General features: G+C 41.1%; 3 protein-coding genes across 8 annotated transcripts; 1 reads left to right on the top strand and 2 right to left on the bottom strand.

Annotated features, from left to right (window-relative positions):
* Positions 1-11,046: 11,046 nt before the first annotated feature.
* TSPAN6 (tetraspanin 6) lies at positions 11,047-16,390 on the bottom strand. Of its 3 annotated transcripts, none has more exons than XM_060137610.1 (8): positions 15,906-16,390; positions 14,825-15,013; positions 14,499-14,573; positions 13,550-13,648; positions 13,128-13,262; positions 12,735-12,818; positions 11,909-12,014; positions 11,047-11,271 (listed from the first exon to the last, which is right to left on the bottom strand). In XM_060137610.1, exons 1-7 carry the CDS (start codon positions 15,990-15,992, stop codon positions 11,946-11,948), a joined length of 738 nt encoding a protein of 245 aa, XP_059993593.1. In that variant the 5' UTR covers positions 15,993-16,390; the 3' UTR covers positions 11,047-11,271; positions 11,909-11,945. The 3 variants fall into 3 exon arrangements, with proteins under 3 accessions (XP_059993593.1, XP_059993594.1, XP_059993595.1); XM_060137611.1 differs by having other exon boundaries at positions 14,972-15,013; positions 15,906-16,386; XM_060137612.1 differs by lacking the exon at positions 14,825-15,013 and having other exon boundaries at positions 15,906-16,384.
* A 7,872-nt stretch (positions 16,391-24,262) lies between these two features.
* SRPX2 (sushi repeat containing protein X-linked 2) lies at positions 24,263-48,690 on the top strand. The gene is made up of 11 exons (XM_060137490.1): positions 24,263-24,618; positions 26,301-26,533; positions 30,885-30,965; positions 38,979-39,170; positions 41,285-41,461; positions 41,739-41,865; positions 42,025-42,146; positions 43,426-43,605; positions 44,284-44,417; positions 46,927-47,048; positions 48,159-48,690. Exons 2-11 carry the CDS (start codon positions 26,452-26,454, stop codon positions 48,337-48,339), a joined length of 1,398 nt encoding a protein of 465 aa, XP_059993473.1. The 5' UTR covers positions 24,263-24,618; positions 26,301-26,451; the 3' UTR covers positions 48,340-48,690.
* A 2,898-nt stretch (positions 48,691-51,588) lies between these two features.
* SYTL4 (synaptotagmin like 4) lies at positions 51,589-121,121 on the bottom strand. 4 transcript variants are annotated; one of them, XM_060137605.1, is made up of 17 exons: positions 121,001-121,121; positions 93,233-93,415; positions 92,769-92,984; positions 92,520-92,629; positions 92,186-92,288; positions 67,384-67,485; positions 66,825-66,900; positions 66,400-66,490; positions 66,184-66,287; positions 65,552-65,647; positions 63,358-63,536; positions 62,962-63,064; positions 62,271-62,432; positions 58,161-58,269; positions 56,210-56,309; positions 55,243-55,451; positions 51,589-53,249 (listed from the first exon to the last, which is right to left on the bottom strand). In XM_060137605.1, exons 2-17 carry the CDS (start codon positions 93,340-93,342, stop codon positions 53,101-53,103), a joined length of 2,019 nt encoding a protein of 672 aa, XP_059993588.1. In that variant the 5' UTR covers positions 93,343-93,415; positions 121,001-121,121; the 3' UTR covers positions 51,589-53,100. The 4 variants fall into 4 exon arrangements, with proteins under 4 accessions (XP_059993588.1, XP_059993589.1, XP_059993591.1 ...); XM_060137606.1 differs by having other exon boundaries at positions 51,589-51,876; XM_060137607.1 differs by lacking the exon at positions 51,589-53,249 and adding an exon at positions 56,072-56,126 and having other exon boundaries at positions 55,319-55,451.
* Between the last annotated feature and the right edge of the window lie 23,058 nt (positions 121,122-144,179).

Genomic DNA, 144,179 nt, shown 5'->3' with positions numbered 1-144,179 from the left:
CTTTTAAATGTAGCTGTCTAGTTTTCCCAGAACCATTTACTGAAGAGGCTGTGTTTTCTCCATTGTATATTCTTGCCTCCTTTATCAAAAATAAGGTAACCATATATGTGAGGGTTTATCTCTGTGCTTTCTATCCTGTTCCATTGATCTGGATTTCTGTTTTTGTGCCAGTACCATATTGTCTTGATTACTGTAGCTTTGTAGTATAGTCTGAAGTCAGGGAGTCTGATTCCTCCAGCTCCATTTTTTTCCCACAAGACTGCTTTGGCTATTCGGGGTCTTGGGTGTCTCTGTACAAATTTTAAGATTTTTTGTTCTAGTTCAGTAAAATTGCCATTGGTAATTTGATAGGGATTGCAATGAATCTGTAGATTGCTTTGGGTAGTATAGTCATTTTCACAGTATTGATTCTTCCATACCAAGAACATGGCATACCTCTCCATCTGTTGGTATCATCTTTAATTTCTTTCATCAGTGTCTTATAGTTTTCTGCATACAGGTCTTTTGTCTCCCTAGGTAGGTTTATTCCTAGGTATTTTATTCTTTTTGTTGCAATGGTAAACGGGAGTGTTTCCTTAATTTCTTTTTCAGATTATTCATCATTAGTGTATAGGAAAGTAAGAGATTTATGTGCATTAATTTTGTATCCTGCTATTTTACCAAATTCATTGATTAGCTCTAGTACTTTTCTGGTAGCATCTTTAGGATTTTCTATGTATAGTATCATGTCATCTGCAAACAGTGACAGTTTTACTTCTTCTTTTCCAATTTGGGTTCTTTTATTTCTTTTTCTTCTCTGATTGCTGTGGCTAAAACTTCCAAAACTATGTTGAATAATAGTGGTGAGAGTGGGCAACCTTGTCTTGTTCCTGATCTTAGAGGAAATGGTTTCAGTTTTTCACCATTGAGAATGATGTTGGCTGTGGGTTTCTCATATATGGCCTTTATTATGTTGAGGTAAGTTCCCTCTATGCCTACTTTGCAGGGTTTTTATGATAAATAAGTGTTGAATTTTCTCAAAAGCTTTCTCTGCATCTATTGAGATGATCAAATGGTTTTTATCCTTCAATTTGTTAATATGGTGTATCACAATGATTGATTTGCGTATACTGAAGAATCCTTGCATTCCTGGGATAAACCCCTCTTGATCATGGTGTATGATCCTTTTAATGTGCTGTTGGATTCTGTTTGCTAGCATTCTTTTGAGGATTTTTGCATCTATGTTCATCAGTGATATTGGCCTGTAGTTTTCTTTCCTTGTGACACCTTTGTCTGGCTTTTGTATCAGGGTGATGGTGGCCTCGAAGAATGAGTTTGGAAGTTTTCCTCCTTCTGCTATATTTTGGAAGAGTTTGAGAAGGATAGGTGGTAGCTGTTCTCTAAATGTTTGATAGAACTCGCCTGTGAAGCCATCTGGTCCTGGGCTTTTGTCTGTTGGAAGATTTTCAATCACAGTCTCAATTTCAGTGCTTGGGTTCGGTCTGTTTAAATTTTCTATTTCTTCCTGGTTCAGTCTTGGAAGGTTGTGCTTTTGTAAGAATGTGCCCATTTTTTCCAGGTTATCCATTTTATTGGCGTATAGTTGCCTGTAGTAATCTCTCATGATCCTTTGTATTTCTGCAGTGTCAGTTGTTACTTCTCATTTTTCATTTCTAATTCTATTGATTTGAGTCTTCTCCCTTTTTGTCTGGATGAGTCTGGCCAATGATTTATCAATTTTCTTTATCTTCTCAAAGAACAAGCTTTTAGTTTTATTGATCTTTGCTATCATTTCCTTCATTTCTTTTTCATTTATTTCTGATCTGATCTTTACGATTTCCTTCCTTCTGCTAACTTTGGGGCTTTTTGGTTCTTCTTTCTCCAATTGCTTTAGGTGTAAGGTTAGGTTGTTTATTTGAGATGCTTCCTGTTTCTTAAGGTAGGATTGTATTGCTATAAACTTCCCTCTTAGAACTGCTTTTGCTGCATCCCATAGGTTTTGGGTCATCGTGTTTTCATTGTCATTTGTTTCTAGGTATTTCTTGATTTCCTCTTTGATTTCTTCAGTGATCTTTTGGTTATTAAGGAGTGTATTGTTTAGCCTCCATGTGTTTGTATTCTTTACAGATTTTTTCCTGCAATTGATATCTAATCTCATAGCACTATTGTCAGAAAAGGTACTTGATATGACTTCAATTTTCTTAAATTTACCAAGGCTTGATTTGTGACCCAAGATATGACCTATCCTGGAGATTGATCCATGACCACTTGAGAACAAAGTGTATTCTGTTGTTTTTGGATGGAATGTCCTATAAATATCAATTAACTCCATCTTGTTTAATGTATAATTTCAAGCTTGTGTTCCCTTATTTATTTTAATTTTGGATGATCTGTCCACTGGTGAAAGTGGGCTGTTAAAGTCCCCCACCATGATTGTGTTACTGTCGCTTTCCCCTTTTATGGCTGTTAACATTTGCCCTATGTACTGAGGTGCTCCTATGTTGGGTACATAAATATTTACAATTGTTATATCTTCTTCTTGGATTGATCCCTTGATGATTATGTAGTGTCCTTCTTTGTCTCTTGTAATAGTCTTTATTTTAAAGTCTATTTTGTCTGATATGAGAATTGCTACTACAGCTTTCTTTTGATTTCTATTTGTATGGAATATCTCTTTCCATCCCCTCATTTTCAGTCTGTATGTGTCCCTAGGTCTGAAGTGGGTCTCTTCTAGACAGCATATATATGGGTCTTGTTTTTGTATCCATTCAGCCAGTCTATGTCTTTTGGTTGGAGCATTTAATCCATTTACATTTAAGGTACTTATTGATACATATGTTCCTATTACCATTTTCTTAATTGTTTTGGGTCTGTTATTGTAGGTCTTTTCCTTCTCTTGTGTGCCCTGCCTAGAGAAGTTCCTTTCGCATTTGTTGTAAAGTTGGTTTGGTGGTGCTGAATTCTCTTAGCTTTTGCTTGTCTCTAAAGGTTTAAATTTCTCCATCAAATCTGAATGAGATCCTTGCTGGGTAGAGTAATCTTGGCTGTAGGTCTTTCCCTTTCATCACTTTAAATATGTCCTGCCAGTCCCTTCTGGCTTGCAGCGTTTCTGCTGAAAGATCAGCTGTTAACCTTATGGGGATTCCCTTGCATGTTGTTTTTCCCTTGCTGCTTTTAATATATTTTCTTTGTATTGAATTTTTGGTAGTTTAATTAATATGTGTCTTGGCGTGTTTCTCCTTGGGTTTATCTTGTATGGGACTCTCTGCATTTCCTGGACTTGATTAGCTATTTCCTTTCCCACATTAGGGAAGTTTTCAGCTATAATGTGTTCAGATATTTTCTCAGTCCCTTTCTTTTTCTCTTCTTCTTCTGGGACCCCTATAATTAGAATGTTGGTGCATTTAATGTTGTCCCAGAGGTCTCTGAGACTGTCCTCAATTCTTTTCATTCTTTTTTCTTTATTCTGTTCTGCAGTAGTTATTTCCACTATTTTGTCTTCCAGGTCACTTGTCCATTCTTCTGCCTCAGTTATTCTGCTATTGATTCCTTCTCGAAAAGTTTTAATTTCACTTATTGTGTTGTGTTGTTCATCATTGTTTGTTTGCTCTTTAGTTCTTTCTAGGTCCTTGTTAAATGTTTCTTGTATTTTCTACATTCTATCTCCAAGATTTCGGATCAACCTTACTGTCATTATTCTGAATTCTTTTTCAGGTAGCCTGCCTATTTCCTCTTCATTAGTTTGGTCTGGTGGGTTTTAACCTTGCTCCTTCATCTGCCGTGTGTTTTTCTGTCTTCTCATTTTGCTTAACTTACTGTGTTTGGGGTCTCCTTTTCGCAGGCTGCAGGTTTGTAGTTCCCGTTGTTTTTGGTGGCTGCCCCCAGTGGCTAAGTTTGGTTCAGTGGGTTGTGTACGCTTCCTGGTGGAGGGGACTAGTGCCTGTGTTCTGGTGGATGCGGCTGGATCTTGTCTTTCTGGTGGGCAGGACCGTGTTTGCTGGTGTGTTTTGGGGTGTCTGTGGCCTTATTATGAATTTAGGCAGCCTCTCTGCTAATGGATGGGGTTGTGTTCCTGTCTTGCTGGTTGTTTGACATAGGGTGTCCGGCACTGTAGCTTGCTGGTCATTGAGTGGAGGTGGGTGTTAGCTTTGAGACAGAGATCTCTGGGAGAGCTTTCGCCATTTGATATTACTTGGACCTGGGAGGTCTCTGGTGGACCAATGTCCTGAACTCGGCTCTCCCACCTCAGAGGCACAGGCCTGACACCCAGTCAGAGCACCAAGACCCTGTCAGCCATACGGCTCAGAACAAAGGGAGAAAAAAAGAAAGAAAGAAAGAAAAAATAAAGTTATTAAAATACAAAATAATTATTTAAAATTTAAAAAATTTAAAAGTAATAAAAAAGAAAAGAAAAGAAAGAAGAGAGCAACCAAGCCAAAAAAAAAATCCACCAATGATAACAAGTGCTAAACAGTATACTAAAAAAATAATAATAACAAGCAAATGGACAGACAGAACCCTAGTACGAATGGTAAAAGCGAAGCTATACAGACAAAATCACACAAAGAAGCATACACATACACACTCACAAAAAGAGCAGAAGGAAAAAAACATATATATCGTTGCTCCCAAAGTCCACTGCCTCAATTTGGGATGATTCCTTGTCTATTCAGGTATTCCACAGATGCAGGGTACATCAAGTTGATTGTGGAGATTTAATCCTCTGCTCCTGAGGCTGTTCGGAGAGATTTCCCTTTCTCTTCTTTGTTCTCACAGCTCCCGGGGTTCAGCTTTGGATTTGGCATTGCCTCTGTGTGTAGGTCGCCAGAAGGCGTCTGTTCTTCGCTGAGACAGGACGGGGTTAAAGGAGCCGCTGATTCTGGGTCTCTGGCTCACTCAGGCCGGGGGGAGGGAGGGGTACAGAATGTGAGGCGAGCCTGTGTCGGCAGAGGCCAACGTGCCATTGCACCAACCTGAGGCTCACCGTATGTTCTCCCAGGGAAGTTGGCCCTGGGTCACGGGACCCTGGCAGTGGCGGGCTGCACCGGTTCCCAGGAGGGGAGGTGTGGATAGTGACCTGTGCTCGCACACAGGCTTCTTGGTGGCGGCAGCAGCAGTCTTAGCATCTCATGCCCGTCTCTGGGGTCTGTGCTATAGCCGCGGCTCACACCCCTCTCTGGAGCTCCTTTAAGCGGCACTCTTAATCCCCTCTCCTCACGCACCAGGAAACAAAGAGGGAAGAAAAAGTCTCTTGCCTCTTCGCCAGGTCCAGACTTTTTCCCGAACTCCCTCCCGGCTAGCTGTGGCGCACTAGCTCCCTTCAGGCTGTGTTCACGCCACCAACCCCAGTCCTCTCCCTGGGATTTGCCCTCCAAAGCCCGAGCCTCAGCTCCCAGCCCCCGCCCGTCCTGGCGGGTGAGCAGACAAGCCTCCAGGCTTGTGAGTGCTGGTCGGCACCAATCCCCTGTGCGGCAATCTCTCCGCTTTGCCCTCTGCACCCTTATTGCTGCGCTCTCCTCCATGGCTCCGAAGCTCCCCCCCCCCCACCAATCGCCTCCCATCTCCCCCATGAAGGGGCTTCCTAGTGTGTGGAAACCTTTCCTCCTTCACATCTCCCTCCCACTGGTGCAGGTCCCGTCCCTATCCTTTTGTCTCTGTTTTCTTTTTTCTTTTGCCCTACCCAGGTACATGGGGAGTTTCTTGCCTTTTGGGAAGTCTGAGGTCTTCTGGCAGCGTTCAGGTGTTCTGTAGGAGTTGTCCCACGTGTAGATGTATTTCTGATGTATTTGTGAGGAGGAAGGTGACCTCCACGTCTTACTCCTCCGCCATCTTGATGGTCTCCTTCCCACAAGGAAATTTTATCAGTAATTCCCACTCTGGGAAGTGGGAATGAGGGTGGGCAGGAAAGGGAGACAAATTTATTACTTTATACCACTTGAACTCTGAAGTTTTTATACATTTTATAATTCATGCATTCGGTTGGTAGATAAGAAACATCTTTTTAAATCAAAACATTGGTTATCTTTGATCTGTCAAATTTTTACATTTTTAATTTTCCCTAAACTTTTTGATATTTTCTGAATTCTTCTGGGTATGTCTTCAGGCCTTTAGGCCAAACTCTCAAATAATTACCATGGCATGCTTTCTGTTAGTTTTCCTTCTGCCAGTGTCAGAGGCCCAGCATGGGCTCAAGGCCAAGAAGGGTCGGGGTGGGGGTTGAGGAAGACGATGAAAGAAGGGCCTGTGTTGCTTGTTCCCCTGCTTGGGTCAGACTGCGATTGGGTGAATTCAAGGCTGCAGTGAGCTGTGGTGTGCAGCTCTGAACTCCCTAGACGCCCTGGGGCGTACCATGAGGCCTGTCGGTCTTGGAAATTGCTGCTGTCCAGTAGGGGGATAGATTATCCGCGTGCATGTGCGCATGTGCAAACAAACCTATTTGCCAAAACAAAGGTTCGGATTTCTGCCTGCAGAGTTGAGAGTGAGTCTGCCTCCAGCATGTGTGTGTCTGTGTGGCGGAGGTTTGGGGGAGGGGTTCCATTTAATGTTTAAAGATAGTTGCAAGAGAATATGTTATGAAAGCAGCTGAGTGTTGTGGAGTATCTTTACTAAAGTGGGAAATATTAGCTTATGAACTTTAGGAAGCCTCTGGCGGTATGAAAAGATGCTTAAAAGACAATGGGAGGGGTTAATGTTTAGACTGTGATTAACTCTTTGTAGTCATTTCTTTGATTTAATAACGTTGTGGAGACGGAGTAACTACAGATGTGTTTGTTTTTAATATGTACTTATTGTATGCTAACACCCTACAAGAGCATGTTGTGAGAAAATAGGATACTCTTTTTCATGAAGTTTTCCTTTTTAAAGATTTCATATTCAGTAAAGACTGATTAAATGATACTTGGAGGAGAATTGCTTTTCTTACTCCTGTTCTCTGGCCATGGACCAGCATCACATAATCCCTAGAGCCTTTTTGTTATTAAGGTGCAGCATAATTCAATGAAAGAAGCATGAGCTTCAGAGTCAGATCCTAGATCTGCCACTTACTAGCTGTGTGACCTTGGACAAGCTATTTAACCTAATCTTCAGGTTTTTGGTGGTTTTTCTGAAAAATGGGGATAGGTCTACCTCCCTGCACAGGGTAGTTTATTGAAGCACCTTACAAAGTGTTGGGCAATTAGTAAGTACTCAGTAAACATTAGTTATCTTACCTTCCGGTGGCTGGGGATGGGGGGAGTAAGAAACTGAGTAGGAAAAATAACTCTTTGGAAAGGGTCTACCTCCTCTTAGATGCCATTTTCCTTCTAAGGAAGGTCAAGACATGCACTTAGAGAGAAAATCTCTCAAGTCCCTCACCTCTCAAAATCTTAATCTGTACCCCAGGTGTGTTGCCCTGTGTCCATACCTTTCCAACGATGATTCTGAGTATTTGTATTACCTACTTACATACTGTGTGCACCCATTCATGAATTGATTGTCTATATCCAGGTAAGCACATGCCAGTTTGATTTGCTTTGAGGATGTTGCTACTGAGATTGTCTTTTCGCAGCAAAGGTGGTGAAAAACTTGTTGGAAGAGAGAAATATTTACAAGTCACTACTTCCGTTTTTTTTTTAATAAAAACTTTGAGGACGTGGTAATGAGAGCACCACCAGATCAAGTATAACAGTCTTACCCAAAGAACTCATGTTCATCTGATGAATGCATGTAGCAGAGCCAATAATAAACTCTCAGAGCAACTGGCCCATTTTCCTCGATTGCCATAAACTGTGTTATTCCTGGTGAAGGAACCAGTTCAGTCAGCATCAAATGTGCCTACTATCCATGCACTACATGTTATAGGAGGGGTTTTTGAATTTTTAAATGTTCAGAATGCTAAGCTTTGGGGTGTTGGAGGGAGAGGGGGATACAAGCAAGTCACAATTACCAACACACAACTGAAGTGTTATCTACATTCAGTTCCTCCAAGGTCAGCATAACCTAAGAGCAGAAAGCCAAATGCAAGACTTTGGGGGGCAGCCACACTTGAAAAGTAGGAGGAAATTAAAACAGCAAAGTAAACTAGAAACAGCAGTAAAAGGGAAGAAAAGCAGGATATTACAAGGTCAAAACAAAAACCAAGAATCTTCGGTGGCCTCGCATGTAGCAAAGACTTCAAAGAAGAAAAGCAGCAAAAAGTGATTTGACAGGGGGGAAGTTAGCAGTGGTTTCCGAGGTTAAGTGGTTTCTGACTGGGCAGGTGGTTTCTATTATATAAACAGTGGCTTATATAGAATGAGATATTTAGATCAACAACTTACTTCACACAGAACATTAAGAAGCCATTGTAATTAGATTCACTCCCTCATCCATTTCATTAGCATTTGCTGTGCTCTCATAAGTGCCGAAGTCTACTAAGCTCCACAGGGTAGGGGGTACCTAATAGAAAAGCCATAATTAAATCATAATGGCTTTTCTCTCATGAGGAATCTGGGCAAAGCTTTAGACCCATGGCTTAAAAATGAAAGTCTCATTTCCCTGAAAGTGTTTCAGTTTATGTATTCTTTTCTGATATATTCGCCTTTTGTTTTCCTTTTTGAATTAAAAAAGATTGGTTTGCCACATCACAGGCAAGGTGTCAACCTTGAAGGACAGCAAATTTTAAAAATATCAAATCTCAATGTATCTTATGTATGCATGAGGAATGGTAGTTACAGCTTGTGTTAGATTTTTTCCTACAAATACAAACAAAAGCCATACAGAATAGTCCAAAGGAACCAAAGTTTCCTCAGTTTCACACACACAAAAGTGCATACACTGCTTTGCTTCTCATAATTTAATCAGTTTGGCTGGCTGGCATCACTGTCAAAGTACCAACTTGGATTCTGACAGGAGGTTAAAAACATCATCTCAAAGAATCCTGTGTGAACTCTGAGGAAAAACAGAAATGGCATTTATACCTTGTATTAGGGATTTATTTTCCATAAAAGTTTAATGCCTACAACGTAAACCCAACACCTCACAGGAATAGGCCAAAGCTGCCAAGCTTTCCACATTTTCAGAAAATATACCCTGTGGAGCTCTGCTTCTCAAAGTGGAGCTGAGAGCCGCCTTGCAGTGGGCAACCTGGTGCCTGGAAGTGAGACAACCCACAGGATAGCTTTGGCACACTGCAAAGGTGGAGGTGGATTTTATAGCCCAGTGTGCACATGCACACCTTAACTAGAAGGGACTTTTGTAATTGGCCATCCAAAATAAACCCACCTTAAAAATAAATACACCAACCCACCTTAAGGGCAAGGCAGTGTGTTTTTTCTCTTCCTACTTTCCATATGTCCTGGGTTTTTTTTTCTTTTTAATAATGAGGAAAAATATTTAACTTTTAAAAAAACTGAAGAAAACTTTAAAAGGTTCTTCTAGGCCACCCTAGTGAAAAACAGCTATTTGAAAATTGCTGATTATCCTTAAAATAAATCTGATTGTCCTTTAAATCCTTCTTTAGCTTCACTTATTTCAATAACTCTGATTCACTGCATTTGGAAAGCCACTAGTTTTCAATTGTTTTATCCCTATACCTTATGTCAAAAGTCACCCATCAGGGTTTCCATGGTGGCACAGTGGTTAAGAATCCACCTGCCAATGCAGGGGACACGGGTTCGAGCCCTGGTCTGGGAAGATCCCACATGTTGCGGAGCAACTAAGCCCGTGCACTGCAACTACTGATCCCGCATGCCTAGAGCCCGTGCTCTGCAAGAGAAGCCACCGCAGTGAGAAGCCCGCGCACCACAATGAAGAGTAGCCCCCGCTGTCCACAACTAGAGAAAGCCCGTGCACAGCAACGAAGACCCAACGCAGTCAAAAATAAATAAAACATAAAAAAAAAGTCACCCATCAAATGTTTTAAAGGAGAATATCCTTTCTCTGTAGTAACTCCAAGTACTTTAAAACATGTACCCCAAAATTCATTATTAATCTTTTTCAACTAGTAGTTTTTATCCACTTTCCTTATAACTGTGATTGATTCCCCTTTACCATCAAATTCAAGGACTGTGTGAATGTGTGGCAATCAGATGAGCTAGGTCCTACTAATGGATATATAAAGAAACTCAAAACCAAAGAAAGAATTCCCCCATTCCAACTCCAATTTTAATTATTAATTTCCTTACTAGCCTGAAGGTACAAGTTATACCTCTCCCTATCCAACTTCTTAATGTAAACTATACAACAAAGAGTCTGATCTCTAGGAGAATGCTAAGCATATGCTATTTCATAGCAAGGAATGTAATCATTTCACAGGGAATAGTTTATGTAAACGGACTTTTTTAAAATGAGAGTCAAGGCCTCAGTTTTATATTTCATATCTAAAACTGTACTCCAAGTAGAAATATGGGGCTTAGCTTTCTCAGTGGAAAACAACCACCCCAGATTTTCCAAAAGTTAAACACAATGACTTTAGAGGAAAACACTATTTATTGTGTAAAAGATTTATATTTATTAATCAAAGGCACAAAACAAAACTAAGACTATTAAAAGTTAACCTTAATGTTGACAATTCTTATCAACCTAGTAAGGAAATACCAGCTAAAGCTAATGAAGATGAGTTGCTTTAAATTCCTAAGGAGAATACAATAACTCTTGGCACCATTAAGTAATAATTAGAACTTTTCAAACAATAGGGGAAATATAAATGTTAGTATAAATACCTAAATTTCGAGGTAAAGAAATGTAAAGTGTTAACTGTGTTGCAACCTGGTGTATCACAGAGGACTGGTAGTGCCTTTTATAGTCTTGGGTGCCTTAGAGGTCAGAGACTGTCGTTACTAACGTTTGGCAACTCTGATGATGGGTGTTATTCAACTACTGGCTGGAATTAAATTACACAATGTGACTCTCTGCCTATCAGCAGAACAGAGACTAATGAAAACATTTTAACTTCTTGATGCAAATTATACAATCACACCAGATAACCCTGGCTGGGAAAAGGTCCAGTTTGGAGGGATCAATTTTCGATCACACTACATTGACAGCAAACTCACAGTGACTTTCAAAAGCCACACACTGAGAAAAAAAAAAGTCAAGAGGAACACAGTATTGCTTCATTTACAATTTACTAAGCTCTTCCAGTGTTTCAGAGTGACATGGGGATTTCAATTATCTAACATGAATGGGACAAAAGGTGGACTTCGAACATATCAAGCAAATGTCTTGATCGAATCAGACTACTGGTATAGTTTTTCAATCTATCTGTAATAAATGTCGGTCTTCCATCCAGGCGATCTTGTAATTCACAGGGTTGGGGGTGGGGATGTTAATATCCTAAAATTAAAGAAAAAAAGTTAATTTACTTATAACCCAAATTTCAATATCTGTATTCCTTTCCACACATTTTAATCTAGTCTGCTAATGAAGACCTTCACGTGTTCCCAGTCAGTGGCTCAATTCAAATGTGAAGGGCGCCCCAGGGATTAATTCAGCCAGCTACAGTTGTCACGTTTTACCATTCAAATACTGAAGTTATTGAAGCACATGTTTCTCCAAAATCTAGTTAAGCTAGATGAGTTTATGGCTCTAGTAACAGTCCACCAGAGGACTGCAATAAATGAGAATTTGGTAAAAGACCAGGGGAAAATGCCGATATTGACCAAGAGCAGAGTGTACTTGCCAGGTCACTATTGGGATTCTTCACTTCTCTACACTAGGTCCAAATCTGTTAGAAAGGGGACCACTTAGGATCTTTAGGCTGACATGTGCAGGTAAACCCAGAGAGGCCCTTCTGTCCTTTTTGGCCATGACTTGTATTGAGACACAAGTGCCTATGCAGGGTTACACAGTAACAATAACATTTGAATGCACTGCTGGACATGACCTTCTTGGCAAACTCAGTCCATCCATCACATGTATAGGCTGGAGTAAACACTAACACTGAGAGAGCTGAGGATCAAAATGAACATACCTTAAAGTTGGAGAGGAACAGGCCCGTGTTATGCTGGTTACACTATCTCATACTGGTTATTTGTTATGGCACGAGAGAGGCAGTAGGCTAGAAAGATTCCAATCAGCTGGAAACAAAATACAAGCAAAATTAAACACACATATACATACAAAGCTTAAAGACCTCAGGATACAGGTATATTCTCCTTTCACTTCTAATTCACTACCAATTTTCTTAAGTTTTTTTCTAGAGTAAGCATATAAGTGAAGTCTAACTACTACTGTGATTGGAATTTCACAACCACCACTGACAAAAATCACTCAGGAAAATCTTGAAGTTTGGGGAAACTTTCCTTACTCTTCCTCTCAGTTATCAGAGCAAAAAGGATATGGCTTAGAATATGCATCTCATCAAGTAAAATCTCCATCTATCAAGGCAGAGATTCTCTTGGAGGATTCTAAAACAATGCTGTGATGATGAAAATATTCTGTAATACCTGTTCTGTCCAACACGGTGGCCACTAGCCACATAACTTTTGAAAGGTGGCTAGCAGCTATTAGTGCAGATTCAGACAGACCTAGCAGGGCAGGTCTTAGAGAACTCTGTAGTCGTGGAAAACAGTGTGGGAAAACATAAGATGCAAGACAACCAAAACTTGCAATGAAAAGAGCAAAACTACTACATCTCTACTGTGATGAGCAACTGAGGGTTTTGTGAAAATATGACTTCTCTAAAAATGCCCTTGCTAACCAGGGCCCTGAAGCCAAAACTGAAGCCTTCAAAGTGGAAATCTTGTAGCTTACACCTAACAAGCGTGATGAAACATTTCCTAACTACAAGGACTTACCTGGAAGCAAGCAACTCCAAAAGAAATTCCCGCAACAACTCCCATTTCTGATTCTATAATGGTCATCACCTTTATAAAACAACCCTAATGGAAGAGAAAAAAAAACATTAAGTACAGCTCAAACCATAATAAATACTTTGATCACACATCTCTGCAAAAGATACCTTAGCCTTTTATTGTTCTTTTATTAAAATTTATTCTTTCATAACAAATCCTGTCTCCTTTGAGGAACACAGGTTCCACCTTTTGGATTATGCATTTAAGTGTGAAATCAAGTCACCAATTTTCTGAGCTTCAGTTTCCTCATTTATTCAATGAGAATAACACCTGCTCTATCCTATTTCAGATTACATGTATTGTGAGTAAAAATTAAATTCTTTTTTTACTCCTTACTTCATTGTTTACTTTATCTGCATCTCTCTGAGGAGAACAACCTTCAAGTTTACAGCAGCTCTTGGGAAATCCTTTTTCTGAGTAATAATTAGTATCCTTCCAATCTCTATAGTCGGTGACACCACAACAACGCAACTGAAAAAAATCCAACAGAAGCATTTATAGTTCATATTACCACTTTGTAGTCAAACAATTTAACCATCATCTTAGATTATACTTGGTGATCTCTAGCTTAAGACATATTTTAAAGCAGCTGTTCTCTATTGGCATTATAATTCATGAGATTAGCACTTTGGGACTAGCCTTACTTTCACTGCTATAGTACAAATGGACAACGTCTGGTAGGCAGGGCCCTATCCTCTTCTCTGAGGGAATAAGGAATATGTTCCCCTCTTGAGAATCCACCACCTATGACCACTTACCGTAGTTTGAATCTTGTCTACTGCATCGCTTCTATAATCTCCCGTAGTGTTATATTGCTTTAAAGCTTTCTCATAATTATTCTTAAAACTGTTCTTAATCTGCAGCAAAGAAACACAAGGCCAGTAAACAAAGATTTTAGAATGTTCTTTTGGTTTCTAGGTCAAATAAGAAATTCCCACATCTGACCAAATGGTCCTATCTTTGATAGCAGCAATGTGTATGGTAATTAACTTCTATGGTCCAATCCTGTCTTCTAAGCAATGTAAGTTTAGCTAAGGGGATTCCTAAGCAAAACATTCCAGTAAAAGATGATAACGACTAGAAGTTCAAAGTGCTGTGGGAACATATATTTATTCAAGTGGCAGCTTCCTTCTGCTGTATCTCCTCCCACCCTCAATCTTTCTTCACTTTCAATTGAGTACACATTTGATGCCTATGGGATTTTTAAGCTACAAAATCTCACTCTGGGAGAATGCACTACCACTTTGCACTACCACTCTCACTGATGAGCCTTCAGTACTCATTGAATGACTTCCTAACCCCAGATTTATTAAGGTTTTGATGAGTGGAGAAGGTATCAATTTTCTGTTATCAATTTTGTGCTTTAAATAGTTTCCTATCACTAAAGTTATAAATTGTACTATCTACACTTTAATAGGTACTTATACACAGAAAAATGACTGCAAATACAAATAATTATGGGTACCTTCAATTTTCTTCTGGTGACTATCAATCAGTCTTTACCAAAAAAGTGGGCTAGGTTTTTTTTTTTTTTACCAGAAAGTCATTACTGTCAGCTACAGGTTGAAAAAGTCAGCTTTAAACACAGCTGTAAGTGATTTTTTAAACTAGTGAAAGCTGTCGCTTAACTCTATTACTTAAATTTATCCAGCTTTATCTCTTAGAGGATAAATTTTCACATATTAAGGTTCCCAAACTCAGGCTTACCTCATGTCTGAAAACAAATCCTACGATGGCAGCGACCAGTTCAACCAAAAAAATAAGAGTCAGAAACATTGCATACTGCAGGATAAAAAGAAAAGTCCAAGTCAGTTTATACATCACAGCTGCAAAGGGAGTCAATGTTCACATTTTTATGGAAAAGGGCAGGGAAAACACAAAGGTGGGAATTGGCAGCTACACTGTTACTTGCTAAGTTTTCATAAGGAAGAGGAAAAATCAAAAAGGGCCATGCCTAGTTCCAAGAAACAAAGCCTACAATATATAAGCCTTTTCAAAAACCAACAACCAATTCTAAGAAAGCAAGGACTCACCAGTTTTAGCATCCATGCAGAAGCTCGGCAGGTAGCAAAACAGCCGAAGGTGCCCAAAAGAATAATGACAGTGCCAGTACCAATGAGCACGAAGGGGACATTGGTGGCCTTTTCATTTAAAAGGGAAAAATAATTCTCTAGGCTCACCTTGCCCCAAATGCCAACAGCAAGAAGGATAACACCAGTGATCTATGTGGGAAATCAGAGAATTGAGAGTTACACACTGTATACAGCAACATCTTCAAACCACAAACCACTAGGTGTTTAAGAAACAATAGGTGTGAGAATTGATGTAGCAGTCTGTGGCCAAAGAGCTGTGGCTGGGATATGGTAGACAAGCGGGGTGGGGCTGTACACAAGAACAGGCCTTGATAAATCCACACGCTGGATCACTGTGGCCAGGACAAAACCAAGGGGCAGCTAGAGAAGGCACCTTGACAAAATTCTTAACTTTATCTGTTTTTTTGCCCTAGGAATCAAAACTTAACTGTTTTACACCCGCCTTAGGAAGAAAACCTTTCCGCAGGTGGGGTGGGGGCGGGGGAGTGTTTCTAAGAGTTCCAGAAACTTTCCCCTTTCCCCCAGTTCAGTGATGAGCACAGGGTACAAAGGGATGGTACACAAAGCAAGCCCAAGGACAGACTGGCGGGAGTGGAGCCATTACCATACTTACCTGCAAAATACTCCCCTCTTATGAAGCAGTGGAAAGAAAAAGACTATTATGCAAGCGAGCCCTCACCAGGGCCGGGCAAGCCTTGCCTCTCCAATGGTCCGGGGACACCCTCTGTTTGCTCTGGGGGGATTCACTCCCTTACTCGCCCCCCGCATCGAATTCCAAAGCTAGGCACGTCTGGGTCCCGGCTCAGCCTCTCAGCTGCCGTCGCCCGACACCCCGACCCGCGCGGGCGAGATGCCCGAACCCGAGCTCGAGCCCCAGCACGTCGTCACCAGCGCCGGGGTCCCAGCAGCGACCGCCGCCCCAGCCCCACCAGCGCCTCACCTCCCCACTCCCGATCCGAGCTCCCTCCGCACGACCCCAGCCCGGGATCCCCTCCCGTCCCCGGGCGTCTCCGTGTCTCACCCAGAAGATGAATGTGTAGATCAAGAGGACGCTCTTGAAACAAGTGATGACCGGTTTGGTCTGCAGCCTCCGAGACGGGGACGCCATGACTAGCCCAAGACCCTGCCCCGCCGCGCCAGGCGATCGGAACAGAGTGAGCGAGGCGCGGAGCCCCCGAGTCTCCCCGGAAAGTGCCGAAAAGTTACGAGCGTCTGCGACTGAGAAGAGCCGGAAACACTGTACAGTTTTCTAGAGGGCAAGGTCCGGGAGGCTGTCCGGAAAGTGACGGCAATTTCCGAGCGCCCCCTGCCGAAGGTTGCCGAAAACTCTACACAAAAGGTTCTAGTGTCGGAAATTTCTTAGATCTTCAAAGGGGAGCTTGCTTCATTTTTTCGCTCAAGGAATCTTTCCCGCCCGCCACCCCTCCCCCTGACCTTATGACTATCATATTGTTTCTAGCACCAGCAGCACCAGCAGCGCTCTGAGATTCGGCCTCGCCGGCCCCTGGAGCCCTAGAAGGAGAAACAGAAATGGAAAGAGGTTAAAAGTGACCTAAGAATATTTTATGACATAGCAAAATACTTTCAAGATATATATTTCCAAAGAGAAACAAAAGCAGATCGCAGAGCGATACGTCCAGTCACATGTTTTTAGATAAAAACCGAAAGGAAAAGTGCAATTTACCTGAATGGTAGAATTACGCTGATTTCTTTCTCCTGTTTTGTGCTTTTCGATTTTTGAACATTGTTTTATGAGGTGGGGAGGGGGCATAAGAATAATAAGAAATAATCACTTGTACGAATTCCAAAGGTAGGTATGAAAGATAATGAATTTTAGAATTTCTCTACAAGAATTTGCCAAGCTCCTTTATCCCTCTCCTCCCTTATTCTCTGAGTAACTTGGGAGTTGAGGAAAAGTGTTTTAAAGTACTTAATCCTGAAATGTAAGTTCAGCTATTAGCTACAAACTTCAAAAAGGGAAGGCAATACAGAGAATACAAGGTAAATGTGACCCCCTTTTAAATGTTAAAACTGAAAGGCACTGTATTATTCCAGCCTTCTGATTTGTCAGATCAAGAACCAGCTGATCACAAAGAGGCTGAAATCATAGGTCATACAACTAATAGCAAAGCCAAAACTAGAGATAACTGTGCTTTGCAATCATCTCCCCTATTATACAAGCTGTATATGGTATTTGGTGTCTGCTTATCCCCAAGAAATTCTCCCAATTGTTTAGGTCTTCCTAGAACTTGAGACCATGTGTTCCTAAGGACTTAAACTGTTAACAGGATGAGAATGAATCACCAGAAAGTTTCCAGTCCCTTATGTCCACAGGCAGCCCGAAGTCAGACTTTGGGATAAAGTGGAATGAAAAAAAAAAAAAAACAGCCCTCTTCACGGTCTCCTAAATACTGGAAACCTCAGGAGAGGGATTTTTTTTTTTAATCTATTAAGGTCTGGTTTCTCAACTAAAGTATAAGCTCTTTGAGGGAAGAAACTGTGTCGTGTGTGTGTGTGTGTGTGTGTGTGTGTGTGTGTGTGTGTGTGTGTGTGTTATTTCTAGAGGCGTGGAATTAGAAGACAGTATCAGTTTCCTAACCAACCAATTTACATCATCATTGACACAAGCTTAACATTACAAATGGACATTTACTGTATTGCTCTGACAATAAGTCCTGCATTAGTGAAGAAGAGATGGACACCTAAACTTTTTGCTCAAAACCTTGCTTTAGGGCTTCCCTGGTGGCGCAGTGATAGAGAGTCCGCCTGCCCATGCAGGGGACACGGGTTCGTGCCCCGGTCCGGGAAGATCCCACATGCCGCGGAGCGGCTGGGCCCGTGAGCCATGGCCGCTGAGCCTGCGAGTCCGGAGCCTGTGCTCCGCAACGGGAGAGGCCACAGCAGTGAGAGGCCCGCGTACCGCAAAAAAAAAAAAAAAAAAAAAAAACACCTTGCTTTAAACATATACCACAGAACCAGAAAACAGGAAAGTTCCATTAACTTGGTCACACAGAGCTTCCCTGTGCTTCAAATATTGACCTAGGACCAGCTCCTATAGCACCATGCCAGATGTCTGAGGTCCAAGAGAGCAACTACTGGAGAATTATTGCACTGCCACACTTTATACTAAAATCTTATCCTAAAATTAGAAAAGCCTAACACATAAATGCTTGGAGAGAATGGGTAAATGATACAACTATACATCTTGTAAACACTAAGCCAAGGTCATCAGGCATAAAGCAGACATCAACTTTTAAAGTACCACATATGCCATAGCTACAGGAAATGAGGTTGAGGGGGGCTCTAAGTATAATTAAAGCTGTCTCCCTAAACTAAATAGCACTATCTGAGGGGTTCTCATATTAAAACAAAAAAGTATCAAGGGAAGTCTTGCTAAATTCTTGTCATCTTAAATGGAAGTTTTATCTGAAGCTTAGGTTTGTACCATGTCCTGAAAGGGATTTTCATTGTGAGCCTGAGAGCAAATAAATACTTCTGTGGCTGAAGAAAAAACAAAATAGTCAAAGCAAAAGCCACATCTTATTTCCAAGAATGTGTTGATTTTCCTCCTCTCCCTTCCTCTGCCACTCACAACGCTGCTTTGTTTGAATAACAGTCGGTGCCAAATTAAACCGAAAGCTGACATGGAATTTAATATTCCTATGGCCACAACACCTTGCACCAGAGCCTCCCACCCTGCTACTCGCCCCCACCCCACCCCGTTGCCATGCCACCAAACCCAGAAGTTCAGTTTAGTTCAAATTTAGGCCTGGGTCTGGGTCCAAACCCAGACAAAGGGGCATCTCATCCCATCTAGGCAATGTAACAAGTAATTCTCTAGGTTATAAGATTATTCTTTAAAGTATTAATAATGACTGCAATATTGAGCATTGACTATGTACCAACCACCGTTGCTAAGCAATCAACAAGCGTTGCCTCATGCTTACATTAAAAAAGCCCTTATTGTGAGGTGAGGACTACCACTGCCCACATTTTACAGATGAGGAGACAGGTTCAAAGAGGCTAAGTAACTTGCCTAGGACTAAGCCCTGGCAACTTCTGTTTCCCTCATCAGAAATGGGGCCCACTCTGTGATGAGACATGGCTGCCATTGTACATTTAAACACAAACAAGGGCTCTTTGGAGCCCCTGAAGTGCAAGAACCTCAATGGTTTCCCCAATTCTGCTTCATACTTGGAGTGTTTTGTTGAATTTTACTTTTGCCTTCACTCAATAGCCCAATCACCTAGGAGGTAATCCTGTGCATCCAGAGTGGTAGAGAGTTCAACAGTTCTTCTGGTTCACCCTCTTAATTTCTCCCTCTTTTCTGAGCACAAGAACATGTTTGATGCCGAAAATGTAGGAAAAAGGGAAGATACCTTTCTTAAGTATTGTTGCTGCTTGTTTTACATTCAATATTTAGTATAGATTTGTGTCCCTTCCCTATTAACTTCCTGTAACTTTCAAGATTAGATTTAAACGTTTTTCTTTGGCATTTAAATGATGCCTCCCCCAGCACATGTATCAACTTATTTCCTACAGCTTTTCCAAAGTGAATTTTCTTTTCCACAATAAGCCAGTATGATTATCTTCCCCAATAAGTAAGATCTGTTCCCTACTCACTTCCCACTCTCCAAACTCAAAATTCCTGCCCCCCAACTTAAGGTTCAGCTCAACCCCAACTCAATGAGAGCATCCTCCCCCCAACCCCCCACCCCAGCCCACACACATACCTTTTTCTTTAACATCAGTGCTTATACTCTGACTACTCATGTTAACTCATACCCTTAGTCCATTACTACAGTACCTGCTTTCAGTACCTGCTTTTTCTCTACTTACTTGTCTTACATCCTGTTGTTCAGAAACTACTGTGCCCCCTTTTATACTCTCCAGAACCCTAGGACGCAATGCTCAGTTGATGAGCTCCTTTGGTGCTCAGCCAACCCCTGTTCAGCTCATTGGTCATAGCTGGTCTCTGAGGCTAACCACTTAGTAGTCACTCAAGGTTTGATTAAGTTAAATGAAATTAAAAACTAAATGTCTAAGCCATCCCAGTGTCGCACTGACATAAACCAGAAAAATTAAGTTGATAATGTCTTGGGACATTACTACTGCTTGTCTTAGGCACCAGTAAAAAGACATTAGGCATTTTGCACAGAATGCATCTTATCTCTTATTCACATAATGATCTTACCATTTTCATTTTCTAATACCTTTTCTAGAATCCCTCCAATTACCTTTGGCTAAGTGCCTATCGTAAAATCTTAAAGCACCTTCTACTTATTTTCTTTTTTTTTTAAAGGAATTTTGCCTTTAATTTATTTATGGCTGTGTTGGCTCTTCGTTTCTGTGCGAGGGCTTTCTCTAGTTGTGGCGAGCGGGGTCCACTCTTCATCGCGGTGCGCGGGCCTCTCACTATTGCGGCCTCTCTTGTTGTGGAGCACAGGCTCCAGACACACAGGCTCAGTAATTGTGGCTCACAGGGCTAGTTGCTCCGCAGCATGTGGGATCTTCCCAGACCAGGGCTCGAACCCGTGTCCACTGCATTGGCAGACAGATTCTTAACCACTGCGCCACCAGGGAAGCCCTACTTATTTTCTTAAAGTGTCATATTTTACATTACAGCCATCAGATAAACATCATTTAAACACATAATTTAAACATCATCATTTAAACAGATAATTTATAGGTATAGTTTTAAAAATTAGTTTCCTGAATAGGAATATCTTTTTATTCCTCTTGTCTTTTCGGATTCTCTATGAATCCTTTCTTCCCTTTCCAGCCTTGATCTTGCCTCTTTCCAAAAGGCTCATAATATACTGTTTGAGACACAGAGAAATGAGAAATACTCCTAAATGGTATTAAAATTTACATTTCCATGTCAATTTGTCTTAGTCCACTTTCTAAGAAAATTGTTTCAAGTCTAGGCTTGTTGAGCTTTGCTGAGATCTCAACTAGGCAAGTCAGTTTCCATATCTAATATTTCTTAAAACAATATCTTATTGACTGCTGAGGGGCTTCATATTAAAAGTCTTGAAGTTGAAAATGATACTGAACTTTAAGAATCTTAAAACTTTGTATGCATGAATGTTGCCAGTCTTTGTCTTATCTTCCCAACCAAATCATAGGGAAAGGTGTTTTGTTTAATTTTGTATCCCCACAGTGTCTAACATAGTGTTACCCACACATAGTAGGTGCTGAAGAAATGTTGGTTTTTTAAATTGACCCCACCTGTTTTGAGCAAGGTCTTCATATTACCCATCCAGTGTTTCATACAGATGCTGCCCCTCTTGTCTCATTTATCCCCTTACTTTGATCTCCCTATGATTTCCATAATCTCTCCTTCATTTTCTTCTTTAATCTCTCTCTGCCAACCCTCTGCCCTGCTCCTTCCAGCCCTAAGTGGGACATGAGGCCTTATGCAGCATCCTCACCTTAGCACGTGCTGGCCTCTGTGTTTGGTGCTGGGGGTATGAAGAAGACTAAGCTGTGGTCCCACTCACAGGCTAGTAGGGGACAGAGATGAGACTGAGATGAACAGACTAGTAGAATAGGGGACAGAGATTGTCATATATCAACAGTGACAATAAGTGTGATAAATCCTGTATTTGAGACATGTACAAAGTGATATGATAGAAAGGAAGGTGAAGTAAACCAGTTCTGGCTGGGGTGGGCTGAGGGAAGCTTCTCAGCAGCAGTGATGGATATGGTCTCAACAGCCCAGGAAAGAAGGGAAAGGGTTACAGGGTAGAGTAAATATATCTGCTCCAAGCTACCACAGTGTGAAAGGAAGAGCAAGAGGTTCAGTGTGTCCAGAATGAGGAGTCATGGGGTGAATGTTTAAAACTAGGCTGAGGACGTAAGTGAGGTTTGCTTGCGCGGGGTACGGTGTGCCCTGCTAAGAGCTGCGACTATACTCTTTGCCAAGAGGGAGCCAGTGAAGGGATTTTTTAGAAAGAAAACAACCCTGGTAGAATTTATTCCTCTGCTCATTCACTAGCTCTCTCTCCTCTCTCTCCATCTCTCTGTCTCTCTTTCTCTCTCTCTCTTTCTCTCTTTCTCTCTCTGTCACACACACACACACACACACACACACACACACTCATTTAATAGATTCACTATTTCCTAACACATAAGTTTAATGTAAACTCCTATATCTGATTTCAAGGGCCTCACAATCTGGCCCTACTGTATTTATTCAACTTTGTTTCCTACTGCTCCCCTGAACCCATCTCCCCTCTGAGCTAACAATGAGCCCTTGTACATGTCATTTCCCTTGCCTGAGAGCAGACCACAGCCCATGTCTTCCCACAGAGACCTCACAGTGTATTCCATAGCTTTTGGAAATTTATATGGTCTTGTACAATTTTCTAATTGTTTGTGTCCCCCTTCTCTCCCGTAGTAAACATAAACCCTCTGGGAGCTGGAGAGTAAACTCCATAAGATCAAGAATCACACAGTTTTTACTCATCACTGTCCTCCGGTTCTTAGCTTATAATAGATGTCCAATGAAGGTTGGTCCACTAAACACACACAATTGCAGTTAAGAACATTTTTGTTACAGCCACTATGGAAAACAGTATGGAATTTCCTTAAAAAACTACAAATAGAACTACCATATGACCCAGCAATCCCACTACTGGGCATATACCCTGAGAAAACCATAATTCAAAAAGAGTCATGTACCACAGTGCTCATTGCAGCTCTAGTTACAATAGCCAGGATATGGAAGCAACCTAAGTGTCCATCGACAGATGAATGGATAAAGAAGATGTGGCACATATATACAATGGAGTATTACTCATCCATAAAAAGAAATGAAATTGAGTTACTTGTAGTGAGGTGGATGGATCTAGAATCTGTTATACAGAGTGAAGTAAGTCAGAAAGAGAAAAATACCATATGCTAACACATATATATGAAATCTAAAAAGAAAAAAATGTCTCTGAAGAACCTAGAGGCAGGACAGGAATAAAGACGCAGATGTAGAGAATAGACTTGAGGACACGGGGAAGGGGAAGGGCAAGCTGGGATGAAGTGAGAGAGTGGCATTGACTCTCTATTTTTACATTTGGTATTTTACACTACCAAATGTAAAATAGATAGCTAGTGGGAAGCAGCCACATAGCACAGGGAGGGCAGCTCGGTGCTTTGTGAGCACCTAGAGGGGTGGGCTAGGGAGGGTGGGAGGGAGACACAAGAGGGAGGGGATATGGGGATATAAGTATACATATAGCTGATTCACTTTGCTATACAGCAGAAACTAACACAACAATGTAAAGCAACTATACTCTAATAAAGTTGTTAAAAAAAAGAACATTTTTGTTGAATGTGTGTCTCCTCCAATCCATGAGGGCAAGGATTATCTCCATTTTACACATTGATGTCTATCAGGTATTGATACCTCGAAGAGTGTGTGGCACATAATAGATGCTCAACAAATATTTGTTTAATTAATTATGGATTAGGATGTCAGGGATTTTGTCCACCATCCTTAACACAGTAGATGTTTGATAAACTTATTAAATGAATGAGGCCAAGACCATGTCTTTGCTTTCTTTATACAATGATCACACTGTTGAACACATGATTAACACTCATTACATATTTTTGATAGGTGGATGGGAAATGAAATGGGCTTGCTACTGAACTTTTTATTATTGTAAACACAATTCTTCCTTTCATGACTGAGAAGGGGTTACCAGTTTGCTTACACACACAAGGAAGAAATCATTTCTACAACAGCTAAAAAAAATTCTTCCAGGACAATGCATTTAAAAGGATGGAAATTAAACTCTAAGGGGAGGGAAAGTATCAGGAGCTGTTCTGCACTGTGGTAGAACAGTCTCATTATCATATACTAAAATGAACAAAGCTTGCTTAGTGAGGAGAAACACAGCCCTCCATAAGAGATCATTGGGAAACAGCTTAGCAATGGCTATAACCTTGCCATGCAGAGATAGATCATCTCAATTGGCTTAAACAACCTCCCCCTAAAGCTTCTCTAAGCATGCTTTGTCTCCACTCTTATTACAGGAAATCAGTTTTGATTCTGCAGGCTAGAAGTGCATGGTATTTTTTGTCAGCAACATAATCTTATCAGAAACTGAAGTCCATAGGAGTTAGGTCATCAGAGAGGGTTTCAAAGTGGATCTGACCCTGTACATAGGGATGGCAGGGCAACTTGGGGATGGAGAGTACTAAGGAATTACAGGGGAAATCTGCAGGGAATGTCAAAATCAGCTCCACTCTTCCCCTCTCCTAGGAGTTTGTGGAATTCCTTTTCATTCAATCCTGAGGTCATGCTGAGTCATTTTAAAAAAAAAGTGTTCTTCAGTGCACCACATCTCTGGAAGCCCTTTAGCCAGCCTGTTAGTCATTACTATACTCACAGGCTTGGGGCCAGCACCATTCACACTTTCCTCTGCTCTGCAGCAGACGGATTGAGCTCCTCTCATCCTTGAGTTCCTTCTCCCCCACCTCTCTAAAACTCTTCTGAGGGAGGAACAGCTATAACTTTGGGGATAATATAGCTTTAAGGAAACTTTTGGCAGATGCTGATGTCCTAACATCTGGGCAGTGTTAACAGAATCCCGGAGGCCCGGAGAGACCAGGAGCCACTCGTTCTAGGAATGTAAAAAATTAGAAGTTTTTCCGACTGATGAGAGGAGCAGAGAGGAAGGAGAAAGAGAAAGAGAAGGAGAGAGAGAGAACACAAAAAAACCATACAACAGGTAAGATCTGCCGCTTCATCCGTCCACACCACACTACCCCATTTCACAACCCGAGAGGGTAACGAGAGCCAGGACTTGGGCAAAATGGCTTGGAGGTGGGGTGGGGGGAGGAAGAAGTTCTTTTATGAAACTGGACCACATGCTGCTTTCCATTTGAGCCGTGACCTGGCTTCAGACACAAGTTCCCACTACCTTCCCGGCCCACAGCAGAGGGATGGCTGACCCCAGTGATGAGTCAAGTTTTCAGTCTGAGATTGGGGAGAAGGTGGGCAGGGAAGGGGTCACAGGCTCAGAGCACTGGGTCTGCAAAGGAAAGCCCCTGCTCCCAAACAAGGAACTGGATGGAAGCTGCATGTGGGAGAGGGGTTGATGATTAGGGCATCTAGCTGTTCATTTTCCTGAATCTCTCTTTAATCTCCTCTCTCTCATCCTTTCGCTCCCTCTTTCTGCTTTTATCTCTTGCCTTCAGCTCTGGCAGATTGTCTTTTCTTGCTAAGCTTCCTTTCCACATCTTTCCACTTTCCTTGCCTCCCCCGCTTGCTCTTACTTCTCTATCCTGCTTCCTTGCCACTCTCTAGACAAAATCTGAAGCCATGGAGTAATGAACTGGAAAGTGATTTTTTGCCATTCTTGGACTTCTCACGCCCCTTAGGGAGGCTGGCCAGAATCTGCCATCTTTTTGTTCCTCCATTTCTGGGACCGACACCTCCCCCAAGCATGGCATTTCATTGAAAGCCTGTGGGTGCTTGCTGAGAAGTCCAGCAGCCAGTTTATACCAATGGGCAGCAAGTTTTAACACTGTCATTTATGAAGCATTTGCCTACTGGGAACCACACAACTCTCATCCCATTAGAGTGAGGACAGGACGGGAAGTAAGAGGGCAGTGGGAGCTTACTTACCCTCTCCTCACGTACCTCAGTAGGTTCTTTCCAACCCCACTGACTTCCTGCTGGCTCAGCAGGGTAAAACTAGAAGGTTAGGCTGGACTTGAAAGCCAGAAGCCACTACTAAACCACTAAGCCTCAAAGCCCAAAGCTAAGAACAGAGCCAGGGTATAGTCACCACCTGAGAGACTGCAGAAAGGAGACATCCAGTCCTGTTCAAGATGGAGTTGGTAATAATAATATCTAATATACATGGATTGCTTCCCTATGTGCCAGGCAATAGTCTATTCTATAAGGTAGATACTATTATTATTCCCATTTTATAGATGAGGAAACTGAGGCTCAGAGAAGGTAAGGAATTTGTCCAAAGCCCCATAGCTAATAGGGACAGAATTGGATACACATGCAGATCTGTGTAACTCTAGAGTTCAAGTTCTTAGTCCATATATGCTAACACTTTCCCAGATTTGTGGTTAGGAAGTACTAGTTAAGCGGATGAAACCATCAACTGGTGCCTTTAGATTGCAGGATTCCCGTTTGGTTCTATATGACTTAATGTTGGCCCTTTCCTGGTCTTTGTACCTCACTGTCCCTCTCTGTAACTTGGAACATAGAACATTGGCATCAGCTATCACCAGGGTCAATTGAGAACTGGTTGTTTTATGCCCTCTTCCTCCTGGGAGGGAAAGACCAAAATTAACAAACAGAGTGTTGTTATTCTATAAAGTGGAAGATCCTTACAAGGGGGACCATATAACAGGCATTCATTATTTTAAAAATCTCTCTTCTTCCTTGCAGATCCTGCATTTCTGCTTTCTCTCACTTTTGGAAGTTCATTGATGGCTGATTTCTGAACGTCATCCTCCTTTGCCCTGGTGCTCCTGGCCACATACCTCTATTCTTGTCTCCCTAAACCACCCTCCCACTCCCCCTTCTCCCCCTTTCAAGAATGGCCATTCAACTAACTCGAAGAGGAGCTCTCTCTCTGCTGCTCTTCCTCACTCCAGCAGTGACGCCAACCTGGTATGCAGGTAAGCTCTAGGAGCTGTTGCCCATTATTTCCAGGAAGGGCAGGGCTTAGAGCAAGTGTTAGAGAAGGGAAGGGTTAGACCGCAATAGGAGACGCATAAATTAGATACAGAGAAGAACTATCCTCAACAACAAAGATGGTTAAACATTGCAAAAGGCTACCGAGGGAGGTTTTTGAGGCAAACAGGTAAGAGATTTTTGAGAACAGGCTGCACCAGCATAAAAATGACGTTGGTAAATATATCCTTGTAGCTTATTTGTACTACACAGGGAATATGGCAAATATTTTATCATAACTATAAATGGAGTATAATCTTTAAAAATTGTGAATCACTATATTGTACACCTGTAATTTATATAATATTACACATAAACTATACTTCATAAATATAATAAATATTAAAAAATAAGGTTGGTCAACATGGCTTTTGAGGCCACTATCTTACCTGCTTCTTCACTTACTTTCTCTCTCTTTCTCTCTCCCCTCCCAGACCTTGTTTATAGGATGAGATTTTTATAGCCCTTTTCTGCTGAAGATTGTTAATGACAATTCAGACCACATTCTCTTAAACAGGAATCCCTCAGTTTCTTCTGGCTTGTTTCTTATTTTGGAAGGGATGGGCATTTCTAGATCCCTGAATGTTTCATCCTTTGCCCCTGGGGAGACATAGGGAACTCAAGAGAACAGACCCAGCGAGGAGATGGGAGAGGGGAAGGGAAGGAATGAAGGAAGGATAATGAAGTGCCAGACAGGGGTTTTTGATGGGGCCCAGCTGGCATTCCAAGTGCTAAGAATGTTCTGTGGCCTGCAGCATCTGCCTTCACGGGGGCTGGGGGGAGTAGGGGCAGGAGACAGGCCCAACTAATGGAGTTAGAAAAACATCCAGAGATGAGTAAATAAGAAACTGCTTCCATCACAGCTGCAGTCATTGTAGCTAAAATTTTCCACATGCCCTTAGCTCCTGGTGGAGGCTTCTGGCAGTAGCTCTGTTTGGAACAGCTGCATCAAGCTTTCAAACAAATATGCGCACTTCTTCCCCTCCTTGGCTTAATAGGGGGTAGCTCTGTAGGGGGTGAAGCATAAGGGCTGACGCTGAGATGAAGAAATTCAAGTCAAGCCCTTGGAAGAGTGCACACTGCTTGGGGTTATAGGAGCCCCAAGTCCCCAGGAGATACCATGTGCAGCCGTCCTCCCCAACCTCCCCCCAGCTTCAGTTCAAGTACATGAGCCCAAAATCCGGCCAAAGACCATGAGACTATGGAGTGGAGGTTAGATGGTTCAAGCCCCATTTTGAATAACTATAAGAAACCTCATGGCACACAAAGGCCTTGACCTTTCCCAGGGTGGAAGCCTGAGCTGTTGGAGTCTTAAGGACAGTGCAGTTTTTTTAAAGACTTGGATTCATTTGAAACTCTCAAAGGGCTGTTTGCAAAGGTGGCTACTCCCCACTTCTCACAAGAATCACTATGGTCATCACTCCTTCTCAGGAGCCCAGGCTGGTGAGGTCTCTGACAGCCCTTCAAGCCCACTCATTCTGCCTTTCTCTTTTCTTAGGAAGCTACGTGATGAGAGAAATTTGGAAATTTCCCAATAATCCTCCCCTACATCACTAGCTCAATTGTCGGAGCTTGCTCCATCCCACCTGTTCATTTCTTCATTCAATAGATATTTAATGACCACTCTCTATGCATTCAGCACTGTTTTGTTCATGACTATAGCTTTGTCCTCCAATGGGAATAGTACAAGGAAAGCAGCCAAGTGTGGATTCCTGGCTAATCAGAAAAAGGATCCAAGAATAATCAGCAGGGAGTGGGAAGCATTAAGAATATAAATCAAGCCAACAGTGGGTTAAAAGTGCATATTGGCATATCTGTGCAGTTTAGGAAGTCAGACAGTATTTCTTATCATAATCCAAGCATTAGGGAGGATCTTAAAATTGTCATCAACTATCAGTTACATTTCCAACCACACCTTTGTGAAGGGTAGTGCTTAGAGGGTCTGACTGTACTATGGAAGTTGGAGGAACCCAGTAACAGACCACAGAGTAACCACTGATCAGCATAAAGGAACCAAGGAATGCTGCCCAAAGCTCTCCCAACCAGGGCTGAAGAGGGACAAGCAGATAGAACAAGATGGGAAGGGGGGACCCTCTGGTTTCCCATATCTCATCTCAGTATCTTAATATTTGCCAAAAAAATACCCAAAGACAGGCAAAGAGGAGAAATGGAAAGGCTTAAAGTGGTAAGGTGGCCCCAACTTATTCCTGTCACAAAGCAGACTTGGCACTGGGCCAGCCACCTCTGTACCCTGGCGAAGACTGTAATTATCTGACTGAGTCTTCCCCTCAGCTTTCCCACATCCCCTGTAATTCTGGAACGATGTGAAATGCTTGGTGGCCTTCGATCCCGCACACATAGAGTGAAAAAAGGCTGAATTGCGAGAAAGATTTTGGATTTTTATTCCTGTTGGGCGTTGTCCAAAGCTCTCCCCTACCGCCATCTTTAGTGGAGTGTCTGAGTTTGGTCTCGAGGGGATCAAACCGCCCTGGGCTGGAATACCCATTCTACTCCTTACTAGCTGGGAGACCTTGGGCTACTCCCTGAATTCCTCTGAGCCTGTTACCTCAAGTGTATATGAAAGCAATATGGGTGTCTACCTCACTGAGATGTCAGGGTGATCTAATGAGATGACGTATGTAACGCGCTGAACCCAGAGGAGGTGTTGATTGATGTTAGCAGTCGTTGTTATTGTGGTTGTTGTTATCCAGCCACAGGCCTTGGACACTCCTGTCTGCTCTTCTGGTAAACAGAGGCTTGCTCCCTGCTGGGCATTTCTTCACAAGCAAGCTCTGGAACAAGGGTAGGGGGACCAAAGCGTTTAGAGAATCGTGCACATCTGTCCTCCTGTTTACAGGCGCTGTAAGGGTTTGATACTAAACTGAAACAGCTGACAAGAATTCTGTTTCCCACCTCCCTACAAAGAAACTTCCCAGGTGGGGAAAGAGGGAGCAAGGGAGAGGAGGCCTAAGAAGGAATAAAGGAAATCCAGGAGAAGAAGCAAAATGGGAAACCAGGAAAAAATAAAGAGAAGGAGAAAAAATGAACTCTTTCCTCTGGAATGAGGGCAAACCAACGAGGACATGATTTCATAAGGCAAACTTTCAGTTTGATTCATTCCCTTGTTCATCAAGCTGGACTGGTTTCCCAACACGCCCCCCCACCCGCAGCCTATGCCTGTGGGGACTGGAAGAGCCTCATCATCTGCGCTCTGCTCCACCCTTTAGTGCAGGGGGCCTTGTGCCTCTGTGCAGAGAGGAGGCAGGCGAGCTTGTGGTCGGAGTGTTGACACAGGCCAAAGGGCTTCAGCACTAAAACCCAGCCCTGTCCTGGAAGCACACCCTCTCCTGGGAATGCAGAATTGTCTTCTGACTCCAGCAGGGCTGGCTGCTCTATTCCTGTGTGTGCTTTAGGGCTCTGGGAGGCTGGAAAGAGAGCTTCCGGCAACTTCCCTCCGGAAAGGACCAAGTTGTATTCCAATTAGTTCGTATTCATGACCCATTTCCTGTCGTCTGGTGGAACGCACTGTTTAGTCTCCCGGACAGCCATGACTGGCCTCCACCGGGGAGTGGCCCACTTAACGGGATGAGGGTGGTTGTGGAATGTTCTCTAGCTCAGCAGCCCCCTACTAAGGCTCCTGCTGATTAGAGGAACTAGACATCTCTCCAAAGCAGGACAAACTGCTCAGGAAGTGAAACCCTTCTCATGCCCCCTCGCCTTTTGAGCCCTCCCTCTTTGCCTTCGCATGCCACCCCTAGCCCTGGCAACCAGGTGGCAAAAGGCTGGTGCCCTGTGGGCTGGTGGGAGCTTGAGGAATTATTTCCCTCTGAGGACTGTGAGAAGGCCCATCACTAGTGGAAAGACCCTTGCTCAGGCTCTATGTTTTCCTCCTACCTGGGACAACAACTGTCCATCCTCAGAGCTTGGTCATCAGTGTCTCACCAAAACTCATGTGTTACATCAAGGAAATGGGTCATTTCTAGTCCAGACGGGCAGGATTCATGGCTGGTCAAGAATTTTGATTTTTTTCTTTTGAATGGAGGTTTCCAGTGCTACCAGTAAGCCACCCACCTCTCCTCCAACATGAGTTCACCCTCTGTGCACCTGAGGTGTGGACGTTTGCCCACAATAGTTCTGCTGCTTCACAAGAGAGGATTTTCCCCACTAAATAGCCACATAGTTCCCCACCCATGGAGTGTCATGTCCTCAGAAAGGGACCAAGTTGGAAAGGGGAAAAGGTTGGGAAGGACTTGCATAAGAAACCAATATGTCATCTTGATATATTCTTCATTCTAGGTTCAGGCTACTACCCAGATGAAAGCTACAATGAAGTATATGCTGAAGAGGTCCCACAGGCCCCTGCCCTAGACTACCGAGGTAATCCTCTCTGCTTCTCAGGCTCAGGAAGGGCCTTATCTGGCCTAAGGCCTAGGCCCTGCCTGAAGCATCCTCACCCAGCTTGGCTCATTTGTGCCAAAGCTGCAGCTCAGGGAAGCAGGGGCTGTGGTTTCCAGTCATGAATTTGGTTACTGACTTGCTGTGTGATCTCACCTGTCTAGAATGAAGGTTGCCCATCTATAATTAAGTATTGACTGAGTACCTACTGTATGCCTAATCCTCTGTAACAAAAGCCTTGGGTGAAATAAAATCTAAGGTAGGGTTTTGTCCCCCTCAAGAAGCTTACATTCTGCTGGGGGATATGGGTGAGGGCACAATAAAATTAGCAGGCATAGGGCAAGTAAGCGTGAAACTCTGTGCTAGCAGTAAATGCGATAGGAGTTAAGAAAAAGAAGTCATGGGAGGGGTCATGAAAGATGACATTTAGACTAGGCTTTGAATGATGTGTGGATCTGAGAACTGGAAAGGGGATGGGAGGGCCTTCAGCATAGCAGATGGCCACAGATATAGAGGTAAGAACAAACGTGTAAGAGGAAGGAGCTAGGAAGAATCCAGCCTCACTAGAGGAGATGGGATGTGGAGGGAGTAGTAGGAGGTAAATATAAAGAGTGAGACCAAATTTGGAAAGGCTCCATGATCTAGGGACCCTTCTAAGGAGAGGCAGGAGGACTATCTGTGAAAATGCTGAATAGCAATTCCTGCATTAGAAGGAAATTTAGATCACACAATGTCTGATATCCCTTCCACTTCTAAGATTCTTTGTTTCTGTGCTTTGCAAGCCATGCTGAAGAGTTTAGCTGTTGTGCTAGAAGTTATAAGGAGTCATCGTATGTTTTTGCAGAGGGGAGTGAGATTGTAAATAGTAATTTCAGAATATCAACCTCATTACTGTGGACAGAAAGTAGGAGTTTGGGAGGGGTAGAGCCTGGGTCAGGGAGATTCTCCAGGAATCAGTAACAGTGATGTTGGTAAGAGATGATTGAGGCTAGTAGAAAAGAAATGGAGAGCAAGGATGAACCCCAGAGATGTCTCAAACAAAGAGATGACAGACCTAGTACAGATTTGATGCACCAAGAGGGTAAGAAACAAACGACTCTCTGAAAGCATCCAGTCTGAACACCTGGGAGAACTGTAAGACCCCCTCTCACAGAGACAAGGTTAGAAAAGAAAAGTGGTTTGGGGCTTCCCTGGTGGCGCAGTGGTTGAGAGTTGGTCTGCTGATGCAGGGGACACGGGTTCGTGCCCTGGTCCGGGAAGATCCCACGTGCCACAGAGCGGCTGGGCCCGTGAGCCATGGCTGCTGAGCCTGCACGTCCGGAGCCTGTGCTCTGCAACTGGAGAGGCCACAACAGCGAGAGGCCCGCGTACCACAAAAAAAAAAAATGGTTTGTACCCTATAGACAGTGGGGAGTAGAAAGATGGAGCTTCGTGAGTCAGGTCGTTAGCTTAGATGGATGAGCTGTCTGAAGGATCAGAGGGCCAAGGTCAGAGCCTTAGAAGACATCTACGAATGTGATCAGGAGAAGAGGAACCAACAAGAAAAAGAGAGATCATTAGTGGTCCGCCATGTAGGAGGAGATTGGGGTAGCACCTATCAAATTACAGAAGCCACAAGGGACGAGAATTTTAAGGAAGGGGAAGGGATAACAGATCTACTGTGTCAAATATTGGAAAGAAACAAATTGAGGGTATAAACAATATATTTGGCAAGAAGAAGGTAAATGGTGACCTTTGAGAAAACAGTTTCAATAGACAAATGATCGGAGTTTGGGGTTCCTCTCTGCTCCTTTCTAGCTACCTTCTACCTGTCTTCTCACTGCTAAATTGTCCAGACCCACTGCCTCTCTGTCCCAGCACTTGCTAACTCCCCAACTCCCTATGGTCTCTTTCCCACTCACCCACAGATTTCCATGCTGGAATGACAGCCCTTGAAGATCAATCACAATTCTCTCCTCAAGCCCAAATCATATGGCCCCTTCTTGAGCTCAACCTCCCCCATCTCTCAGAAACAGTGGACACCATCCCTCACTTCTCACCCCGCCCCCTTCCTTGGGCTCCAGGACATTTCACTATTCTGGCCATAGCTGAAGCCAAGAACGGAGATGCGTTCTCTAGTGGTAACAAGAGGGAGCCTGAGGCATGGATCTGAACTTTGAGTGACCCTGACCTGTCCCCCTGAGCTTCTGGACTACATCTCCAATTGCTGCTGGACACTTAAATTTGGAGATATCGAAAACTAAATTCTTTCTGCTTCCCTGAAAAAGGTTTGACATCTGGCCTTCAAACTTTTGATAATGATACCATCATTCTCTTAAAAATACCTTAATGGCACCTTTAATAGCCCCTTTTCCTCATCACCTCTCACCAGTCATTCACCAAGAATTGTCATTTGTTTATTAATCTATGGGATTAAAACCTTTATTACCTCACACATTGATAATGACAATTGCCTCCTAACTGGATTCTCTGACTCATATTTCTCCTTTCCCCAAACCTAGTGACCCACTGTGATCATTTCTAACAGAATTTGGTCTCAGTCTAGATGTCCGGCCTAACAACTCATTACCCCTTCTCCCCACATGAAATCGATGAGTAGCCAGATTAGTGGAGCTTTACTCTGTTCCCTGACTGCTTTGGCCCATGCTGAACTCTCCCTCATCCATTCATTCTTTCATTCATTTGTTCAATGGCTATTTGTTGAGTATCTACTGTATACCTACTCTGAAATAAATGTTTATTGTCTGGACCACTCGTTCGGCATTCATTATATACTGCCTCTTTGGTTTACTTTTTATTACCCTCAACAAAATAGTTACCTGTTTAACAGAAGGAGCCACGTATGACACCCCATAGAGCTATGTCAAAAGTAGATGCTCAAGAAATGTTTACTGGCTGGTTGGCATTCTGGGAGCAGAAGCCAGATTGTAGGAGACTGTAGATGGGAGAAGTAGATAGGAAAAAGCAACAGGTGCAGAAGGTACTTTCAGGGGGGAGGGTCCAACAGCCCTATGATTAATATTAATCTGCCTCATTGGTTATTTTTAAATATGTATAAAGCCATTAAAAAAATAAGCCACATGGTGGCCTTTGGCCTTGGGGTCAAGTGTCTCATGGCTATCTTTGGGACTTAGTCTCAGGGCATAAAACTAATTCAATACGGTTATCTATGTTGAGAGGGGAGGGGTGGCCAGGAAAGTACAACCTGAGGTTCCAGCATTCCTTGTAAGGTCTTGTGACCTCATAATCCACAGCTCTACAACTGTAGTGTTTAAGAGACTTTCTGTAATTTGGGGATGGCATCTCCAGATGGCTGCAGCGTTTTGTTGCTTGAGATGGGATGAGCCAGTGGCTCAAACCCAGACACTGATTCAGGGAATATCATTCCCATTCCCAGGATTAGATATATTTTACACACGCATTTTCATTTGATTCTCAAAACAGTCCTATGAAACTGGTTTATTATCCCCACTTTACAGATCAGGAAACTAAGCTCAGGGAATTTCAGTTTAGAGAATCATAGAGCTCAGGGGTGGCAGAGCAGGAATTTAAGCCCAGTTCTGTCTGACTTCAAAGCCAAGCTTATTCTATTTCTTTCATAAAAAAGGTAACCTTTTTTTTTTTTTGCAAAGAAGGTTTAAAAAAAAAAAACAAGAGTTAACCAGTAAAAAGCAGATCAATATTTTAGAGCAAAGTGTGCATGTACTTTGGTACCATTTTCACTAATCTTGAACTTTCTTTCATTCCCTTAAACTGAGTCCTAGCTTGGAGTCAGAAACCGTTCTCTGAGGTATGTCCCAATCCTCTGGGCCACCACTTGCTCCCAGATTTCTGCAGCTCTGGGCAAGCTGGTAACTCTGCCTGAGTTATCTGAAGGTAATCACGAAGAAGGCGCTTTCAATCCTGTTGTCAGCACACTGTTTTCTTTATAATCTCTAGAAAGAGATATGTGGATCGCAGAGGCCACAGGCCTGAATTCAAATCCCAGCTCCTCCACCTTCCAGCAGTTTTGACCCTGGACAAACACGTATTATGTGCTAGTCACTGTGCTATGTATTTTATAAATGTTATTTCATTTAAATACATTTCATGCTTGCTCTGGAGTGATAGGGGAAGACCTCTAAAACACATTGTTAAGTTTATTTTAAAAAACATTGGTGGGAACAGTGGACGTAATATGCTACTCTATGTGATAAAGTGGAGGGGAAAATAAGATTCGCTGTATATGTGTAAAGAAACTATTAACAGTGTTTCCTGATGGGGGGACTTAGTGGGGGTAGGTGTCGGAGCAGGGGTGGGAGGGAGAATTTTACTGCATAACTTTTATACTTTTGGGGTTTTGAAACATATGGCTATAGTACCTAATCAAAAATGTAAATGTATACTTCAAAACAGCAGCCTAACATGCTGCAATGACAGATATTGTAGTTAGAAAAAAAATGGCTTTTAGAGCCAGACAAACCTGGGGTTCAAATCCCAGCTCTGTCCCTTACTTGCTGAGGGATCCTGGGCAAGTTACTTCCTCATCTGCAAAATAGGGATAAATACCTACATATTGTACCTTACAGAGCTATTGGGAGAACTATATGAGATGATGGGAAAATGAAAATATAAAGCATGGTAACTAGCACACCATAGCTACTCCATAATGACTAACAATTTTCCTACCACGTTCTTAGTTTCAATTTCCCATCAGTACTCTTTTGTTCAGCCAGTTATGAATCTCCATAACTGTACTGTCACCTCTCCCATGTGGAAGTATTTCTTCATCTCATCCACATCAATGGCATGAAAGGCATTGTCACATGCCTCACTGACTTCCACATAATGCACCTACCATTTCCCCTGCTCTACTAGTCTGGTGACCATACCCAAAAAGGAAACAAGGTCAGTCTTCAATTACTTGTTTTGGGGGTCACTTGGAGATCACCACTTCTTCTCCTAACTGCTCATAAGCCTATGTTTAAATATTCTAGAACACTTTGCTATCAGTGCTGTCAGTCTCACCAGGCTATAGTTCCCAGAGGCTGCCTTCTTCTTCCTTCTGGGGCTCTAATGTACAGCATGGTGACTATAGTTAATAATTCTATGTTTCATAGTTGAAATTTACTGAGAGTACATCTTAAGTGTTCTCACTACAAAAAAAATGGTAACTATGTGAGGTGATAGATGTGTTACTGAACTTGATTGCAGTAATCATTTCACAATGTATACATATATTAAAACATCACATTGTTCACCTTCAATATATACGATTTTATGTGTTGATTATACCTCAATAAATCTGGAAAAATAGAAAATTGGGATAGTGTTTTTGCTCTTTCCAGCCTTCCAACATGTTCTTTTTTTTTTTCTTTTGGTAAACTGCTGTGCCTCGTCAAGTCTTTATTTTCTTTTCTTCCAGTTTTATGGAGATAACTGACATACAGCACTGTATAAGTTTAAGGTGTACAGCATAATGATTTAACTTACATACATCATGAAATGATTATCACAATAAGTTTAGTGAACATCCATCATCTCATATAGATACAGCATTAAGGAAATAGAAAAAAATATTTTTCCTTGTGATGAGAACTCAGGATTTACTCTCTTAACAACTTTCACATACAACACACGGCACTGTTCATTGTATTTATCACGTTGTACATTACATCCCTAGCACTTATTTATCTAACAACTGGAAGTTTGTACCCTTTGACCACCTTCGTCCAATTCCCACTCCCCCCACCCCCTGCCTCTGGTAATCACAAATCTGACATGTTCTCTTTATGCCAGTATTCCTCGAGGCCAGCCAATTTGGACTTATTTACAATAGCTAGACCCTCTATTACTGTCTCAGCATTTATCCTGAGGTATATATTTCCCTTTACTATTGCTTGATTGTTCTATCCATTCCACTTTTATGTGTATTTTCCTTGACAGAATATGGGTGAAAAATAGGATGAGAGTGATTGTTGAGGTCCCGGCCTCGAATGTAAAGTCTTGATGATATGTGTTGTGACCATATAATCAACAGCTCTGCAGCTGTAGTGCTTAAGAGACTTTCTGTCATTTGGAGACGGTGTCTCCAGATGGCAGCTGTGTGTCACAGCCACAGGCTCAAAGCTAACGCTAGAAGCCATAAGGCTGTTGTGGCTTAAAGGATAGTTTTCTCACTGTCATCTGTCTTCATTCTCCAGCTGCCCTCAAACAGAGGCTCTAGCCTTTCTTTGTTCCTTTAGCTCCTGTTGAGCTTTTTTTCACAGCCCCCCTTTTTTTGTCTCTTAGGATTTGGGAACCAAATTAGCTCATACGGGGCTTTAGCCTTCCCAGCCCCAGGCTAAGAAATCTGTGTCAGCCTATGTATGCGTTCTTGGGCAGGTGGCCCTCTGCTTGTTTATATGTTCCCCTTTAAAATCTGAACCCACTGAAGAGTCATTTATTTTGTGTAGCAGATGAGGCATCTTTATGATAGCTTTATGATTTAACAGCCCTATTACCTTTTGTGCTCAGTATTGAACTGGGATTGGACTTTCATTCCTAAGCAGCCTACTTTGACATGGCATTCCCCTCCTCTCTCTAGCTTACATCTTTGTGTTATTTTTAACAGTTATTGTAAATGTACACACTGTAAAAATTCACTCTTTTTGGTGTTTTGACAATGCAAAGAGTCAGGTCATCAGTACCACAGTACCAAAAATTTGCCCAGGGCTGCCCCCTTGAGGTTATCCACCCCTCTACCCCTGATCTCTGGCAATCACTGATCTATCCCAATATTTCTGCCTTATCCAGAATGTCACATACATGGAATCCTACAGCCTGCAGCCTTTTGATTCTGGCTTCTTTCATTTCACAAACTGAATTGGAGATTCCTCCAAGTTGTTGCATGTATCAGCACCTCCTTCTTTTGTATGGCTAAACCACAGTTAGTTTAAACATTCACCCTCAGAAGGACATTTGAGCTGTTTCCAGTGCTTGACAATTATGAATAGAATACTTTAAACGTTTGTGTACAGGATTTTGTATAAACACGGGTTTTTATTTCACTTGGGTAAATACCTAAAGTGGGACTGTTGAGTCACCTGGCAAGTGTACATTTACCTTTCTAAAAAACTACCAAATAATTTCCCAAAGTAGCTGCATCATTTTGTATTTCCCCCAGCGACGTATGAGAGTTCTAGTTTCTCTCCATCTTCACCAACACTTAGAATTGCCATTTTTTTTTAAGTTTAGTCATCCCAATGGGTGTATAAGGGTATCTTTTTGTAGTTTTGATTTAGCATTTCTCTAATGACTAATGATGCTGAACATCTTTTCATGTGCTTATTTGCCATCACTATATCCTCTTCAGTGGCATATCTTCATATCTAAAGCTTATATTCTAACTGGATTGTTTGCTTTTTTTACTGTTGAGTTTTCCAAGTTCTTTATATAGTCTAGATACTAGTCATTTGTCCCATATACGGTTTGCAAATATTTTCCCCCAGTTTGTGGTTTGTCTTTCACCTATCAACAGTGCTTTCCACAGAACAAAAGATTTTAACTTTGACACGGTTCAGTTTCCTGATTTTTTTTCTTCTAAGAATTGTGCTTTTCGCATCATGTCTAAGATCTCTTTGCCTAGCCCTAAATCCTAGATTTTTCTCCTATTTTTTTTCTAAAAGTTTTATAATTTTACTTTTTTCTCTGAAGTCCATGAGCCATTTTGAGTTAATTTTTGTTTAAGGTATGAGACACTTAGGTCAAGGTTCTTTGCTTTGCTTTTCCTTTTTTTTTTTTTTTTTTTTTTTTGGCCTATGGAAGTTCAATTGCTCCAGCATCATTTGTTCAAAAGGTTATCTTTCCTCTATTAAATTGTTTTTGTACCTTTGTCAAAAATCATTTCAGTATATTTGTGTGAGTCTGTTTCTGGGCTCTCTGTTCTGTTCCATTGATCTATGTGTCTGTCCTTTCACCAATACCACGCTGTCTTGATTACTGTACTTCTAGCTTACTTTTCTTCTATTGCTACAGTCCCCCGATGGTGTTATACATTAAATATCCAGGATGGAGAAGCCACATGCTACTCACCAAGAGGAGGAAATTATCACAGCAGCCTGGGCACTCGCTGTGAGCTCTCCTGTGACCGGGGCTTTCGACTGATTGGACGGAGGTCGGTGCAATGCCTGCCAAGCCGCCGTTGGTCTGGAACTGCCTACTGCAGGCGTAAGTGGTATCTGTGCGTGCATATGTTGACATGAGCGTGTGAGAGAGGCTGGCCGGCCAGCCACCCAGGGTATATGCCTGGAGGTGTTACTCTGACCTCTGTCAAGTGCAAATTGAGAATCTTCCACAGGCTCCCAACAAGGTCTTTCCCCATCCTAACATTCCAGCTCATTTTCTCTCCCAGTGGTTATTGGTCAAGCAATAGGGGCATTAAGTAGCAACCAGCCCTTCTGGCACAGGAGGTCGAGGAGTGCATGGAAGGCTTACGCCTGGGGCCTGATGTAGACTTGGGCCTTCCTCTGGAGCTCTGAGCATATGTGGTCTCAGACTCATTCCCACTTGTGGTAAACTGCTGTACTTCCTGACCTAAGGCCTTAGAAGGCCTTGGCGATGAAACTATAAGACATCCACTAGTCTTCATTTTCTTCTGAAAGTCAAGAAGAATCCCTAAGGCTGGAATGTGGGTGTGCTAATATGCACGTTTCACGTCATGTCCCCCTTAGCTCCCAAATCCCTGCCTCTTATTCAAGCCCTACAGCCTACCCCATTTTGGCAGCTGAGCTTTGTCTGTCCCTATGTCCATCACTGAATGCCATTTGTAGAACACCTATGTGTGCGGGGCCCTGTATTGGTCACTTCAGAAGCCAATCCCTCAGTTACCAGGCTGCTTATAGACTAATGGGACGGAAACACAAATGTGTGCACGTGAATGGAGTGTAAGGGGATGCAGAATGCTGAGCATTCAGAGAGAAATGGGGTTGGTCAGAGAAGATGCTGTGGAGGACAGGAGAAGCTTGATAGCCAGAAAGAGGGAAGCTACCACGTCCCTCTAGGTGACTGTAATGCATTTGTTTTAGGACTTAGACACCATCATTTCCAAAATGAATTTGAATTGGCCTTACAAATAAGTCTACAATGAACATAAAACTTAAAATAAGTCTACAAATGAACATAAAACCAGTTAAAAATTGGAGATGTACATATTTCCAGGTGCCTAGAATGAGTTAATTACTATATTTAAACACTGAATCTGGCTGTGTCCTTCCTCATAAGAGACACAAGGGCAAACACTTTGGATCTATCATTTTCACTGTCACGTAATACTAAGAAAACAAATTCAGCTGAAAAGACAAACCTTTTTTTTGGACCTGATTTCAAGGAGGTCATTTTTTGCCTAGGTCTTTATATAAAGGAGACTGGAAAAAATAAAAGGCAATCATCCTCAAGTCTGATTTGACCAAGAAGCAAAACAAACATAGCTCATAGAATCTTTATTCAAAGCTCCAATAATTGAAGTTAAGGAGGGTTAGAACTTAGACAACCTAAAGGAAGATATGGCTGGCCTACTTCTTTCAGGCATCAGGTATTTCAAACTAGACTTTGGCAAGCACAGGCTCACAATCAATTCATGGAAGCTGTCTCCGCTGGCACACGTGATGTCTAAAGCACATGGACTCGTCTTTAAGCAAATGCCACCAAAGCTGGCCCTCCAGGCACTGGCCTGACTTGTATTCTCACTGGCACAGAGGGCTAGCCTGCCTGTAAGTGAGCCTCAGCTGAGGAGTGCTTGTGGTAGTACCAACATTATACTCAAAAAAGGAGCCTTAAATTTGTTCAAGGGCGTCTAGCATTTGGGGAACAAGAGAGGAAAACTATCAGCTGCTGAGGCTCTGAATAGGCCCAGAGGTTTATATGCATTGTCTCTTTAATCGGCACAACAATCCTACCTAATGGTATACACATTTTAGTGACGAAAACACTGAGGCTTGGAGAGATGAGGTAACTTGCTCAGGTCACAGAGCTAGTAAGTGGTGGAGCTGGGATCCAAACTCAGGTGCGTTTCTCAAATCCATGCACTTGGATGAGTAATTTACTTCTTTGAGACCACCACCCCACCCCCACCCACCAAGAGCAGTACCATACTTCATAATATCAAAATAAGAAGGCAATCAGGAAAAAGAGGCAATCAGGCACAAAAATGTCAGGGCAGTTTGGTGTAGGGTTTTCTGTATTTTCTGCTGTTTCCGATACGGTTCTCCCTGTGCTAGATGCCCAGGCATCACCTCCACACAAACCCCACAGGCCACTGAACTTGCCACTTCATTCTCTCTTAGAGATGAGATGCCACGCATTGCCATTCATCACGAGTGGCACCTACACATGCACAAATGGGGTGCTTCTTGACTCTCGCTGTGACTACAGCTGTTCCAGTGGCTACCACCTAGAAGGTGACCGCAGCCGAATCTGCATGGAAGATGGGCGATGGAGTGGAGGCGAGCCTGTATGTGTAGGTAAATGCTGGTCGCTCCCAGCTGTCCTGCTGCAAAGAGCCAGCCTGGCATTATGTCCACCACAGAAGGCATTCCTGCTCGCTGCAAGGGTGGTACCCTGGGCATGGGCTTAACAAAGTGATCACTTCCCGTGGAGCTGGGCCTCCCCAGTTTTGTTGAGCATCTTGAACTGAGAGTGCATCTTTTACCTACCCAGTGGTGTGGCATTGTTTCTATGGGTTCCCTCCAAGGAAGGCAGGGGACCCACGAGTCAGCACTTGATTTATGACCTTGGCAGACATAGATCCCCCCAAGATCCGTTGTCCCCACTCCCGTGAGAAGATGGCAGAGCCAGAGAAACTGACTGCTCGAGTATACTGGGACCCACCCCTGGTGAAAGATTCGGCTGACGGCACCATCACCAGGTGAGTAATGGATGCCTCCTATGCTTCCCACCAGCTTCTCCCAGGCACTCAGGCTGCCCACACTGAACCGCACAGACTGAGGGTACAGTGATAATGTGCCCCAGACCCCAGTTCTAAGAGTCACTTTCCTCAGTGGCTCTCTCACTTTGTCCCATGCAGGGTGACACTTCGGGGCCCTGAGCCTGGCTCTCACTTTCCCGAAGGAGAGCACGTGATTCGTTATACTGCCTACGACCAAGCCTACAACCGGGCCAGCTGCAAGTTCATTGTAAAAGTACAAGGTTAGAAAGAAGTCTTCCATTTCTACATTGCTTATTATTCCTGCTCTTCCCTTACCCTCCAGATGCCCATCACAACCCTCTCCTCTCTATACCTAAAACAGACACTGCATATATATTGGGAGATGGGGAAAATAAGTTCACTAAACAGGTCATTCAGGAAGCCTGCATGACATGTGCATACACATGTTTCAGAAACTCTGTTTCCCAACAAGACTTTCTCACTCTCCTAAATCTACATAAAATCCACAAAGGTACTCTTATCCATTTCTTTTCTTGGCCTTCAAATTAATGATTAAAGCTAATCAGCCTTCATTCTCCATCTTCCTCCTCTGCTGAAATTGGTGGTGTTGGCTGCCTGATTCTTGCTTTTTGTTTTGTTTTGTTTTCATCATAAAATTAATTCATGCTCACTGTTGAACATATGGGAAATAAAGAGATATATAAAGGGGAAAAAACCTATTACTCTATCATCCAGAGGCAATTGTTGTTAATCTTTTGGTATTTTCCTTCCAGTCTTTTATTCACACATACTTTAAAAAATATATAATTGAGATCATACTGCATATCCAATCTTATGTCACCCTTTTTTACTTTTCATTATAACACAAGTACTTTGTTTTTGTTTTTTTTTTTGCGGTACGCGGGCCTCTCACTGTTGTGGCCTCTCCCATTGTGGAGCACAGGCTCCGGACGCACAGGCTCAGCGGCCATGGCTCACGGGTCCAGCCGCTCCACGGCACGTGGGATCCTCCCGGACCGGGGCACCAACACGTGTCCCCTGCATTGGCAGGCGAACTCTCAACCATTGCACCACCAGGGAAGCCCCCTTCAGAAGTATTTTAATAACAGTATAATAATCTGCTTCTAAGAATATATCATACTTTGCTTAACACTTCTCCCACTGATGGATATTTAAGTCTCCTCCAATTTCTTTTTGCTATTAAAAGTAATTTGTATGGTAGTCATCTTTATGAGGGGTGTCCCCAAAGTCTGAAAACAAAAATGGCAATTTCTTTTTACAGATTGATACTCTTTTGATGACACTATATATACTCACCTGTGCTTCCACATTTTATGAACACCTTTGCCTACATTTTAGATTTAATTCCGTAAGGAAGGAAAATTCTGGCTCTAGCTCTGGCCATTGGAAACACAGACAAGTCATTCATTCTGATCTTTCTGGGTCTGCTGATCTAGAAAACCCAGGATAGGCATCCTCTTAGCCTTTTTTTTTCTAAAAGAGATAACATAGCCCCTAACTTGAACTCCTCCCTGATAGTGAGACGCTGTCCAACTCTGAAACCACCACAGCATGGCTACCTCACTTGCACCTCAGCGGGGGACAACTATGGTGCCACCTGTGAATACCACTGTGATGGAGGGTATGAGCGCCAAGGGACCCCCTCCCGGGTGTGCCAGTCCAGCCGCCAGTGGTCAGGATCACCACCTATCTGTGCTCGTGAGTGAAACTAGGAAATGGGGAGAGTGGACATATTGATCAGGGCTACTTTGGGGGATCTCCCAATGTCTATGACTCAGGGGCCAAGAGCAATGTGTCTGATGTGGGAATGGGGGATTCTGAGATGTTTCAGGGCCAGTGTTCCCCCTTAGCATACTCCACCTCCAAGAAAAAGGGTTTAAAATCTCCAAGTGTTCTTTCAGGATTTCCCCCAAGGAAAATGGAGAGTGGACTTGAGGACACGGGGAGGGAGAAGGGTAAGCTGGAACGAAGTGAGAGAGCAGCATGGACATATATACACTACCAAATGTAAAATAGATAGCTAGTGGGAAGCAGCCACATAGCACAGGGAGATCAGCTCGGTGCCTGGTGACCACCTAGAGGGGTGGGATAGGGAGGGTGGGAGGGAGGGAGACGCAAGAGGGAACAGATATGGGGACATATGTATATGTATAACTGATTCACTTTGTTATACAGCAGAAACTAACACACCATTGTAAAGCAATTATACTCCAATAAAGATGTTAAAAGAAAAAAAGAAAGAAAGAAAGAAAGAAAGAAAGGGAGAAACAACCAAAAAAGGTTAACCCGAAAGGCTGGAACACCTCAAGATGTTGTTATCCATGCTGGGATGAAGGAGCAGGCCATACTCTGACTGGCCATGTGCTTCTGCCCTAGCTATGAAGATTAATGTCAATGTCAACTCGGCTGCTGGCCTTCTGGATCAGTTCTATGAGAAACGGCGACTCCTCATCATCTCGGCTCCTGATCCCTCCAACCGATATTATAAAATGCAGATCTCTATGCTACAGGTGAGAGCCACTCCTCTAACCAGGGCTTAGCTTCTTTGCATTCCCCCTACCCCACTCCGTTACTCTCCTACCTCTTCTCAAAGACTTGCTCTTTCTGCAGCACAAATGCTACTTCCTCAGACTCTGTGGACAACATTTGATCAGTTTTACTGTAGACAAATTTAGCACATTTTAAAAACCACTGTTTTTACTGAAAAGACAGTGAGGTTACTGGAATGGTGGGTTACAGGAGGCTTGGTGAAGCATGAGAAGGCTGTGTGGCAAAACACTCTGGAGAGACTTGTAAGATGTATGATCAAATGTAAATGTGGGGAATTAATTATGTTTATGTTTTCAAGGTATAATAGCACTAACAGACAGACAGTAAGTGCTATATAAGGACCAGGTATACAAGTATGTGCTTTACACATATTCACTTAATTCTCACAGCAACGCTTATGAAATAGGTACCATTACTATCTCCATTTTTTAGGTAAGGAAACTGAGGCATAGAGTGGTTAATGATTTGCCCAAAATCACTAGCTAGTAAGTGGCCGAGCCAGGACCGAACCCAGACAGTCTGATTCCAGGATCTGTGCTCTTAACCACGACTAATAGCAGACGAGAAGGAAAAGTGTTGTGATATTGCAAAGTAATATGTGGGAATTGCGTGAGGATTTTTAACATTCTACCAGATATCTAGTTAAAGCCACTTGTGGGGGAAGGAGAAGTGGAAAGGACAGAATAGATCTGACCATTGGGACTTGTGAAAGGAATAGACCAGATTCTATCACTATGTTGTAGACCTGAAACTTAAATAATATTGTAAATCAACTAAACCTCAGTAAAAAATAATATAATGTTAAAAATAAAGAATAGACTAGGCTCTTGAAGAGAATTCAAGTTATGCTGACAAGACTTGGAGAACCAGCTCTGATAAGCTGAAAGGGGCTGGATACCCAGGTAAAAGAAGAAGTTATTTAGGGGGGTTCTAAAAGTTGAATCTTACAAGTTGCCAAGTCAATATTCAGAGGCCCAGGATGAAAGCAGCTGTATCAAGGGAATGACCCTGGGTATCTAGACCAAAAAGGACCTAGTTCCTCCAGGGATCCCAAAAAGGCAGACAAAGGCAATACCTCAGCTTGAGCAGAAAGCAAGAACAAGAACAGAAACCAGCCAGGGAGGACTGTGACTTTGAGGGCCAGGTCTAGAGGAGTAGCCCAAAGATTAAACAAGGGGTGGGCACCAGGCAGTGCTCACTGCTACTTTAAACCTCCCCCCAGGTAACTGGCTAAGAGGCACCCCTGCTGGATGAGGCAGAACAAAGAGCCGGGGTAGGGTTACAGGGTGTCCAGCCCAGTGCAGAGGAACGCGAGAAAGGGTAACGGAAAGAGCACTGGCACCATTTTGGAGAAATTCTGGAGACTGAGAGAAGGCCATGGCCATGTAGCCTAGTGGTAAGGAGCACACACTTGGGGCAGGCAGCCTCGCCCTCATTTTGAATTTTGGCTCAGCATCTTATTGTCATGAAAATGTGGGCAAGTTACTTTCTCCTTTACAGAATAAGAATGATACCACCTACCCTGTTAGGGATGTTGTGAGGATTAAATTCAATTATTCCCGCGAAGCATTAGGTATGTGTGTTCGATGAACAATAGTCACTGTTATCCTATCACAATAGCTATCCATTAAGAACCTATGTAGCTTCCAGTTATAAAATAAATAAGTCCTGGGGATGTGATGTACAGCACGGTGACTATAGTTATATCGTATGTTTGAAAATTGCTAAGAAAGTAGATCTTAACAGTTCTCATTGCAAGAAAAAAAATGGGACTATGTGTGGTGATGAATGTTAACTGGACTTATTGTGGTGATCATTTTGCAATATAGACAAATATCAAATCATTATATTGTACACCTGAAACTAATATAATGTTATATGTCAAATAATATCTCAATTTAAAAATGAACCTATGTATTTAAAAACCTATGCAGGGGCTTCCCTGGTGGCGCAGTGGTTGAGAGTCCGCCTGCCGATGCAGGGGACATGGGTACGTGCCCCGGTCCGGGAAGATCCCACATGCCACGGAGCGGCTGGGCCCGTGAGCCATGGCCGCTGAGCCTGCGCGTCTGGAGCCTGTGCTCCGCAACGGGAGAGGCCACAACAGTGAGAGGCCCGCGTACCGCAAAAAAACCAAACAAACGAACAAAAAAAAAACAAAAAAAAAACCTATGCAAAACTAAGCAAGGAGAGATGATGTTCCTGCAATTTATCAATTACATTTCTCTTTTCTACCCCACATGGTGTAACCAGTGTCCCACACTTCATTAGAATAAAGGAAACACTGTTAGGGCAAGTGCTTCAGGAATGACAGAGGGAAGAGGTCGTAGACCCCCTGGTGTGATGGTTGGGGACGAAGCCCCTCCTTTCCCACACTGCCTCCACGTGGTCCCAGGAGGAATCAGCTAAGTAGCCTTAGGTTTGAGTCTGATAGCCTATTACAGAAAACCTTCTTCTCTCCCCTCCCAGCAATCCATCTGCGGACTGGACCTGCGGCACGTGACCATCATTGAGCTGGTGGGGCAGCCACCTCAGGAAGTGGGGCGCATCCGGGAGCAACAGCTGTCAGCCAGCATCATCGAGGAGCTCAGGTCCAGGCTGCGAGGCCACAGGGAAGGGCTGGGCGGAAACTCTAGGCAGGTCATTGGCCACAGGAGGGTTGTGGGACAATCAGCAGACACTACTCTCTTAGCGAATTCCTTGTGTTTGAACTCTTTGGATGTATTAGGTAAGGTCAGAGAGTGGCAGGGTGTCAGAATTAAATTGGGGGTTGGGCGGTGCTTAAAATACAGATGACCACCCCAAACCACCTCAGGACTGTGCTTTTAGGAGGCACCTGAGGTGACTCTGAAGCACAGCCAGGGCTGAGACACAGACCCAGACATGACTCAGATAAGCCTCTGATCCTGTTGCCTTATGGCCTTATCCCTTTGCCCTCAGTCTCCAAAGGAGCAAAACACATTTTAGGCATTGAAATCTGAATCATACCCATCTGCCCCTGGGGGGAGAGAAGACCATAGGCAACAGGTGGTAGAAGGTGACTTTTCTCATTATCTATCTATTATCACCCTTCCAATGCCTCCACATATACTCAGAGCCAATAAAGCCATCACTGATCTCTGTTCTATAAACAATACCTGCCCCTAAAGCTCAGTCTCAGTAGGGACAGAAAGATTCAGTCCCAGATAGAAGAGAGACTGGGAAACACTCAGAGGAAGGAGACTGCAGACTTGGTGATATTCCTCAACTTCAAGGTTGACTAGGTGACATTCATCAACCTCAGGGCTGCCATGTTTGGTTGTGCAGGCTGTGCCCAGCCCAACTCTAGGAAACACTAGTCGCAGCGTAGTGCATGTGACCAGTACTCCCTGGAGTTATTCCATGCAGCCCGCATTGCTGTATGTGATAGCCCTGCTTAAGGGGGCCTGTGAGGCAAACACAGCTTGGTAATAACAAAGCTGTTCCATCTGGAGTGAGGAAGGGACAGCTTAACAGAGCTAGACACATAGGTGCAGCAAGACTCGGGTCTGAGCAGAGAAAAACAAAGGGACTTGAGACAGGTAGTGGAGGGGATGGGGCCAAGGGATTGGGTGGGGAAAAAATTAGTCCATCAGTGGAGCTGTGAAAGGTCAGAGGGTAGTAGAGCCTGGTGGGATGATGCCAATACAAGGTCTCAGACCTCCCTGGGCTCTTCTCTCTAGGCAATTTCAGCACCTCACTCGCTCGTACTTCAACATGGTGTTGATTGACAAGCAGGGAATTGACCGGGAACGCTACATGGAACCTGTCACTCCCGAAGAAATCTTCACGTTCATTGATGACTATCTACTGAGCAACCAGGAGCTGACCCAGCGCCGGATGCAAAGGGACATATGCGAGTGAACTTGAGCCAGGGTATGGTTGAGGTCAAGGGCAAAGGTCCCATAGTCAGCCGAAACTGGGGCCTAATAAAAGGAGAAAATGCTTTTTCCACAGCTCTAGGGACAGGACTCTGAAGTGGGTGAGGTTCCCGGATCCTGGGACATTTCCAGGCACCTTTTTAGGGCTGTGGAATAGTTTCCTTAAGTAAGTCTCTGCTTTAGGTAGCACTGGAGGAGCATAAGAAGCTAGGGGGGGACTGAGGACAGGCCCTGGGCAGCAGGTTGTGGACAGAAGGTCTTGCTTTCCTAACCTGGGCTTCTGCCCAGCTCTCCAAAGTCTTCCAGATAAGTAAATTCTAAATTCATTCACTAACCGGCTGTGTTTTAAATGGCTTCTCTACCCTGAAGTGACAGCAGAGGGCAGCACCATCACAACAGACAACCAGGACACTAGCAAGTGTGGCTGATCTTCCTTACAGGTTAACTGTGTGATTGGAGGTGGGGGGAGCACCAAAACATTCTTGAACTTGTTTGTCCTTTCCCTTTTTAGGGTATTGGGCCACAAATGTTCTGTTAGCCATCACTTCACCTAAGAGTTAGCAAACTGCTGCAGGGGGAGGGAGCTTGGGAAGTAAAATCAGGCCAGAGCAGAAGGCTTTCTCCTGCCCCTCCAACTAGCTCATGGGCAACAGTCTCTCTCCTTACTGAGCCTCCAGTTCTCATAGCAAAAAGGGAGCCAATGCTGCCCCTTCCTCAGAGAAACCCCCAGTTCGTGATCTAGGAAACCTCAGAACCACCAACCATAAACTAAATCAGGGAGAAGGAAAAAAGACAGCCTCAGCCTCATGTATTAACTTACTCAGACACCCACTTTGAAGAGATGGCCACAGAGCAGGTGAGAGCTACAGCAGCACAAAGCCTAGCCTTAAGGGTCAGGCCTGCAAGGAAATGTGGGCTATTTGAGCTCTTGGGAAGCAGAGCCACACTCAGACTCCCTGCTCTGGCTTTGGCCGCACCCAAGCGTGCATCAGTGTTTGAAAGAAAAGCGCTCTTCCCCAGGCTGCTGGGAACCTTCTTTTCTACTCTCTTGGAACCCAGTGTCATGGTTAAGACTCAGCAGCCATTCACCTTCCACTTTCCCCCGGGGTTCACTGGTGGGAAATTAGAGGGGAGAAGGAAGCAGGCTAGGTGGAGAGGCAGAGCTAAAATGCTCGAGCACTCACTATGTGCCAGGTGCTGTTCTAAACACTCTCAATTGACTGAAATCTTCACAAGAACCCTGTAAGGTAGGTCCTGTTATGAGTCCCATTTCACAAATGCAGGGATGGAAGCACAGGGAGGTTAGGCAACTTGCCTAAGATCACACAGCTCAGAAGTGGCAGAGTCGGGATTTAAACCCCAGCAGCCTGGCTCCAGAGTCAGTGTTCCTAAACACAATGTTATACTGCCTCTACTTCTTTTTCTACTTTTCATTTAAAGACAGCTGACAGCTCTAAGTAAGGAGAAAGGTTTTATCTTCTGTAATCCCACTCAGACAGAACACTCAGAGTGTGCCCAGGAGGAAAGAGGGAAAAGAAAAGCTCTCAACCCAAGAAAACACTCTCCCAAGCAGAGTGATGGGATGGAAATCGAGAGCCCAGGACTGGTGGGGTAGTAGTGAGTCACAGAGAAGCTGTTATACTGGGCGGTTAGTGGAAATCTCATTTGTAAAATGCAAAATTAAAAGGCAGTTTCTGGGTGGAATGGGACATGGAGGAAATGATCAAACTTGGAGCACAAAGGTCCCTTCTCCCACTTCCCTCCAGAGAAATACAGGAGCTCTGAAAGGCAGGAAGCAAGTTATGGGCAGAAGGCAAAACACAATGAGTTAATGTGGGAAATCTCCAATCAGGCAGGGTCTGTGGTTCCAGAGGCAAAGATTGCACATCAGGCAAAATGAATGCCCTTCCTTGTCTTTATCACTAACACTTCATGTGGCAAGCCAGGGCACACCAGAGGGTCAAAGGCCCAAGTGATAACACGAGGAGGCCCACTGCCTCTCAAGCAGAGTTCCCACCTGGGCCTGACTCTTGCATATAAATGCTCCTCTAGCTTAAAAAAAATGAGAAGCTTTTGTTTTGTTTCATTTTATTGAGTAGTCAAGACAAATCAATCTTGCTTTCTTTCGGTCAAGTTTTACGGCTATGAGTAAAGTCAGGATTATGAGTCAGGAAATCCCAACTCTTAAAACAGAGGAAGGAGACAGCAGTGGGATCAGTCTGACAGCCAGACCCAAAGGGGCTAGCCCAACCTGACCCTGTACTACTTGTTTCTGTGTTTCTCTCTGCTCCTTCATGCCCTGAACGCTCCTCCATTCCCCTCTCCTTCCCTTCCCCTTCCCCCTCCCCCCATACAAGCTATTCCGTCAGTCAGCTGACTAGGTAACATCCAAAGCATTTTGATTGTCCTACCCCGTAAATGAAACTTATTTCTTTGAGATATTTTAGAAGAGAGGAGTCACCCCTTTCTTTGAATCTTGGCCCATGCCTCATAGGAGACAGCATGGTCCTGTAGAGTCAGACCTTGATTCACCTCCCAACTTTATGCATGATAGTGGGCTTGACTTTCCTCACCTGTAAAAAGGCAAGGTTTCCTATTTCATAAGGTGCTTGGAGAAATGAAGGAAATAATATATGCCTAGCAGAAAGCTTTGTACACAAAAGGCATTCAATATATTTTAATACCCTTTTATACAAGAGGTCAAAAATCACTTGGGCTCTACCTAGAAACCCAGAGCCTTATTTCTGAGATGGGTTACTTGGTATCTGGGTTATTTATCTCTCAAAACTGAATAGTGGTAGTAGGAGTGAAGGAAAAGGCCCTACCTCCTAGAGAAGGTGAAGGATCCAGAAAGAAACAGCAGGGGATGTCTTCCCTTCCCTGTGCACTTTTCTCTCCTTCCTGCAGTTGCAGAGGTGGGATGGGGGTGGCTACAAAGGTAAAGGAGGAGTTTCCCTTGGTACTTTAGAGAGAGAAAGAAAAGTGTTAGCACTTTTAAGACGGGTTCTCATTCTCTCCCTCAATACCAAACACAGAGGTCAATGGATCAGAGCTCGGCAGAGCTATCAGGCACCAATGTGGGGACAGGGAAATTTTCTTCAAGTGAGCACAGTATGGTTAGGGAAGGGCATTTGTCACTTTGGTTCTTATCCTTCAAGCCACATGAAAAGCAACAACAGTAAGTCAGGACATCAGAGACGAAAGCATCTATAAGACTAACAAATGCAAACGCTTGACAAGGAAGAAAGCTTTATTGAAGCACACACACATTTCAGGGGGTGGAGAACAAAGGAGCAAGTGACAGTCCAGGATCCCAAGTTATGCCTTCCATTACAATATCAATCCACACCGAATAAACCTTTTTAAAACACTCTTCCGTTCACTTCACACATACAACAGAAAGCAGTGGCCACCTTCAATCCAGTAGCCTTATAGGAGAGTCCGCTAGCAGTCAACTCTACTGAAAGGGATTTCTTCTCCGGTACAGACTCCTTTTACAAATGACTTTGTGAAGATAAAACTGTGAGAATAAGAAGGTCAGTTTGGGAGAGTGAGTTTCAGAAAATGAACCTTAGATCACTAGACCCTTCTTAGAAAGGTCTCAACCCACCACACCCAGGTTACATCTAGGTCAACTTCAGGAAACAAGAGAAAAAATAGGAACTGAAACCACTTCAAGAAGGAAGTCAGAAAACCTGGGAGATTCTCTGAACACACTCTCTTGGACACTAACAGTGCCCAGCCTGGAGAAACACTGGACTGGTTTAGACCATACGTGGCCATTCTGGCTGACATAACAGTATGTAGACCCTATTCTGGGTGGTAACATATGGCGAACACAAACGCTAAGAAAAGTGTGGTACGTGAGAGTGAAGATGTCTTTCATTAGAGAAATTAGGAGCTCTTTAACAACTGCTGTATCAGTTTAAAATGCAAAGAATTCAGCATGGGCTAGGAGACACTCAGTCACTGGTCCTCAGGGACCACTGAGAAGCCCTTACTGGGCATGCCCATGACCCAGTCCAAAGGCCATTATCTAATTAAAGTGCTCTTCTAAAGCAGCTCTGTTATAAGGGTTCCCCAAAGGTCTAGGGAAGGTTTTCAGAACTGGAAGCAACTTAGACATTTTCTTAGCATTTCCAAGAAAAGCATTCGACCCAAGCAAGGTGGAAACTGCTACAAACAAGAAGAGTTAAAAGCCAAGTTCCAGAAATGTGTCAAGGTAGAAATGGAGTTAAAAGCATAAATTGGAGAAGGAAGGATGGACCTACTCACCTCTCTCCCATCTTCTGTCTTCCACCCCATCTTCTGTAACCCACCCCTGCTTCCCGGAGCCTTGGCCTCAGACCAGGCACACCTTGAAACACAGACCAGTATGAGTGCCAAAGGCAGCCAGGGCTTCCTGGGGAAGGAAGAACCAGGATAGCAAGACAGGTGATAAAAAGTTGTTTTAAAAGATAAGTTAATTAAATCTCATAAAGATATAAGAAACATGGACTCTGAAAATATATAGTAGTTTATGCACAAATAAAAACATTTTGAAGAGACGCTTATTTTTGAGCCTGCTTTAAAAAGGGATAGTCTACATCACTCTAGCATAATGAGATTTGTAGAAATACACGTTTACACACACACACACACACACACACACATCCACACACACTAAATTATAAATCTTCACCCTTGGTTTCTTTGCTTCCTCTGACTTGCCCTAGACAAGGTTGGACCTGCAGAGGATAGGGGCTCACAAGCCCAGCTTCTGCTTGGCCATCGAGGAACGGAGCTGCAGAGTCCCTTCCGCCCAAGACCCTGGGTACTGTCGCATCTTCTGCCATAGGCTTACTTCTTCCCCAGTCGAGTCCATCCAGTCCACCACTTCCCCATTACTGATTCCTAAGGAGAAACACCAGAGGAGGCTGAACAGGGACCCCATTCCTCAGCCTACTGAGAAATATGGGTTATGCATTAAGGGTAGCACCCCATAAAAGACAGTGCGCTATGAAGATGGGCTGATGGGGACAGCGGTCTGAGAATGGCTCCCTGTTGATTTTGCACAGCTATTTCTGTGCTCTTGAGACTCCGTCAAGAGACTTAAAGTTGATGAAATGAGACTCGAAACAGCACACGGTAGCTCGAGACTTCTTATTCTAAGGCTGTTACAGCTATAGCCCTTCTGTTATTGCCAACTTGACAAGGGAAGGGAGGGGACGGGAAGGGAGGGGAGGGAGGGAGGAAGAGAGGGGGGAGAGGGAGGAAGGAAAGAGGGAAGAAAGGGAGGGAGGGAGGGAGGGAGGAAGGGAGGGAGGGAGGGAGGGAGGGAGGAAGGAAGGAAGGAAGGAAGCTGAACACCTTTATTTTCTGGCTGTAGACTCCAGGCTTGAAGTTCAGATCATATGGGGCCTCATTTCTATTCTCTTGTATAGTCATTCATTCGACAAACATTTATCAAGTGCCTACTGTGTACCAAGTACTCTTCTAGGCTCTGGAGATACAGTAGTAAACAAAGCAGAAAAAGTCCTGCCTGCAGGCAGCTTACATTTGAATATAGAAGACAGAAAATACACAAGTAAATCAACAAGAGTATTCTAGATAGTGAGGTAAGTGTCATGAAGCAAATAAACAGGGTGACTTGTAGTACCTAGATCAAGGCCTCGCTTAGATTAAGTGATCTGAGGGTCCCTCTGAGAAGGAGACATATAGTCAGGAGCTGAAGGACTGGAAGGAACCAGCCTTCCCAGACAGAGGGAGCACTAATTGCAGAGGTTATGAAGTGGGGAGAAGCTTGGTATACTTGGAGAAAAGAAAGCAAGTCATTGTGTTTGGAGCATAGTGAGCAAGTAGTACTATATGATGGATCATAAAGGAACAGAGGGTCTAGACACAGGGGCCTATTGGCATGGTGAGAACTTTGGATTGCTTTCTAAGTGCAGTAGGAGCCCCTGAAGTGTTTCAAGTAGGGGACTGACATGAACTGGCTTACATGTGTAAGAACATCATTCTAGATGCTTTGTGTTAAATGCTTTGTATGAATTATTAATATACAAGTAATATTTACAGCCACAGGAATGCAGAGACTGTAGAGAAAGAAAGGAGAATTCAAGACTAAGCCTTGAGAGCACCAATATTTAGAGTTTGGGTAGAGAATGAGGATGTCCCAAAGAAAAGTGTGGTGTCAAGAGAAGCAAAGTATTTCAAGAAAAAGGGAGTGATCAGCTATGCTAAATAGCATGAAAATTCTAGGATGATGAAAACAAAATTTTGGCATAAGCAGTTACTCAGTGGAATGGTGGGACAGAAGTCAGATCACAGTGGATTGAAGACTAAAGGAGAGCTGAGGCCATGGAAACCACTCTTTAAGAAATCAGAGGGGAGACGTGGGGTCAAGGGAAGGTTTGTTTCTGTTTATTAAGACTGGAAATACCAGAGTATATGTACTTTCTCCTCCAATAGGGAGGTAGAGAGAATAAAACTGATCAGATAGGATAGATAGGAGATTCCAGAAGTAAGGTCACTGAGAAGGAGAGGGTGTGATCTAGAACACTTGGAAAGAGCTTGGCCCTTGCTAGGAAGGACCCTTCTTTCATGTAACAGGATGGAAGGTGGAAATCAGAGGTACAGATATATGTAGGTTTTTATATGTTTTTGGTGGGAAGATGATGGCATTCCTGGAAATCAGGGTCCCATTTACCTGTACACATGAAAGTGCAGGAGCTCAGCCTCCCCTCAGCCCTGCACATAATAGGTCCTCAGTAAACACTGGCTGAATGTTAACTGAAAGAAGACAACTCCTGACATAGTGGAGCTGTGTAGGGAGGGTGATGGGTCTATTCAGAATGAAATATCTAAGAGGCCTTGAAGACAGTGAGGGTGGGGGAGAGGTTCTCACCAGTGCCAACACCCAGCCTGACCCCGCCCAGGAAGTCATTGCTGGCCAGGGGCTCCCGGTCCCACACAGTCAGTTCCAGGCACATGTGTTGGAGATCTTCCAGCCTCACACCATTGTAGACAAATGTATGGTTGTAGTGGGGATTCAGGGTCTTCTTCATCACAGGAGTTTTACGCTTACTGGCCTTGTTCCTCATGGGAAGGAGGTATCTGGCAGAGGGTGCGGAGGAATCAACAACCTACTCAAACCTGGCAATATCTATCTAAATTTCCCTTTCCCCTCCCACAGGTCTAGCCCAGGAAGTTGAGTCAACACTCAGATCCGAGGACACACTCTCCCTCCTCTGAATCTGCTGAAGCATAGTTCCTACCACCTCCACTAGATCATTCACCCGATTCAATTCCTTTTACCTGGAGAGAAAATTAATACAATATTATTAGGGAGCTATTGTCTATATGCCATCAAAAATAGGTTTTGAATATTTGGTTCCACTTCTATTGGGAAAAGTCCTGTTTAATAAAAACAACAGTAATAAGCATAGGCACAGCCAGACATGATTTGCTAGAGAACTTAAGTCAGTAGGTCGAGCTGTAACTTGGGGAAAGCTGCCATTGCTTAAATGTTGTGGGGAACAAAGTCCTGAGTCCCCAGGTCTTGACAGTCAGGGAACACAGATTTTTATTCAGGATTAATTAAGAGCATAAATCTATAACAAAGGAAAAGTCAGACCTAACTGTCTACCACCCTCCTTTTTGGAAATCAACACTACAGCCCAGCCCAAACTGAGCTCAGACCAGTGGAAACGTGGTAGCGGAGGTTGTGCCATTACCTAATTTCAGGAACAAGTTGGTTGCTGGAGGTGGCAGGACACACAGGGATAATATCTACAGAGAAAGGTTAAATTGGGTTCCTCTCTTAACTCTCATGTCCTGAAACTGGTTAGTTTGGTGCTGGTCCAGGGACTCACCCCTTCACAAAGCTGTCTGAAGTCCCTCCTGATTTGGCAGCTGTCAGATTCTTGGCTTCTTTGATCCACACCTGGAGCTCTCCCCCTTCCCCACCTGTACCTGGAAGGGATGTCAGACATAGCAAGTGAGTTCTGACACCTCCACATTTCTCTCAAGCTTTATCTACATAGCACTTCCTCTCCTTGTTCCTGAAGACAGCAACTTCCATGATAAGTGGACCACACCTGTCTTGTATTCTCAGTGCCTAGCACAGCGCCTAACAGCGAGAAATAGGTGCTCAAGTCATAACAATAGCAACAAAGGCTTATTGAAAACTGGCTATGTGCCTGATTCAACATTAAGCATTTATTCCTCAAAACAACCATATGAGATATATACCATCATTCTCCTCATTTTACAGATGAGAAAATTGAGGCATAGAGAAATAAAGTTTCCTGATGTTTTCTGAATGATTGAAAAAAGGGAACTCTACCACTTGTGTTCTGGATCCCATCCCCATGTCAACAAGACTCATCAGGCATCATCAATTTCAACCCCCACCTCCCATTTTTAATATCTCATTCTCTACTGGTCCCATCCTCTCAGTCTAAATATATGCTAATCTCACCTCTGGCTTTAAAAAATCCTTTTAAAAGTAAATTTCCCTTCAACCTTATCTCCTATTCAAGCTGTCCTCCCTGGCTCTCCTTTCTTTCACCATCAATTATCCTGGAAAAAAAGAGTCCACACTCACTGCCTCTACTTCTTTGCCTCATTCACTCAACCTAGTTTCTAGTGAAATCTGGCATCTGCTTCCACTGATCCACTGAAAATGTAATCTAATGCCGATAAGTTGTGTCTTCTCATTGGGCCCGACATGCCAGTGGTATTTTAATACTGTTGACAACACCCGCTCCCTTCTTCAAGCTCTCTCCCGGCATTGCTCTCCCCTGATAAGCCTCCACCTCATTGGCTTCTCTTCCCATCTTCATTCTCTAAAGTGTTCCCTCTGGTTCTATCCTTGCCTCTCTTCTCTAGCTATCCTGCACACCCTCCTTGGGAATCTCACTGACTTCCCCAAATCCTATAGATTAGACTTTGCTGCAGGTAACTTTTTAAGAACTTGGCTTCCCATTGCCAAAGTGTCAAGTTCAACTCCTTACCATTACATTCATGGCCCTTTTCAGCTAGGCTGCAGCCTCATCAACAATTCCAGCCCTACTTCCACATCTATATACCATAATTCTAGCCCCACTCAACTAAGAAGTTCACTGCCTCACACTTACATACAACCCCCCATTTACCATGCCTTTTTCAAACCTTTGCTCATGCTATCTCCTCTTCTGGAAATGCTCTTCTCACCCCATCCTCTTCTTTTTCTTCCTGGTAAAGTCTTAAGTCCAGTATCATCATTACTTCCTCTTTAAAATTCTCCCAAATATAACCAGACAGAATTCATCACTGCCTTATCTGTGTTCTTTTAGCAGATGACTATATTACTTTCTAAAATAAACTGTGCAAGGGAGGGCAAATATAGTATCTTATTCACCTACATATCCACAGTCACTATGCCTGGTGTGTTGATTTACTCTTACTCAGCCTTCAACTTCCTGTCCCTTATACTTATACACCACCCTTTCCAACCACCCTCTCTCAGTCCTGAAGCTTCTGTTCTGTTCTGACCTCTTAGTAGCCTGTCAGAGCTGGACCAAGACCAAGTTAGTTTAATGGCATCAAAAACAAAACAAAACAAGAACATAAAAACAAAAAAGGGAATCCAACTCTTAAGGCATTCCCTTCTGGTTGAAAAACAGAAATGGCTTACTTAGTAAAGGAATCTTCCCTAGAAAATGATCCAGTGTGCATCGTAATCTGGTCTCTCCAATAGTGCTAGCCACTAGCCAGCACCACCTCGCACAGATCTTGTGCAGAAAACTAAGAGCTAAATCCAGGGCCCCAAAGAAAACTCACTCTTCTTCCGGTCACCTCCAACAGGGAGTTTGGAGGCTGGGATGTATTTCAGTGATACCACCAACTCGCCTTTGTGTGACGGCAAGCCAGTCGAGGACTCAGCACTGATCTGAAACACAGGGAAACCCAATAGGTCAAGCTGGGCGGTTCAGGAGTTGTTGAGACCTCTCGCTGAGGAGATTCTAAAATTACCCCCAAGAACAGTTTCACAGCGTAAAAGGATCCTTCTCCTTATGAATACCATCCACGATCCCTAGGCCATGGCAGCCACAGGATTCTAAGGCAGTTTCTTCCGAAGGAGCTGAGGAAGAACTAACAAAGAGTCTTCCGCAATGCCTACTATTTTGCTACTTTGGGGATACCATTACTAGATTCCAAATACCCTCAAAGGTCTGCCAGCAAAGTTGCCATACAAACTGACAGGGGACTGACACCATGACAAAGAATCTTGCTACCAACATTGTTAGTGATAGCCCCAAAGTGGAAACAACCTAAATGTCAATCAATACAGGAAAGGTTAAATGAGTGATTTTAATGCCATTGTATGGCATATGGTGTGCAATCATCAAAAAGGATGCAGTGAATCTCTACACACTGACATATAGAAAGATATCCAAGATGTACTGTTAAGTCAACAGGGCAAGATGCAGAAAAAGCATCCCACTTACATTAAAATATATTCATATTTGTATATGTAAATATATATGTATGTAAATAATGATTATTATCATTATCACTCATATAGTACTTACTATGTGCCAGGTACTGTTATAGTATTTTAATTATATCATTTTGTTTAATCCTCAAGATAGTCCCTATGACATGAGTACAATTATCCCCATTTTACAGATTATGAAACAGAGGAACAGAGAAGTTAAGTAACTTGCCCAAGGTCACCCAGTAATTGGCAGAGCCAGGATTCAAATTCAGACAGACTGGTCCCAGAATCCATGGTTTTAAGCACTATACTACACTGCATAGAAAAACCCAGAAGCATACAGACATAACACCTGTATCTTCTAAGGAGGGGAGTAGAATGGGGAAAGGAAAGAGGGCTTTCACTTTTTACTCTGTCTATATCGATAGTGTCTTTTTAATGAGAATGGCATGTATCACTTGTATGATTTTCAAAGATAAAAAGTCTTTTTTAAAAGAGAGCTTGCAAAGATTTGAGGGCTAGGTGAAACTCTGTTACAAGGATTTGAATATGCCACAATTTTTAATTTTACATTTGTTTAGGTTACTTTTTTTTTTTAACATCTTTATTGGAGTATAATTGCTTTACAATGGTATGTTAGCTTCAGCTTCACAACAAAATGAATCAGTTATATACATACATATATTCCCATATCTCTTCCCGCTTGCGTCTCCCTCCCTCCCACCCTCCCTATCCCACCCCTCCAGGCGGTCTTTTGATTAATGACTGCATCTACCACTAGAATCTAAATGCCAGGAGGACAGGAATCAAGCCTTTTTGTTGTTGTTCATCCTAGTATGCCCAACACTTAGCAATGTACCTGGCACATAGTAGATGCTCCACAAATATTTCCTGAATGAATGCAAGAGTGAATGAGTGGATATGTGGGATGAGCAGCAAGTGGCCGTGGGCAGCAGGACTGCTTCACTCTACTGGCTCTCTCAGCATGGCTCTGTCCCTTATGCCTTGGTACCCAGAGCATGAGCTGGTGCAGATCAGAGGTGCTCTTTCACTGCCCGTGTTCACTGGGGCTCCTCTAACCTAAGGCCTCAACTCTGAGCATGGCAATGCAAGGAAGGTATAATCCCCACTGGTTTGGAAAAATGTACCACATACCCAGAATGCACAGAAGTGTAGTGTATGGGAGAGACACAGAAGAACAGGGAGGTGGATGCCAGGAAGAGAAAACTGAATGGGAGCAAACGGATCACTAGGGCAAAAAAAGAAAAATCAGAGACAATAAATGTAGAATGTTTTCAGTTAAAATAGATATGTAGTACTGGAGTGGTCTTTTTGTTGTTTATAAAATGTCTACACAATTTATTAGTCTCTAGATTGTGAACTTTAGTGGACTCTTAAAAGTTGGAGTTTAGCCTTAGCTGGAAATTGGCATAATTGGCGTATTTGTTTCAGTAGCATATTTTCATTCTGGCTCAAAATAATTGCAAAGAGCAAACAGCTCCATTTTAGTGCAGGTTTTTCTTTTTATGTAAGACATTTTTTTATTGGCAGTAGCTCATGATGGCTTACAGTGACATTTCCAATATAATTATATCAACTGTAGGCCCCAGAGAGAATATCTTATATGCCAAATGCTTCAGAAATTCTAAATTTCTAATAATATGCTATAGTTTGGTGATAACTGCTTTCCTAGGGACATTTTTAATATTGTTACTATTTTTTGGAGGGAAGTAGCTATCAAAATACTGGATGCACATTTCCTTTGACTCAGCAATTTCACCACCAGAAACTTCTCCTACAGTTACACTCACAAAAGAGGATCAAGATATATTATAGCATAGTTTTAATAGCAAAAAAAGAGGCAAACAATTTAAATACCCATTGGTGGGGGGATTGTAAATAAATTATAATATAGGTACATAAAGAATACTATCCAGCAGTTAAAATGAGATAAATCTGTAAGTGATGGCATAGAAAAATGTCCATGGTAAATGACACATTGTTAAATGAAAAGTCAAGATATATATACACAATGATAAGAGCCCATTTGTGTAAAAAGGAAAAATGTAAATCCATATGTATATATATCTGTGCTGCTTAATACAAAATTTCTATAAAGATATCCAAGTGGTTGATAACAGTAGTATTTCTATGGAATGGAAATAACCTATTTTCCTTTTTATACACTTCCATGTTGTTTTAATTTTGAATCGTGCACATAAATCTTTTTATTCTTAATGTTCTTGATAAGCAATATACGTAGACCTGATAAAAAGTTCAAATGTTATAAAAGGGCATATAGAGAAAACTAAACCTTCCCACCTCAGTCTCTCTTCCTAGAGGCAGTCACTACTACTAGTTTCATGTCCATCTTTCCAAAGGCATTCTATGTAACATGTACTATTTTTAGCATTGAAAATGCTAGTGTAAAAAAAGTTTTACAGAAGAACCTTGCTATTGAACAGTTCTGATAATCAAGAAGTCCTAACTCTGTTTTAGCATTTCATCTTAACCAGAGTGACAGTAACCTATTGAATGTCTTTTATGTGCCAGGCACTGATTGGTATTCTGTATATGATCCTGCAGAAGAACAATATTATTATCATTTCCACTTTATAGGTGAAGGAACTAAGGCCCACAGAAGTTAGGCGACTTACCTAAGTTATCTTTTTCTTTTATTTCTTAAATATTTATTTATTTATTTAGGCTGCGCTGGGTCTTAGTTGTGGCACTTGGGATCTTCACTGAGGCATGAGGGATCTTTTAGTTGCGGCATGTGGCAGGCTCATAGTTGCGGCATGTGGACTCTTAGTTGCAGCAGGTAACCTCTTAGTTGCGGCATGCATGTGGGATCTAGTTCCCCGACCAGGATCGAACCCAGGCCCCATGAATTGGGAGTATGGAGTCTTACCCACTGGACCACCAGGGAAGTCCTGTAAGTTACCTTCAATTTAGGTGATTTACCTAGCTGGTACATCACAGGGCCTGGATTCAAATCCAGGTCTGCACTCAGATCCCAGGTACTATTATGCACACTGCCACACTCTCACCCGAGATGCCATCTCCAAAGTAAAACTGTCCCTGGCTTGTGTGACCAAGAGCACAGCAATTGCAACTCCGTGAATTGCTTTACTTCCCACTTCTTTAGTGAAAAGGGTAGTTTGGAAAACCAGTGCAGATTAGGATACACCCAAAAAGTTAGCTTGGAGAAGAGGCACAAGTTAGGATGTTACGATACGCCCAGACTCTGGAAGATCAGGAGGCAAAGCTTGGCACACATATGAAAGACTTCAAAGGAAAACCATGGCATCTGAAATTACTGTTAAACTCAGTAACCCCAGCAGGGTGTGCTAGAACTCCACAGACTGCATTCAAAACTGTCCCAGCAGAAGTCACTGCAGGCAATTCTACCTCAGATCCAAACTCTGTAAGGAGTTGTTAAAGCAGACTACCTTTCCATGTAAAGGTAGGCAATGATCCAGTTTCTTATCAAGCTTCCAGGAATCCATCTGGACCTCTGCCTCTCCAAGGAAAGTGTTTCTGCCAAAACGACCATGATGCCAAACCGAGAACTGCAAAGTCCTCTGGGACAGGAGAGATTCTGGGATCTCATACTGTGAAAGGAAAGAAGAAGTCCAAGATGATTAGTTCACGGTAATTCCTCAGAAAAAGATTACTCCAAAATCTGAGCAACCATACTCAAAGTCCATAGTCTTGAATATCAAATCACTTTAGTCCCTAAGCACTTTGAGTTTCCTCCCTCAAAGCCTCCACTTACCCCATTTCACAAAAACCTACCATATTCCATCGGAGGACCTGGAATATGAATTTTTCCTTCAGTGGGGGAGAGAACACTGGAATATTCAAAAAGAACTGTCAGGGAGACTCCTGATCGCAAATGACTCTTTAAAATGAGATTTGTGGCCACGTGGACCTCCAACTTCACAATAATCCAAGAAAGTCAGATCAGCTTTGTTCTCTTCTCTGGGAGGTCAGGACGTGAACAGATGCCCATAGTATATCCTCAAACACAGACATGGCCACTGAAAACCATGTTGACCACCCACGTAGCAGAAGAATAGCTACAGCTTAGCACACAAGACAGATCAAATTCTCATACCCTCTCGGGCTCTAGATACTTACTTTGAGGATCTCATCATATAGCGGATTAATGGTGTCCCGCTTGATGCTGGTTTTTCTTTTTCCTTGGCGGGATTTGTCAGGCAGAAGATAAGTCTTCACATATCTAAAAACCAAGGAGAATACTGAGTAATTTGCTGTCTTTTTGGAAGCCCATTCCTTATTTTCTTCCTCTCCATATACATATGCCATAATGAAATGAAAATGTCACATCGAGTCCTCTTAGACCTGCCATTCTTGCATTTTCCCAGTCCTGGTCCTTTTCCCACATCTCCCCTAACCACTCTCAATCACACCTCCCTGTCTGCCTAGGAAGTGAGAGCCTCGATTCAAGGGTGCCCAGAGAGATGCTGGGGTCTGATCATCTCCAAGCACCGCGCAGGGTCCAGAAGCACTCACGGGTTCGAGCGCTTCTTGGCTTCGTCAGCATAGGCCAGATGGTGGCACTCCTTCACGTGAATGACCAGAGCCTGTGTTTGCTGCTCATACTTCAGGGAAAAGGAAATCTTGCCAGTCACAAAGATGTTCCCGAAATCGCCAGCTTCGCTATAAATGCTCATCATGCTGCCAATCGTACTCTGAAGATAAAGCACCCACATGGCAGATGGTAACTAGACTTACCATGGTGATCATTTTGAAATTTACAGAAATATCAAATCATTATGTTCTGTAACAGGAAGTAACATAGTGTTGTAGGTCAATTATACTTCAAACACAAACAAACAAACAAAACTCAGAAAAAGAGATCAGATTTGTGGTTATAAGAGGCAAGGGGTCAGGGGAGAAGGAACTGTATGAAAGTGGTCAAAAGGTATGAACTTCCAGTTATAGGATAAATAAGTACTAGGGATATAATGCGTAACATGATAAATATAATTATCACTGCTGTGTGTTATATATGAAAGTTGTTAAGAGAGTAAATACTAAGAGTCCTCATCACAAGGAAAAAAATTTTTTCTATTTCTTTAATTTTGTATCTATATAAGATGATGGATGTTCACTAAACTTATTGCAGTAACCTTTTCATGATATATGTAAGTCAAATCATTATGCTGTATACCTTAAACTTACACAGTGCTTTATGTCAGTTATTTCTCAATACAACTGGAAGAAAAGAACAAACAGGGACTTCCCTGGTGGTCTAGTGGTAAGACTCTGTGCTTTCAATGCAGAGGGCATGGGTTCAATTCCTGGTGGGAGAACTAAGATCCTATATGTCGTGTGGCGTGGCAAAAACAAAACAAAACAAAACAAAAAACCAACCAAACAAAAAAAGATAAAGCACCCACAAACATCTGGCGAAGGCACACTCCCCCCGCCACATTGCTAACATTTTCCCTCATGAGAAAGCCATAGTCACTGAAGAAAACAAAAGCCCCCTGCAACCAACCAGCCAGTACTGCCAGTCGTCTTGTACCCAGAGTATAAGAGACAGCTAAGGGCACACGCACAACTGCTCAGGTTCATCAATCAGCTCATGGCTCACCTAGGCTCCGAGCTGCTCTTCTCCCCTCTTTTTACACATTTTATTGTTAATTTTCAACTGCCCCAGAAGGTGGGCAAGGAGTAGAGGTAAGACGCAGCTCAGTCCAATTTTGATGTATGTTATATATGCTACAATGCTGGCTAGAAGGGGTCAGTTACTAATTAAAACAAGGGGCCTTAATTATCTGTGCGTTTCTTTTATCCACCTTATGTCTGTCAAGACCTACAGAGAAAAGTGATTGCATCAGAATTGGGGGGAAAATCCCAACAGAGGTGAAAAGATACCTTCCTCTCAGGTAATAATTGACTCTGCAAGCCCACTGTTCTCTTCTTATGTGTGAGTGGGACCATCTAATCACTCTGCTTTCTGATTCTGTTTCCTCTAAATATCAATCTTCACACTTATGACAGAACTAGGCCCTGATTCTTAAATGTCCCTTTAACTTCATGATTCTGATTGATGCTGTTGTTCCTTAATCATATCCTGATGCCGATTAACCCTGCCAAGGCCCTTCTCATGGCACTCACTGCCCTTGAATGTGAGACTTGGTACATGCTCTGATGAAGAAACCTGATCTTGCTCACTTCATGGCCTGGGTACCTTTTTTTTTTTTTTTTTTTTTGCGGTATGTGGGCCTCTCACTGTTGTGGCCTCTCCCGTTGCGGAGCACAGGCCCCAGACGCGCAGGCCCAGCGGCCATGGCTCACGGGCCCAGCCACTCCGCGGCATGTGGGATCCTCCTGGACCGGGGCACGAACCCGTGTCCCCTGCATTGGCAGGTGGATTCTCAACCACTGCGCCACCAGGGAAGCCCCTGGGTACCTTTTTAAGGGAGAAGTTATGGGTTACTGTTCACAAGGCTATGATGAACATCTCTAGCTCTAACTACCTGATGTAAGAATCTCCAGGGCAGAGGCTGAGAAAGCCACCTAACTGTGCACTAAGCAACTATGGTCTAAACTGAGGAAAGGAACAAACAAATGCATCTCACTTACCTAGAAAGAGTGACTAGGAGAATTTCCCCAGGTCCTGATCCTGCTCTAGGGAGGCACTTCCATCCTTCCTGGTATACCAACATGTCCATACCACAGAACTAATAGAACTTACCATGGAAGAGCCACTTCGCATGCTGCTTCTGGCTAGCTTCTGACGATGCAACTTCACCAGGTGGTCAATGTCTTCTTCTTCTTCCTCTTCCTCTTCCTTGAAAAATAAATATAGATTCAGAGTTAATAAAAATAAGAAAAAGTTCAAAGATGAATATCCTTCTTTTAGTAGGGGCCATAATTGTTGATAAGCTCTGAGGTGTCATATGCACACATACATACTTATCTTTATGTTTCCCCATTTCAGGCTTCCAAACTATATTCCAACTACCCTTCTCAAATCACAAAATAATAAGATAAGAATATCTCTTTCTCATTTGACTGCCCCAACCCAGCCATCTCTTTACATTATATTCAAGATAAGTATTTATTTGAGCCCCCAACCATATATCAAGCAATGTTTAGAAAATAAAAGAGACAGTGAAAGATAGTCTTTTTCTTCAAGCAATTCAGCAACTAGATTTACTTTAGAAATTGAGGGGGATACTGAAAAAAAAAGAAATTGAGAGGGAAATCAAGATTCATGTTACCTTTTCCTAAAGAAACAGGTGAATTGAGAGTATCAGGCAGTAAAGTCAACTTTAGATATATAAAATTTCATATAGTGACCAAGTGAAATACAAGGGTACTTACCATATCCACACTGAGACCTGGGACAGATTTGCTTCTGTCTCCCAAGGAGCCACTTTCATGCCCCACATCTTCCGGGCGAAGATCAATCACAGATTTAGTGTACTCTGAGTGGAAGGCCGAAAACCAAATCAAAAGAAACCTACTCTTCTCCGTACGAATAACCCACCAAGTACTCAGAACTTCAATCTCAAAAGGCCATGAAGGGAAACCAGCTACCTGAAGGCCTGAGGATTTTTCTGGTGTTCTTCTTGAATATCATTTCACCCTCGTCCACAGATACCACATTTTGACCCCCAGGCTGAGCTTCCTAGGAAGAGGTAAGAGCAAGGAAATGGAAAAAGACAGTTGAGTAGGTGGAAGAGTGGAGTAAGGAAGAAGGCCCAGATTTTCACTAAACTATGACAAACTTAAAGGAAAGATTACTCTTAGGACTTAATCCTAGGAAATTGTACAAAACCTATTTTCTCACATGTTTCAACCAAAACTTTAGAAAATGCTCCCAAGGGAATCTGAACTAAAATTTGTTTGAACTCTTGATTTAAATTCTTCCTGAGGAAGGTAAAAGAAAGAGAGAGAGACATACACAGACGAAGACAGACAAAAGAGAGACAGAGATCGACCAATCAATAAATAAAGCTTACCTTTTCTACTTGAGATTTGGGGGCAGACATCTTCTTCCATTCTGGAAAGAGGCCAGATTTATCCAGAGAGTCTCTCCTGGAGGCAGATACAGAAGCTATAATAAAATCACCTTCTCCCCTTCCCCTTTTGTCTAGGGACCCAAGCTCTATGGAAAGAGAGCCACTGGCTTGAGGCCATTGCAATAACCAAATCCAGAAGGTAAACTTCACATCTGATTTACTTTGAAGGAATGCAGATGATTAGATAAGCAACTCTGTACAAACACAAACACTCAAACCCCCAAGCCTAAGGGATAGCAGCATCCGTTGCTTCTGGTCCAGGAAGACTCCTCCAAGGTGCAGCAGCCTGTGGAAGTTAGCATGTTCCAGAAGGCTGTGCTCAGAGCCAACAGTAGAAGTGCTACTGGAAGACTTGTGGTAACGTCAGAGAAAATACTTCATTCGCCTTGCTGAGGACAGAAGTCAGGAACACTGAAGGCAGTGGATTCCCGCACCCTGGCGCTAGAGAACAAAATGGGAGCTCGGCTGAGCAAAGCAGCAGGGACTGGGGGCATCTCACCTGGACGTGCTATCCGAGTCAGCCATGTAGCTATCCACACTCTCACTCTCAGCCTCCAGGGCACTCTTTCCACTTTTCAGCTTGGGGACTTCAAATGGAACACTAGAATAAAAACCAAGAGCCAACACATAAAGGAAGTGGGCTCTCTTGCCGGGAGGCAGGCTTCCTTCCAACCTTTCACAATGGTAGCCCAAGTGATCTTTCTAAGAGCTGAGTATGCTTTTAAAACTGCTCAGTGGTTCCCCATTGCTCTTGGGATTGAGTTCAAACTCCTTAGCATGGCAAAAAAATCCTTATGAGTTGACCCCTGCTCACGTCTGCAGACTCATCTTTCACCCTCCACCTCTCCTTATACTTTACATTCCAGAATGATGAAGCTCTTTTGGTTCCCTGAATGTGCCAAAGCTCTTCTTCTTCCCTCTTTTCTCTGCCTGGGATGGCCACAATGGCCATTTTTCTTGTTTACTTGAAACTTCTGGCTAAATCTATTGCTTCTTCTGGTCTCTCCTTATATGTCAGTTCCTGGAGATCTCTCTGACCATGCCCCCACCCCAAGTCTGGATTAGTAACCTTCCTAATATGCTCCTAAAGCACCCTGATGCCTTGGTAGCAGTCATCATATGTGTAACTTTTTATGTCTTTTATATAAATTACTTAATTTGTTCAATAATTTAAACAAATGATTTGTTTAATGTCTTTCTCCTCCATTAGAGTAAGTTCCAGGAGATCAGTGACCACATATTCTGTTCACTGCTGCGTTCCCAATGCCTAGAAGAAAGACTAGCATAGAGTGGGCACTCAATTATTTTTTGACTGAATTTTTGACTAAATGCCCTCAGTGGGGCATAAAGTGTATACATAAATAAGCAGTATGCTTTGAAGATATTATTCAGAAGACCAGAATTCCTTTTCAGCTTAATGAAGGATGACCCTGGGCACTCAAAACAGCAGTCCTCATCTCTAAAGGGAAGGACACAATTCCTGGACCACTTACCTCAAGGAATTTGTGAGAACAAGAAAAGGAAAAAAAAATCATTCTTCCTTTAGTGTCTCAAGTAATTTCACTTGGCCTCCAGGATCCCACATTCTCCTGGTCCTCTGACCTCACTGGCTGCTCCTTCTCAATCTCCTTTGCTGGTCTCTCCTCACCTCCTAGACCTCTAATCTTTGGATTGTGTCCACGCTTATTCCTTGGGCTGCTTCTCTTCACTATCTAGAATTATCCCTAAATGATCTCATCTAGTCTCATGGCTTTAAATATGCTCTATAAACTAACAATTCCCAAATTTCTCTCTTACTCAAACGCCTGACTTCTATTTCCAACATCCTACTTGACATCTCTGCTGGGATGTCTCAAACACAGCAAGTCCAAAACCAAAGCCCTAATCCTCCCCCAAACCTGCTCTTCCCTCAATTTCATCAAATGGCAACTCTGTCCTTTCATTTCTCAGGTCAAAAATCTTAAGAATCACCCTTGACTCTGCTTGTTCTCTCAAAATACATATCCAATGTGTTAGCAAATCCTCTTGGCTCTGTCTTCAAAGTATATCTAGAATATGACCAGTTCTCTACCCCTCCACTGCCATTACCCTGGTCTAAACCACCATCACCTAGCTCCTGGATGGTTGCAGTAGCCTCTTAACTGAACTCCCTACTTCTGCCCTTGTCCTCATACAATCTATCCTCAACACAGCAGCCAAAATGAGTTTTTAAAATATAAATCCAGGTAATTCCCTGGTGGTCCAGTGGTTAGGACTCTGTGCTTCCACTGCTGGGGGCTTGGGGTCAATCCCTGGTCAGGGAACTAAGATCCTACAAGTCTTGCAATGCAGCCAAACATCAATCAATCATATATATATATATATATATATATATATATATATATATATATCCCCAATACAGAACTGAAAACACGTGTCCACACAAAAACTTGTACACAAATGTTCATAGCAGCATTATTCACAATAGCTAACAGGTGGAAACAGTCCAAATGTCCATCAACAGATGAACAGATAAAGGAAATGTGGTACAGCCATATAATGAAATATTATTGACAATAAAAAGGAATGAAGTTCTGACACATGCTACAACATGGATGAACCTTGAAAATATTATGCTAAGTGAAATGCCAAACACAAATGGCCATATTCTGTATGATTCCATTTGCAGGAAATGTCCAGAATAGGCAAATCCATAGAGACAGAAAGCAGATTAGGGGCTGAGGGAAATGGAGAGTGACTGCTTAATGGGCACGGGGTTTCTTTTTGGAGTGATGAAAATGTTCTGAAATTAGACAGTGGTGATGGTTGCACAACATTCTGAAAGTACTAAAAGCTACTCAACTGTATACTTTAAAACTGTTAAAATGATTAATCTCATGTTATGTAAATTTTACCCCAATTTAAAAAAAGAAAAAATAATATCCTGTCACTCAGAGCCCTCCTTCTCACTCGGAGTAAAAGACAGAGTCCTTACAAGTGCCAACAATATCTTACATGATCTGCTTCTCACCTCACCTCTGTCTTTATCCCCTACCCTCCCCACTTGCTCACCAGTTCCAGATGACTCACACGTGCCAAACACAAACTCACCTTAGGGTCTTTATACCTGCTGCTTTCTCTGCCTAGAAAGTACCTCTTTCCCCCAGATACTCTAAGGGTTTGTGCCTCTTTGCTTCCTGTCTTCTCTCAAATGTCATCATATTATTAAGACTTTTCCCCTGCTGGCCTAGATAAAACAGCTTATATACACATATGCTTTCCTGGCACTCCTTCCCTTTAATCTACTTCATTTTTCTCCATAGCGCTTGTCAACATCTGATATACAATATATTTACCTGATTATTCCCTTATTGTCTGTGCCCCCCACTCCCAATCTAAGCTCCTCAAGCAAGGGACTTTGTTGTCTTCACCAGTGTATCCCACTGCCTAAAACAGTGCCTGGAAAATAGTAGGCATTCATAGACATTTATCAAATAAATGAAGGAACTAATAACAAATGAGCAAAGAATGAAGTAACCAAAATGTATAACGTCTTAGGCAGTAGAGACTAAACTTTCCAAGTTAACATAACATGATGTTTGAGATAGCTTTATGAAAACAGACAGCTGGGGTGGAAATCCTAAGGCATGCCAGAGGTGAAACAGCGGTCATTTCTTGAGAGATGCATTAGCTTTATAGGTGAAGACACAGCAGGGAGTTTGATTTCATTTTTACTTTAGAACTATTATTTTTCCCCATTTGCTGCAAAGAATAAAGAACCTAAAGCAGAACCATTCCTCTAGAGAGGTAGTTTAATAATGGCCCATGGAGAGTGTTTCTGCTTGTATTTTTTCCCAAAGATTAATACGTACTGATCCAAAGCTGATACAAACCACCGTAAGGCAAAAAAGCAATTATTTGACATCTGTGCAGTAGAAAAATAGACTAAGAGACAGGAGTCCTGGGCTCTAACTATCTGTATGATCTCAGGTAAATCACTTATCCTGCTTTCTTTTCTGTAAAAATAAGGGGGTTGAATTAGATTATCTCTGAGGCTCCATAATTTTATGGAAAAGATCATTTATGGCCACTTAATCTGTTTCCGTGTTTAGGATAAATAAGAGTCTTCTGAGCCCAATGAGACAAGAGGTCATAGACAGCCAGAAGCAATGGGCTTCAGAAATTACATTCTGACCAATGATGCCAGATGTATTAATCAGGTTCAGGAAATAAAAGCCATCCTTATCCGCAAAGGAAAAAGGGGGGCCTCATTACCTAAAACAGATGAGTCACCCACCCAAGGCTGTGTGGATAAAATCACAGTACATACATACAATGAAACACCATACAGAGAGCAAAAAGAATGAGGCAGACCCTTGGTGCTGACATGGAAAGATGTCAATGTTATATTTTTCTGTCATTTTTTCCCATTTGCACCTTGAGTTATAACTGACATAAATAAACTGCACATGTTTAAGTGTGCAGTTTGATGAGTTTTGACATATGTATACACTGGTGAAACCATCACCACAATTAAGCTATCGAACATATCTATCACTCCCCAAAGTTTCCTTGTGCCCCTTCATAATCCATCTCTCCTTCCTCATCCCATCTCCAAGTAAGTGCTGATCTGCTGTCACTGAAATTTAGCTTGCTTTTTCTAGAATTTTACATAAACAGAATCATACAGTATGTCCTCTTTTTTGTTTGGCTTCTTTCACTCAGCATGATTATTTTGAGATTCATCCATGTTGTTGCATGTATCAGTGGTCCATTCCCTTCCATTGCTGAGTAGTATTCCACTGTATAAACAAAGCACAGTTTATCCCTTCACCTGTTGATAGACACTGGGGTTGTCTCTAGGTTTTGGTGATCACAAATAAAGCCACTATGAACATTTATGTACAAGTCTTTGTATGGACATATTCTTTTATTTTTTTTCTAATACATTTTTAACACCTTTATTGGAGTATAATTGCTTTACAATGGTGTGTTAGTTTCTGCTTTATAAAAAAGTGAATCAGCTATACATATACATATATCCCCATATACCCTCCCTCTTGTGTCTCCCTCCCACCCTCCCTATCCCACTCCTCTAGGTGGTCACAAAGCACTGAGCTGCCCTCCCTATGCTATGTGGCTGCTTCCCAATAGCTATCGGTTTTACATTTGGTAGTGTATATATGTCCATGCCACTCTCTCACTTTGTCCCAGCTTACCCTTCTCCCTCCCCGTGTCCTCAAGTCCATTCTCTACATCTGTGTCTTTATTCCTGTCCTGCCCCTAGGTTCTTCAAAACCTTTTTTTTTTTTTAGATTCCATATATATGTGTTAGCATACGGTATTTGTTTTTCTCTTTCTGACTTACTTCACTCTGTATGACAGTCTCTAGGTCCATCCACCTCACTACAAATAACAATTTCATTTTTTTATGGCTGAGTAAATATTCCATTGTATATATGTGCCACATCTTCTTTATCTATTCATCTGTTGATGGACACTTAGGTTGCTTCCATGTCCTGGCTATTGTAAATAGAGCTGCAATGAACATTTTGGTACATGACTCTTTTTGAATTATGGTTTTCTCTGGGTATATGCCCAGTAGTGGGATGGCTGGGTCGTATGGTAGCTCTGTTTTTAGTTTTTTAAGGAACCCCTATACTGTTCTCCATAGTGGCTGTATCAATTTACATTCCCACCAACAGTGCAGGAGGGTTCCCTTTCCTCCACACCCTCTCCAGCATTTATTGTTTCTAGATTGTTTGATGATGGCCATTCTGACTGGTGTGAGGTGATATCTCATTGTAGTTTTGATTTGCATTTCTCTAATGATTAATGATGTTGAACATTCTTTCATGTGTTTGTTGGCAATCTGTATATCTTCTAGGACATATTTTTTTGCTTCTCTTGAGTAAATACCTAGAAATTTAAAGGCTGACTCACAGGTAGGTGCACATTTAACTTAAGACACTACTAAACTGTTTTTCAAAGTGGCTGCACCATTGTACATTCCTACCAGCACTGTATGAGAATTCCAGTTGCTCTATACCCTCATCAAAAATTGGTATGGTCAGCGGAGCGGCTGGGCCCATGAGCCATGGCTGCTGAGCCTGCGCCTCTGGAGCCTGTGCTCCGCATGGGAGAGGCCACAACAGTGAGAGGCCCGCGTACAGAAAAAAAAAAAAAATTGGTATGGTCAGGGGATCGGATCAAGATGGAGGAGGAGTAGGAAGTGGAGCTCACCTCCTCCCACAAATACATCAAAAATACATCTACATGTGGAACGATTCTCACAGAACATCTACTGAACGCTGGCAGAAGACCTCAGACTTCGAAAAGGGCAAGAAAATCTCCATGTAATGGGGTAGGACAAAAGAAAAAAAGGAAAGAAAGGAATAGGGATGGGACCTGTGCCCCTGGGAAGGAGCTGCAAAAGAGGAAAGGTTTCCACACACTGGTAAGTCCTCTCACTGGTGGGGAGATGAAGCCAGGACAGATGGGGAGCTTTGGAGGCTTGGAGGAGAGTGCAACAACTGGTTTATGGAGGGCAAAGCGGAGAGAGACCTGCACAGAAGGTCAGTGCCACCATCTGGCACTCCCCAGCCTGAGACGCTCAGCCGCTGGGGCAGGTGGGGCTTGGGTGCTGAGCCTTGGGCTTCGGAGATCATATCCAGGGAGAGGACTGGGGTTGGCTGCGTGGAGACAGCCTGAGGGGGCTAAGATGTGGTGTGCCACAAGCACGGGAATACAGGAATAAGCATGGGCCCGCCGGAGAGGCAAGGCGCCATTGTTGGCGGGTGTGCTAGGAGAGGGGTGAGCTCACCATAGGAGCTTCTTTCTCCGAGCACACACTCTCAAGCAGCAAGGCACTGCCTACACAAGCTCCAGGGGTGGGTGTGAGCCACCACTGCCGTCTCAGACCCCAGAGATGGGCACAGACTGCTGCCACCATCAAGGGTCCCAAGATTGAGTGCCAACCACTGCCCCCACCTCCCCAGGAAGGTGTGCAGCCCACTGCCACCAAGGGTCCCATGACCAGGCACCAGCCACTGCCCCCACTTCCCTGGGAGTGCGTAAGACCCGCCACTGCCAAGGGTTCTGTGACCAGTCACCAACCTCGGCCCCCCCACCCCTGCCATCTCCCCTGGAGCATGCACAGCCAACACACACTGAGGAAAGAGATGGCAAACAACCAAACCAAAATCAGCCCTCACACCAAAAAAATTTTAAACCCAAACGACCTACGCAGGAACACTCCTGCATATAAATAGCCCTCCAAGAGATAACTGTTTCTCCTAAACTCACAGCGTAAGAGAAATACAAGCAAAATGAAGAAGCAGAGGAACGATTCCCAGTTAAAAGACCAAGAAAATTGTCCTGAAAGAACAAACAATGAAACAGACCACTTCAGTTTAATAGACATGGATTTCAAATAGGAGATAATGAAAATACTAAAGGAATTAAGAAAGGCTATTGACAGAAATGCAGATTACTATAAAAAGGAACGAGAAACTATAAGGAGGAACCAAGAAAAATTAGAAAATTCATTTGCCGAGACAAAAGCTGAGCTAAAGGCAACGAACAGCAGAATGAATAATGCAGAGGAAAGAATAAGTAATCTGGAAGATAGAATAATGGAAATTACCCAATCAAAACAGCAGACAGAAAGCCAAATGAAAAAGAAAAAAAGTGAAAGCAATATAAGAGAACTACGGGATAATATAAAGCATGCCAATCTATGCATAATGGAGATTCCAGAAGGAAAAGAAAGAGAAAAGGGGATTGAAAATGTATTTGAAGGGGACTTCCCTGGTGGCGCAGTGGTTAAGAATCCGCCTGCCAATGCAGGGGACACGGGTTCGAGCCCTGGTCTGGGAAGATCCCACATGCCGTGGAGCAACCAAGCCCGTGCACCACAACTACTGAGCCTGCAAGCCACAACTACTGAAGCCCACACACCTAGAGCCCATGCTCCACAACAAGAGAAGCCACCACAATGAGAATCCCACGCACCGCAACGAAGAGTAGCCCCGCTCGCTGCAACTAGAGAAAGTCTGCGTGCAGCAACAAAGACCCAATGCAGCCAAAAATAAATAAATAACTAAATTTAAAAGAAAAAAGAAAGGAAATGTATTTGAAGAAATTATGGCTGAAAACTTCCCACACCTAAGAACGAAACAGATATCCAGATACAAAAGTAGAGGGTCCCAAACAAGATGATCCCAAAGAGACCTACGCTAAGACATATTATAATAAAATGGAAAAAGTTAAAGAGAGGATTCTAAAGGCAGCAAGAGAAAAATAGAGTTAATTACAAGAGAACCCCCATAAGGCTATCAGCTGATTTCTCTACAGAAATGCTGCAGGACAGGAGGGAATGGCAAAATATATTCAAAGTCTTGAAAGAGAAAAATCTGCAACCTAGAATGCTCTACCCAGCAAGATTATCATTTAGAATGGGAGGAGAAATAAAGAATTTCTCAGACAAGCAAAAACTAAAAGAATACAGCAATACTAAAGCTATCCTAAAAGAAATATTGAAAGGTCTTCACTAAATTGAAAAGAAGCAAGAAGATATAGGAAGGAGGAAATCACAATTGGAAAGTAAATCACTTAAATTAGCCAGTATACAGATCAAAAAGAGAAAAAAAAACCTATTTGTGCAAGCGATGATAAACACAAGGAACAGCAAAAGGATAAACACAAAGATGTAAAAGAGGACATCAAAATCATAAAATGTGGGGAAGGAGAGTAAGAAAATGTAGATTCTTTTTTTTCAGAATGTGTTTGAGCCTATATGTCTATCAGTCAAAAGCAAGCAAATATAGGTAGAGGTTAACATACTTGAAAAACAGGGCAACACAAATCAAAAATATACAACAGAGTCACAAAAAACAAAAAGAAGAGAACACAAGCATAAAATAAAAGGAAATTATCAAGCCAAGAAAAACATCAAGAAAAACAAAAAGAAAAAGACAGGAACAAAGAAGAAACATAGAGTCAACTGGAAAACAAGGTTTTAAATGGCAATAAATACATACATATCTGTAATTACCTAAAATGTCAATGGACTGAATGCTCCAATCAAAAGACATAGAGTGGCAGCCTGGATACAAAAAAAACAAGAGCCTACAACATGCTGCCTACAAGAGACCCACCTTAGGGCAAAGGACACACACAAGCTGAAAGTGAGGGGATGGAAAAAGTTATTTCATGTAAATGGAAATGACAAGAAAGCAGGAGTTGCAATACTCATATCAGACAAAATAGACTTTTAAACAAAGGCCATAAAGAAAGATAAAAAGGACACTATATAATGGTAAAAGGATCAATACAAGAAGAGAATTTTACACTTATCAACATACATGCACCTAATACAGGAGAACCCAAACACATAAAACAAACACTAACAGACATTAAGGGAGAAACTGACGGGAATATAATAATAGTAGGAAACTTTAACACCACACTCACATCAATGGGCAGATCTTCTAGACAAAAAATCAGTAAGGCAAGAGAGATCCTAAATGATACAATAGAACAGTTAGACTTAACTGATATTTTCAGGATATTACATCTAAAAAAAACCCAGAATACACATTCTTTTCAACTGCACATGGAACATTGTCTAGGATTGACCACATACTAGGGCACAAAACTAACCTCAACAAATTTAAGAGTATAGAAATTATTTCAAGAATCTTCTCTGACCACAATGGCATGAAACTAGAAATAAACCACAGGAAAAGAAATGACAGAAAAATGATTACACGGAGACTAAACAACATGCTACTAAAAAACCAATGGGTCAACAAGGAAATCAAAACGGAAATTAAAAAATACTTTGAGAAAACAACAAATGAAAACACAACCATACAAAATCTATGGGATGCAGCAATAGCAGTTCTTAGAGGGAAGTTCATAGCAATACAGGTCTTCCTAAAAAAACAAGGAAAATAAACAACCTAACATACCACCTAAAGAAATTAGAAAAAAAGAACAAAACCTGAAGTTAGCAGAAGGAAGGAAGTAATAAAGATCAGGAAGGAAATAAACAAGAAACAGATTTTAAAAGACAATAGAAAAAGTAAATAAAACCAAGAGCTGGTTCTTTGAAAGGGTAAACAAAATTGACAAACCTCTGGCCAGGCTCACCAAGAAGAAAAGAGAGAGAACCCAAATAAACAAAATCACAAATGAAAAAGGAGAAATCTCAACCGATACTGCAGAAATACAAAAAAAAACATAAGAGAAAACTATGAACAATTTTATGACAACAAATTTGACAACCTAGAAGAAACAGACAACTTTCTAGAAACATAAAGCCCACCAAACTGATCACTAGAAGTGAAATAGAATCTGTAATTTTAAAAAACTCCCTACAGAGAACGCACAGCATGCCTCAGGGTGTTGCAACGTCATGCTGGCCTCTGCTGCCACAGGCTTGCCCCACATTCCGTACCCCTCCATCCCCCCAGCCTGAGTGAGCCAGAGCCCCCTAATCAGCTGCTCCTTTAACCCCATCCTGTCTGACCGAACAGCAAATGCGCTCAGGTGACCTACATGCAGAGGTGGGGCCAAATCCAAAGGTGAACCCCAGGAGCTGTGCAAACAAAGAAGAGAAAGGGAAATTTCTCCCAGCAGCCTCAGGAGCAGCGGATTAAATCTCCACAATCAACTTGATGTACCCTGCAACTCTGGAATACCTGAATAGATGAATCATCCCAAAATTGAGGTGGTGGACTTTGGGAGCAACTGTAGACTTGGGGTTTGCTTTCTGCATCTAATTTCTTTCTGGTTTTATGTTGATCGTAGTTTAGTATTTAGAGTTTATTATCACTGGAAGGTTTGTTTATTGATTTGATTGCTCTCTTCCTCTTTTTTTATATAGATAAATATTCTTTTCTCCTTTTTATCTTTTTGTGAGTGTGCATGTGTATGCTTCCTTGTGTGATTTTGTCTGTATAGCTTTGCTTTTACCATTTGTCCCAGGGTTCTGTCCATTTCTTTTTTTTTTTTAATATAGTTTTTAGCGATTCTTATCATTGGTGGATTTGTTTTTTGGTTTGGTTGCTCTCTTCTTTCTTTCTTTTTTTTTTTTTTACTACTTTTTAGTTTTTCATAATTTTTTTATTTTAATAACTTTATTTTATCTTATTATTTTTTTCTTTGTTTGTTTTTTCTCTCCCTTTTCTTCTGAACCGTGTGGCTGACAGGGTCTTGGTGCTCCAGTCAGGTGTCGGGCCTATGCCTCTGAAGTGGGAGAGCCGAGTTCAGGACACTGGTCCACCAGAGACCTCCCAGCTCCATGTAATATCAAATGGCAAAAGCTGTCCCAGAGATCACCACCTCAATGCTAAGACACAGCTCCACTCAACGACCAGCAAGCTACAGTGCTGGACAACCTATGCCAAACAACTAGCAAGACAGGAACACAACCCCACGCATAAGCAGAGAGGCTGACTAAAATCATTATAAGGTCAAAGACACCCCAAAACACACCACCGGATGCGCTCCTGCAAACCAGAAAGACAAGATCCAGTCTCATCCACCAGAACACAGGCACCACTCCCCTCCACCAGAACCCTATACACCCCACTGAACCAACCTTACTTACTGGGGGCAGACACCAAAAGCAACAGGAACTACGAACCTGCAGCCTGCAAATAGGAGACCCCAAACACAGTAAGTTAAGCAAAATGAGAAGACAGAGAAACACACAGCAGATGAAGGAGCAAGGTAAAAACCCACCAGACAGGGGTTCCCTAGTGCTGCAGTGGTTGAGAGTCCGCCTGCCGATGAAGGGGATGCGGGTTCGTGCCCGGTCTGGGAGGATACCACATGCCGCGGAGCGGCTAGGCCCATGAGCCATGGCCGCTGAGCCTGCGTGTGCAGAGCCTGTGCTCTGCAACGGGAGAGGCCACAACACCGAGAGACCCACGTACCGCAAAAAAAAAAAAAACACCAGACCAAACACTTACAAGAATTAAAAACCAAACAATGATGAACAACACAATAAATGAAATTTAAAATTCTCTAGAAGGAATCAATAGCAGAATAACTAGGCAGAAGAATGGATAAGTGACCTGGAAGATAAAATAGTGGAAGTATCTACTGCAGAGCAGAATAAAGAAAAATGAATGAAAAGAACTGAGGACAGTCTCAGAGACCTCTGGGACAACATTAAACGCACCAACATTAGAATTATAGGGGTCCCAGAACAAGAAGAGAAAAAGAAGGGGACTGGGAAAATATCTGAACAGATTATAGATGAAAACGTCCTTAATACGGGAAAGGAAATAGTCAATCAAGTCCAGGAAGCGCAGAGAGTCCCATACAGGAAAAATCCAAGAAACAAGCCAAGACACATTAATCAAACTATCAAAAATTAAATACAAAGAAAAAATATTAAAAGCAGCAAGGGAAAAACAACAAATAACATACAAGGGAATCCCCATAAGATTAACAGCTAATCTTTCACCAGAAAATCTTCAACCCAGAAGAGAGTGGCAGGACATATTTAAAGTGATGAAAGAGAAAAACCTACAACCAACATTACTCTACCCAGCAAGGATCTCATTCAGATTCAATGGAGAAATTAAAACCTTTAGAGAGCAGCAAAAGCTAAGAGAATTCAGCACCACCAAACCGGCTTTACAACAAATGCTAAAGGAACTTCTTTAGGCAAGAAACACAAGAGAAGGTAAAGACCTACAATAACAAACCCAAAATAATTAAGAAAATGGTAATAGGAACATACATATCGATAACTACCTTAAATGTAAATGGATTAAATGCTCCAACCAAAGGACACAGACTGGCTGAATGGATATAAAAACAAGACCCATATACATGCTGTCTACAAAAGACCCACTTCAGACCTAGGGACTCATACAGACTGACAGTGAGGGGATAGAAAAAGATATTCCATGCAAATGGAAATCAAATTAAAGCTGAAGTAGCAATTCTCATATTAGACAAAATAGACTTTAAAATAAAGACTACTACAAGAGACAAAGAAAGACACTACATAGTGAGCAAGGGATAAATCCAAGAATAAGATATAAAAATTGTAAATATTTATGCACTCAACATAGGATCACCTCAATACATAAGCCAAATGCTAACAGCCATAAAAGGGGAAATCGACAGTAACACAATCATAGTAGGGGACTTTAACACCCTACTTTCACCAATGGATAGATCATCCAAAATGAAAATAGGTAAGAAAGTACAAGCTTTAAATGATGCACTAAACAAGATGGACTTAATTGATATTTATAGGATATTCCATCCAAAAACGACAGAATACACTTCCTTCTCAAGTGCTCATGGAACATTCTCCTGGATAGATCAGATCTTGGGTCACAAATCAACCCTTGGTAAATTTAAGAAAATTGAAATTGTATCAAGTATCTTTTCCAACCACAACGCTATGAGACTAGATATAAATTACAGGAAAAAATCTGTAAAAAAAACAAACACAGGGAGGCTAAACCATACACTACTAAATAACCAAGAGATCACTGAAGAAATCAAAGAGGAAATCAAATAATACCTAGCAACAAATGACAATGAAAACATGACGACCCTAAACCTATGTGATGCAGCAAAAGTAGTTATAAGAGAGAAGTTTATAGCAATAAAATCCTACTTCAAGAAACATCTCAAATAAACAACCTAACCTTACACCCAAAGCAATTAGAGAGAGAAGAACAAAAAAACCCAAAGTTCGGCCATTAGCCAGGCTCTTCAAGAAAAAATGGGAGAAGACTCAAATAAACAGAATTAGAAATGAAAAAGGAGAAATAACAACTGACACTGCAGAAATACAAAGGATCATGAGAGATTACTACAAGCAACTGTATGCCAATAAAATGAACAACCTGGAAGAAATGGACACATTCTTAGAAAAGCACAACCTGCTGAGACTGAACCAGGAAGAAATGGAAAATATAAACAGAACAATCACAGGCACTGAAATTGAAACAGTGATTTAAAATCTTGCAATAAACAAAAGCCCAGGACTAGACGGCTTCACAGGGGAATTCTATCAAACGTTTAGAGAAGACCTAACACCTATCCTCCTTAAGCTCTTTCAAAATATAGCAAAGGGAGGAACACTCCCAAACTCATTCTATGAGGCCACCATCACCCTGATACCAAAACCAGACAAGGATGTCACAAAGAAAGAAAACTACAGACCAATATCACTGATGAACATAGATGCAAAAATCCTCAACAAAATACTAGCAAACAGAATCCAACAGCACATTAAAAGGATCATACACCATGATCAAGTGGGGTTTATTCCAAGAATGCAAGGATTCTTCAATATACACAAATCAATCTATGTGATAAACCACATTAACAAACTGAAGGAGAAAAACCATATGATCATCTCAATAGATGCAGGAAAAGCTTTCAACAAAATTCAACACCCACTTATGATAAAAACCCTCCAGAAAGTAGGCACAGAGGGAACTTACCTGAACTTCATAAAGGCTACATATGACAAACCCACAGCCAACATCATTCTCAGTGGTGAAAAACCGAAACCATTTCCTCTAAGATCAGGAACAAGACAAGGTTGTCCACTCTCACCACTATTATTCAACATAGTTTCGGAAGTTTTAGCCACAGGAATCAGAGAAGAAAAAGAATGAAAAGGAGTCCAAATCAGAAAAGAAGAAGTAAAGCTGTCACTGTTTTCAGATGATATGATAGTATACATGGAATCCTGAAGATGCTACCAGAAAACTACTAGAGCTAATCAATGAATTTGGTAAAGTAGCAGGATACAAAATTAATGCACATAAATCTCTTGCATTCCTATACACTAATGATAAATAATCTGATAGAGAAATTAAGGAAACACTCCCATTTACCACTGCAACAAAAAGAATAAAATGCCTAGGAATAAACCTACCTAAGGAGACAAAAGATCTGTATGCAGAAAACTATTAAGACACTGATGAAAGAAATTAAAGATGACACAAACAGATGGGGTGATATACCATGTTCTTGGACTGGAAGAATCAACATTGTGAAAATGAGTATACTACCGAAACTAATCTAAAGATTCAATGAAATCCCTATAAAACTACCAATGGCATTTTTCATAGAACTAGAACAAGAGTTTTCACAATTTGTATAGAAACACAAAAGACCGCGAATAGCCAAAGCAATCTTGAGAAAGAAAAATGGAGCTGGAGGAATCAGGCTCCCTGACTTCGGACTATACTACAAAGCTACAGTAATCAAGACAGTATGGTACTGGCACAAAAAGAGAAATATAGATCAATGGAACAGGATAGAAAGCCCAGAGATAAACCCACGCACATATGGTCACCTTATCTTTAATAAAGGAGGCAGGAATATACAATGGAGAAAAGACAGCCTCTTCAATAAGTGATGCTGGGAAAACTGGACAGCTACAAGTAAAAGAATGAAATTAGAACACTCCCTAACACCATACATAAAAATAAACTCAAAATCAATTAAAGACCGGGCTTCCCTAGTGGTGCAATGGTTAAGAGTCTGCCTGCCGATGCAGGTGACATAGGTTCGTGCCCAGGTCCAGGAAGATCCCACATGCCGTGGAGCGGCTGGGCCCGTGAGCCATGGCCACTGTGCCTGTGCGTCCGGAGCCTGTGCTCCGTAATGGGAGAGGCCACAACAGTGAGAGGCCCACGTACCGCAAAAAAAAAAAAAAATCAATTAAAGGCCTTAATGTAAGGCCAGACACTATGAAACTCTTAGAGGAAAACACAGGCAGAACACTCTATGACATAAATCACAGCAAGATCCTTTTTGACCCACTTCCTAGAGAAAAACAAAAACAAACAAATGGGACCTAATGAAACTTAAAAGCTTTTGCACAGTAAAGGAAACCATAAACAAGATGAAAAGGCAACCCTCAGATGGGAGAAAATATTTGCAAATGAAGCAACTGACAAAGGATTAATCTCCAAAACTTACAAGTAGCTCATGCAACTCAATATCAAAAAAACAAACAACCCAATCCAAAAATGGGCAGAAGACCTAAATAGACATTTCTCCAAAGAAGATATATAGATTGCCAACATACCACATGAAAGAATACTCAACATCACTAATCATTAGAGAAATGCAAATCAAAACTACAATGAGGTATCACCTCACACCAGTCACAATGGCCATCATAAAACAATCTACAAACAATAAATTCTGGAGAGGGTGTGGAGAAAAGGGAACTCTCTTGCACTGCTGGTAGGAATGTAAATTGATACAGCCACTATGGAGAACAGTGTGGAGGTTCCTTAAAAAACTAAAAATAGAAGTACCATATGACCCAGCAATCCCACTATTTGACATATACCCCAAGAAAACCATAATTCAAAAAGAGTCATGTATCACAATGTTCATTGCAATTCTATTTACAATAGCCAGGACATGGAAGCAACATAAGTGTCCATCGACAGATGAATAGATAAAGAAGATGTGGCACATATATACAATGGAATATTACTCAGCCATAAAAAGAAATGAAGTTGAGTTATTTGTAGTGAGGTGGATGGACCTAGAGTCTGTCATACAGAGTGAAGTAAGTCAGAAAGAGAAAAACAAATACCGTATGCTAACACATATATAGGGGATCTAAAAAAAAAATGCTTCTGAAGATCCTAGGGGCAGGACAGGAATAAAGACACAGATGTAGAGAATGGACTTGAGGACATGGGGAGTGGGAAGGGTAAGCTGGGACAAAGTGATAGGGTGGCATGGACATATATACACTACCAAATGTAAAACCAATAACTAGTGGGAAGCAGCTGCATAGCACAGGGAGATCAGCTCCGTGCTTTGTGACCACCTAGAGGGGTGGGATAGGGAGAGTGGGAGGGAGACGCAAGAGGGAGACGCAAGAGATATTGGGATATATGTATATGTATCGCTGATTCACTTTGTTATAAAGCAGAAACTAACACACCATTGTAAAGCAATTATACTCCAATAAAGATGTTAAAAAAAACCTCCCTACAAACAAAAGTCTAGAACCAGATGGCTTCACAAGCGAATTCTAGCCAACACACAAAGAAGAACTTATACTGATTCTTCTCAAACTCTTCCAAAAGACTGAAGAGGAGGGATCACTCCCAAAGACATTCTGTGAAGCCACCATCACTCTGATACCAAAACCAGACAAAGATACCATGAAAAAAAGAAAATTATAGGCCAATACCTTTGATGAATATAGATGCAAAACTTCTCAACAAAATATTAGCAAACCGAATCCAACTATACATTAAAAAATATCATACACCACGACCAGTGGGATTCATCCCAAGTTCACAAGGATGGTTCAACATACGCAAAACAATCAATTTAATACACTGCATTAAAAAAAGAAAAGTCAAAAACCACATGATCCTCTCAGTAGATGCAGAAAAAGCCAAAATTCAACATCCATTGATAATAAAAACTCTTACCAAAATGGGTATAGAGGGAACATATCTCAATGTAATGAGAGCCATTTATGACAATCCCACAGCCATTGTAATAGTCAATGGTGAGAAGCTGAAAGCCTTCGTGCTCAGCTCTGGAACAAGACAAGTATGCCCACTCTCACCTCCTCTATTCAACATAGTATTGGAAGTCCTAGCCACAGACAAGAAAAAGAGATAAAAGGTATCCATATTGGAAGGGAAGAGGAAAAATTGACACTATATGCAGATGACATGATACTATACATAGAAAACCCTAAGGACTCCACACAAAAACTATTAGATCTAATAAATGAGTTCAGCAAAGTAGCAGGATACAAGATTGACACCCAGAATCAATTGCATCTTTACAATGACAATGAAATATCAGAAAGAGAATGTAAAAAAAAATACCTTCTAGAATTGCACCAAAATAAAATACCTACGAATAAACCTGACCAAGGAGATGAAAGACTTATATGCTGAGAACTATAAAACATTAATAAAGGAAATTAAAGAGGATTCAAAGCAATAGAAAGATACCCCATGCTCTTGGATTGGAAGATTTAATATTCTTGAAATGGAAATACTACCCAAAGCAATCTACAGATTTCATGCAAATCAAATTACCCATGACATTTTTCACAGAACTAGAACAAATAATCCAAAAATTTACATGGAACCATAAAAGGCCCAGAACTGCCAAAGTAATTCTGAGGGAAAAAAAAACACCTGTCTGCAGGTGACATAACTCTCACAGACTTCATAAAATACTACAAAGCTACAGTAATCAAAACAGTGTGGTATTGGTACAAAAAGAGACATATGGATCAATGGAATAGAATAGACAGCCAAGAAATAAACCTACACACCTACAGTCAATCTTTGACAAAGGAGGCAAGAATCTAAAACAGTAAAAAGACAGTCTCTTTAGCAAGTCATGCTGGGAAAGTTGGACAGCTGCATATAAATCAATGACATTAGAACACACCTTCACACCATGCACAAAAATAAACTCAAAATGGTTTAAAGACTTAAATATAAGACATGACACCATAAAACTAGAAGAGAACCTAAGCAAAACATTCTCAGACATAAACTGTAGTAATATTTTCTTAGGTCAGTCTCCCAAGGCAATAGACATAAAAACAAAAATAAACAAATGGGACCTAATCAAACTTACAAGCTTTTGCACAGCAAATGAAACTATAAACAAAACAAAAAGACAACCTACAGAATGGGAGAAAATATTTGCAAATGATGCAACCAGCAAGGGCTTAATCTCCAAAATATACAAACAGCTCATACAACTCAACAACAAAAAAACAAACCACCCAATTGAAAAATGGGCAGAAGACTTTAACAGACATTTCTCCAAAGAAGACATGCAGATGGCCAACAGGCACATGAAAAGATGCTCAACATCACTGATTAGAGAAATGCAAATCAAAACTATAATGAGGTACCACCTCATACTGGCCATCATCAAAAAGTCTACAAGTAACAAATGATGGAGAGGGTGTGGAGAAAAGGGAATCCTCCTACACTGTTGGTGGGAATGTAAATTGGTACAGCCACTATGCAAAACAGTATGGATGTTCCTCAGAAAACTACAAGTAGAGTTACCATATGATCTAGCAATCCCACTCCTGGGCATATACCCGGACAAAACTATAATTCAAAAAGATACATGCAACCCTGTGTTCAAAGCAGCACTATTCACAATAACCAAGACATAGAAACAACCTAAATGTCCATCGACAGATGAATGGATAAAGAAGACATGGTACACACATACAATGGAATACTACTCAGCCACAAAAAAGAATGAAATAATGCCATTTGCAGCAACATAGATGCAACTAGAGATTATCTTACTAAGTGAAGTCAGAAAGAGAAAGACAAATACCATATGATACCACTTATATGTGGAATCTAAACTATGGTACAAATGAACCTAGCTACAAAACAGAAATAGACTCACAGACATAGAGAACAGACTTGTGGTTGCCAAGGGGGATAGGAGGAGGGAGAGGGATGGACAGGGAGTTTGGGGTTAATAGATGCAAACTATTACTTTTAGAATGGATAACAACAAGGTCCTACTGTATAGCACAGGGAACTATATCCAATCTCCTGGGATAATTCATAACGGAAAAAATATTTGAAAAGAATGTATATATGTGCATAACTGAGTCACTTTGCTGTACAGCAGAAATTAGCACAAGACTGTAAATTGACTATACTTCAATAAAAAATTTAAATTAACAAAAACTGTTATAGTCAGTCTTTATAATTTTAGCCATTCTAGTGGGTACACAGTAGCATCGTACGATTTTAATTTGCATTTCCCTAATGACTAATGATGTTGAGCATCTTTTCATGTGTTTATTTGATATCTGTATATTATCTTTGGTAAAATGTTCAAATCTTTTGCCCATTTTCCATATTATCTGTATTCTTGAGTTTTTTAAATTCTGTCTCATTTTTCCACTTAACATGTATACAGTACGATCCTTTTGTAAAAAGAAATTAAAACTTGAAAAATCCAACCCATATTTGTACATTTAGACAGTCTGGTAGTCCATATATCAAAATTATTAATGACTGGTAACAAGAACTGTCTGGGGCAGAGGAAGTGAGGTTACTGGGGACTCATTTGATATATTTCTATATTGCTTTTCATCAATCATATAAAACATGATAAAGTCATTTCTCTTTGGCCAAGAGAAAGTTAGGGGAAAAAAACACAAATAAAAAGTCAAAAATTCAGCAGCAGCAGCCAAATGAGGAAAGGAATAAAGACTCAAGTCATAAAGTTGAAAAAGTCATGGCTAAGAAAACAGAAGAAAGATCTAGCTCAGCAAAACTTCCAATGTGGAGATGTACAGATTAAGTGAGCAGGCAGTCCTGGGGTAAGACAAGGAAAACAAAAATCCTCAAGATTTGCAGCCCCAGGTATCACTGGGAGACCCCAGCAGAGGCAGACAAGCCTGCTGGGGGACATCATCTTTCAGGGTCACTGGTATGAACTAGAGGATGCATCCAGAGCTGGACTGAGTGAGCCCAGACATTTAAGAGAATTTCAGGAGACTGAAACCCAGGATCCTCAAGTTGTCTTTTGCCCCTCCCCTCGGGTTACAGAAAAGAAGTATATAGAAAGCAATTTCTTTTTTTCCCCAAGTATTGTATTTTATTTTATTTACTTTTTATTGAAGTATAGTTGATTTACAATGTTTCAGGTGTATAGCAAAGTGATTCACTGTTATATGCATATATATATATTCTTTTTCAGATTTTTTTCCATTATGGGTTATTACAAGATATTGAATATAGTTCCCTGTGCTATACAGTAGGTCCTTGTTGTTTATCTGTTTTATATATAGTAGTGTATATCTGCTAATCCCAAATTCCCAGTTTATCCCTCCCTACCCCTTTCCCCTTTGGTAACCATAAATTTGTTTTCTATGTCTGTAAGTCTATTTCTGTTTTGTAAATAAGTTTATTTGTATCATATTCTAGATTCCATATATAAGTGATATCATATGGTATTTGTCTTTCTCTGTCTGACTTACGTCACTTAGTATGATAATCTCTAAGTCCATCCATGTTGCTCCAAATGGCATTCTCTTTCTTTTTATGGCTGAGTAGTATTCCATTGTATATATGTACCACATCTTCTTTGTCCATTCATCTGTTGATGGACACTTAAATTGCTTCCATGTCTTGACTATAGTGCTGCTATGAACCTCGGGGTGCATGTATCTTTTCGAATTAGAGTTTTTGTCTTTTCTATATATATGCCCAGGAGTGGGATTGTTGGATCATATGGCAACTCCATTTTTAGTTTTTTAAGGAACCTCCATACTATTTTGCATAGTGGCTGCACCAATTTACATTCCCACCAACAGCGTAGGAGGGTTCTCTTTGATCCACACCCTCTCCAGCATTTATCATTTGTAGACTTTTTGATGATGGCCATTCTGACCAGTGTGAGGTGGTATCGTATTATCATTTTGATTTGTTTTTTTCTAGTAATTAGCAATGCTGAGCATCTTTTCATGTGCCTGTTGGCCATCTGTATGTCTTCTTTGGAGAAATGTCTATTAAAAGTCTTCTGCCCATTTTTTGTTTGGGTTGTTTGGTTTTTTGATATTGAGTTGTATGAGCTGTTTGTTTAGTTTGGAAATTAATCCCTTGTCAGTCATATCATTTGCAAATATTTTCTCCCATTTTGTAGGTTGTCTTTTCATTTTGTTTATGATTTCCTTTGCTGTGCAAAAGCTTTCAAGTTTAAGTAGGTCCCATCTGTTTATTTTTGCTTTTGTTTCCATTACTCTAGGAGACAGGTCCAAAAAAATACTGCTGCGGTTTACATCAAAGAGTGTCCTGCCTACGTCTTCCTCTAGGAGTTGTATAGTATCTGGTCTTATAGTTAGGTCTTTAATCCATTTTGAGTTTATTTTTGTATATGGTGTTAGAGAATGTTCTAATTTCACTCTTTTACATGTAACTGTCCAGTTTTCCCCACACCACTGACTGAAGAGACTGTCTTTTCTCCATTGTATATTCTTGACTCTTTTGTCATAGATTAATTGACCATAAGTGTGTGGGTTTATTTCTGGGCTTTCTATCCTGTTCCATTGATCTATGTGTCTGTTTTTGTGCTGGTACCATACTATTTTGATTACTGTAGCTGTGTAGTATAGTCTGAAGTCAGGGCACTTGATTCCTCCAGCTCCATTCATCTTTCTCAAGATTGTTTTGGCTACTCAGGGTCTTTTGTGTTTCCATACAAATTTTAAAATTTCTTGTTCCAGTTCTATGAAAAATACGTTGGTGATTTGATAGGGACTGCATTGAATCTGTAGATTGCCTTGGGTAGTATGGTTATTTTAACAATATTGATTCTTCCAATTGAAGAACATAGTATGTTTGTGTGGTCTTTAATTTCTTTCATCAGCGTCTTATAGTTTTTGGAGTACAGGTATTTTGTAGAAAGTAACTTCTATCCTTAAACTAAAGTATAATTGAGTGTGGAGAAGAGATAAATTGTGTCAAGTTGAGATGAAAAGCCTGTCAAGAAGAATTCACACACTATATCAGAGCAAACAAAAAATACAGACAGAACCTCCCATGTTAAACATGAGTGGAATGAAAAGAAGTGGTCTAGAAGATACATAAATATGACATGGGGTGGGGAGAAATAGAAAGAACTTGCATGATGAACAAAGAACGAATTGTGGAGAAGAATATAATCATAGGAAAATAAGTAGCTTTTTTGTGAATACTTTAGACTTACACAGGAACTTAATAAGAATATAGATTTGATAAGGCACAAGAGCTCAATACAAGATGATGAAACAACAAAATTAGAGAAAAAGGAAAACTGAGAGCAAAGAATAAATTAAAATGTAAACAAGATCATTCATTCAAATCAGTAAATTAGATACAGCAAAAAGGAAGGGGGGAGGGAAGAAGGGAGGAAATGGAAAAAAGAAAATGGCTGAAAATCAAAGTAATAGCACAGAAGAAAGGGTTGGGCTATTATGATTAATTGCTTTCACCTTTCTATTTTTCTTTTGCATTTGACAGTAAAAGGACAGAAATGGAAGATGAAGAAATCCAATGTCCCTGAAGTGGAGAACTTAACTAGTGAAATAGAAAGAGTTCACAGGATACAATGCAGAAAAATTTTCCATCAATGAAGAAAGAATTCATCAAGGGTACACTGTGTATTAGGGAAAAATGAAACAGGATGATCACCATTGAGATCTATCCTTGTTAAGTTACTAAACTTCAAGAAAAATAAAAGGAAATTTTCAGGCATATTCAGACACACATGTGTGCATGTATGTGTGCATGCACACACACACCACACACACACACACACACACACACAGTGTGTTACCTACAAGGGAGAAAAAGAAAAGGCTAGCTGGCCTAAGACTCCTTCAGTTACATTCAGTGGCAGAAGACAATGGAGTAATGTCTACAATATTCTAAGGGAAAGAAAGTGTAACCCAGGAATATAATATCCAGCCAAGATATCATTCAAATTCATAAAGGGACTAGGCAGACATTCTTAACATGAAAGAGTGAAATGAACATAGCACCTACAAGCTATTCTTGAAGGAACTCCTCAATGATAAAATCCTGACAATCAAGAAATAAGTCAGGGCTTCCCTGGTGGCGCAGTGGTTGAGAGTCCACCTGCCGATGCAGGGGACACGGGTTCATGCCCCGGTCCGGGAAGATCCCACATGCCGCGGAGCGGCTAGGCCCGTGAGCCATGGCTGCTGAGCCTGCGCATCCGGAGCCTGTGCTCCGCAATGGGAGAGGCCACAATAGTGAGAGGCCCGCGTACGGCAAAAAAATAAAAAATAAAAAAAATAAAAAGAAGTCAAAGTAAAGGATTCAGAAATATAGATGAACCATGGGCCAAAGCCTGGTTGTAAGCATAAGATCCTTTTAAATATGAACTAAAAGTAAACAAACAGATAAAACAAGCAGATGATTTATGATTGCATAACAGAATGTAAATGTTGTAAGCCCTGACAAAGTAAAAATAACTTGATTAATAAAAAGTGGGAGTAGGGGAAAGTGTTAGGAGGAAGTGTAAGCAAGCTAATCTCCTCCTCCTTCTTCATAGTAGAGTCCACTGATAATGTTTAATATTGAAAAAGGTAGATTTACAAAATGACTAAATGATCATTTGACCCAGCAACTCCACGCCTAGGTATCTTTCTAAGAGAAATGAAAACATATGTCCACACAAAAACTCAATACAAATGTTCATAATAGCATTAGTCTAAAAAGTGGAACCAATCCAAACGTCCATCAACAGATGAATGGATAAACAAATGGGGGCAATAAAAAGAAATGAAGTACTGATACATGCTTCAACATGGATGAACCCTGAAAACATTATGTTAAGTGAGACAAGACAGTCACAAAGGACCACATATTGTATGATTCTATTTAAATAAAATGTCCAAAATAGGCAAATATATAGAAATTAAAAGTAGATCAGTGACTGTTTAGGGATGGGAAAGATATGGAGGTTGGGGAGTCACTGATAGCTAAAGGGTACAGGGTTTCGTTTTAATGTGACAAAAAGTTCTAAAATCAATTGAGGTGATGGTTGCACCGTTCTGTGTATATACTAAAAACCATTGCATTGTACACTATTAATAGGTGAATTATATGGTGTATGAATTATAGCTTGATAAGGCTGTTACCAAAAAGACACTACAAAAAAAATGACTAACTGCTCAATGGTTTTCATATTTTTTCTTAAGCTTAAATGGATATTAATGACTAATATCTTTTATGGTAAAGAAACATTCGTCTGAAGATTAGCAATTCCTGTATTTTATTTCAGTGTTTTATTCTGTCAAATTCAAGTAAAATTAAACAAAGCTTTTAATTTACTATATTATGACCCAATATTATAAAGGCTTTTCAGTCTATCCATCCACCCATCCCTCTATCTACATATATGCACAAAAGATATCTGAAATAATTTTCACATAATATGAATACTGGGGTAGTAAGAATTTGGGTGATTTGTTGATTTCTTTATTGTTTCCTATACTGGTTAAATGTTTAATAATGAGTATGTGTTATCTGTATTTGTCTTCAAATTGTTCTTATAAAGCACAAAGTAAATATACCAAAATGTTAATGTTTATATGTGGGTTGCAGGATTAGGAAGTTTTTTTTTTCTTCCTTCTTTATTCTTTTCTGTACTTTCCAAAGTTGCCTACAATGAGCATCTATTATTTTACAAATAGAAGTAAAAAAATAAAAGAATTAAAGGAATGTGTAGCAGTTCTTTAAATGATTGCTGGTTCTTACCTGGGTTCCTTCTGTTGCTCCTGAATGATCTTTCTTCCTGGCCAGATATTGCCCATCTGTGACTGATGAAGGAGGGACTGTCCCATTGTCTCTCTTTTATTCACTTCAAGACAAACAAAAGCATGGCAGAGGGGTGGTGATGAGGGGGGGCAACGGAAACACAGCATGCTTGCAGAAAGGATCAACACAATCTTCATGTTCCCTACAAACAGGCTGAGCTCATGGAGTGAAGACACCACCAATAAGAATACACTAAGATTCCACAGCAGAGGGTCTATCACCCACAGCAGAGGGTCAAGCACCTCAAGGAACCATTTCCCGACAGGTCCGGTACCTGCAGGTTTGTGGCGCAGGGACATCCTGATTATCTCACTGCCGGTGCGGTAAGCAAAGCGATTCACTTTCTGGTCATAAAACCAGTCTCCAGTTGCCTTCTTCAGCTCTCTGCAAAGGAATAAAAGAAAATGACATATGGATTAAAAAAATGCCCTTGACATTCAACCAACAAAGGATGAGGGGAGAAATTCTAACCACAACTGGGGCCCCATTTCTTCTCTCTACTCAGCCATAAGTTAACACTCACATTTCCTTGGCGCACACCTTGCATCTCCAAGTACCATTGCTTTCCTGGATACGGCAGTCCCGACACACCAGGTGATTACAACCCCGACAAGTGTTGGTCTTGGGAGTCAAACGGCCCAGGCTCTCCTGGCACCGGGCACAGGTCCGATCACTATAGTGTTGGCTGCCCCTTTTGGCCCCTTTCCTTTTTATCTCCAGTAACTCATTCTTCAGTCGTCTGCCAAGACCCAAAAGAGAAACACAAGTGATTTGAAATCTGCATAGGCTGGATGGAGAGGGGTTGAGGGGTAGAGACAGTAAGACTATTTGGTTCTGTGGAAGCAACCTCAGAACCCAACCTGACCCACTGAGGAGTTGTAAACCTCATACACAAGTTCCTCTGAAAGTCAGATGAGAAGTATAAGGAAAAGTCCAGGTATCATTGGTTAAAGGCCTGGGAACCCATGATTTTTCTGGGACTCTTACCTAATCCTTTTCTCATCTGCTTTTCGGAGCTCCTCATCTCGTTGTAGAACACTGAGGATCAAATCCCTTTCCACCTCAGACAGAAAAGAGAGGTCAAGTATCTCCGACATGACTTATTCTAGTTTTTCCTTCTACTCTTCTTTCTTCAAAGCTACCAGTCCAGGAGAGCTACTCCAGAGTTACCTGAAATAAGATAAGAACTAATTTCGCACAGGTAATTTACTCCAGAAGAGGCCCACAGCCCTAGAGCCTTTCGGTGGGCTACCTCTCCCTTGAGCCAGGCTAGAGATAACATAGAAGTATGTGACCAATTTACCATTCCTACTCCCAGGTGAATCCTACCCTGAAAATGAAGAGGCTTTGATTTTTCAAGAAGAAACACTTATTCATGACTCTGCCAAAGGGTTGGGTCTTTCAACATAAGTCTGGAAAGAGCACAGAACAGCTGAGTCAAATTCCCCCTCCACCAAAGTGTCTCCTCAATCATCCAATTTTCAATTGTTTTAATGTTCTCAAGTAACAAGTCTATTAAGCCAAATAATCAGACAGCTGGTCTCTGTAGTGGAGAAAACCACACAGGGACCTCTGCCAGTTGAAACCCATTTCCCCTTTCCTGACCAGCATCCATGTTCCCAGGATGCAGTCAGCTTTCTGCTACACTTCAAAACTGCTGTCACCTACTCTATCTCCCAAAGTCCTTATTGCTAACACTACCTCAAGAATATCTTCACCTATTTCACGTACATTTGTTGAGAACTCAATCACAGGTATTGGGCAACATGCTGGGGATACAGAGATGAGTAAGGCACAGTTCTTGTCTTTAAGAAGGTCACAGAGTAGTAGGGGGAGACAGATACATAGCACAGTGTACTAAGTGCTATTAAAGGGATAATAAATTGTTATGGGAACTTACAGAAGGGAGTAACTAGTTCTATCTTGCCTAGAGAGGGAAGAGAGAGAACTATACATGTGGAAGGTTTTACAGAGCAGGTGGATTTTACCTTATAGAACAGAGTATATGTTTGTTGGTTGGGGAGAACGGTAGGAAATACAGGTTGGAACCAGATTATGTAGCTCTCAAATACTCTTAAAAATTAAGAATTTAAAAACTGATGACATAGACAACAGAAATCCATTGAACATCTTTGTTGTTGCTTTGTTTTTGATATTGGGAAATGACATACTCAAATTTGTTTTACAAAGATCGCTCCAGCTATAGTATGGAAGACTGATTCAAAAGAAAAATTGAAGTACAGTTAGTAACACATTGTAAAATATGCATACTCCTTAGGCAAGCAATACCACATCTAAGAACCTACCCAATAGAAATATTCACATAAATGTGTATGCAAGGTATACGTACAAGAAAGTTACTGCAATGTTATTTGTAAGAGCAAAAAGAAGTTCTTTAACAGAGAAATCATTAAACAAAACAATACTTCCATATGATAGCATACTATGTATCCATTTTAAAAATGTGGTAGATCTGTATGAAAATATGTTCCTGAGTGGGAAAAAAAGTCATTTCAGGACTGCACTTGAATGATCTCTTTGGTGAAGTATTTATCTATACATTTGTATATGCAAAGAAAAAGGTCTAGAACAAAACCCATTATTATTGGTTTCTCTTGGGAAGCAGAACTGCAAGGGGGCAACTTTTACTTTTTACTTTACATAGTTCTGATTTTTTTTTACAAACATGTCTTACTTTTAAATTTCAAAAAAGAAAAAAATTCAAAGGAGACAGGGGGATTATTATAATAATCCAGACAAAAAGACAATCTAGGTTTACTTAACTATGCTTCTAACCAATTAGGCAGAGTCACTGTATTTCTGTCATCCTCTGGTTTCTCATCTACGAAATGACCTACCTCTCAAGCTTGTCAAGAAAATTAAATAATGTGTGTTAAAGGTCCCATCACAATGTTTGGAACACAAGTTTGGAGTACACGTACTCACTGAATCTGCTGCAGGGCAGGCCTAAACCAGAACAGGAAGAAAAAAGAACACAGAATAGGTTTGAGAAGTAGAACTGACAGAATGGAGTGACTGATTGAGTGGAGAGGATGAAGAAGGTGAAGGCAAAGATGCCTACTGTGTATGTCAAGGTTAAACAACTGACTAGTAACAGTCCTGACAGTGATAAGGGCTGTAAGAGAAGAAACAGGTGTGGAAATAAGGCAAGAAGTTTCATTTCAGTCATATTGAGTTTGTGCTGCATACTGGATATCCAGATAATTAGGTTCTGGAAGTAATTGGAGGCATAAAACTGTACCTCAGGAAGAGAGACTGCATCTGAAAATATAGATTTGGTTGTCATGAGAGTCAAACAGCCCAGGATGGACAGAGCATGAGAAATGAAATGAGGATCATACTTACCTTCTCTGCTCTCCCTTGAAACTACACAACAAGCACTTGTCACTTTTTAAAACTAATTACCGACAATACAATAGAGAGTATAAACAACACAGCAAAGTGACACAGGTTCCAGAAATCTCAATATTTTCTTGACTTCACTATTTCTTGGTCTTTATTGAACTATAAGATGCTAAGCCTCTTTCATAGGCCCTTTCTTAGGTAGTCTTGAGGAAATATTCTTAATTCTTATCCCTGGGGAGAATATATACTCTCCATGAGAACAAGGACTTTTTCAATATTCTTCTATGTATCTGGCCCAGCACTTAACACTGTATTTGGCACATTGTGTTGCATATGCCACCACTACTGTTGATCATCGTCACTATCATCATCACCCCAACAGTTCCGTTTACTGAGAATTTATTACATGCCAGGCAACAAGTACTTTACATATATTAACTAATTTAATCCTCACAACAACCCCAAGAATGAGTACTATTATTATCCACATTTTATAGATGAGGACTCAGGAGAGGTTAGGTTAACTTGCCCAAGAATAAACAGAAAGTAATTGCAGTTGCTGGGATTCAAGCCCAGGCAATCAGATTCTAGAGCTAGTGCTCTATTGGCTCTGTCCAGGCAGGATCGCGGCCAAAGCAATTATAAAATAAGCAATTATAAAATATTGAACAGAGCAATCAAAAGCATTGTGGAAATGAATTCCCATATGTGTGATTATGGCTGAAGAACTGGCAAAAAATCAGCGGCTCCTAGATAAAATAGGTATCACCAATTGTCTGTCAATTAAAGACCAAGAATGGCACAGGCATACTGGAAATGAGAGCAAAACCAGATTTATTAGAAAATTGATGTTTGTGGAGAGGCAGCAGAGTTCTGTGATGAGACAAGCACATTGGCACAATAATGAGACCAAGTAATAGTAAAAGCCAAGGAAGTAACAGCATCATTGAGGAAACAAAGACAGCACCATAACAAAATGGAACTGCTAATACTATACATCTTCCCTTTATTTTTCACTCATGGACTTGACCAACCAGAATTGCCCCCCTCTGGAATCTTAAATTCAAAAATCCCTACTTTTCAATTACAGCTTACTCCCACTACACCTGTTCTTCAACCTCATCAAGACCACAGTCTCTTGAGCCCACCCTCCATTTTCTCTTGGTCTACTTGCCTCCTGTTGATCTATATTCCTTCCCTACCCATCCTGGACTCCAGATGGCTCAACATTTGAACCACTCTCACCAATATCTTCCATATTCATGCACCTTCATCTCTCTGCAGCAACTGTCCATCAAAATTCCAAACCTGTACCAATGCTATAGTAGTCTGCCTTTTCTGCTCCTATACCCAGGTCCTACATAATTCCTGGTCTACAATCTCAGCTGGACCCTCACTGTTACCCATAAGTCTTTTTACATGCCTTTAGTTCAGTTCCCTTACCTAGTTCTTTCAGGTTCTATTTTAAGCCTTCATTCATCTCACATCCCCTCTTCCCTTTCCCCTAGTTCCCATCAGACATTCTTGTTTCACCCTTGTAAAAAAAAAAAAAAAAAACGTTTTTAGAATCCATCAGCCATGACCTCCATCAGCTCCCTGCCTCCTCTCCCCCATCACTTGCCAATGTGACTCCTTTTAGAAAAGCCACATCCCACCCCCAACCCCACCTTGGACCATAGGTTGCTATTTCCAATGTTAACCCTGTTACTAGCCAGCTCACTTGAGATGCAATCTTGCAGAGTCAGTAGTGGGGAAAATAAAACAGAATAAGAAAAAAAATTTTTAAGGCAAGGAGAAAAAGCATAGAAAAACTGAAACAAATAGAAAGCAAAACATAAGATGGTAAAAACAAGCTCCAACATCTCAACAAACAAAAAATATATGAGTAAAACTCATCCTTTTAAATACAGAGGTTAACAGACTATATAAAATTTAAGAATCCAGGTATGTGCCATTTCATGAGGGACGCATCTATAACATAAAGATCAGGAAGGACTGAAAGTAAAAAAGATGGAAAAAATATACCAGATAAATGTAAACCTAAATAAAGTTGAGGTAGTTATATTAATATCTAAAAAATAAAACTTCAAAATAATAAAAGCATTATATAAAAGATAAGACCACTACATAGAGTAAAAAAACCTAGTATGTTTTATTAATAGGCACTAATAAAACACCTCCAAATATATAAAGGAAGATTATGTACAACTAGAGAGAGAAATTGAAAAATGGACCATCAAAATGGGAGATTATATAAAATAAGCTACGAGGATACAACACAGGGAATATAGCTAATATTTCACAATAACTATAAATGTAACCTTTAATAATTGTGAATCATTATAGTGTACACCTGTAACTTACATAATATTGTACATTAACTATACTTCAATTAAAAAAGAAAAAAATGATGTAATCTATGTAAATTATCTAGCACTATACCGATAACTGTAGTCAACAAATAAAATAGTCTAGAATTTGTTAAAAAAAAAGGGGGGGAGATTAACATACTTCTTTCAATTATTAATAGTAAAAGCAAAAAAAAAGTACAAGCAGATAAAATATTACTAAGTATATAGACAAGCTGAACAAAATAAGCTTGATTTAATGGCCATATGTAGAATTCTATATCCAATTGGAAATCATATTCATTTTAAGCACATATGGAACATTTACCAACCCCCCACCACCAAATGACCATGTACTAGGTTATAATGCAAGTCTCAGTAAATTTCAAAGAAACCATTCTCATACAGACCATGGTCTCTGACCTCAAGGAAATTAAATATGAAATCAATAACAAAAGATAATTTTTAATCCTGATACTTTTAGAAATTTAAAGATACTTCTTAATAACTCATATGCCAAAGAAGAAATCATAACTTCATAATTGTACTAAATCTATCATTAACATCTTAAAGAAGAAACTTGCTGCCTGCCTTACCACCACCACCACCACGCCCATACCATACGGTAGAATGTTTTCTAGAAATTCAAAAAGGAAAACATGGGATAGAAACACTTCTTTTATATGCAATGAGTTAAGTGATATATTTTTATGGTAAATGGCACATCACGTTTTGAAAAATGTAACTCAGAAAAATAATAGGGGCACAAATAAGAAAACCAGACAGATTTGTGGTTAGAAAACCTGTCACTTTTCATATTCTCCCAATTGACGGATACAGCACTAGGATTTAATGGCAAAACCAAAGCCCAAGAAAACTCGTTAAGGCCCTTCACTGAAATTCAGTCAGAGGTATATAGTCAAAAGGGTAAGGATTATCTACTGAGAAGATCACAGCTCAGATAACATGAATGTCCGGACCCAAGCTCTGATGGACAATTTGTTCCATGTTAGTCGTGGGGTGTCAAGACTCGAATGAAATGTCTTAATATAGCATCCTTGTGGGGCCCTCATGCCCACAAGAAGATATTTTAGAAAAGATGGTTTGTTGAGTTAGAAAATTACATATATTTATTGCTCAGGATAATATTTTAATGCAAATACTTACAAAGGCAAGAGGGAACTGAAAAATCTACCATCAGAATGGGAGGTTAATATACCTCTGTCTACTGATAGCACAAGCAGATAAAAACAGTATATATACAGACAACTTGAACAACACAATAATCTTGATATAATTGTAGAACACGTGAACATGTGTAGAATTATTTATCCAAATGGATATATCCATTTTATACCCTAATCTTGTAGATTAAGAGATAATAATAATTAATAAATGAACATTAACACCAACACTAACACAGCTAGTTTTCAAGAAGGGGTGAGGGGAGCTCTCTCAAATTATCTTAAATTCTGAAGACCAGTTCAACAGAGCAGCGATATTTATTAGTTATATGACCTTGGGCAAGGGCCTAAAATATAAAAAAGATTATCAAAGATATAGACGTCCTTGTAAGAACAGTACTTGACTTTAAAATCATTGTGGTGTCCCCAAAATGGAAACTGGTGTGAATTAGAAAAACATCAAATAATGTCCCTGCACTGGGTAGCAAATAAAACATATTTTTCCATGTTTAATTTGCTGGGCACACTGGTAACCTTCCCTCTCCCAAACATGCAATGCACATATAAATGTGAAGATGGTAATACTTATGCTCAAACTAGAAACTTCCACCAGATGTGGCCTTCTTGAAGGGAGGCACTGTATCTGGACTTCATACCCCCAAGAGCTTACTTGGCATAGTGTCTGATACACAATATGAGTTCAATAAACGCTTACTGAATGTCTTCACCAAGAAATCTATTTGTATTTATATGTTTAAACTTAAACTCACAGAAACTGAAGAGTGGTACTAGAGCTGAGAGCAAAGTATTTTTATTTTCCTGAGGCAGACTGGTGTCATGGTTAAAAGCATGGCCTCTGGACTCAGACTGCCTGAATTTGAATCCCAGCTTCATCAATTACTAGCTGAGTGACCTTGGGCAATGACTAAACCTCTCAGTGCTTCAATTTCCTCATTTGTAAAAGGAAGATAATAACTATACCTACCACCTTGGGCTTGTTATAAAGATTCAATGAGTTTTTAAAATATGTAGTGTTTAAAGTAATGTAAACACAGAGAGTGCACTCCAAGTTTTAGTTATTTTTATTTTTGTCAGTTTTTATATGTGCATTTGTGTTTTAAGATGTGACTGGGTCTTACAAAGTGACATTTATTTTCTATTAAAGAATACAGATGAAGTGTGAGGTAAACTGCATCTAGACACCATTTAAAGTTTCAGGCATTTTTTTTAAGTGAGAAACTATGCTGACAACTTTAGAGGTGACAGTGAATTCCAGAAATATTGACCCATGCTCAAGGGCACAAAGGCTGAATTGGTATTTAATTAGTCCTCTGAACCCACAAGTAATAATGATGTGCTGGTTTTGCACATAAATTCTATTCCATTATCAGTCATGTCCCACTTAAGTGATATGACAAAAGCATTTTGCTGTTTGGACCAAGGGCAATGGACAATTTTGGTAAAGTTTATACCTCACTGAAAATGAAAAAGTAAACCAGTGTCTTTCAAAGGATATTAGTTTAACCAAGAAACCCTGAATCAAACTGCTATTGTTAAGCAAATGATAGTATGTTTTACACAGAAACTGATGAGTGATATGAAAAGATCTGCATCACTGCATGTCAGATTCTGTATACTTTTGAACAGATATTTAGAACTGATCTACCTATGTCAAGAAACATGATGGTATGCACATTTTTGAAAAATTAGAATTGAAATTGGGCTACAAATTATAATTGGTCATGAAAATTTGGGATTATAAAATGTCAGTGGCCTTCTATTTCTGGCGAAGAATGGATGGATTTTTACCCTGCCTGGACCCCCCCACCCCCCAAAATGGATAAAATACATAAAACAATGGTGATTTTCAAGACACTGAATATCAGGCAATGGAAGACTGTGATCCTTGGGAAATAGGAAACAAATAGGGTGAGCCCTCTGATTTTCCAGGCTCACTGTCTTGAGAGAGTTTCCAGGCCATGGTGCAGGGAGGACGAATACAGGCAGAGCTTGGTGAACTCCCCGAGTGGAGGTGACAGAGCTAAAAGTCTGGCTAGGGTTCATAGGACAGAGTACCTGAGACAGCCACACAGAGTGAGGTCTTCAGAGACCTGCAGAGGGTCTCCCTCAAGTATTCAGCAAAGGACTGATCAGCACATGGCATGCCTGTGAGGAAATTACCCTAGGCCAGAGAAAGAACTCCAGCTGAAAGGATTGAAAAGAACAGTGCCTGTCACTCACACATGACAAGGAGTAGTGCCTGTTCCACCAGTCAAACTGGAAAACCTCATGATTCACAGGGCACTGGGCAGAGTACTCAGAAGGGTCTTGCCTACATAATGGGAAATAATGAGCCCTAGACTGTGCACTGCTTTGGTCCTGCCTAACAAATCTAAACAGAACCTGAAAGGATCAATCTCTTTCAAGTAATTCAAGTGCATCCCAGAACAGAGCTCAAGCTTATTTCTAGTAATATAAAAATATGCAGCACCCAACAAGGTAAAACTTACAATATCTAGTACCCAATAAAAAATAAACAGGCATGCAAAAAAGCAAGAAAATACATGCACAATGAGAAGAAAAATTAATCAAAAACTGACCAAGAACTAACACAAATGTTAGAATTAGCAAAGTCATTAAAACAATTATTATAACTGTATTCCATATTTCAAAAAGTTCAATAAAGACATGAAAGGTGTTAAAAAGACCCAAATCAAACCTAGAGATTAAAACACAATGTCTGAGATGAAAAATACACAGAATTGGATTAACAGCAGATTACACATTTCAGTAGAAAACATTATTGAACTTGAAGACAGCAATAGAAGCTATCCAAATGAAACAGAAAGAAAAATTACTGAAGAAAAAGAACAGAGCATTAATGAGCTATGGAACAAGTTTAAGCTGCCTAATATGCGTGTCATTGGAGTCACCAAAGGAAATGGGGGCACTGAAAAAATATTTGAGAAAATACTGGCCCAAATTTTTTTCTAAATTTGATGAACACTATGAATCCACAGATCCAAGAAGCTCAATGAACTTCATGCACAAGAAACAGAAAGAAAACTGCAGCACATGGCACAGCATAGTCAAAATTTTTAAAACCAGAGATAATGAGAAAATCTTAAAAGCAGCCAGCAGGTGGGAGGTGGGAGGGAAACACCACATTAGATACAGAAGAACAAAGATAATGATGAAAGCAAATTTACCATTGGAAACAATGCAAATGAGAAGACAGTGGAACATCTCTAAAATACTGAAAGAAAAATACCTGTCAACCTAGAATTCTAAACCCAGTGTCATTCAAAAACAGAGGTGAAATAAAGACTTTTTCAAACATGCAAAAATTGAAAGAATTAATCACAAGCAGACCTGCAACTATAAAAAATGTTAAAGGAAGTCCTTCAGGCAGAAGAAAAATAATACCAGATACACATAATAGAAACATGGGTCTATAAAAAGTAATGAAGAACACATGCTATAGTAAATATGTGGGTAAAAATATTATTTTCTTATTTAAATTTCCTTTAAAAATATAATTGACTCCTTAAAGCAAAAAATTAGAAAACAATATATTGTGAGGTTCAAAACATATGCAGAACCAAGTTAGAAGACTTACACAATCTGTTTTCAAGACATTATAAACCTACAGTAATCAAGGGAGTGTGGTAGTGGCATACAGATAGACACTGGAAGAGAACAGAGTCCAGAAATAAATCCTTATGTTTATAGTCATTTGATTTTTGATAAAGATGCAAGGGAATTCAGTGGAGAAATGATAGTCTTTTCAACAAGTGGTGCTGGGAAAAGTGGATATCCATATGCAAAAAAAGTAAAGATTTCTTAGATATGACGCCTAAAACATGATCCAGAACTTGCTAAAATAGACTTTATTAAAACTAAAAACTCTGTGCTTTGAAAGATGTTAATAAGAAAATAAAAAGACAAACTATATAGACTGGAAGAAAATATTTGCAAATAGTACATCTGACAAAGACTTGTATCCAGAACATACAAAGAACTCTCAAAACTCTATAATTAAAAAAAAAAAACTAAATTTTTTAAATGAACCAAAAATTTAAGCAAATGCATCACCAAAGAAGATATATAAATAACAAATAAGCACCTGAAAAAATGTTCAACATCATTAATCATTAGGGAGATGCAAACTAAACTCACAATGAAATACCACTATGCACTTACCAGAACAGCTAAAATTAAAAGTATAACAAATGTTGGCCAAGATTTGAAGCAACTGGAACTCTCGCACACTGCAATGGGAATGTAAAATGATACAACCACACTGGAAAACATTTTAGTAGCTTCTCAAAAAGTTAAACATATATCTCCCATATGACCTAGACTTTCCATTTCTAAGTATTAACCCAAGAAAAGCAAGAGCATATGTCCATGCAAAGACTTGCATGTGAATGATAGTAATAGCATTATTTATAATAGTCAAAAACTGGAAACAACCCAAATGCCCATTAAGAGGTGAATGGATTTTTTTTAAATTGTGGTATATCCATATAATGGAATACTGCTCAGCAATAGAAAGGAATGAACTACTGACACACACAGCAATATGGATGAATCTCAAAATAATTACGCTAACTGAAAAAAATCAGACAAAAAAGAACACACAGTAGTACATGATTTCATTTATATAAAACTCTAGAAAATGCAAATTAATCTATAGTGACAGAAAACAGATCAGTGGTTGTGGGAAAAGAGGGATATAATACAAACAGGAAGGAAGGATTACAAAATGGCATAAGGAAACTTTTGAAGGTAATAGATATGTTTACTTTCTTGATTTTGGTAATGGTTTCATGGGTATAGAGAGATGTCAAAATTTATCAACTTGTATAATTTAAATATGCACAGTTTATTGTATGCAAATTATAACTCAGTAAATTTGCTTTTTAAAGTTTTAAGATTAAATGTAACTAAACCTTGCAATCAGCAGTTTTACACTCCTAGAATTCCTATAAGGCAGTAGCAGACTTTAAATGCATTCAAACAGTAAACTGTTTTACATCAAAGGGGCTTTTTATAAAGAATAAATAATACAGAGTAGATATGAAAATGTTTCTATTATTATTTTTGTTTCTTAAAAGATGTACTTCATCGTCTAACTCTTCCAAATGAAGAAGTTCCACGAGTTTTGAACCATTTGTTAAAAATGGGAAAAGACAGCATGCTGAGAGCTGAGAAGATGGAACAGCAACAAAACGTTTGTATAATTGTTACCTGAAACTACAATATGTGTATTGTTATTTAGTAAGTGCATCCAACAATGCACTTTTTTATTTTTAGATTTATATGTTTTGTGAGGTATCCTTTACTCAGCTACAACAGTCATTAAAATCAAGTATAAAAATAAACAACTTAGAATCAGACCTTCAGGTAGCTGTATCATAAACCAAGATTTTGTTTAAACGAAGCGCACAATGTCACTGCTCTCATCGAAATGAGAGCAAAGGTTGTCACACTATTAATAAATATTAAAATAATCTGAAAAGCATTCGTTTCATCTCATATCCTTCTTTATTTCTATTTTTGTAAATGCTTTATAATATATAATATTAGGACAGTGGCAAATATATAGTTTGTAAATAAATATATGTATATTAGGGGTGATTGAAATTTTTGGTAGTAAGGGAGAGTGATCAAAAAAGTTGGGAAATGCTTTGCTTAAAGAAGGGTGAAGGGAAATCATTCTTATGAATTGACATGTATTATTGTGATTCTGCTTGCATATAGTTATATGTTAATTAGGAAAGAATAAATCATTCTGATGACTATAATATAGTTGGCCTGATGCGAGTAGGGCAACTTAATGAATAAGGATTTGTGCTGCCATAAGGTACATTCCAAAGTGGACTCTATTAACTAATTGTGACCAAGGCAATTATAGTGTCTGAAGCAGACCAATCTAGCACTGTCAGAATTAATACCTATTACATGTGTGGGTTTCTAAAACATGAATGAAGCATAGCTAGCAAAATCCAGCCCACTTTGGGGAAAAAAACTAATTATTTGAAAATCTAACGGTAAAAGAGAGTGGATCTTAGAGCACAGAAAAATGAAACCAAAACAGGTTATGTGGTGAGTCTGCAGAACTCAAAACAAACAAACAAACAAAAGAACTCCATGTAATAAAGAAAGCTTCCAGGGATGCAGGGCTTCCCTAAATCCCCTTGTTTGGATCCAGCCACCTATGCACAAAGGCACCAACTGAGAACATCGTTTTGGTTGGTAACCAGCTGAGTGAGCATGCAACATTGCTTATAGTCAACAAAATGTTTACATTGAGATACTGTGTTGGTTATTTTATCAATTGTCCCTTTCAACTCCCATCTCCTCAAGTCCCTTCTGGATCCTAGATTAAATAATGTAAATGTATCTGGTCCCAAAGATTCTTCTGTGAGACCTCCCTCTCCTGTGCTGGTAGTTATCTCTGAATGTCTGTGTGATTTCAGGCCTTCAAAATCCTACTTCTTCCCCTGACCTGGAGCTCTGCATTCTGCACTGTTTACAGAATGCTCACTAGTTAAGAGGGCCAACTATGTGCTAAGTGCTGTGCTAGCTGGCTAAGGACAAAACAATGCAGAGTACCTGCCCACAAAGAACACACAGTCTATCGAAGGAGATAGTTAAATAATCATAAAAGAACATGGTAATCAAAGAAATATACACACAGGGTATTATGGGAATGCTAAGGTGGTACACCTATTCCAGCTTGGGGAAAGGGGACTAGAAAGAAACACCAACAGTGGCACATGAACTAGCTGTAAATAATGTCTACCAGTTAGTTAACCAGGTAGAGGGCACAGCATTTACAAAAGCAAAAGCAAAAGCACGGAGGCACAAAGCAATCTGGTATAGGCAAGGAGTGCACTGATACTGTATATCAAATTGTAAGGAAGGATGTGGAAGAGGTAGGTGGGGATCAAAGGAGGAGCTTGATATGCTATGCTCAGAAACATGGATAATTAGCCTTTGACCATGGGAACGACTGAGGACTTTTAGGGAAGGCAAGGACTCATTAGATCACTCTGACAGTTTTTCAGAATATAGATTTGAGGAGGCTCTGGTATAAATCCAGGGGGAAGATAATGAGAGCCCTAAATAGAGGGCAATGGTAGTAGAGATGAAAAGGGGCATACTGAAGAATTAACACTGGTGTAAAATCTGCAGGACCTGTGAATATTCTGTAACACAGAACAGTCTCTTCTACTAGGACTTGGAGTTCTGATGTGCTAGATTTCTTTTTTTAAATTAATTAATTATTTTATTTTTGGCTGCATTGGGTCTTCATTGCTGCGTGCGGGCTTTCTCTAGTTGCAACAAGTGGGGGCTACTCTTCATTGCAGTGCGCAGGCTTCTCATTGCGGTGACATTTCTTGTTGTGGAGCACGAGCTCTAGGCACACAGGATTCAGTAGTTGTGGCACGCGGGCTCAGTAGTTGTGGCTTGTGGGCTCTATAGCTCAGGCTCAGTAGTTGTGGCACACGGGCTCAGTTGCTCCGCAGCATGTGGGATCTTCCCGGACCGGGGCTCGAACCCATGTCCCCTGCATTGGCAGGCGGATTCTTAACCACTGTGCCACCAGGGAAGTTCCAATGATGTGCTACATTTCTAACTAAGAGCAGTATGGCATAGAAAAGTAACTACAAGCACTGGGTCTGGAGCCAGGTTCCAAGCACAGCTTCACTACTTTTTAGCTGTGTGACCTTGGGCCAGTTACTCAACCTCCCTGAGTCTCAGTTTCCCAATCTGTAAAAATGGTGATTAATAATAACAGCTCTTGCTTAAGGCTGTGAGGATTCAAATATATGTCATGATTAAAGGGCATAGCATAGTGCCTGGCCTAGAATAAGCAATCAATTTTGGTAGCTGTTTAATTTTATTATTATTAACCAGATGCTTTAGAAAATATATGAGCAAATTGCAGTTTTGAAATCTTACTATGAAATTTGAGAAATCGAATCAGTATTCTTGCCCAGATGGAAAGTCACCTCTCTGCAGGGAGGTAGCTGACAAGCGTAAATATTAAGCAAATATTAGTAATTAGATATGATCAGTTTAAAAGATATTTATTTATACACTGTTCCAGACAGAGTTTAAAGTGACTCACAGAGATGCATAAAACATAACAAAATAGCATAAATTTAAAAACTAGGATCAAAAAGAAGAAAAGCAAGAGTGGAGACAAAATAGAGGTGTGAGAATCAAGGCTACAAAACAAAAGGGCAACTGAGGCTTCCCAGTGGTCGGCTGGGGTCCAGGCCCCCGCAAGCCCACCCATGGAGCAAATCTACAACTCAGACAACATACCCAGGCCTGCCCGCAATGGGGTCCTTTCTCAAAAGCGTTATGGTAGCCAAGGTGTTTTTCATTTTCCCCTAACAATGAGAAATGTATAATAGCTCTCAATTTTACAAGATTCTGATTTTGGGTTTGCAGTAAGGTTCTCTTGTCCCCCACAATCCTTTCCAAAATAGGTTCTGCAAATGTGGAGTTTGCATGTACTGAGGCATTTTGCAGTTTTACCTCCTTTTAATATATCTACCAACTGATGAAGATGAAGATGAAGAAGAAGAAGAAAGGAAGAAGAAAGCAGCTAACACTTCTATAATGTTTACTATGTACCAAGCACTTTTCTAAGCACTTTACATACATGGAGTCATTTAGTCTCACAATCATATTATGAGGTAGGTACTATTATTATAATTCTTTGCAAATGAGGAAAGTGAGACACCCATCGAGCAAATAACTTGCCCAAGGTCATATGCCCTATAAGGAACAGTCTGGTTTTTGAGCCCAGGCAGTCTGATTCCAGAGTCTGAGCTCTTTATGCTATAGGGTCTCTTCATATTCTGATAATACTGCTTGTACATGGTAATATTTGGAAAAGGGGACATCCTTCCCACAGGAGCTGGAGGTACAGTTTTTTAAAAGTCCTCAGCTAATATCAGATGAATGTTTGAAAGGCCAGTGGTCCAGCTTACCTTACCTTACCTTCTTACCCCTGACCTCCCCACACAATAACGTGCACCAGGCTCAGAGCAACTCTACACATGGGAAAGGACCCATTCTCCTCATCCAGGACACCCCTTCTAAATGATGGTAGGAGTATATATGGGGGGAGTAACTAAAATATAATCTCTTTTGTTAGCTCTTAGAAACACAGATGGGGACAGTTTCCTCCAGATTGAATCCACATGGTTACCTTTCAATGCCACCAAATTCTGTTCATAAACAGTTTGAAGAAATTCCCACTTAAAATAATATATATTAATACTTCTCTAAAGTAAGTGCCAGAGGGAAGTGGGATGTCTTAAAATATATATATTTCTCGTGCAGAGTGGTTATTTTGATACATGGAAATGTGGTCTTATTTTCATGGTTTCACACTTTTCCTGCTCCTCAGCAATTCCAGGCGTCTTAAACCTACCACCGATCCTAGAAGGCAGATCTCCATAAACGTGGTACATAGAAGTAAGTAGAAAACAAGACCATGTGTCTAAACACTCCCCTCAGCAACAGGAGAAATGCATTTATTAAGACAAATCCCATTTGGCTTTCCAGCTTGCAAGATGTACACTTCTTAGAAGCTTCCTCTCACAGGAGCCAGACAGGCTCACTAGAACCCCATGAGGTTAATGGGGAGAAGGATGGCCAGTTCATCCCCTCCTCTGCCCAAGTCACTTTCCTTAACAGCCCAAAAGCTTTTTTAAAAAGATAAAAAATCCACAACTAAAAGAACAGAATGCTTTAAAATCCAGGTTTATATGCATAAAACACTTTATTTTTAAGTCTGGTGATAGCTGACACATTGTCATTTTTCAATAAGCCTCATCACCCTGTGAAACTCCATTATCTTTCCTTAGTCAACAAGCTTTGATAAACCAGCATCCCCCCAGGGAAGACCCTCTTCTCCTGCCTGGGTCACAGATGGTGGGGATTTCTAAACTGAACTCTAGCTAGCATCTAATTCTTTCTTGTAGGCCACATCACCTAAAAATCACTCACACAGTCCCCTTAAATAAGAAATCACGATGGTTCATGACTAATCCAGCCCATGTTCACACATAACTGTGATTTCATGCATTTGGTTTCTTTTTTAATTTTAGGGATGCTGTGATCTAGCTATGGCCACAGAAACCTTAAACACAGTGAAATAACCTGCAGGTGAACTTAAATTGAACTATATATATGGCAGATAATTTTAAGGTGTTATTTAAGGTCTGTAAGACATAAAATAAATGCTAATTTCTTTCAAATAAAACATTAATAAATGTATACATGAGTATATGTACACAAAAGAGTAGGTAAAAATTGGAGAATATAAAATAAAGATAAAGTGTTAACATACAAGCTCTCTTTCCCTCCTAAGCTGCTTAACCATAATTACTTGACACATTACATCAAATCCCTAGAACAAGGTTAGTACATGTATTATCAACATCTGGTCTATAGCTAGAAGCAATGTCCTAATATTAAAAAAATACTGAAGTATTATAAAAAATTTAAAACTGCTAAAATGTTCAAATTGCATGTATTATATATTTGTTTTGTCTTCAATTCTGACATAGCATATAAAAGTACCTTTAAAAGTTCTAAGCGGGGAAGATATATGAATTTTCGTAATGCAGTTAATATAACTTACAATAAATCAAGGCACTCAAAATGTCTAGATGGACTTTCCTAGCCCCACATGCATAAACATGTGACCTTAGTATTACACATTCAGTAATCAGCATTTCAATGAGGATGCCCTTTTATTTTATAAAAATTAATAATCTCCCCCACTAGATAATAAATTGTTTGAGAGAAGGGACTTTGTTTTGTTCACTTCTGTACCCTTCAGTGCCAAGAGTGCTGTCTGGCACATAATATGCACACAATAAATATTTGTTGAATGAATGAGCTGGCATCAAAAATACTATATATCGGGCTTCCCTGGTGGCGCAGTGGTTGAGAGTCCGCCTGCTGATGCAGGGGACGCGGGTTCGTGCCCCGGTCTGGGAAGATCCCACATGCCACGGAGCGGCTGGGCCCGTGAGCCATGGCTGCTGAGCCTGTGCGTCCGGAGACTGTGCTCCACAACGGGAGAGGCCACAGCAGTGAGAGGCCCGCGTACCGCAAAAAAAAAAAAAAAAAATACTATATATCATACTCAGCCACACCCAAGAACTTATCACCCAGGACTTCTCCACATTTGATATCATTAATTCAAATATCCCACTCTTAACTACAATCCCCTGTCCTTCTGGCCTGTTCACTCAATGACCTCCCCCAGCCCTACACCAGTTCTCAGACCTCATGGCAGGGAAGTAGTCCTCCATAGACCTTTCACTCCCACCCTGTCAGCTCCTTCCTGTCTTCACTTCCTTTCCTAGACAGTTTGGATTCTATTGTTTCAACTGCACTCTTGTCAATATCCTCAATAACCCATTTTCATTGCAAATATCTAACAAAAACGTAACCCTAGGAGAGCCCAACTGTTGTGCCTTATGCCTGCACTGGGACTACTGATATCTACTGAAGAAAATAATCACAATCTGGTAGATTATGATCAATATGAATTCTTGGTTGCCAAGCTCACTTCAACACTGCCTGACACTCCAGCTATGCTTCCCTAGTCCTAGCTTGCTCTCCTGCTCACCACAGTATTTCAAACCTTCTTCAAGCACCTCAATACTCCAACCCAAACCCTGCTCCACTTCAACCCCTGCTCTAAGAGGATGACCTTTCCTCTTCCATCATAGGGAAATATAAACACTCTCAGACAAGTTCCTGCCACCAAGTCTATAAACCCATTTTCATCTATATCTGTTCACTTTTTGTTCTTCCCAACTGTAATGTCCTTCCTCTTGTTTAAGGGTAATCTCTCCATTTCATTCTGGATCCTCTCCCATCTGGCATGAGGACTTTACTCGGTAAGGACTTTGCTCTATCAATTACCTCTTCCTTCCCATCAGCCTTTAAAGACATCTAAGTCCTCCTAAATTTAAAAAAAAAGAAGAAGAAAAGAAAAAATTTCTCTGGATCTCAACCCTTCCCCTACTACCACCCTTTCTTTGCTCTTCAGAGCCAAATTTCTCTAAGGAATTGTCCATATCCACTGCCTCCACTTCTTCATATCCCCAAACATTTCTCAGCCCACCAAAGTCTAGAATTCCTCCCTCCACTCCCCTGAAATTGCTCTAAGGTCAACAAGAACCTCCTAAATCCAATGGACAGTAGTCAGTTTTTATTGTCGTAGACCTCTCTGAATCTTTAGCAACACTGACCATTTTTCAATGGAGCCATTCCATTTTGAAAAACTTCTCCTATTGATATTCAAGTAGATGCACAAACATATATCATAAGGATGCTCAATGTTTAAACCAGAAAAAAATATATATACAATTTAAGCATCAATAAGAAACTGATTAAATAAACTATGGTACATACATATAATGGAATACTATGTCACTGTTAAAAAGAAAGAGGTAGAAGACTTCCCTGGCAGTCCAGTGGTTAAGACCCCAAGCTTAAACTGCAGCACTGCAGCAGGCACAGGTTTGATCCCTGGCTGGGGAACTAAAATCCTGCATGCCGGGGGGCACAGCCAAAAAAAAGAGGTAGTTATATATATATTGACATTGAAAGCATGCCAAAAATATTAAGTAAAAAATACACTGCAAAACATATATACTATAATTCCATTTGTATTTTGTAACATATAATTGCAGACAGGATGGATGGATGGATGAATAGATGGATGGAAGGAAGAAAGGAAATATTTCATATGGGCATGGAAAATGTCTGAAAGGGGATACAAATTTAATATTGTTACCCCTGGTGAATGGGATGCAGAGAAGAGAATGGAAGACTTATATGTTATCTTTTATTGGGTCAAGTAATAAAAATGTAGTCAGATTCCTAAGCACACCAACATTTCCAAAGTAGGTAAGAAAGAAGTTCAAAGGAGATCAAAAGGGAATGGCCAGAGAGACTGTGTAAGATATATTTTAGTGTTCCAGAGATAAGGGAGGAGAGAAAGGTGGTTAATGGTTTCAAACATGGAAAAATAAAAAGAAGAGGTAAAAAATAAGAAGAGGTAAGTGTCCAATAAACCAAGAGCATGAAGAGATAATTCTTGAAGGAGGAAGATCAAATGGCCAATAGATGTAAAAAAGAAAAAGTTTCACTCTTACTGGTAATAAAGATTATTTTTATCTTTGCCTATCAATTAAGCAAAATTTTAAAGACAATATTTAATTTTAAAAGGGAAGATGTAAGAAGTACTCGCATACTTTGTTGGCAAATGCAAATCAGTTTTGAACTAATAAGGACCTACTATAGAGCACAAGGAACTCTACTCAATATTCTGTAATAACCTATATGGGAAAAGAACCTTAAAAAGAGCGGATATTTGTATATGTATAATTGATTAACTTTGCTGTACAGTAGAAACTAACACAACATTTTAAATCAACTATATTCCAATAAAAATTAAAATAAATAAATAAATTTAAATTTGATTTCTAAAAAGCTGAACTTCAACTTCTCACAATTGCGATTAAATCACTGATTATATATTATGTTCTTTTTTTTAACACATACCTCCCCTGCTGAAATAAGTTCTACCAAAAAAAAGGCCATCGTCTACCTTCTTCTCCACTATATCTCAAGCACCTAGCCTAGAAACTGGCACATTGTTGGCTCTCAGTAAATCAACCCATACTTTCTGAGAAATTACAAACAATAGTTTAAAGACACTGATACTAAAGCTATTCTGATGCCTGAGTTGACAGAAATACAAACAAGAAACAGTGTAGAGGTCATGGAAATTTTCCATCTCTTACGAATTACTCAAGTTCAAGGTAGGTTTAGATAGACACAGATATGAAAGCCACAGTGGTCCGTCATTTCAACTATTCTGGCAGCACTGTCCAGTCTCCTACCCTCTTATATGTCTGTCACAGCACCCAGAAAAATCCCCCAAACTAGACTGACTCCACTCTGTCTCTACACCTGGGCTGATGAGTGCTGTTGGAGAGAATGGATACAGGGTTCTGTGACTTGGTGAGAGACAAACTCAAGTTATCCAAGCCTTTCTAGGCTCACTATGATGTGGCAATCTGGATGGTTTGCCTCTAAAGAGCTCCTCTATTCATCCCTCTCAAATGCTGTTCCAACCCCTCAATGCTCTCATCAGTTGGAACCTCCCGCAAAATCCTGTCCTTCCATAGCTCCTTCCTCCTCCACAGCTTCACCAATCCTGCCCTCTTTCCCTCCTGTCTCAATGAAAGAGCTACCTCCCTTTCTCTAAACCCGTCTTTTCACCTCTTTCACTCTGAAGTCCCCACCCTTCTGCTTCCTCAGCGACCTTGCATGGATCAGGCTCTGTGCCATCTACACATAAATGGGCTCATCTCTCTCCTATATTTAAAAGGGAACGAAATTAACATTTTCTTCTCCCCTGTGCCCCACTGTCTATAGGAAACGCTGTCCTTCCTATCATAGCCAAGCCTCTTCCAAATGTATACTGTATTCCTTATCAGTCCCTCTAAGTGCTCTCTCCCCAAACCTCTACAATCTGCCTCTCTCCTCCTACTGCACTGATGTCATCACTGAGATCCTAATTGCCAAATCTAATGAGCATGTTTTTTAAATGTTTTATAGTATGTTTTATCTGATTATGAGAGGGGTACACATCACGAACAAAGTTACGACATATGGCAGACTAAAGAGAAAAAAAAATTGCACTGTATAATAGGCAATGGTTAAATATCCCTAATAATAGTGTTCTTATAAACAAATGAAATATATAATCCAAAAGAAAAATGTGCAAAGGATATTAAGGAGCAAGTCTTAGGAAAAATACAAATAGCTAACACACATGAAGATACTCAGCCTTACTAGTGACCAGATAAATGAAAGTTAAATCAGTTAGATGCTATTTTTCACCTATCAGATTGGCAAAAATTAAAGACTGTCCATTCAAGGGCATGAGGAAAAGCACTCTCAATGGTGAGATTGTAAATCCTCTTGGATGACACTTTTGTGATGCCTATTCACATTTTTTAAATGTGCATATCCTTTGACCCAACAATTCTTCTACTAGAAAGCTATCCCACAGAAATATTTCTGTGTGTCTATCTAGATCTACATACATCATTGAGTATTGTGCAAAGATGCTTATTGCAGCATGTCGTGGCTTGGACTAGGGTGACAGAGGAAATGGAGACGTGACAGAATATAATGACATGGGGCTTCCCTTGTGGCACAGTGGTTAAGAATCCTCCTGCCAATGCAGGGGACATGGGTTCAAGCCCTGGTTTGGGAAGATCCCACATGCTGTGGGGCAACTGAGCCCATGCACCACAACTACTGAGCCTGTGCACTAGAGCCCATGAGCCACTACAGAGGCCACGTGCCACAATGACTGAAGCCTGCACGCCGAGAGCCTGTGCTCCGCAACAAGCCACCACAATGAGAAGCCCACACACCACAACAAAGAGTAGCCCCCTCTTGCCACAACTAGAGAAAGCCCGCACGCAGCAATGAAGACCCAATGCAGCTAAAAATAAATAAAATAATTTTTTTAAAAAATTAAAATAAAGAATATAATGACATGGTTGGAAGTTCAGGTCAACAGGACTTACTGATGAATTGGGTGTGGGGGGGGTGAGAGAAAGACAGGAATCAAGGGTGACCCTAGGTTCTTGGTTTGAGCAACTGAATAGATGATGGTGCCATTTTACTGAGATTGGGGAGGCTGAGGGAAGGGGCTAGGGATTTGAGAGGACTCAAGAGTCCTGTTTTGGAAACAAAATCGTGGACATAAAGAACAGACTACTGGTTGCCAAGGGGGAGGCAGTTGGGGAAGGGATGGATTAGGAGCTTGGGATTAGCAGATGCAAAGTAGTAAATAAAGGATGGCTAAACAACAAGGTCCTACTATATAGCACAGAGAACTATATTCAATTATCCTATGATAAATCATAATGGAAAAGAATATTAAAAAAAAGAATGTATATGGAATTCCCTGGTGGTCCAGTGGTTAGGACTCTACACTTTCACTGCTGAGAGCGTGGGTTCAATCCCTGGTCGGGGAACTAAGATCCTGCAAGCCCCGTGGTGTGGCAAAAAATATGTGTGTGTGTATATATATGTGTATGTATGTATGTATGTGTGTGTGTATATATATATATATATATATATATATATATACATATATAAATATACATGCACACACATATACACATGTATATATAATTGAATCACTTTGCTATACAGCAGAAATAAATACAACATTGTAAATCAACTATACTTCAATTAAAAAAAAGAAAGAAAAAGAAAGAGTCCTGTTTTGGCCAAGTTATATTTGAGATGTCTATTTGATATCCAAGTAGGAATGTTGAATAGGCCATCGGATATATGAGGCTGTAGCTTAGAAGAAAGGCTTGGGACAGAGACATAAATTTGGAAATGATGAGTGTACAGACAGATGGCATTTAAAGCCATGGGGCTAAGACACTATAAAACTCTTAAAGGAAAACATAGGCAGAACACTCTATGACATAAATCACAGCAAGATCCTTTTTGACCCACCTCCTAGAGAAATGGAAATAAAAATAAACAAATTTGGACCTAATGAAACTTAAAAGCTTTTGCACAGGAAAAGAAACCATAAATAAGATGAAAAGACAACCCTCAGAATGGGAGAAAATATTTGCAAATGAAGCAACTGACAAAGGATTAACCTCCAAAATTTACAAGCAGCTCATGCAACTCAATATCAATAAAACAAATAACCCAATCCAAAAATGGGCAGAAGACCTAAATAGACATTTCTCCAAAGAAGATATACAGATTGCCAACAAACACATGAAAGAATGTTCAACATCACTAATCATTAGAGAAATGCAAATCAAAACTACAATGAGGTATCACCTCACACCAGTCAGAATGGCCATCATCAAAAAATCTAAAAAACAATAAATGCTGGAGAGGGTGTGGAGAAAAGGGAACCCTCTTTCACTGTTGGTGGAATGTAAATTGATACAACCACTATGGAGAACAGTATGGAGGTTCCTTAAAAAACTACAAATAGAACTACCATATGACCCAGCAATCCCACTACTGGGCATATACCCTGAGAAAACCATAATTCAGAAAGAGTCATGTACCACAATGTTCATTGCAGCTCTACTTACAATAGCCAGGACATGAAAGCAACCTAAGTGTCCATCAACAGATGAATAGATAAAGAAGATGTGGCACATATATATACAATGGAATATTACTCAGCCATAAAAAGAAAGGCAATTGAGTTATTTGTAGTGAGGTGGATGGACCTAGAGTCTGTCATACAGAGTGAAGTAAGTCAGAAAGAGAAAAACAAATACCATATGCTAACACATATATATGGAATCTTAAAAAAAAAAGGTCATAAAGAACCTAGGGGCAAGACAGGAATAAAGACACAGATGTAGAGAATGGACTTGAGGACATGGGGAGGGGAAAGGGTAAGCTGGGACGAAGTGAGAGAGTGGCATGGACTTATAAATACTACCAAATGTAAAATAGATAGCTAGTGGGAAGCAGCCTCATAGCACAGGGAGATCAGCTGGTGCTTTGTGAACACCTGGAGAGTTGGGATAGGGAGGGTGGGAGGGAGACGCAAGAGGGCGGAGATATGGGGATATATGTATATGTATAGCTGATTCACTTTGTTATAAAGCAGAAACTAACACACCATTGTAAAGCAATTATACTCCAATAAAGATGTTAAAAAAATTAAAAAAGAAAATAAAGCCATGTGGCTGGATGAATGCATCTGGAAAGATTCTGGATAGAGAAAAGTCAATGGACTGAGCTCTGGGTCACTCCACTGCTGAGAGGTTGGGGAGATAAACTGAGTAGAAGAGGAGGCTGGGTAGAAGTTTTTTGTACAAACTTCAGTTTCAGAGAAGTTACCATACATCAAATTGTGGAAAATCACATATTTACCACTGTATCAAGGGTCCAACTCCTTCCAAGCCTGTCTTTTAAAAGATTCTAGCCTTATTTTTCTTTCTGAATACTTCAAAGCATTTAAATAGAACAGTACTATTTTTTTCTTTTCTGTTACACAGTGGTTTCCTCACATTGTATAATTCTCCTAGTATAAAACTCGTCAAGTACTACACCAATAGTAATCAGCAATGGCTTTTCCATAAAGTTCATAATCTCATAACTACCTCATGCCTAAAAGGCTGAGTGACTTGAGGCCAGAAGCTTAATCTGGTTGGCATCTTTTATTCGTTTGGGCTGTTCACTTCCCTATCACACAGGAACTTTCTCCAGCTTCTTATGAGCTCACTGAACAAACGCCTCAAGACATCTGACAAGCCATACTCCCTCTTCTAAGTGCAACCCCCCTTCCTACCCACAAGAAGTACAGCATCTTCACATTTCCACTTTAAACTTTAGAAGTTTCCATCCAGAGACTCATGCCTTCAAAAGAGAGGAAGTACTTCCAACTAGGTCAAAGTTGCCATCAGGCATGCACTCTCAAAGCAAAGCTGTGTGAAAACTGGGCCTGGGGCAGACTGGGGACACTTAGTTTCAGGTCCAGGAGAACACAAAAGAGTGCCATTTCCTAGCATGGTAATGTCATTCATTAATTCAATTAACAAATATTAGCAAGCACCTAGGATGTGCCAGGCTCTGTTATGGATGCTGGGGTCCACTGGTGAATAAAACAGATGGCAATCCCTGCCCACATGGAACTTCCATTATGGAGGGAGGAGAGGAACAGACAATAAGAAAGAAAAATGAATAAAATACATAATATATTACATTAGAGTAATAAGGTAGGGAAGGGGCATATAGAATGTTCATGGAAGGGGTTATAAGCTTAAATAGGGTGGTTAAGAACGGCCTCACTAAGGTGACATTTAAATACAAACTCCGAGCTGTCGGATTTCAAGTGCCTCAAAAAGGTGTCTTCTGTACTTCAATCCCACCATCACCTGATCTCAGGCCCTTGAAGGCATGGTATTCCCAGTTCCTAGCACAAATATTTGTTAATCTCTTGTGCTCAAGACAAAGGGAGCTCTAAGATGTAGACCTTGTACTCAGAGAGGTACCTTCCAGGTGGAAAACCAACTGAGAGAGGTGTTAAGGAATTTTCCTGAGGTGTAAACAAAGTGCTTTAGGACACAGAATAACTGGTAATTCTGCTTAGGGGAAGGAACTGTGTGTGTTCAGTAAGGCTGTCCCAAAGGAGGTGACTTTAGAGCTAAATCTTGAGATGAATATGAATTAATGGCAGGAGAGTGGTCATGGGTGGGAAAGTCTCTCTTCAGGGGGAAAAAAAAAAAAGGAGTAACTTGAGCAAAGACCCAGAGATGGAATCAGAAAGGACATTTTCTTGTGGACTGTCCCTCCTTAAGGTACTCCATCCATCCCATGATAAAACAAGCACACACTCACCCTCAGGCTCTCTGTCCTGGCTGTTGGGAAATCCTTATCACTTTCCACACCCTCATTTCTCCCCTAGCCAGCAGGAAAAGAAAAAGTTGAGTCAGGCGCACATCCCTAGAATCCAGGGTCACCCTCTCTAACTTCAAGACAATTCCTTCTGAGTTGAGATCCCCGAAGGTTTCATTCAACTAGGTACACCCAGGGGTGTGTACTTATAGTGGCAACGTGGCAACCAGCCTCATGTTGGAAGTGAAGTGGGTAAGACATCAGTGAGGTAAGTGGTCCAAAGTCTCTGCAGTGCCTCTGAGGTGGAGTCAAGGACCAAAACTTAGGCTTCAGCTTGGAAGGGAAATTTTTAATCACTTAGTCCTCACCTGTGAGCTATTTAGTGTTCCTAACATCCAAGACAGCAGAGGTGGTGTGATAGGGGATAAGAACACAGTTCGGCAGTCAGATGGCCCAGCTCTGCCCCTCATTAGTTGGGTGATTTGAGACAAAGCACTTAAACTCTCAGAGTCTCCCTTTCATCATAGCATGCTTATAATTGTAGTGCCTAGCACATACACTTATCATTAGGATTATGTGAGATAATTATGTAAAGAATTTATCATAGTCCCTGGCTCAATGAATTCTAACAACCATGATTAGTAGCAGCCTTTAAGGGGAAAAGCTCAGAGAGTATCAACCAGAATGCCACAGGGAGGAATTGGGACATCGGGATTGACATATATACACTATTGATACCATGTATAAAATAGACAACTGATGAGAACCTACTATATAGCACAGGGAACTCTACTTAATGCACTGTGGGGTCCTAAATGGGAGGGAAATCCAAAAGGGAGGGGATATATGTATATGTACGGCTGATTCATGTTGCTGTGCAGCAGAAGCTAACACAACATTGTAAAGTAACTATACTCCAATAAAAATTAATTAAAAATAATAATAAACAATGTTTTTTTAAAAAAATCAGAATGCCACATACACTCACAGACCAATTGTCCCTGAACAGGCCTCCAAACTTCATTTCACTGCTCTAGCCTAGTGAGAGGCACCTGAAATTGTGCTACCAGAAATGTTCATCCCCTGCTAGGAAAAGTCTCACAAGCCAAGTTGGTGGTCTTTTTCTACTAGGACTTCCAGCAGGTGCTTTAAAAAAAAAAAAACACCAACAGCTACAACTACAGCAGAAAACTTCACTAGGGCCTCAACTCTTTGCATTAAACATTGTTCTCTCCACAGACCAGCGGGTAAACACATAAGGTCATTAACACCTTAATATTAATGGATTTATGAGGGGTGGGGATGGGGAGCTGAAAGCAGAAAAGAAGCCAGTTAAAAATAGAAGGTACAAGATGTACTGAAGACTAATTTCTGGCACAAATGTACAAGGCCTAGGATCAACCCTGCCTAAAGCAGTATTCTGGAATGCTAGGTCCTCTGGTCCTGAAGAAGCTGGCAGGCTACTGGGGGAAGAAAACTTTGGTTGATGAGAAACATCACCTGTTTGAGTCACCAAAATTCTCACCAAATGATTTCACCACCAAAAAACCCAACCATTTTATTCAACGTTAAGGGCAGGAGGAACATCTTTTCTGCCCCTTTACAAACCATCACAGAAGACGGAAGCGTTCTGTGTCCCTTCTGAGGGCTGTGGGACCCTCCTCCAGAAGCGTACCCCCGCTGCCTGCTGGAAGGATGGCAAGATAAAGCGGCTCAGCTCCAGAGCACACAGCTGGGTCCCCAGCCCAAGCGCAGAAGGTGCCCACTGAGGCAGGGCTCGGGGCCAATCGGCCTCCAGTCTTTTAAGCTGCGGCGGATCCACCGTGGGCAGGGAAGCGGACGCCGCGAGGTCAGAGGTCCGGAAAGAGTGCGGGGCCCAGACCCCGCGCGACCGCCGGGCGCTTCTAGAGACACCCCCGAAAAGGTGACTCGACGCCCCGGAGGGTGCAGTTCCCGCTAGGAGCTCGGCCCCACCTCCGCCCCCAGGGCCAGCTCCCGGGAGGGGCCCCGGGCTCCGGAGGGCGGGAAAAGTCGGCCACTCTGAAGGAAGCAGAGCCCCGAGGAGCACAGCCCGTGGCGGCGACGGATGGGCCGGGGAAATGGTCAGGGGCGGCAGGGAGAAAGCAGAATGGTGGGGAGGGACCGCCCCAACAGACGGGAGTCAAAGAGTGGGGGGTGCGGTCCGCACAGGCGGACGGAGAGAGGGAACAGGGGATCAGCTAGGGACAAGGAGAGACTAGGAGAGCGGAAGGGGGTAGGGAAGCGCGCAGGTCCCCGAGATGGGGGTGGGGGAGCTTAGGCAGCGAAAAGGTACTGGGGGCCCAGGAGGCGTCCCGGACAGAGGGCGGAGGGGCGGTCGCGGACCACGGACCTACCTGTCACCTGCAACAGGTGCCGCGAGAAGGCGAGACGTCCCAGTACCGGATTCAGGGGAGGGTCTCCGAGTCCGGGAAGACCGCAACCCCACTCAGGCGGCTGGCCCTTCTTACCCTCCCGGGAGGCGGAAAAAGCTGCAACTTTCCCTGGAGCGGGGGAGGAGCTGGACTCTTAAAGGGGCCGCACAGCGCTCCGGGCTCCTTGGTAGGGGGCCGCGCCTAGCGAAGGGGAGCTCCGAGAGCTAAAGCCTTAAGGCACTGGAGCGATGCCGGCCCCGGTTAGCAAAGGGTGCTTGAAGCCTGTCGATAGCAGTCTAAGACTAGACCTGGGTTCCATTGGTGGTCACTCTCTCAGACGATACATCATCATTCTCTTCCGCTCAGCCTGAGCCAAAAGTTGTCAAATTGTTGTGTACTTCTAAGAAGATGAAGGCTCGAGACCGTATAACTTGGGAAGATAATGATACTATCCTGCTCCTTTGACTTTCCACTTTTTATAGCAAATAAAACTGTCTGTCTAAAATAGAAACGTTTTGGGGAAAGGACATAGACTAAATTCACACATGGACACAACTGGTTAAACTCACTAGTAATCAAAGAAGAGCAAATTAGAACCATAATGCAACTCTTTGGCAAAGGTTTTGTTTGTTTGTTTTTATAACACTTAATGAAGACAAAGTGTTCAAACAAGCTCTTTCATAATTGCTAGTAGGAGTGTATGTTGGTTTAAAACCCTTTTAGAAAGCATGTGAGCAATATATATCAATAGACTTTAAAAAGTTTATATTTACCCAGTAATTACAGATTCCTCTCCCCCCTCTCCCTCCCTCCCTCTCTCTCTTTCTCCATTCTTCTCATCAGCCATTAACCATGCTCAAGTCCCTCTCATCTGTCATAAGCAATTAAACATGCTCAAGTCTCTGCCATCTTAAAAAAAAAAATCCTCCCTACACACTAGGTACCTCTCCAGCTCCTCTTTATGGGCAATTTCTATTCCCTTACTTCTTACTCAGCAATTTGGCTTCCTTCCCCCAACACTCCACTGAAACTGTGCTCAACAAGATACCCAACCAATGACCTCCATGTCAAAAAAGCTATATTAAATAAATAAATAGGGCATTTTTCCCTTTTTATCTTCCTTGACCTCTCCCCTACATTTAACGCTGTTAACCATTTCCTCCTCCTTGAAAGTCTTCCTGTGGCATCTATGATGCCATACTCTTTTGCTTTCCCTCCTATCCCTTTGCCCTCTCCTCAGTCTCCTTTGCATATTCCACTTCTGCTATCTGACCTCTGAAAGCCAGACATTCTCAGGACTAGGCTACATATACTCTTTCCCTAAATGATCTTTCACTCACTTGGCATGAATTACACCATCTATATGGCCACAACTGTAATTTTGTAGTTCTATCCAGACCTCTTCACTGAGCTCTGCTTTCTTGGCAACTCCACTTGGACGTCTCAAACTCAACACATCCAGTCAAACATTTTCTCTTAAATTTGCTCCTCCTCCATTGTTTCTTATCTCAGTAGGTGACAACATGCCACCCAAGGCAAAAATTTTGCACCTAGCATAGTGCCTGGCATATAGTAAGTCCTCACTAATATTTGTATAATGAATGAATGAATGTTTCCTAAGGAAACAGAAAAGTACACAAACTTTTTGTACAATTATGTTAATCACAGTATTACTTAGAATAATAAAATACTAGGGAAAAAAACCCTAATGGTTCAATGGTTAAATAAATTATAGTATAGTCATAGAATATTATCTAGACAATAAAATGATATTTACACATAGATCATAATGACAGGAAAATGCTTATGCTCTAGTATTAATTGAAAGTAATATACATTAATATAAAATATGATCACAACAATTAGTGAATATGAGTAGATATGCATGGAAAAAATGCTAAAAAGAAATATGGAAAATATTAACAGTGACTATATCTAGGTGGTGAAACTAAATGAAGTTTTTATTTTCCTCCTACTTTTTTGTATTTTTCAACTTTCTTATAATAAGCAAGTATGGCTTTGATAATATAGATTTTTTGGAAAAATCTTAAAGGGGAAAGAAAAAAATCATTTTAATTCTAACAAATAAAACAGTAAAATTCAGCCTCCCGGCTTCTCCCCACAGTTTTCTTCCATACTTTAGCCCTTCAGTACCCCGCCCACAGCCTGAAGTGTGAAGAAGCCACTTCAAAAAGGAAATCCTTTTGTTTGGTCTAGCTTTGCCAGCTCAGCCCTCAGGGCCCCTCTGCTCAGCTCTGGGCTTTGAATGTGTTCACCTCCCTAACCTGGCCTGTGGGAACTCAGACCAAGCACTTCTCTGCTCCTTCTTTGCAGGTTGTCCTTGGTGGAGCTGGAAACACCCTCAGCCAGAAGGGACTTCAGAAAATATTTAGTCCAATCCCCTTATTCCTCAGCAAAACTTCCAAATATTATTTTATGTTTTTACTTCTTTCTACATGTGCAATTTCTAACTCTCCAAGGTCCACCTCGTTAAGAAGAATGTGAGGATCTGACTCCTTTACTGTAAGACAGTCTCACTGAACCAGCTACAAATACAGAGACAAACATAAACAATGAACCAAAACAAAGTTAGTCAGCGGCCTGTTTATACAGATTCTGTGCTTTGCAAACTGCTGTCAATTTCTGTTTGATCCTCCTTGTTTGCCAGGAGGATACTGTGCTCTAGTTTTTATGCCAAATATTGTGAGGGGTCCAATGCAAGCAAACTCAGACACTAACCCACTGCAACAATGTCAACAGGAATTTATGATTATCCTATGTAGAGTATGTAAGCTCCTGTCCCATAGTGAATGACGGATTCAATGAGTTCTTTCATTTTACCATGTTGAGGAAGTTCTGGCTGGTGCTAACTAATAAGACAGAGATTTTCCTCAGCCTTGGGTAACAGGATGCCTCAGTATTGAGCAATTACTCTCTTTTAAAAGTATTAAATATTTCAACTATCACATTTTGAGTGACGTAAGACTAACCTATATAAAAATTTCTATCACAGGAAGGGAAATCCCTGGCAGTCCAGTGGTTAGGACTCTGAGTGTCCACTGCAGGGGGCACGGGTTCAATCCCTGGTCTGGGAACCAAGATCCTGCATGCCTTGCAGTGCGGCCAAAAAAAGAAAAAAATAAATTAATTTTTAAAAATTTAATTTAAAAAAATAAATAAAAATTTCTATCGTAAGAATATAAATTCTCTCAGTTAATCTATGTACTTTTATGTAATTCCAGTCACAACTCTAAATTTTCTAGGATTAAGATGAGAACTGAGTAATTCCAAATAACATTTGGAATAATTAACAGTAAAGAATAGACGATACATTTAAGGATGAGGGAAGACATTCTATCAGATAGTAAAGACAATTCAATGGAGAAAGTCTTTTAAAAATGATGCTGGAACAAGAAAACATTTTTTTTCATATAAAAAAATGAACCTGTACTTATACCTCACACTGTATACAGAGCTTAAACTCAAAATTAATCATAATGTAAATGTAAACTATAAATGTAAAATGTAAATGTATAATTTTTTAGAGAAGAAAGCCATGGCAGAAAATCTTTATGACCTTGAGTCAGACAAGTGTTCTTGGTATGGTATACAAAACACAATCTATAAATGAAAAGATTGATAAATTGCATTTCATTAAAAACTTTTGCTCTGTAACAGACAAGTCACAGAGAAAGCATATGAGAAAGCATATCTTCCAACCACAAATTAGAGAACTCATACCTTGAAAATTTTTAAAAATTAAAAGCAACAATAATGAAACAATCAATTTTTTAAAAAAAATTAGATATAATATTTGAACAGACTCCTAACCAAAAAAGATATATGATGGCAAATGAGGACAGGAAAAGAAGCTCAACGCCATTAGTAACTAGGGAAATGCAAATTAAACAAAGGGCAGCACGAAGAAATTTTGGGTGACGTCGGGATTTTCTGTATCCTGTCTTTGGTTGTGATTATCAGAATGTATCCATGTCTAAATCTCATAGAACTTTATACCAAAAAAAGGTTAATTTTATTTTATGTAATTATAATTTATTTTAATTATAATAAAGAAATGAATTGATAAATAAAAATTTATATCCAAAAATATTAAATATTTCAATGTATAAAAATAATATAACAAGCATATGCCAACTACCCAGCTTAAGAAATAAGGCATTATCAATACAATAAAAGCCCTCTGTATACACCTCGATCCCAAGGTTTTCACTGTCCCAGATTTCATCTTGATCGTTTCCATGTATATCTTTATACATTTTTTGCATATTTGTCTATCCCTAAACAATATGTAGTACTGTACATAAGTAGTATCACTCTGTATGTACCTTCTGCAATTTGCTGTCCTTACTCAACAGTATGCTTAGGAGATTTACCCCTGTAGCTTTAATTCATTCATTTTCACTGCTAGAGAGCATTCCAGGCATAAAAGTATTCTATCTTATACATGTGTTCTCCTATTGATCAGGTGCTTTCAAATTGCCAAAGTCTTAATTCTTAGGATTCTAGCACACTCCCTCTATTTCTGGTTGGATAATAATTTACTTTTGTAAAAAACAACAACAACAAAGAAAAAGCAGGCTTCCTGACAAAGCAAATTTAGTGCACTAGTGAGTATAGGTTGTAAAAAGTAGACTCAGTCTCTTATTCATGCAAGATCAGGGTTTCTCTACCTCCACACTATCGAGCTTTGGACCAGCTAATGCTTTGTTGCTGGGAGGTGTCCTGTGCATTGTAGGATATTTAGTAGCATCTCTGGCCTCTACCCACTAGATGCCAGTAGTGATAACCAAAAACGTCTCCATATATTGCAAAACGTCCTCAGTTGAGGACCACAGGTCAAGATGTACTGAGTACCCATTACATGAGAAGCACATTAGCAGGTGCTATGGAAAGAAAGATGAATAAACATTGAGAAAAAGTCCCTTTATTCAAAGATATATATTGAGCATCTACTACATGCAAAGTATACTGTGCTAGGCATGGAGATTTTGGTGACCCTTTCCTCAAGGAGTTCAGTTTATTGCATAGGGTGAAGGGAAGCAGACAAACCATAAACATAAAATTATAATACAATGTGGAAAGTACAAAGCTGGGGAGATGCACAGGATATGTGGGAGCACCTAGGAAGGCCACTTACACCAGACTGGTAGGGAGTGGTCAGTGAAGGGTCCCTGCAAAAAGTAATACCTTCTCTGAAACTTAAAAAAAATGAGTAGGAATTAGCTAGACCAAAAAGGGAATTTCAGGCAAAAGAACAGCATAGGCAAAAACAAAAAGAGAAACACTAGGTCTATGCAAAGGAAGTACAGGAAAATTGGTGTTGGCTGGAGCAGAAAATGTAAGGGAGAAGTGATCATAGATGAGGCTAGAAAGATGGCGTATTAGTTTTCTAGGGCTGCCGTAACAAAGTACCACAAAGTGAGTGGCTTAAACAACAGAAACTTATTGCCTCAGTTCTAGAGGCTAGAAATCTGAGATCAGGTGTCTGCAGGACTACTTCTTTCTGAGAACTGTGAGAAAAAAAAAAAAAGCAGTTCCACTTTCCCAGCCTCTGGTGGTCTGTCGGCAATCTTAAGGGTTTCTTGGCTTACAGAAGCATCACCTTGATCCCTGCCTTCATCTTCACATGACATTCTCTTGGTTTATGTGTCCCTGTGTCCAAAATTTCCCTTTTCATAAAGACAGTAGTCATATTGCATTAGGGCCTACCCTAATGACCTCATCTTAACTAATTACATCTGCAATGACCCAGTTTCTAAATTAGAACACATTCTAAGGTACTGGGGCTTAGGACTTCAACATATGAATGTTGGGAGGGATATAATTCAACCCATAACAGATGGGTAGGGATTAGAACTTCAGAGGTCTTGTAAGTCATGTTAAGGAATTTGGACTTTATTCAGTAGCTGGTCACAGCCATTCAAGGAGGCCTGGAGTTCTCTATCATTTTTGGTGACGTCACTCAAATTATTTTTCATTCTTTTTATGGCTGAATAATATTCCACTGTATGGATAAGCCAGGTTTTGCTTATCCATTCATCAGTTGATGGATATTTGGGTTATTTCAACATTTTGGCTATTATGAATAATGCTGATATAAACATTCATGTATGAGGTTTTTTTGAACATATGTTTTCAAACCTCTTATGTACATACCTAGGAGTGGAGTTACTGGGTCATTGTAACTATGTTTAACCTTTCAAGGAATAGCCAGATTTCTTTTCAAAGTGGCTGTACCATTTTACATCCCCACCAGCAATGTATGAGGGTTCCAATTTATCCACATCCTTTGTAACAGTGATTATTATTGGTTTTTTGATTAGACGTCCCAGTGGATGTGAAATGATATCTCACTGTAGTTTTGATTTGCACTTCCCTAATAACTAATGATGTTGACCACCTTTTCATGTACTTACTAGCCATTAGTATATCTTCTTTGAAGAAATGCCTATTCAAACCCTTTGTCCATTTCTAAATTGGGTTGTCTTTTATTATTGAATTGTAAATGTTCTTTATATTCACTACTTAATACTCTTGAAAAGAGAGAGTGGGTTGGGGGAACGGAGAAGGGAGAAGAACATTGTTAGAAGAAGTGGCATGGAGTTGTATGCAGATGTTAACAGCTGGTTTTGCTGTTTGATTCAAGAGGAGAGTCCAGGTCAGGGGAAAATGTACTGAATTGTATTGAGGATGGGTCGTTTGTGGTCATGGCCAAAATAAATAAGTGCAGAACTGGTTTGTTCTTGGGAGGTTGATAACTTTTAAGACCTGTTCTGAGTGGTCATTTATTCTAATAAAAGCATCTCTGAAGGAAGGAAAACCATTACTTACCAGGATATGAAAGCAAAAGATAGGGGCGCCTTTTTACAAAATGTAATGACCATATGTGTTCTATTTTCCTTTGCCACTCTAGCAATGTTTGATGCTATTGCCCGCTCCTTCCTTATTAAAGTCTCCTATGGTTTCTGGAATATCATAGCTTCCTGGTTCTCCTATCTCTCACTGTCTTTCTTACTCTTCTCAGACCCCACTTTCTCTGCCTACACCTTAACATTTAAGACTTAATCATCACATTAATTTATTCAGGAGAAGTCTGAGGGCACTAACATTTACTAGTGCCTGTTAAATGTACTGTTTTTAGGAGCTGGAAATGCAGCGCTAAACAAACAAAAAAGATCTTGCACACATGGAGCTTAACATTCTAAGTTAAAGAAAAATAAACAGTAGCACAGTAGCAAACACACATAGCACTTACTATTATTCTAATTACTGTTCTAAGATATTAATCTAAGACACACACACACATTTAGTCCTCACAAAAATCCTATGATGTAGATATCATTACTACTCCAATTTTACAAATAAAGAAACTGAGGCACAGAGAGGTCAAATGGTTAAGTCGGGATTTGAAGCCAGACAGTATGGCTCCAGCATCCATGTTCTTAACTAGTACTTTATATTGCTTCTCAGTAATAAATAAACACATCAAATAAGATTTACTAAGAGGTAGCTAAACTGGTATTTTAATTATCATTATTCACCAGTCACCTCCATTCCATACAGGAGAATTCTAGAAATTAATTGGAGGAAGAGAAAGAGAATTTTTTGCAGAGAATTCATGGGAGTAGAAGGCACTATCGTTCCCCTGCTCAAGCCAAGCAAAAAGGTCTCTGTTAAACCTTTCAAGAGGGGAGACTGGTATCTTAATCCCAGGCAGAAGGCTTGCTGCACTACAGAAATTTTTAGGCCTGCCTGTGTAGACACTGAAGCAGGAAGAGTTCATGGGAGAACTTCACATGTGTCCTGTGGTGTCTGAATAAGATAGAAACTTGTCCTTGACTTTTACTTGAAGAAATCTGAAGGCAGAAGGCTGATTAAAGTTGTTCACAGCAGCAGGACAAAGAAAAAGGTCTAGACTTCCTAGGGACCATGTTGTCTATGGGCCAGGTAGTTTCCTCAGAATGTATCTGGCAACTCCAGCAGAAGAACAAGGATCCTATGAGAATAAAGTTGTATGGGCGAGAGCCACGGGGGGAAGACAGTCAGAGAGTACATTGTTCCCATCAGGAATGGTGCAGGGAGGAGGTCCACTGAGGGAATGGGAAGTGAAGGAGTCTCTGAAGAAACCACAAAAGCACATTACAAGAAAAGGCAGGGGGGAGGGAGAAGATGGCGGAAGAGTAAGATCACCTTCCTCCCCACAGATACATTAGAAATACATCTACACGTGGAACTGCTCCTATAGAACACCGACTGATCACTGGCAGAAGACCTCGGACCTCCCAAAAGGCTCTTGGAACTCCAGCAAGGCGTCAGGGCTGTGCCTCTGAGGTGGGAGAGCCAACTACAGGACACTGGTCCACAAGACACCTCCCAGCTCCACGTATTGTGAAACAGCGAAAATCTGCCAGAGATCTCAATCTCAACACCAACACCCAGCTTCACTCAACAACCAGCAAGCTAGAGTGCTGCACACCCTATGCCAAACAACTAGCAAGACAGGAACACAACCCCACCCATTAGCAGACAGGCTACCTAAAATCATAATAAGGCCACAGACACCCCAAAACACACCACTAGACGTGGAACTGCCCACCAGAAAGACAAGATCCAGCCTCATCCACCAGAACATAGGCACTAGTACCCTCCACCAGGAAACCTACACAACCCACTGAACCAACCTTAGACACTGGGGACAGACAACAAAAACAACGGGAACTATGAACCTGCAGCCAGCGAAAAGGAGACCCCAAACACAGTAAGATAAGCAAAATGAAAAGAGAGAAAAACAGAGCAGATGAAGGAGCAAGGTAAAAACCCACCAGACCTAACAAATGAAGAGGAAACAGGCAGTCTACCTGAAAAAGAATTCAGAATAATGATAGTAAAGATATCCAAAATCTTGGAAATAGAATACAGAAAATGCAAGAAACATTTAACAAGGACCTAGAAGAACTAAAGAGCAGACAAGCAACGATGAACAACACAATAAATGAAATAAAAAATACTCTAGAAGGGATCAATAGCAGAATAACTGAGGCAGAAGAATGGATAAGTGACGTGGAAGATAAAATAGTGGAAATAACTACTGTAGAGCAGAATAAAGAAAAAGGAATGAAAAGAACTGAGGACAGTCTCAGAGACCTCTGGGACAACATTAAACACACCAACATTCGAATTATAGAGGTCCCAGAAGAAGAAGAGAAAAAGAAAGGGACTGAGAAAATATTTGAAGAGATTATAGTTGAAAACTTCCCTAATATGGGAAAGGAAATAGTTAATCAAGTCCAGGAAGCACAGAGAGTCCCATACAGGATAAATCCAAGGAGAAACAAGCCAAGACACCTATTAATCAAACTATCAAAAATTAAATACAAAGAAAACATATTAAAAGTGGCAAGGGAAAAACAACAAATAACACACAAGGGAATCCCCATAAAGTTAACAGCTGATCTTTCAGCAGAAACTCTACAAGCCAGAAGGGACTGGCAGGACATATTTAAAGTGATGAAGGAGAAAAACCTACAACCAAGATTACTCTACCCAGCAAGGATCCCATTCAGATATGATGGAGAAATTAAAACCTTTACAGACAAGCAAAAGCTGAGAGAGTTCAGCACCACCAAACCAGGTTTACAACAAATGCTAAAGGAACTTCTCTAGGCAAGAAACACAAGAGGAGGAAAAGATCGACAATAACAAACCCAAAACAATTAAGAAAATGGGAATAGGAACATACACGTCGATAATTACCTTATGTAAATGGATTAAATGCTCCCACCAAAACACACAGACTGGCTGAACGGATACAAAAACAAGACCCATATATATGCTGTCTACAAGAGACCCACTTCAGACCTAGAGACACATACAGACTGAAAGTGAGGGGATGGAAAAAGATATTCCATGCAAATGGAAATCAGAGGAAAGCTGGAGTAGCAATTCTCATATCAGACAAGATAGACTTTAAAGTAAAGACTATTCCAAGACACAAAGAAGGACACTACATAATGATCAAGGGATCGATCCAAGAAGAAGATATAACAGTTGTAAATATTTATGCACCCAACATAGGAGCACCTCAAAACATAAGACAAGTACTAACAGCCATAAAAGGGGAAATCGACAGTAACACATTCATAGTAAGGGACTTTAACACCCCACTTTCACCAATGGACCTATCATCGAAAATGAAAATAAATAAGGAAACACAAGCTTTAAATGATACATTAAACAAGATGGACTTAACTGATATTTATAGGACATTCCATGCAAAAACAACAGAATACACTGTATTCTCAAGTGCTCATGGAACATTCTCCAGGATAGATCATATCTTGGGTCACAAATATAGCCTTGGTATATTTAAGAAAATTGAAATCGTATCCAGTATCTTTTCTGACCACAACGCTATGAGACTAGATATCAATTATAGGAAAAGATCTGTAAAAAATACAAACACATGGAGGCTAAACAATGCACTACCTAAAAACGAAGTGATCACTGAAGAAATCAAAGAGGAAATCAAAAAACACCTAGAAACAAATGACAATGGAGACACGACGACCCAAAACCTATGGGATGCAGCAAAAGCAGTTCTAAGAGGGAAGTTTATAGCAATACAATCCTACCTTAAGAAACAGGAAACATCTCAAATAAACAACCTAACCTTGCACCTAAAGCAGTTAGAGTAAGAAGAATCAAAACACCGCAAAGTCAGCAGAAGGAAAGAAATCATAAAGATCAGATCAGAAATAAATGAAAAAGAAATGAAGGAAACAATAGCAAAGATCAATAAAACTAAAAGCTGGTTCTTTGAGAAGATAAACAAAATTGATAAACCATTAGCCAGACTCATCAAGAAAAAAAGGGAGAAGACTCAAATCAATAGAATTAGAAATGAAAAACGAGAAGTAACAACTGACACTGCAGAAATACAAAAGATCATGAGAGATTACTACAAGCAAATCTATGCCAATAAAACAGACAACCTGGAAGAAATGGACAAATTCTTAGAAATGCACAACCTGCCGAGACTGAGCCAGGAATAAATAGAAAATATGAACAGACCAATCACAATCACTGAAATTGAAACTGTGATGAAAAATCTTCCAACAAACAAAAGCCCAGGACCAGATGGCTTCACAGGCGAATTCTATCAAACATTAAGAGAAGAGCTAACACCTACTCTTCTCAAACTCTTCCAAAATATAGCAGAGGGAGGAACACTGCCAAACTCATTCTACGAGGCCACCATCACCTGACACAAAAACCAGACAAGGACGTCACAAAGAAAGAAAACTACAGGCCAATATCACTGATGAACATAGATGCAAAAATCCTCAACAAAATACTAGCAAACAGAATCCAACAGCACATTAAAAGGCTCATACACCATGATCAAGTGGGGTTTATTCCAAGAATGCAAGGATTCTTCAACATACGCAAATCAATCAACGTGATACACCATATTAACTAACTAAAGGAGAAAAACCATATGATCATCTCACTAGATGCAGAGAAAGCTTTCGACGAAATTCAACACCGATTTATGATAAAAACCCTGCAGAAAGTAGGCATAGAGGGAACTTTCCTCAACATAATAAAGGCCATACATGTCAAACCCACAGCCAACATTGCCCTCAATGGTGAAAAACTGAAACCATTTCCACTAAGATCAGGAATAAGACAAGGTTGCCCACTCTCACCACTCTTATTCAACATAGTTTTGGAAGTTCTAGCCACAGCAATCAGAGAAGAAAAAGAAATAAAAGGAATCCAAATCAGAAAAGAAGAAGTAAAGCTGTCACTGTTCGCAGATGACATGATACTATACATAGAGAATCCTAAAGATGCTACCAGAAAACTACTAGAACTAATCAATGAATTTGGTAAAGTAGCAGGATACAAAATTAATGTACAGAAATCTCTGGTATTCTAATATACTAATGATGAAAAATCTGAAAGTGAAATTAAGAAAACAGTCCCATTTACCATTGCAACAAAAAGAATAAAATATTTAGGAATAAACCCACCTAAGGAGACAAAAGACCTGTATGCAGAAAATTATAAGACACTGATGACAGAAATTAAAGATGATACAAATAGATGGAGAGATATACCATGTTCTTGGATTGGAAGAATCAACATTGTGAAAATGACTCTACTACCCAAAGCAATCTACAGATTCAATGCAATCCCTATCAAACTACCAATGGCATTTTTCACATAACTAGAACAAAAAATTTCACAATGTGTATGGAAACACAAAAGACCCTGAATAGCCAAAGCCATCTTGAGAATGAAAAACGGAGCTGGAGGAATCAGGCTCACTGACTTCAGACTATACTACAAAGCTACAGTAATCAAGACAGTATGGTACTGGCACAAAAAGAGAAATATAGATCAATGGAACAGGATAGAAAGCCCAGAGATAAACCCAGCACATATGGTCACCTTACCTTTGATAAAGGAGGCAAGAATATACAGTGGAGAAAAGACAGCCTCTTCAGTAAGTGATGATGGGAAAACTGGACAGCTACATGTAAAAGTATGAAATTAGAACACACCCTAACACCATACACAAAAATAAACTCAAAATGGATTAAAGACCTAAGTGTAAGGCCAGACACTATAAAACTCTTAGAGGAAAACATAGGCAGAACACTCTATGACATAAATCACAGCAAGATCCTTTTTGACCCACCCCCTAGAGAAATGGAAATAAAAACAAAAATAAACAAATTGGACCTAATGAAACTTAAAAGCTTTTGCACAGCGAATGAAATCATAAACAAGACCAAAGACAACCCTCAGAATGGGAGAAAATATTTGCAAGTGAAGCAACTGACAAAGGATTAATCTCCAAAATTTACAAGCAGCTCAGGCAGCTCAATAACAAAAAAACAAACAACCCAATTCAAAAATGGGTGGAAGACCTAAATAGACATTTCTCCAAAGAAGATATACAGATTGCCAACAAACACATGAAAGCATGCTCAACATCATTAATCATTAGAGAAATGCAAATCAAAACTACAATGAGATATCATCTCACACCAGTCAGAATGGCCATCATCAAAAAATCTAGAAGCAATAAATGCTGGAGAGGGTGTGGAGAAAAGGGAACACTCTTGCACTGTTGGTGGGAATGTAAATTGATACAGCCACTATGGAGAACAGTATGGATGTTCCTTAAAAAACTACAAATAGAACTACCATATGACCCAGCAATCCCACTACTGGGCATATACCCTGAGAAAACCATAATTCAAAAAGAGTCATGTACCAAAATGTTCATTGCAGCTCTATTTACAATAGCCAGGACATGGAAGCAACCTAAGTGTCCATCAACAGATGAATGGATAAAGAAGATGTGGCACATATATACAATGGAATATTTCTCAGCCATATAAAGAAACGAAATTGAGTTATTTGTGGTGAGGTGGATGGACCTAGAGTCTGTCATATAGAGCGAAGTAAGTCAGAAAGAGAAAAACAAATACCGTATGCTAACACACATATATGGAATCTAAGGGAAAAAAAAAGGTCATGAAGAACCTAGGGGTAAGACGGGAATAAAGACACAGACCTACTAGAGCATGGACTTGAGGATATGGGGACGGGGAGGGGTAGGCTATGACGAGGTGAGAGAGTGGCCTGGACATATATACACTGCCAAGCGTAAAGTGGATAGCTAGTGGGAAGCAGCTGCGTAGCACAGGGAGATCATCTAGGTGGTTTGTGACTGCCTAGAGGGGTGGGATAGGGAGGGTGGGAGGGACGGAGACGCAGGAGGGAAGAGATATGGGAACATATGTATATGTATAACTGATTCACTTTGTTATAAAGCAGAAACTAACACACCATTGTAAAGCAATTATACTCCCATAAAGATGTTAAAAACAACAAAAAGGAAAAGGCAGTATTGGGGCATTACAAAGGGCATTGTAGCCAGATTACACCAGCCCCAGTCAGTTAAGCCTCACTGTCCCTTTAAGACTCTCTCTTCCTACCTACCTCAACACTGGAGGAGCCAGAAGCTGCAGAGCAAGTGGGGGAGGAAGTGGATCCAGGAGAGTGAAAGAACAGACCAAGTCACTTTTTTTCATTGAAGATCTGTGGGATCTCTAGTCAAGCTGCACTGGAAGTTGAAGGCTGAAAGAGAAGCTTTATATTCAATGTGAGATAGAATTTTTAATTTTGAACGGTTGAACTTTTTAATGCCTGTTGATTAAGCTATTGTAAATATCTGAGAGTAGCCAAAAAGCCAATGGGTTATATACCTAACATAGTACGGGATAGTAATGTGTTACCAAATAAAAGCAGGGTAAATGAATAGAGAGTGATGGGGTGATATTTTACATATGTTAGTCAAGGAGAGCTTCTCAGAAGATGTGATACAAATGAAGTGAAGAACCAGGCCATAGGAATATCCTTAGCCCTTAGCCCTTTTCAGTATACACATTCTCCTTGGGCTATCTCATCCATTCCCATAGCTTAAATTCCCCTGATGACTCTCAATCTTGTATCTCTACCCTAATTTTTTTCCTGATCTTCAGACTCATATATTTAATGTCTACCAGATATCCCTACCTCAATGATCACAACTACTTCAAATTCAACTTCTCCAAACTTAAACTTCACCTTCCTTCCAAACCTCTTCTGTCCCCAGTGTTTTCCATCCTAGTGAATAGCACAAGTAGCAGAAGCCAGAAACTGTCCCCATATCTAACCAGTCCCAGATCCTATTGTTCTCATCACATAAACAGATCTTGAATTCCCTCCCACTGCCACTACCCTAGCTCAAGTCATAATCATCTCTCACCTGGACTACAATAATAGCCTCCTGACTGGTCACCCTACTTCCAATCTATCTTCCACACTGCAGCTAAAGTAATCTTTCCTAAATCCAAACAGAATAGAGAAACTCAATACCTCTGGATAGTTCTCAGAGTTGAGTCTTTCATGTGGCTTAGAGGGACTTTTATGATCTGCTTCCTATCTATCTTACAAGCCATCTCTTCCACCACTCCTTGTTTTTGAGCGCTCCTCTCTCAGCCAACCTAAATGATTTGCACTTCCCTCGAAACCCCAAATTCTCTTATGTCTCTTCCATCCTCCTTTATCTTTGCCATGCTAATCCTTACTCATTCTTCAGCTCACATGTGATGTCTTCTGGAAAGCCTTTTCTGCACCCCACTAAGATGGGTACCCATGCTCTGTGTTCCCCCTGTCCCACAGCACCTTCTATATATTTCTGACATAGCAGTCACTCCATGGTATTCTCACTGTTCAAGTGGTGGCCCTTCCCATTAAAATGTGAGCTCCTCAAGAGCAGGATCTACGTCTTATTAATCTCTGTATCAATAAGACCTAACATATAACACAGGTTCTCTTTCAAAATCCAGACTGTTCCTCTGCCTGAACTCCTCCTTACTCATCCTTGCCCTTTAAATTTCTAATCATTCCTTAAGAATTCATTAGCTTATCCTACTGGATGTTTGTGTGCTACATAGCTAACAGATTGTTCCTCCTAGGGCTCTCAACTGGGAACAAAGTTGTCCCCCTCCCCAGGGGACATTTGGCAATGTCTGGGGATACTTGTGGTTGGCACAACTCGGAGAAGGGATAGTGTGCTACTGGCATCTAGTGGGTAGAGGCCAGGGATGCTTCTAAACATCCTGTAGTACACAGTACAGCGCGCTCCTCCAACAAAGAAGTATCCAGACGAAAACATCAATAGTATGGAGGCTAAGAAACCCCCACCCCGACCCCCACGCCGAGGGCAAGCAAAGCCCCGCAGCTCTGGTGGACTTTTCTAGCCTTGTTTCTCTTGTGCTGAATTAGCTGCCTGTGAAATCCAGTCCTGTCTTCTGAGGTCTAAGATAATAATGAGGAGGAAAAACAAGTCATAAAGATAAAGTTCTTGTGGTCTTGGGTTTTCCTGGATGAGCAAAACCATATTTGAATGTGTGCTAAAACCCATATTTGGGAAAATACTTACAGAGAAATGAGCCATTCTACAAATGGCCCAAAGGGCTTTAACTAGATTCAGAGAGCTCTTTAGAGCTATTTTTTTACTCAAGCTAAGTGCACTAGACAAACTCCTGTACAAGTGGAAAAGGAAAGAGTAATGAACATTTGTTGAGCTATTTCCATATGCCAAACACTATGTAAAGTACTGAGCTATTTCTATATGCCAAAGTACTTCACATACATTATCTCTTTTAAAATCTTCACAACAGCACTATAAATTAGGCACTGTTACTATCTCCACTTTACAGGTGAGGAAACTGTGGCTCAGAGAAGCTAAGTAACACATTAATGATAAATGAAGAAATAAGCACTTAAATCCAATGCCTTTCTATTACACCATGCTAGGATGATTCAGTGTAAAGGCACATAAAAATCAAGTTCTCAAGGCAGAAGATATATTCTAACTCTTTCAATGTTTTGTTTGCTTCTGTCAAACTTAAAAAAGAAAAAGTTTCGCATCCACTCTAAGTCCAGTTAACCCTTTGTTTGATTCTTCACACTTGAGTAGGGCCCATCTTCCTTTGGTACATTTCCATTAGGGGCACTGTAGTCCAATAGGATCAGGCCTAGGCTGTGAATCAAAAGATATAAACCCATTCAATTAATCACGTGTACTCAAAAAAATTGACTGGCATTTTACCTCACTATTCCTTGATTTCTCACCTGCAAAATGATAAAGTTTGATTATGATAACAATAGGATATGATAAATGTGATATACCCCACATACAGGCTTTTCTAATATGCAACTTTAGGGTCCTTTCTCAGGCCCAGACCCACTCCCTAGCCAAAATTCCCTAGGATTCAGTCTGCTTTTCCCTCTTTGCAAAACTACAGCTGCCCTTTCTATCCCTTTGGGGTCCTCATCAATATTCCCCCTCCACCATTCTGTAGAGTGGGAAACAATCTCAATATGCTAGACGACGATCACAGGAGTTCTTTTTGTGTAACCTGCTATACCATCATGAAACTAATCCTTCCAAAGGAAGTGACTATTGCATGAGCAAGAATCAGAGGAAAGCATGGATCGCACAATTTTTCTGTTGCTGATAACAACACCATTGAAGACTGTTCTAGCATCATATATAATGCTTCATAGGAATGGTGGTCATTGTAATAAGATTGTGCCTGCCTTATAATGCCTCAATTACTCAAGCATCAACATGCCTCCATGCAAAGGACAGTTTTTGGTGATGTGGTAAGATATAGTCTAAACATTTCACACCACAACCTGCATTACTAGCCTCTCCCCCACTCTGCTTATATCTACTCTAGTATCACAAGCTTCATCTTCAAGGATTTGGAGGTCACATCTCCACCTACCTTGCTGCTGCCATTCCTTTCTGATAGTGCAATTCAAAATTTCTCTCTTCATACTTACAAGGAAGGACTGCACAACTCTTCACCTGGGTTTAATCCCTGCTTCTTTCTCTTAAAATACTCTGTGGTTCTTCTTACACTCCTGCTTGATAATCTTGGGGCTGTTTTTAATGTGTAGCCAAAGATATGTAAGAATGAAACCTGATGAAAATAAACTGCAATTACATGTGCAGGCAGTAACTAGGAAGCTTCAGCAAATTTGTTGAGTCCTGGCACCCATTTTGAGTAAACAAACAAGTTTTCTGAGAGTCCACCCTTCCCAGATACCGTTCTATTTGAAGTTTAGTAAACTTACATCTCACCCCCACATGAACTGAAAAGTTGCAACAAGATTTCCAAAAGAAAGATACATGATTAGTGCAGTTAAAGTGAAAAGCGGTCTTTTTTAAATAAGAAGATTGGTTCCCTCTCTGCTCTAAGTCCTATGATTGGCCTGTGTCAAATTTTTTGCACGGTATCTCTTTCTTCAGGTCTCAAAAAATCACAGCAGGAGCTTTTTAGAGTGAAACTTGGGCCTTGAAGAATAGAACAGGAAAGAAAGAACAAGCAAGGATGATGTCAAAATTCCATCCTTCCATTGCTACTGCTGTCAGAGGAGGAAACTGGTAGAAAGTTGATGCTTCTGTTGCTCTGAAGCAGTGAGACAAATAATCAAATGGGACATACCCAGGGGAAAAAAAAACCGTGCATCAGCACCAGCTAGCTCAGAGTAGCCTCAACTCTGTATACATCTCTGCCTGGGCAGATTCCGCCACTCTGGGGTCTATTTTAGCAGCCTAATTTATAAACATGATGACAAAGGGGTTGATTATTTGGGGTCAGCATAACACTGGGCAGTGGAAAAGCAAATACAGGGGATGAGAACAAGATGTTCCATACATACATAATAGTGTCATTTCTTTTGAGGAGACATAGGAATCAAATGGCAGGAATTTTTGGCTCTTCGGATTCTGAGGGAAAACAAAATGACCTTGGCATCTAGAAAATAAGCTCCAGTTCTGAAGACTGTAGTTATTACCCACAATAAGATTAGATTCTGCCCTGTGGGAACACATTTGTGTTCTGCAGTCAGTTTGGGATTAACCTTTTCAGGGCCGCTGGAGAATTAATTGGTTCTTAACTTCTCTCTAGGCTGCCTTAGGCTCCAGAGGGTTCCATGTATGGCAAAGGAGCTTTGTGCAGAGCAGCCAGCTGTGCAACTGTGGCTTATTTACCCATGCTTCTGGCTTAGATTCCTCTAAATGTGAGGCTGGAGAAGGCAGTCCCTCCCAGAGAGCACACAAGCCCAGCCCAGCACAGCAGGACTTAGTGTGGGTGGGGTTCATCCAGTGCATCAAATACGACAGTTCAGAAAGGGGTTGAACTATGAAACCACCCCAGGTCTGCTTCCTCCTCCACCGTGCTTCTCTTTTCTTCAATTGCTCCTGCCTTATACACCCTACTACAGATGGGGCAGTTGTGAAAATTCCGAAAGCCCAAAAATTCAAGCTGGCACTGCTTCAGGAATTGTGGATTTTTTAAAAAGAAGTGTACAACTTAGTTTAAAAGGATATTCATCAAAATGTTAATAGTGGTTATTTCTCTGGAGTGGGATTACTGGAGATTTTTCTTTTCTCTTTGTGGTTTCCTAAATTTTCCATCATGACCATGTATTACTTGCGTAGATGTTTTTAAATGTCTTGTTTAAAAAGGTAACCTTCCTAGATGATACATTTTTATTTCCCTGGTGCTCTACCTCCAAGCACTGGAGAACAGCCCAGAAAATGTACAGAAGAACACCCAAGTGGGGAGTTTTCCACTACCAGCATTATTATTCTTTAAAATCATGGAGATAAGGCAAAGGATGAATATATGAACAGACTATCAGCAGGGCCTTGGAAGGAAAATAATTCACTCCAGATGGTTCAGATGAATAGACTGTGAAAAGACTGTTTACAGTGAGTGGTCAGGGTTACAGGAAGAAACAAGGAAGAGTGAAGTATGAGTGGGAGGGTCAAAGGAAGTAATAGTGTTGCCAGAGCCCAGTGAGTGCTGGACCCATGGAGGAGGAGGAGCCCAGTAGGTACTCCAGCTGTGCAGGGATGAAGCTACTGCCAGAAGTGCAGTGCCAGCGCAGGAAGGGAGTTGGGGAGAAATACTCTGACCTCCCTTTCTTCCCACTAACTGATCTCTTACCATTTCTACCCCTCTACCAAACCCAACTACAAGCCAGCAGGCAAAGGAGCCAAGAATATACAGTCCACAGGGGTAAACCTAGAAAACAGAGCAGGACTATGAAGAATAGAAATTGGATGGGGGTAGGGGGCAAAGAATAATCAGCATGGCCTACCCCTTTTGTCACTCAGAAGCCACTCCTGTCCTTTATGCAAAAGAAGAACTATCATTTCCAACACAGAGGAGACACAAAATCTATAAGTCACCATATCATCATGAGGTGGTATTCAGTTATATTCTTATCTGGAACCTAAGTTATAAGAGTTGTCACCACCCGTACCCCTCATCAAGGAAGCAAGGAAAGGGAAGTGAGAAAAAGATAATTGATTAACATCAAATATGTATAGTTCTTAGAGTCCCCACTTGCTGAGAAACTAAGCCAACACTCCCTCATCTCCCTCCCAACACCCCCTCCCCCCAGGGAACAAGGCCTCCTCTGCATACAGTCCTTTCAACAAATGCCCTTGGGGAAGTTGCCTGACAAGCTAGTGTTTGACCTCCTCTGGATCCACATTCTCGTCAGCTCCAAGTCCATAAGGCGTTAGATTGCCAACACAGCACAAATTGGAGCAGTACTGATCTCAGAGAGACAGCAGTGAGCGGTTCTGAAGAGAGATCTTAGTTTCCTGCACAGGAATTGAACCTGGGTAGCCTGGATGAAAACCAGGAATCCTAGCCACTAGACCACCAGGGGCTAGAGGCTAGAAGCAAAGTGGCCCTGGCTCTTTCCCCTGTTTGAAAGCAAAACTGTTTCAAGTAGGCAAAAACTGTAAAAACAGGTACAAAGTTTATTATTAGAGATGCAGCACAACATATGGGAGAGCACACAGAGAAGCAGTTTGTTTATTTAAGACAGAGACAAGGCAGAAATACACACCCAGAAAGAAAGGGTATGGGTATCCCCCCTAATGAGGAGGAGTGCAGTGAAGAGGTGGTTTAAATCACTTACCTAGGACAGTCCTTCGGGGTCTTTGTTTACATTTGGCCAATTATCTTGTTTCTTTTTTCACACCTGACTGGTCCCAGGACCCTCCCCAACATGCGTGCTCAATTTTTGCTAAGATGGATCCCACCCCAGAGGCCTGTGGGTGCATGTCCACACTTATTATGCGGTGGCACTTCCTCTCTTTTTGAACCCCAAGGAGCCTTCCTGCACATGTGCAGACAGGGAAGTTTTCCTTGACCTCAGGAGTGGTTATCTTATCTCTTCAGCAGAGCTCAGCTTCTGCCACTAGCTTTGTCCTTGGAGTGTCTGGGGGGAAACAAAGCTTCAATTTTACTCCACTTGACAAAGACCAGCTGTCCAGGCCAGGGGCCCATCTATCTCCTACCTCAGTACAAGGCTTGATCCAAGAGAGAGCCTATTCCCCAAGAGACTCATAAGACCTCAGCAGTCTATACTGACAGGAGCATAGGAAGCATGTATGGAAGTGAGTTCTAAGGGTGTTGACCAAGGGAGAAGAAGTGTAAGATGTGATAGGGTTGAATTCACTGATGTACTCACCCAGAATTGAAAATTTAAAGTGTTGACTGAAGCACTGAGCTGTGTTGTAATGGTCTATTAAATTGGCCAATCAAAGCCTGGACTCAGTGACAGCCTGCAGTCATTGAAGTCAAAATGCCTGAACTTCTCTGACATCCTATAGAAGAAGGAGTCCAGAGGTTCTGGGTAATGGATATAACAGAATAGATTTACTTGCAAACTGCTTAGCTACCCCTAACCACACCTCCTCGAGGACACAGAGGACACGCCCTTCACCAAGGCATTAAAACATGTATTGATGCCCTTTCTCTTCCCTCCCATTCCTGAATAATTCAGTCTAAAAGCCATTACGTGGGGGGCGGAGAAAAGCAGGCATCTAGAGGGCAAGGTATTAGAGCCTAAGTGGGGTAAAGAAATGTGAATAAAAAATGTTGCCTGCCATATCAGCAAACAAAGGATGCTGTGGCCATTAAGCCCTCAGCCACTGGAGCCACCCTCAACGGTGCGCCCTGATGGGAGTGAGGATGGGAAAGAAGAGGATTCTGGCCCCAGATTGCTGAGGTACATATCAAAGGAATGATTTCACTGAGCCCAGACTCTTGCATTTTCCTATACACAAAACAGCACTAAATTCATTAACTAGAGATGTCTGGTTTTCTTTAATTAACAGTAACCTTTTGATGTTCTGACTACCTGGTCTTTGTTGCAAAACCCCTATGTATCCTGCCTCTTCCCTTACTTCTTCGTCCCAGGCTTGAGTCCTCAGAAAGTCCGCTAAATAAAACATAATTCTCAACTTTTAGGTTGTGCATTTTTTCAGTTGACGGAAGGCATGGCATAGGGTTATGAAGCCCAAGCAGGGTATGGAGGGCACCTATGCTGGTATGGAGGGCATCACACGTGGAGGCAGTCTGGCATGGAATGTCAAAGCTGAATTGAAGAAAGGAGGGAGTTCATGCAGAGGGGTGGCCTGGCATGGGGTTCTTGTACCCAAATAGGGTTAGGAGACTGTTCATTCTAGAGGGCAGTCCAACATAAGGAGTTATAGCTAGGGCAGGGTGAGAAGGACACCCCCAAGGAGAGGTGTTCTGGCATGGACTATCATCAGAGTCCAAGGACAGTGAGGAAAGCATGCACACGGAGTGAGGAGAGCTGCGTGGCATGGGGAATCAGAGCCCCTCGCAGAGAGGGTGACCTGCTGACTGGGTGTCGGGGCCCAAGTGGAATGAGAAAGGCATCAGTGGGGAGAGGTGGCCTGGCATGGGATGTCTCAGCCTAAGTGGGCTGAGAAGGGTGTCCACACTGGAGCACAAGTCAGCATGTAAAGTCAGAGCTGAGCAGTGAGGAAGGCATTCACACAGAGATGCAATTTGGCATGCAATATCAGAGCCCAAGTGGAGTAAGAAAGGTGTCCATAATGGCAGGGAGCCCCATACAGGACGTCAGATCCTGAGCAAGGGGAAGAGTGCATCCATGAACTAAAGTGGCAGGCTAAAGCAAGGTGTCAGAGCCTGAGCAGGACAAAGAAGGCAAACTTGCAGGGGTAAGGCCTAGCATGGGGTGTCAGATCCAAGAAGAGTGAAAAGCATGTCCATGAAGGGAAGAGACTTCCCGCTGCAGGATGTAAGTGTCCACGTTGGAGGAGGATGGTTTCCATACAGGTGAGGAAGCAGCCTAGAGAGGGGTGTTTGAGCCCAAACAGAGTGAAGACGAGGTCTCCAGAAAGAGGCTGCCTGATGTGGGCTATCAGAACCCAAGCAGTGTAAAAAAAGCATCCATGTGGGAAGAGGGGCAGCCTGGCACTGAACGGTCAGAGCCTGAGCAAGGCAGGGTGATGAAGGCAGAGGAATGGCCTTGCATGGAATGTTAAAACCCATGTGGAGTTAACAGAACATCCACACAGTGGAATAGGAGTGCGATGGGCAGTGTGCAACATCAGAGACTTAATGGGATGGAATGGGTATCCCCACAAAAAGATAGCCTGGTATGGGGTGTCAGCAGCCAAGAAGGATGAGGAGAGCATCCA

Source organism: Lagenorhynchus albirostris, chromosome X (assembly GCF_949774975.1).
Source record: "Lagenorhynchus albirostris chromosome X, mLagAlb1.1, whole genome shotgun sequence".
Taxonomy (NCBI): domain Eukaryota; kingdom Metazoa; phylum Chordata; class Mammalia; order Artiodactyla; family Delphinidae; genus Lagenorhynchus; species Lagenorhynchus albirostris.
Note: the sequence above shows the minus strand (reverse complement) of the source record. Positions and strands in the feature narration are given on the sequence as shown.

Bases quoted from the DNA above. Each gene is read 5' to 3' on its own strand.
- TSPAN6 (XM_060137610.1), bottom strand. From the start codon at position 15,992: ATGGCGTCCCCGTCTCGGAGGCTGCAGACCAAACCGGTCATCACTTGT. The intron at 13,649-14,498 runs GTAAGCCTGAGT...TCTTTGCTGCAG, and splicing joins GATTTGTTTTCAGACATGAG to ATTAAGAACAGTTTTAAGAA. The intron at 12,819-13,127 runs GTAAGGAGTAAA...CTCTTCCATTAG, and splicing joins CAGATAAAGTAAACAATGAA to GGTTGTTTTATAAAGGTGAT.
- SRPX2 (XM_060137490.1), top strand. From the start codon at position 26,452: ATGGCCATTCAACTAACTCGAAGAGGAGCTCTCTCTCTGCTGCTCTTC. The intron at 26,534-30,884 runs GTAAGCTCTAGG...TCTTCATTCTAG, and splicing joins GACGCCAACCTGGTATGCAG to GTTCAGGCTACTACCCAGAT. The intron at 42,147-43,425 runs GTTAGAAAGAAG...CCTCCCTGATAG, and splicing joins GTTCATTGTAAAAGTACAAG to TGAGACGCTGTCCAACTCTG.
- SYTL4 (XM_060137605.1), bottom strand. From the start codon at position 93,342: ATGTCGGAGATACTTGACCTCTCTTTTCTGTCTGAGGTGGAAAGGGAT. The intron at 66,288-66,399 runs GTAGCTGGTTTC...CCTTCCACTCAG, and splicing joins AAAAATCCTCAGGCCTTCAG to AGTACACTAAATCTGTGATT. The intron at 63,065-63,357 runs GTGAGTGCTTCT...CTTGGTTTTTAG, and splicing joins GCCAAGAAGCGCTCGAACCC to ATATGTGAAGACTTATCTTC.